The sequence below is a fragment of the Sceloporus undulatus genome, chromosome 2, assembly GCF_019175285.1.
Source record: "Sceloporus undulatus isolate JIND9_A2432 ecotype Alabama chromosome 2, SceUnd_v1.1, whole genome shotgun sequence".
NCBI lineage: Eukaryota > Metazoa > Chordata > Lepidosauria > Squamata > Phrynosomatidae > Sceloporus > Sceloporus undulatus.
Window position 1 is genome coordinate 267475119 of NC_056523.1, and position 130265 is coordinate 267605383.

The window sequence follows — 130265 nt, forward strand, 5'->3', positions numbered from 1 at the left end:
TGCTATGGAATCTGGATTCACGCAACGTGGGCCCCTTGTATGTTGATATCAAGAACACATGCAGACTGTGGAATGCCATCGGAGAGGAAGAGTTCCCACAGTTTTCATTCTAAAAAAGGCAACAAAATTTTGTTGCAGCTGTCCATCTGATACCAAGTCTGGATTGGGTTCTCTCTTTTTTGCTTTCCCTTTCTCTCCCCCGTCCCCTTCTCAGCAGCTGCCACAGTTTTGCTTACTACTAATGAATGAAATCATTTCTGAGGCTGAAGCAAATGAGGAATGAAGAATCTCTTCCTCCCCTTGTGTTTAGACAGAAGGAGGGGGCAGGATGGAGAAGGAAAGGTTTTTTGTGTGTGTTTGTGGGGTTCATGTTGAGCAAAATGCTTCAGTCAGGCTATAAACACTTCCCTTTAACAGCAAGAGTATCTTCCACCCTTGTTATGTGTCTCTTAACATTTCATTTAAATCTCATCACATCTAAAACATTTATAATGGGTACAAGTGGTATGTTTAAACTTTTTAAATGTGTTACAGTGTTGCACTTTTGACTAAAAATGAAGGCAGTGGTTTTATCCACACCTGCAAACAACTCTATCATTTATTCATTCATTCTTGGGTGTACCTGCCCTTTAGCTAGAAAAATTCCTAGGGCTGCTTACAAGGTTAGTGTGACTGCCCCTGCTTTCAGGTTACAATCTAATTTTTAGTCACAATGTAGAAGGAAAAAAGGAGAGGGAAGGAGGGGAAATTAAATCCAAGACTTATAATGGGCAGCTGTATGGAAATGGTTTTGGCAGCCTGGTGGAATGGTTAATTATAGCTCATTGGAAGGAAGGAAGCAAAGAGAGGTGTTCTCCTTGTTCTCCTCTTGAAGCTGCACTGTCTTTCAGTTCAGATGTTAAAATATCTTTCCAGACTGCTGCAAAGTAAACAGCATTACTAAGGTGAAAAACATGGCCAATGCTGGCTGGACAGGGTGGGAGTTGTAACCTAATACAATGAGAGAGCATTAGATTGGTGAAAAGAGCAGGGGTAGAGCTTATGTAGCCCTGCAGATGCTGCTGGACTGCAGCATAACCCATGGGGGTAGCTGCTGGTAGTTGCTGTTCAACATCACTGGAAAGGTTGCATGATTCCTCTGGGGAACTCGATTTATATCCCACCACTACCTACACCAAATATGGAGGCTGAGACCTTTCTGTGTAGATTCCACACTATCCCACCATTGAATACAACAAGTCTGGGGTTTTCCACTCAGGCAATCACACTAGTGTCACCAGCTTTCAGGATTCTTTTCAGTTAATTTCACCACTGTGGCCAGATGTTGAGTATGGGAAAATAAACTGTGAAATATTTATCCTGATTCTCATCTCAGCTCCACATAAGGACTTCCTCCTGTTCTCCTTGTGTGACTCCAACTGTGGGTCAGTTGAAATGCCCTCAAGGTCAATATGTTACTTTTGTCCCCAACAGGGCACCACCCTTCCTCCTCCAAAGCTGCCACCACAGATACCTTGTCTGAAACCAAACTCTCAAAATGATACCAATTGCAGTGGCCAAAAGTGAATTTAAACAAAAAATACTTGCAGAAGTTAAACATAAAACAGCAAATTATTCATATATAACATTCAACATGTCAACATCTTTTTGTCTTGAGTCCAATTGCATCATTAACTATAGCTCTACTTGTAGTTGTCCTCTACTCTGCATCAGTAACTGATTGCATGCCATCTAACCTCAGAATCTCATATTTTGGCACTATCTAACCAGGACCAACCTAGCAAAGCTATAACTGACAAGAATTTCAGCTCTCTGTGTGTGCTTGCTCAGAGAACTCGAACCAGATGATTTGTATGCAAAGGGATCTTGTAGCATCTTTGAGACTAACTGAAAGAGAGAAGTTGGTAGCATGAGCTTTCATAAACTTGAGCCTTAGATGCATGTTAATCTGTATTACCAGTACAGAAACTGTGGTAAAATAAGAGAGATGACCTTTGCTGTACCTAAAGCCTGCACACACATCATACTGTGTTGCTAAGCTTTTCTTCTTGAGAGCCATTGCTATTTTGCTTCATTTCATTGAACAGGTTAGAAAGTGACTTTTTGGAGGCTACACCTCCCTAGATTCCAAAAACTGGGGGATTCTAACAGTCCAGAAAAGGAATATCTCCAAGCTTTGGCCTTTCTGTATATAACAATATTCCCTTTCCTTCTTGTCCTTCTCTGCTTCTTGAATACTACCATGATTGTCCTTAGAGACAGAAGGTCTCTAAGGACAAACTGTTTGAAGCAAAATGAATTATTATGCAGGGCAAACAAAGAGGATGCTAAAAACAGATAACAATGGGGAGGGGGAAAGATTAGAGAAAGTCCTAGAAGAGTGGCCAGTTAGCTCAATACTCTTCTTTGTAGATTTCTTTGTGGAAGAACCAGAGGTGTCCTGCTGTTTGATACATTTCAAAGTACCACTGATTATGCTGGAAAAACCTTCTGAGAGACTCTTGCCTTGGCCCTGGGCTATAGTTAATTGCCCCAGAGTATTCCATTCCCATAAATCTTTAATCTCATGTTTGTTTCTTTACCACAATTAGGTCATTCAGCCAACACTTTCTAAAGCCAATTAATATTTTAACCCTTGACGCACCTGCACTTGTCTGATATGCAGTACCAATCCCATACAAGTTTACTCTAAAGTAAATCCCACTGAATTCAGTGGGAGTTATTTCAACAAATATTTAGAATTGCAGCTGTAGTGAACCTTATCTGCCAGGAAAGGTTTGAGGTTTGGTTTTGGATCCCATTCCCCCCCCCCAAACCTGCTACATATTTATGGTATGTGTGGCTATATACTTGGGATTGTTCCTTATAAATATGTAATAGCAGATTGAACATTATGCATGAAATATTCATATTGGTCTACATACTTAACCCATATTTCTGACATGAATTCTTTCTTGCAGGAGCCTATGGTGTATGGAAGAGAGTTTTTTGGTGGAGTTAAAATAATAAACTGTGGAATCTACATTGTTTGCAGTACTAGAAATGTGGCAGCTTTTTTCTTTATTGTGTATATCCTTGAAATTATGTGTCATTGGTTCTAAGATAATTGTACCTGAATCTATGAGAACCCTGATTTCAGACTCCTGTGAAAGATATTCCCTATGCCCTATCATAAACATAAGAGTTACATTGGAAATCAATAGGAATTAAGTTATGTATTGTGTTTCTTAAATGTATATTCCACTTTTCAATAAAACATGCTCAGATTGGCAAACAACAATAAGATCTGCAGTTATACAGAAGCCCTTACTTTCAGTTAAGTGATTATTTCCTTTAAACATTTTGCAAAAATTCCTGGGCCTTTGCAAGGATTCTTCCACTGCAGCCTCTTCAATTAATGTCCTAGGAATGGTGACCAAAACACTTCCCATCCTCCCCAAGCTGATGTCTTGAAGAGCAGAACCCCAAGCTGATGTCTTGAAGTGCAGGCTCAGACCAGAGCCTCCTTTGTTCCAGCCTTGCTTTTTCTAGTTGGAGGGAGGAGCAAAGTCAACTGCCCCACAGCCTTGAGGAATGCTTCTTGAGGCTCTAGCGCTGTTGGCAGCCACTCTCTCACCTCGCTTGGGGGAGGGGTCCATGGAGGGACTCTGAAGGTCTTCTGGGTCATATGGGGAGGCCTAATAGGTTGAATTTGACCCACAGGTGATAGGTTCACTAGATGGCCTCATGCCAACAGTAGCACATTTACCACTGTACCTTCTTTTCCCACCACACTACTGATATACTGGATGAAGCAGTAGAACCTTTAAGGGGATGAAATGTTACAAGATGGACAATTTTGTCCCTACTAGTCATACTTTCTTTCTCCTGAGTATTACTGGATGAGGAAAAGGGAGAGGTGAGTAGGCTTAATCTTGTTTTGTTATTGTTGCTGCTGCAAGCATCTTTCAGTGGTGCTTCTTATAAATCAGGAATAGTTTATGTAAAATTAATAAGCTGCTAATGTGAAAGCACTTACAGTAGGTTCCAAATGATCTGGACACAGAAGCAGAAAATGTTTTCTCCTAATGCAGGTGGTAGAATAAAAGCCTGTTCCATTTCTACATGGGATGAAGGCAAAGTGTGTCCAATACTGATGGCGACAGCTTGGCCACTCACTTGAAAGCTTAGCACCTTATATATGTGTATTTTTTTAAAAAAATAATAATCAGGTAATTAGTTGACCTGACTCTTTATTTTATTAAAGCTGTGCCAACATAGCCCAAATACTCTAAAAGTATTAGATCCCATCTGATCTTGGAAGCTAAGTAGGATCATCCCTGGTTAGTACTTGGATGGAAGACTGCCAATAAATACCAGGTGCTGTAGGCTATATTTCAGAGGACAGAACTGGCAAACCCTCTTCTGATTATTCCTTGCGTAAGAAAACCCCATGTAATTCATGGGGTTGCCATAAACTGATAATCAACGTGAAGACACATATATATATATACACACAGTCAACCTAGCTATGCCTCTTTTCATGGATGGGGAAATGATTATTATTATTATTAACCTTTATTTATAAAGCGCTGTAAATTTACACAGCGCTTTACATACAACCTTTTAGTTAGACGGTTCCCTGCCCACAGACTTACAATCTAAAAAGACACAACACAAAAGGAGAAGGGAGAGGTGGTGGGGAAGGGGATCAGGTCCAGCAGTTCTTCTCTACCTCCGAGGCCTGGACCAAGGCAGATGGAATGGAGGAAGGGCTTGGGTTTTTAATGGATGGTCAAAAGGAGAAGGGAATGACAGTAGGGAAGAGGGAAATCACTATATTACTGATTACTATAAATGATGGAGTGCTCAGTCAATTACTCATTAAGTAGAGATTTAAGATAAGGTCTTCTGGGTCCATACCTGATGCTGCATCTGTTCAACCACCATGTTTATTATTGGCTAATTTTCTATTCCTGTGATTGGCCAAGTCTCTTTACTGGACTGAGATTTCAACATTATGAACATTGTGACTTCATGGGTCACAAATATGGGTGTTGTGTGGGATTAAGAATAGATTTATGTATGTCTGATGTTATCGATCCACTCAATACATTCTTGCCAACTCTCTGTTGTGTAGATCCTCTGGAAGCTGCTGCTTTTGACTGAATTGAACCCCTCTCCAGTTCCCCTCCTATATCCTACAAGTTCTGAAGGATTGGGGGACTTTCTGGAGAAGATTTATGGCTCCCTGGAGGGCTGTATAAGGAAGAATGCATTCAATCTGCTGGTGCTGCTATTAAAAGTAAAGCATTGAAAATCTTGTCTTTCAGCTATCTGAAGTGTTCGACTTAGTGGCCTTTTTAGGGAGAGAAGCATGCAGATACAGACAAGATCTCTGGTTCTTCTGCTAGATAAGCATCTTTCTCAGACATCAGATTTGGGATTATAGGAAAGGGTAGCAAATGCTTTGACATTTCCTTTGCAATTACTATAATTCTACTGTCACAGATAGGGAGAAGACCCTGTACTTGTGACAGTTTCTGCCTCATGTTCCAAAATGAATGGGGGACTATCAAACTTGAGTTGAGTGAATTGAGGATGAGGCATTTCTGCACCTGGCCATCTCTGGCATGAACAGTAAATGAGCTGAATTTACTGGAAAGATAACTAAGGCCCAGTACAGACAGGCCAAAAACAGCATGGCTGTGCCAATACTAGGGCTCAGGAGCACACAGCAACCGCATGCTCCCGAGCCCTAGTACGTATAGGCACCACCATTTTGGTGCACACGTTAGACAGCTTGTGTACCAATGACGTGTCTTGTGTGACGTGTCCAAACAGCGCAGCGCACAAGACACATCACCGTGACACCCCAGGGTGCAAATGGCGCCTTGGCGGCATCGGAGCTCCTTTTGGCAGTGGATCATTGCTGCAGCAATGATCCAGAGAAGAAAGGGACGGCCTTTGGCCATCCCTTTCTTCTCATCTGTACCGCGCCTGAGGCAAGGAAGACCAGGAGTGGGCAATGAAGACTAGGCCAGGAGCAACAAATCATCCAGAAGTTACTTGTTTTTAGCTACATATTGCATCAAAATTTGCATTAAGTTCCTTTTTTGAACTACAACTCCCAGAATACCCCAACCGGCATGGCCACTGGTGGACTGCAGTCCAAAAATACTGCAGTAAGTACAACTCTAGTACTTACTGCAGTTGTTGCCCCCATTGTAATGCTGTGACCAACCATTCTTTCCTCTTGCTAACAGGGCTGTGGAGTAGTGGTGATTTTGGGGTTAGTCCCTGTCCTACTCAAGAGTAAGATATTTTTTCTTAATGTTACTCCTACTCCTGTAAAAATCTCTTACTCCTTATTCCTACTCCCCAACCCTGGGGGAAAGCACCGGTTGCTTTGCAAGGCTGGTGTGTGTGTGTCTTTGCCTCCCAGTTCCTTCCCCAGTGCAATATAATAAAATTGTTTTTTGGTCTTTGCATGTACAGTCAGCCCTTCTTATACACGGATTTTTTATACACGGATTTAAGCATACACAGTTTGAAAATGTTCCAAAAAATATAAATTTACCTTGATGTTCCATTTTTTATTAGGGACACCATTTTGCTATGTCATTATACGTAATGGGACTTGAGCATACACGGATTTTGTTATACACGGGGGATCTTGGAACCAAACCCCAGCGTATAACAAGGATCCACTGTACAGTATAATAACAGGAAAAAGGAGTAACAAATATATTTTATTACTCCCTATTCCTACGCCTACTCCTACTCCTACAAAAACCTCTTACTCCTTTACTCCTTATTCCTTACTCCCACTTCCCAGCCCTGCTTGCTATGCCATAGATATAACAAGAGCTATTTCAGAAAGAAAAGAGTAGTCTGCCTTCCTGGGTCAAGCGCTGGGATGTTGCATTGACTTGTATCATAACTCAGAAAGGTGACAGGACTTTGACAGAACTTTGGAAATTCTTCATCTGCCATGAAGAGAAGAGAGAGTTTATCTGTTTTGTTGTCTAGATTGAAAGCCAACAATATACAATTACTATCTCTATGAAGGTCTTCTCCTCTGCATTAGTTGATGACTGTTCTTGTTTCTCCTTAGAATCATATTGTTAGTCTGTACCCTTTGTAACAGGAATAGAAGAGTGTGTTGAAAAAGGCACTGGAGATGTGCTGAGAGATCTGAAAAGCAAGCTATTTAGCTAATGCATGTTCGATTAGAACTGCACAGTATCTGGTAACAAATGAACCTGATATCTATTCATGTCTCAGTTTCCTGAGAAATTAAAGAGTATTATGTCAGAGACAACCTGTAGAATGGAACTGGAGTAGTATTACTAAAGTAAGCTTACCCACTGAAAGGAGCCATTCTGCCATTCTAAAGAGAAAGAAGAGAAATTCTATGGGCAGAGTTTACACAAAAATTACCTCCCAATTTCTAAAGATGTGTTTTGCTGAAAATCTGGGACTATGTAAGTACCACTTTATTGAGAAAGTGTAACATTACTGCTTCACAAGGAGGCTGGCATCACAGAAGGGGGAAACAATCTATATTATTTCAAAAACTAACGATTTGAAGTTACTGCTCTTTAGAACACTAAACCAACCAAGAGAGGAAATCTACCTTTTCAATTAAATCAAGTCATTTGTATCAGAAATAAGAGGAAAATATAAAGAAAAGTATATTTTAATTAACCCTCTTTCCTACAAACATACCAAAAATCTCATTAACAGAAAACACAATTGCCTGAGTGCCAATAGGACTGGAGTCAGAACAGGCCCCCTGAAAAAACAAGGGGGTATGCAGTGTCAGTACGCTTGGGTGAATCCTGAAGTAAGCAGCATTGCTTTTGATCTTTGGAAACTTCTGAGTGGTCCTGATCAGAGCTTGGAACAGTTACTTTTTATTACTTCAGTTCTTAGAATCCCCCCAGTCAGAATAACCATTGGCTGTTATAGTTGAGTGATCCTGTTTGTTGCAGCCAAAATGTAGCATTTCCAAGATCTCATCCTAGAGCAAATTTTTGTGACAAATAACACAAAAAATTGTATATCTGGCAATTTGTATGGCAGACATTGGGATCCAAGTATTTATTGAACAAAACAAATACTGATTATTTGATTTGCAAATCTAAAAGGCACAATTTCATTTCCAGAGTCTCTAAATGCAAAAGCAGAGGCGTGGTTTTCTCAGAAGCAAGGCCACCTTGCAACCAAACATTTAAATGATGCTAAAACAGTGATGATGGTATCCTCACGTTTCAAAGATTTGTGTGCCTCACCTACAACTTATGGTCATGGTGTCATCCTCATTGTGCAGTGTTTGCAGGTTTACTTGAAAGTAAGTACCACAGTATACAATGGGGCTTACTTACAGGGAAATAAAAAGGAACACCTGTAGGATATATTAAGAGTCCTACAGATATCTTCCTCTACATTAAGCTGATGAGCAATGCCCTTTGAATCAGTACCATTAGCAGTGAACTGAATAACAGTGCAGTCATTCATTATTATTTAACTGAATGGCGCAAGTATAGAAAAATGTATGAAACCGAGTTTTAAAAAATTACTTTTTAACCACAACTCCCAGAATCCCTTACCATGCATGACCCAGTGGCCATGTGGCTAACAGACTATGAGAGTTGCAGTGAAAAAAGGTACATTTCCCAGCCTTTGGATATTCTTTGCAGCTACTGCTTCACAACCAGGCTGGTCTAATATATTTTGCTGTCTGAGGTGGAAGAGCAATGGCAACTCTAAGTCAAGATACATTGGATACAAAGCCCTATTTTGGCACATGAGGCAGAAATTCTATGCACTTCTCCCAAGTCTTGGGAGGAAAAAAAAACCCAACAATTAACTGAATAATTAACAATTTGCTTCCCTTTTCATGATACCCCAGATGTGTTGCTTTAGGCAGCTACCTCATGTTACCTTATGGATGGGTTGGCCTCCAAAGCAACCTGAGGCTTACTCAAGTCTGCAACTGGGTAGTTTCTAGGGATGGTTGGCCTGAGCTGGTTAGTTTTAACTCTTTACATTGGCTAGTAAGCTACCTACTTCAGAGCTTCCAGGCTATCTGCAATTTTGAGTTTCCCCGTAGAAGTGGGCCAGAGTCACACAGTCTTCAGAGAATGGGGTTTTTGTTTTTGTTTTTTTTTGGCCCCACCACATAGCAAGCTTCTCTAGTGAGGACACAGCAGAGCCTTCTCGGTGGCTGCCCCTACACTATGGAACTCTAACTAAAGGAAGGCTCAACTAGCACTGTCTCTGTCGGCAGGTAAAGACCTTTTTATTTAAACAGGCCTTTGGCTTTTAAATGTTTGAGGCTGAAGGGTTTTTAAAAATGAAGCATGTTGTAACTCTGATTACATTCTTTATTACATTGTTTTAACTTAATTGTTTTCATTGGCTTGCTTGTTTAATGGTTTTTAAACATTTATATTATACGTATATTGTTTTAGCTATATTTTATTTCAGCTTACATTGTAAACTGCTTTGGGTCCCATATTGGGAGACAGTTGGGATATAAATTAAATTAATTAAATTAATTTAAGACTTTGTGTGTGTACACGCGTGCTCAAGCACAAATACATAAAGTAGCTTGGAAGTGGTGATAAGCTGTGTAAGTTTCATAAGAATTAGTACTCAGGGTTATTGAAATGCAGACAGAAAGGGTGGTTCACATAACCATCTGACTTCTGGATGTTGCTTCATGTATTGGCTCCATGCCTGTGGCCTGTTGACTCATGCACAGCTGACACTATTTGCAACATAATTTTCATATTGCTGCAAACCTGCAAGCTGGATTGTTAGTAATGGTCTGAAAAAAAAGCAAAAAACAAAAATATGCATTCTGCACACAGGAAGCAGAGAGCATAACATACCCAGCATTCATATGCAACTTGTATGAACCTTATGATAGGGAATAAATATCCTGAAGGCACCAAATCTTGTTTGATCTTTAAAACTAAGCAGGGTCAGCCCTGACTAATACTTGGATGGAAGACCAACAAAGAAAACCAGGTCCTGTAAGCTATATTTCAGAGGAAGGCAATGACAAACTGAGTATTCCTTGCATAAGGAAACCCTATGAAATCCACAGAGTTGCTGTAAATTGATGGATGACTTGAAGGCACACATACACATGAACTTGATTCATGTGAATCAGTAATCATACATATTAAGGATGCTTTTAAATACTAGATATCCTTTTTGGTATGTGGAGAACTTGTTACTTCACAGGACTGAAGATGCTAATGGAGAAGGCTGAAGTGAACATATGTTAGTATGCCTGTTGCTTATAATGCTCCGATTAGAAATAATCTCTAGATTTGTATTCCGTTAGGGTTTCGAGTTTTAAGGTGTTCCAAGATTCTTTGTTGTTTTTGCAGCAACAGATTAATACTACTATTCCTTTGCATTTCCAGACCCTTCACCATTTTAGTTGTCCTCCTTTGGACACACTCCATTTCTCAACATCCTTTTTGAATTGTGGTGCCCAGAACTAGACACAGTATTCCAGGTGGGGTCTGACCAAAGCAGAATACAGTGGCACTGTTACTTCACTTGATCTAGAACTTTATCGCATTAAAGTTGGAACGGTCCTGCAGCGTTCAAACCGGATCATTCTGGGGACGGGAGGCAGAGGGGAACACATTTTACTGCACAGCAGGAACGCCGCCGCCGCCGCCGCCACCACCGAGTGTCCCCATCTGGAAGTGTTCCCCAAGGCCGATTTTTGGGAACACTTTTCAAGCATTCCCAAAAATCAGCCCCTCTGGAACATTTCCGGAACGGGCTGAGAACGCTTGGCAGCGGCATTCCCGCTGTGCAGTTCCCCGATGCCTCCCAACCCCAGAACGTTCTGGTTTGAATGCTGCAGGACCGTTCCAATGGTCTAGTTCTGGGCACCACAATTCAGAAAGGATGTTTAGAAACTGGAGCGTGTCCAAAGGAGGACAACTAAAATGGTGAAGGGTCTGGTAATCATGTCCTATGAAGAACGCCTTAGGGAGCTAGGTATGTTTAGTCTGGAGAAGAGATGGTTAAGAGGTGATAAGATAGCCCTGTTTAAATATTTGAAAGGATGCCATATTGAGGATGGAGCAAGCTTGTTTTCTGCTGCTTCAGAGACTAGGACCCAGTGCAATCAATCCAAACTACAGGAAAAGAGATTCCACCTAAACTTTAGGAGGAAGCTCCTGACAGTAAGGGCTATTCGACAGTGGAATACACTCCATTGGAGTGGAGTCTCCTTCCCTGGAGGTCTTTAAACAGAGGCTGGATGGCCATCTGTCGGGGATGCTTTGATTGAGAGTTCCTGCATGGCAGGGAGTTGGACTGGATGGTTCTTGTGGTCTCTTCCAACTCTAGGATTCTATTTGAACGAACTCTTTAGAGATGGGTTGAGAAATGTATAATCCAACACCAGGAAGGTCACATGTTTTCCCATCCCTACTTTAAGGTATTGGGCAACAATCATTGTGTCTCTGGTGTCTTCCTAGCAGTGTAAGCAAATCTTAATATAAGGCTACATCTGTATGCAAACTTACTTGGGAAAAAGCCCTGTCATCCAAATGATTTGCCTCTCAGCATACATTTATAGAATGGTGTTTGTAAAGGGATTCTCTGTCTCCATTTTACTGAGGCGTGTAAACAAACCCATTATGCCTCAGAGCAGATATTCTGAACAGGACATCCATTACGTTCTCTGTATGCTTTTAAAAAGAGGAAACTTTCAGCTCGCAGATATGAAAAGCCTAGATCTATCTGATCAATACTGTGCTAGTTTAATTGCAGTTAAGCACTCTGTCATATACAGTGACCTGGTTGTTGTTTACTGGCCCTTGTCTCTGAATTTTGTCATCAGGACCAGCCCCGGCTTTGAAAAGGAACTGGGTAAAATGTACTGTGATGGCCTCTTTATAATGGGCCTTGGTGGGCAACAATGGCAGGCAGAAGGAATTACATTGGGTGGCTGAGGGCTTCCATCTGAACTTCCCATATTGTTCCAGAGTAGATGTCACAGCAGGGGCATTGTGAGGACTTAAAATGACAGCAAGACTCAGCATTCTAGTGCTACTGAATGGATTGGCTAACAATGAAAATAAAGCCACTATTGTTGCATAAGACTGTGCTGTAAGGCTGAAATCTTATATACATTTGCCTGAGTAAGATTTTGAACTGAGTGTCCTGTTCTTCTGAGTGGACATTTTAAGGAAATGATCATACAAAAAATGAAAGCATGTGGGCAGAGCAAATGGAAAAACTTGAGCATTTTATACATGCCAGCCTAGTTGCTAGTGCTAATTAGGGTAAACCCATCAAATCAATGGAATTTACATTCATTGATTCAGTTTTACATTGGACTAGCAGTAAGATACAGGCCTTTCATTTTTATATTTATTTATTTAGGCATGTTGCAAAAGATAGTACCAGCCTTCAGGATTTAGCTCCTTCCCAGGATTTTTAATCTTCCTCCACAAGTGTTTGTTTTATTGTATTACGTGTACACCATCCCTTTTCTCCATGGGCTACAGAGAGCCCTATTTTTATCTTCACAGCAATCCAGTGAAATAACTGGGGCTGATCCAAAGACATCTGATGAGGAATTTAGAGGGAGAGAGTTCATATTTGGTGACCTACTCGGGGAGCACAGTCTTTTGGCCAGCTATGCCTGTCTTTCTTTCTCCTGTGGTATTTGGCTGTTATGTCTGAGACAGTATGACTCTTTCTGCTGCTTTGTGTGTTATGTATGTGAGTTTTTGTTGCCCTTGTGCACTGTAAAAGGGAAGCGAAAATAGCCAACCTTGTCTGTAACTGAGTTGTCTACTATGCCCAAAGTATTTTGATTCCAGGAAAGCATTTCCACTAAGAGGCATGTTAAGAAAATGTTTTTCCATTGTTATTGTCCATTGTGTGTGTATAAAGGAGCTTCCCTTTATGTTTGTACACTCACAAACATCATCTACACTTTCAGCACTGGGGGCAGGTTAGGGGGCCCATAATAGCTTGCTAGCTGTAGGTTGTGGCAGCTAGTGGGGTGATTAATCTGTTCTCAGTTTTAGTTTGAACTTTACTGGGATTATCTAAGATGCCAGATCAGTTTGGGGGCATAGATATAAAAAAGTAAACGTATATCCAAAGGCCTGTTCCCCCATCCCCCTATATTGTTGTTATTATACTGTGTGTTTTCAAATCATTTCCAGTTTATGGTGAACCTAAGAAATAAATCTTTCTTGGTTTTCACAGGGGGTTCTTGTCAAGATTTGTTCAGAGGAGGTTTGCCTTTGCCTCCCTCTGATGTTGAGAGAGTGTGACTAACCCAAAATCACTTAGTGGGTTTCCAAGCCCTGATCTCCAGTCATACTCTGGTGCTCAAGACACTATACCATGCTACCAATCTTCCTGTCCATCATAAACAGTAATAATTCTTGTTTCTGTCATTCTCTCTCTTTTTTCCTATTGAAATAGAATCATGCCTTAGCCAGATTACAACACATTTTTTATTCTCATTCCTTTATTGGTTAGGTTTTCGGTTGATTTTTGTTTTGTTTTGATAAAAATAAAAAATTAAAAGCCTGTTTAGAGGCTAGATTTCAGCACCATGGACAGCTCATTCAAACTCAGGGCTAAACCCAGAGCAGATTCACCATCCTGCTGACATGGAAGCCACCAGGCACTGTCCTGCCCACTTCCCAGGAAGCATAGCGCTGGCATAGTGGTTTGCTCATTTGACTATGATCCAGGAAACCAGGGTTTGAATCCCTGCTTGGCCATGGACACTGACTGGGTGACCTTGTCCAAGTCACACACTCTCAGCCTCAGAGGAAGGCAAAGGCACTGCCCCCCCCCCAAGAAGCTTTGCCAAGGAAAGGATCACCGTAGAGCCAGTGTGGTGTAGTGGTTTGATAGTTGGATTAGGACTTATGAAAATCACACTCTTTTAGCTTGTGTGTGTATGTTATGGGCCTTCCAGCCATTTTCAGCTTGTGGTGACCCTATATATTTGTGTGTGTTTTTATTTGCCTCATCGTTTTTGCCTTATTGTGACTATATGGGTGTGTTGTACCTTCAAGTTGTTTCGACTAATGGACAACCCTAAAGTGAACCTATCACAGGGTCACCACAAGTCAAAAAGATTTGAGGCCCATTAAACACACACCCACACACCTCACACAGGTTCACCACAAGTTGAAAAATGTTGGAAGGCCCATAACACACACAATGAAAAAAAGATTTGAAGGCCCATCCACACCCCACATACTCACTTAGGCCTGTACAGACTGCCAAAATAAAAGCTGCTTGGGATCTCTTTGGAGGTATGCTATTTAAATGATGCATGGGCCTAAGAGTCCGGAGGTCACGCCAAAGCACACTCCATTCCTAAGCACTGGAGGGCAGCTTTGGTGCAGCTTCCGGTTTAGGACCCATGCATCATTTAATGCATACCTCCAAAGAGACCCAAGCAGCTTTATTTTGGCAGTCTGTAACAGGCCACAGTTTTACACAAAGTCAAAAAAGACTGGAAAACCCATTACACACACCTACAGGGTCACCACAAGTTGAAAATGACTTGAAAGCCCATTACACAGACAAACATAGTGTCATCACAAGTCGAAAACGACTCAAAGGACATGACACACACACACACACACACTCCCTCCATTTTTCTGAGGGGAACACGAGGGTCACCGCATGTCAAAAATGACCTGAAGGCACAGCACCACACAACAGTGTGGTTTATTGTGGTGGTGGTGTTGTGCCTTCAAGTTTTTTTGTTTGAATTGTGGTGACCCTGGTGTTATGTGAGACCCGCCTCTTGAGTTTTTTTGATTGTGGTGATCTGTGGTGTGTTGTGTGTTGTGATGGGCCTTTGAGTCTTTTTTGACTTGTGGGACCCTGTGTGTGTGTGTGTGATGGGCCGCTTTGAGCTTTTTGACTTGTGGTGATGCTGTTGTGTTGTTGTGTGTGAGGGCCTTTGAGTCTTTTTTGACTGTGTGTGCCCTGTGTGTGTGTGTGTGTGATGGGCCTTTGAGTCTTTTTGACTTGTTGGTGATCCTGTGTGTGTTGTTGTGTGTGATGGGCCTTTGAGTCTTTTTTGACTTGTGTGTGACCCTGTGTGTGTGTTGCCCCTCAGAAGGCATCCTCTCAGGGGCTGCTTTTGCCAGGCTCCCTGCTGTGTGCCAGAGCCCTCCATTTTCTGAGGCGAACTTGTGGGGCTCTGAGGGGAAAGAGAAGGGAGCCTGAAAGTCTCCTTTAGGAGGAGCTTAGGCCTCCCCAGGGATGGAGGAGAAGATGGGCTCATCATGAAGCCTTGCGCCTCCCTCAGCCAGCAGCAGCAGCAGCAGCCTCTCCTGCTCTCCCCCTCTCCCCTCCTTCCTCCTCTCGGTTTTCTAGTCTGGCTCCTCTTCGCCTCAGAGAGGCTCCTCCATTAAGGCAGCGCCTCTTTGCTTGGGAAGGAGCCCTTGAATAAGTGTGGAGGCCTCTTCTGAGGAGGAGGAGGCAGAGGAGGATGTCGTCGTCTGAGGGGGAGGAAAGGACGGACTTTGTACATCGTGGACTTGCTGGAGAAAGGCAAGGTAAGGCAAAGGCAGGGAAACCCATCCTTCCTTCCCCTTATCCTCCTCAGCTGAGGGAAGGCTGCAATGAGTGCCCGCCAGAGGAGCACAAACATGCTCCTCGTCCCCTCCGTTGGACCCAGTCTCCCTTAAGCGCTGGCGGTGAGGAGAGGAAGGGGCGTGAGGCAAGCAGGAGGGAATACTACTGCTATGACTGTTCTACTACTTGGAGGACTGGTTTGAGTTTGGACTACGATCAGGGTTCGGATCCTCGCTCAGCCATTCGAGCCACAGGAGACCTTTAGGCAAAGTCACACTCTTCTCAGCCTCAGAGGATGGCGAGTGAGAACCCCTCTGAGAACTGGCAAGAAAGCCATAGGATAGTGTCACTATAAGGAGTCTTTATATAACGTAAATATGTACTACATACATACATGCATGCATATATATATATATATATATATATATTATAATAAGCCTATAAACTCACTATATGAGGCACTCCACGACAAAGCCATTGTTACTAACCTACTACTAGTAGTAGTGAGAGCCAGCGTGGTGCAGTGCTTTGGGTGTTGGACTATATGACTCTGGAGACCTGGGTTCGAATTCCCTCCCAGCCATGGAACCCCACTGGTGACCTTAGGCGAGCCACACCTTCTCAGCCCAGAAAGAAAAACCCATTATAGGGTCGTTTTAGGGTCCCATAACCGGGGGACGAGGGCTCCCTCCTTCGGGATGAGGGACTATTCTGCTATTGAGAGCCAGCGTGGTTGAGTGGTTGGACAGGATCGGACTTGGAGATCTGGGGTTCGAATCCGGCGGCTGGGCGAGGAAACCACTGGGGAACAGCCTCAGAAGCCACTGAGATAGGAAACGAAGGCACACAACGCAGCAGCAGCAGCAGTAGCAAAAGTAGCCAACTATGCTATTATACTCCTGCTATAATACAGGGAGTGGCGTCCCTGTCCTCTTGTTACAAGAAGGAGTCAGCACTACCCCCCTCCTCCTCCTTGTCCATTTTTATTTCGGGGGTGGGAGTATGCCCCACCTCCCTCGTTTGGGGACGGATGGTGGGCATCTCCGGGGAGGACCCGGGGGAGTGTCGCCTCGTGGCCAAAAACGCCGCGCCCAAAGGTCTGGGCTCCGGAGTGAAGGCGAGGATGAAGCCGGGGCTCAGCCGTGCTTACTTATGTCTTAATAGTATAACTCAGTCATGTTTTGATTCTACTCGTTTACTCATAAATCGTAATTCTGATATATCACTCAATGGTTATATGACATACACAACTGGCAAAATTACAACCATCTTTCAGTGACGATATCTCATGCACAGAATAATAAGTGTGTTTTCCTCTACATACTTTCATGTGAGTAAAGTGAAAAATTTGACCATAGAGTCATAGAGTTGGAAGAGACAATAAGGGCCATGCATCCAGTCCAACCCCATCCTGCCATGCAGGAACTCTCTGTCAAAGCACCCCCTGACAGATGGCCATCCAGCCTCTGCTTAAAGACCTCCAAGGAAGGAGACTCTGCCACACTCGGAGGAAGTGTGTCCCACCATTGACTCTCAGGAAGTTCCTCCTATAGCTGTGTTACTAGGATCAGTACATAGAGAGATCTTGTCGCACCTTTGTGGCTGACTAAAGAAAGATGAGCATTCATAGGCTTCAGTCTACTTAGATGCTTCCACCAAATGCATCTGAGGAAGTAGACTTAAATCCTTGAAAGCTCACCCTGCCAATTTCTTTCTTTAGTTAGTTGCAAAGGTGCTACAAGATCTCTCTACATACTGAGCTCTTAAGTTACTGTGATGGCAGGAGTTTGTGGACTCGAGGAAAATTTCTTGGGGGCAGAAGTCTTTTTTGTGGGGTAATGCCCTCAGTTTGGTCCCTGCTCAATACCCCTGGAGTTGTGGGGGGGGGGGGGGGGGCTTATTGATTTTTATCCCTCTGTGGCAAGCCTGACAGGCAAAGAGGCTGCACTGAGCGGAGGAAAGGCTCCAGAGGTCCAAAACACACTGCAGAAGTAATCCAGTTTGAGACCACTTTAACAAGGAATCCTGGGAACTGTAGTTTTATCTGACATTGAGCCTTATAAACTACATTTCCCAGGACTCCCTAGTGCTGAAATGCAGTCTTAAACTGGGTTATTTCTTCAGTGTGTTTTGGTCCATAGTGACCCTTTGTTTTTGACTCATGGCGACCCTAAGGTGAACCTATCATAGGATTTTCTCAGCAGATGTCCTCAGAGAGGGTTTGCCATTGCCATCCTCTGAGGCTGAGAGAGTGTGAGTTGTTGTGTGGGTCTTTGTTTATGCTCAAGCAGAGAATCGGACCCTCATCTTCAGAGTTGTAGCCTACCATAGGGTTCTTTTTCTCAGAAGACATTTGGCACTGCCTTCCTTTTTAAGGCTAAGAGTGGGTGACTTGTCCCAGTGGGTTTCCATGGCTGCCAAGGGATTCAAATAGGGTTCTTCCAGCACTCTAGCCACTACGTTACACTAGCACTCTCCTTCAGCGTAGACTACAGATCATTCCTACAGCTGCCACACTGCAAAAATAAAGCAGTTTGACACCACTTTACCTTTCATGGCCCAATGCTATGGATTTGTGGGATTTGTAATTTATTGTGGCAGCAGAGCTCTCTGAGCAAGAATGTGAAACATCGTGCAAAACTACATATCCCAGAATTCCATAGCATTGAGTCATGACAGTTGAAGTGGTGTCAAACTGCTTTGTTTCTTCAGTGTGGCAGCAGCTCAGATGCATAGAATATGCTTAGCCCACAAAAGCTTATGCTAAATAAGTTTAGTCTAGTGCTACAAGACTACCTTTCTGTGGTTCACTTTTCCCACTGAAGGAGACTAATGCAGTTAGCTATTTGAGAACTGTGTTGAAAATGGCTGAGCACCTTCTTTGGTGCCCTTTGGTTGTGGAACTTGCTGCCAACCAAGGAAGGCTAGGCTGGTCCCTCCCTGTTTTCCTTCAGCCTCATGCAAAGACCTTTTTGTTCAGATAGGCTTCCAGGTACTGACTGGCTGTTGAGGAAAGAGTTTCAAGGGGTGGGTGCTATGCTTCAAAATATTGTTTAATTCAATAATATCTTAATAGTATAATTGTTTAATTGTGACTTAATGTTATAACTTTTTGCAAGCTCTTATTTGTATTTGTTTATTTTTTAAATCTCTTATTACCTGTTTTAATCTTGTTGTGAGTAGCCTTGACATTCATTCTTGGGGGAAAGGTGGATCCCACATCAAATAAATAAATGTACACAAAAATGCTTAAATGACCTTCATAACATGTCACACAACCCTTCATTAATGTGTTTGTATTGTGATCACGGAGATGAAAAAATACATAAAAGGCAGAATGCACATTTAAAACATGTTGGCTTGTGAGGTGGGACATTTTGAATTACCAATAGTTAGCTACCGAACATTTGGTTATTAATACAAAAGACCCTTCAGTTCCTGATCCTGTTTGCTGAGGTCACTGTGGAGATGGGATGTGGAAATATCAGACGTATTAGAAATATTGACATGCCTAAAATATCACTTTTGATATCAACTCGATATTGAAAAAGGAGGGGTGCAGAGTGTTAGACTTTGGGGGAACGGCCTTTTTGCATCTGCTGATATACTTTGTCACATTTAAGAAATGTATTGTTATACAACTTTTTTACATGTTGTTATACATTCTAAAGGATGAACATTTATGAAATTGATTTCTCTTATTCTAAGTAGTTCTCTCCCGCTCGCCCAGTGAGGCAACATTTCCCCTCTCTGACCAGGATATGATGTATTAAAAATGGGGAATCTACCACTTGAACATTTAATGCATAGCATAACTGCCATTTTTTAGGGTTACTGAGCAGCATTAGTTGGAATAACACTGCCTGTCTTTATATACTGTAGTTTTGTCCACTGGAGTTTACTTGGCTGCTCACCTGGGGAGGATGCTCTAATTAAAATGAATAGGAATGGAGATTCAGTCACCAGTGCATGACACTAATATAGTCAATATTATATAGTCCTTTCAGCAGACCTCTGCATATAGTTTTAACTTACTAATATTTGTACCAGGTTCTGGAATAGCCTAGGCCAGATCTTCAAAAGTTTTGCTTTTGCACTGGTCTAATATGTTAGACCTGGAGAGATAAAATTAATTCTACAACAACTGGAAAACTAAATGTTAAGAAGCCTTGGACCAGCTGAAGATGATCTCCTAGCTGTTTTCTCATATGAGTTCCTCCTTCTTTTCAGGTGTACAAAATAACTGTGATAGTCACTTTGCACTCTGGCACTTTCAGTCAGGCTGAAATCATGTTCTGCCTTGAAAATGAAGCAGAGCCTTTCCTTCTTTTACTACAGTGAGGACATAATCTATAACTGTTTTTGTATTTTTCTTAAAAAATAGCCATAGTACAGCCCAGAGGGCCAAATTTCTAGACTTGTAGATGCAAGGGATTTTGTGCTATGAACCTTTAACATTTGTGGTTTCTTTTTAAAGAGTTGCCTCTGCAGTTATATGATATTTGCATAAACATCACACATAAGGGAGAGGAGTTGTTTGGTAAGTTCCCCACAAAATTTTAGAAGGACAGGTAGAGGTGGGTTGTACAAGGAGAACCTTTAAACCTATGTGTTTTACATTATATAGTGCATTATAGGGCTCCTGGTTGACTCAGCCTTCCATCCTTTTGTAGGTCGGTAAAATGAGTATCCAGCTTGTTGGGGCAGTTGGCTTACACATTGTAAACCACTTAGGGAGTGCCTAGCACTATGAAGTGATATAGAAATGTAAGTGCTTTTGCTATTCCTGTTATATAATATATTGCATATATGATGGTAAACCAGAGTTTGGGATAGGCTAATTAGAAATTACTTGGCATTCCTTTCTTTTTCCAGCTACAGACAGAACTACAATATATGACAACTGTAGCAGAACCAGGGACAACCTAACCTCTTTTGGAGTGTGAGTGACTTTTAAAAGTTACTCTATGGCTGTGGAGGTATAGCCTCACTGAATTGAAGTGGGCTTCCAGTGTGGCGTAATAGTTTGGGCGTTGGATCCTGGAGATCAGGGTTTGAATTCCTGCTCAGCCATGAAACCCACTGGGTGACCTTGGGCAGGTCACATGCTCTCAGCCTCAGAATTGTTTTATTCAATCCTAATTGAAGTCAGCTGAGGATGGGAAAGCAATGGCAAACCTCCTCTGAACAAATCTTTGTTAAGGAAAAAGCAACATGGGACATACAGTAAGAGAAATAAAACTTGTATGTGAGAGTCAGAATGACTCAGCAGAAGCCAATAGAGAACCACACAGGTGTGAATGGTAAAGCAATTAACAGGTCCTGAGTGCCAAGGACAAGAAATGCATAGTGGATAATTGGACACACCTGACAATTGTTAAGTGGTCAAGGCTGAGATGATGAAATCATTAATTGTGGGATGAACAAGGAGAACCAATGGGAATGTTGTACACGCCTACTGGGTGGAAACAGACCACAGTAGGTGGTGCCATGCTTTGGTTATAATAATGACTATGGATCCCAGTGCATTTTGTGGGTTGTAGTTGTGGGTAGTAGTAGTGGATTGGAGAGTGAGGAGTTGAGTATTGTTTGGAGCTGTATATAGTAGAATAAAGTAGATCTTTTATATAAGACTACTGAGTTGTCTGGTGTCTTGGGTGAAGCTACAAGAACCAGCAGGACCCTGGTGAAGAAGGGTGAAGACTTCTGTGGAAGCAAGAGTGAGAAGGCTTGGAGAGTTTGTCGGGGTCTTCAGCCTGATCTCTGCAACTCTTGCAAAGATACAACAACTGGCCAAAACTGGTCAGCGTGGTGCACAACCAGGTGGTGAGTTCCAGGCCAGGTGAAGAGCCACAACTCCCATCATCCCTGACAATCTTGCCAAGAAAACACCATGATAGGGTCACCTTAGGATCACTATAAGTAGGAAACAACCTGAAGGCATATAACAACAACAAATCAAATGGCTCAGTTGCTGGCTCCCGCTCTGTTGTGAGTGTTGAAGAAATTGTGAGGTGAGTAGGAAGAAACTGTGGCCCTTTACAGACCGCCCAAAAGTCAGCAGCCAAACCGTGCAACTCCTCTGCGCTGCAAAAAAGGAGCGCGGAAATTGCGCTCCTTCCAGCAACCCAGAAGAGATGTCGCAAGTGCCAAAGCGGGCACTCACGATGTCTCTTCTGGGTTGGGACGTGCAGATGCAGAGCGTCCGCTACGTCAAGATGGCAGTGCCCATCTGTATAGGACGCCACCATTTTGACGTATCGATTACGCGCGAGGGGCAAGGCACGTCCGGAAGCGCAGCCCCTCATGTGTAATCGCGGCACGATGACGGTGCCTCTTGCGCCCGTCTGTAACGCACCTGTGTTTTGTGTCCATTGGCTCATAGCATTCAGATCTTTAAAAAAAACCCCTAAAACTGTTTTGTTTGTGTTACTTCTGTTAAATAAGGAAGTGCGTAAAACATGATTTTTGAAAATTGTAATTAGGACTGTAACTCTTTTTGAGGGACTTGAATCAATAATGTTAACTAACTGGTTTTGAAAATAAAATAAAATAAATCGTACTGCTTTCCTAGCTATATGTTCAGGTAGCGCTTGGTACAAAACACTGAACCTGAAGAGCAGCAGTACCCAACTCTTTCAAACAGAGGAGGAAGTGTCTGAGTCTTCTTGGCTCTTTGGTTTAGAGCTGAGCAGGCCAACTCATCTCTGTGGCTTTACTTCAAAGAGTGAAAAAGGAGGCAGTGGATGTGGCAAGGTCATTGTACATCTCCTCCTCCAGCTGTGCTACCTCTTAGAGCTGGTGGCCACTTACTGTAATTTGGCAGCAGGTACCATTTTGCCTTTTGTTTTTTAGAAGGGAGGGAGTGCCCTACCTTCCTTTATCAACAGCCAAGGAGAAAGCACTAGGGGAATTTGGTCAGGTTGTAGTTGGAAGTTGGTGTTAGACATCATTGGACAGACAGCATTAGGACACCAAAATGAAGGTCCTTGGAAGCCCTGACCAGAATTTGGAAATAACTGTTTAATAAATAACCTAAAGCTAGTTATTGTGGAAGGTAACAAGCAGTAGCAAAGCAGTACTAGAGTTACATTTCAAAAGAATGAGTAAGAGTTAAGCTATTTTACAGCTGTAAGGAGTAAAGGTTTCTAGATACTTGAAAAACATACTTTTAAGGATATTTTAAGAGGCATGTTGTAAGAAATTTTCCAATTCTCTATCATTCTCTTTTAAATGGGGACAACCCATTTGAAAGAGAATAAAATGAAAGTTGGAAAAGTAGGAAGCAGAGTACAGTCAGCCCTCCATATCCACAGATTGAAAGACCCACAGTTTGAAAATATTTTTAAAAAACTCCCATGCGTACAAAAAGGAAACCTTGATACTGTCATTTTGTATAAGGGACACCGTTTTACTATGCTATTGTATTTAATGGGACTTAAGCATCCATGGGTTTTGGTATCCACAGAACCAAACCCCAGCAAGTACTAAGGGCACTCTGTAACAAGTAAAACAAGTTTCTTTAATTACCGTCCAATTAAAAAGATTGTATGTACAGCGCTGTGTAAATTTACAGCACTTTATAAATAAAGGTTAATAATAATAATAATAATAATAATAATAATAATAATAATAATAATAGTTAATAATACCATAGCAAGTAATGCCAACCGTTTATTTTTCAAACAGTGTAATGAGTAATGGGGACAAATTACTTTAAAAAAGTAACTTTTCAGGCTTTAGCCCTGAGCACTGATCCTGTCAGCCGCAAGAAAACAAGGAAAATGCTGGAATAGCTTCTTATAAATTTCTCCGATGTCCCTCCCAATTGACTTTGTGATTAGGAATATTTAGAAGATCCCTAATACATCATTTCTTGATGGAAAGCTATAGTTGTCAGCTGCAAACTAATTCCTTCTGCCAACATCTTCCATTTATTGAGAGTTTGTTGGAGGTTCAAATATGTAATTAGATAGGCTAGAAAAAACTTTTTAAAAAACCTTTTGAATTTTAGTCCAGATGTTTTCAAAGCTCTGGAACAAATGCACTTACATCAGACCCAAGTCACCTTGTAACTGAAAGTTGTGGAATTGCCCCCAAAATGAAATTATTCATCTTAGGTTTGTGCCTCATCCAAGGTGTCTGACCACTTTCCCCCTTTCACTATGTTCTCAAATGTTGACATTTACTGGGGGGGGGGGATCAAACAGGAATAGATGTGAATCAGGAGAACAATCTGATTTAAGCATATCTGGGCTAAAGGGTAGAGAGAATATTGTTTTGCCTGAAGCAAGGTGTTTGTATAGATCGTGGCTGGCTGAAACATGATTAGGTTAGAGCAGCCTAGAGGATGAGAAATTAGATCTCTCGGGTTCATTCTCAGTCATTTGATCACTGGAGGTTCAGGCCCACTCTGAAGAGTTGACAGTAAAGGAACAAAGGTCCGCATCAGGGAAGGAGTGTATACTGTGCACATGCTTATCAGTTCTACTTCGTTGTGTTATCGTAGGATGTTCAAGACAGTTTATTTGCAGGGTTTGGAAATGCTCTCCTTTGAGCTTTCTAATTCTCATAGCCCATACACAGCCATCCCTTGTTGGCATGACATACAGACCAAGTGAAGTACAGTTTTCATGATTGACTTTCTTGACGCACCTTAAAGAGTGTTCCAGTCTAGCAAAAATGCCCACATAGAGAGTCTATAACGAGAGTATCTTCAGAAACAGAAGTGTATTAGTGCTACGGAATAGAATAGAAATAGTTGAGAAGGCCTTGGGAATTAGCATTGCATAGGATCAGTATGAGTTTTATCATGATGCAATGTAACATCAGAGCCAGTGTGTGTAGCGGTTTGAGTCTTGGACTAGGACTCTGGAGACCAGAGTTCAATTCCTGCTTGGCCATGAAATCCACTGGGTGACCTTGGGCAAGTCACATGTTCTCAGCCTCAGGGAAAGGCAATGGCAAACCTCCTCTACACTGTACAAACCTTGGCAAGTAATCCACATGATAATTTTGCTTTAGGGTTACCATAAGTTGGAAACAAGTTGAAGGCACACAACAACAACAACATTGTAACATAGGCCCGTTACAGACCGCCCAAAAGGGGCGGTCTTGGGCCGCTGCCAGTTGCAGTGCAGGGAAGCCGCTGCAGCCAAACTGTGCGACTCCCCCGCGCTGTAAAAAAAGAGCGCGAAAACCGTGCTCCTTCTGGCAACCCGGAAGAGACGTCACAAGTGCCAAAGCGCGCACTCGCGACGTCTCTTCCGGGTTTAGACGTCCGGACGCTGTGCGTCTGTTACGTCAAGATGGCCGCGCCCGTCTGTATAGGGCGCTGCCATCTTGCTGTACGGAATACGCACGAGGGACAAGGCGCGTCCGGAAGCGCCGCCCCTCGCGCGTATTCCTGGCGCAACGACGGCGCCGCTTAGGCCCGTCTGTAAGGCACCATAATTATCTTGAAAGTAGCTTGTCCCAAAGGGATATCCTGCCTCTGACTTCCAGCTCTGTATGGTATGGAAGCTACTTTGTAGCCAAATACCGAATAGTTACTGGAACAATGTTAAACTAAACATTTTGGTAGTGCTAAATATACATGAAGTAAAATAGGCTATAGTGAATGTTGATATTTATACATTCATCTTTGCTTTTATAAGGGGCAAAACAGACCGGCAATAAGAGCCAGCTTGGAGATGGCGTGGTGACCATACGCGGCACGTCCCAACTCCGTCCCCAAAGCAGAGTCATGCTGTCCACCCGACCAGATGGCGGGCAGCATGAGAACGCTCCTATGGTGCAGCGATTAGACACCGCATGCCACAGAACCAGAGAAGAGCCTTGGTAGCAGTGAAAGATGCTCCCTTTCCCCAGTGCAAAAAGCCACTCCTTTTTGTCCCAGGAAAAGGACAGATTGGGGCTGCAGCATGGCGGTTGCCACAGCCTCGATCCAGGCCATCTGTTTTTGGCCAAAGTCTCTTTCTGAGAGCTCTTCTACACTATATTACATGCTTCTTTCAAGCTGTTCAGGGAATCAAGTCCTGATATATCTTAGAACTCCAGTCTTGATATATCTTAAGGTTTATATTTCCAGTTAGAATTAAAGAAGAATAACAATAATATCTTCACAGTGCTGAATATCTTGTGTCCATTAAATGGTAACAATAGCAATTAAATCCATTTCAATTCTTGGTTGAAATATGATTAAGATATAGATAAAAGGAGAGTGAAAATGTCTGTAAGACACTATAAATACTAGGGAGATTGGGTGAGATGTGGTTCCTTGTCGTAAGTATGTACAGTGGCTAACCTATGTTTGTATTGCATAATCTGTGAAGTGACTGCAAGACAATTCTTGACTAAGATGATGTTAACAAAATGCCAGCTCAGTTGGCAAAGACAACTCAGCTCTTAAACCCTTTGCTTAATTACTACCTTGAAAATTGTGGTCTCCCCCCTCCCTCCCCCCAAAAAATCTGAAGAAATGACCTTGGTGTGGAATTTGAAGAGTTTCTGGATGGCTATATTTAGTTTTATTTTCATAATGTAGACTGATCTTAACCTGTGGATGTATGAATTGTGTTAGTGTTTCTCACTCCTACTGGAAGTTTATTATGGCTGTTCTGAGGATTCATGGATTGCAAAGCAATGGTCCTATATTGCTAAGTGATACTTCTAAAAATACTTGCATTTTTGTGATGGCAGACAGAGAGTATAATAGGAAAAAGCTGTCATCTTTTAAGGAAATGATTCAGGACTTGTAAATGTAGTTTAGGAGGGGAAACCAATAATAGTTTTATCTTTCTGAAACTTTGAAAGCCAAACTCCATTTGGTGTGATGTCACCTCTTTCCCACTCCATAAAATGGGCAGCCTACATTTTATAATAACCTTGAGAATGAGAATTTTGCTGCCTATTTCTTCTACTCTGCTTCTCTCCTTGCTCTGTTACTCTAATCCTGACTTGGCTCTTGCCTGCTGAGGGGTTAAATATGTGTGTACTTTTCGCTGAGGCTTCTTATTGTTACTCCTTTAGGAATATAGCCCCCATAATCTCAAGAGGCAATTCTCAGTTACTATCTTAAAGGGAATTTTTAAAGCTTTGCTTTCAGCTATCCCTCTAGTTGTACTTAGGTGTCCCTAGAATCAGTGTCCCTTGATGAGAGTATGGAAAATAACAGTATGGCTGAAACATTTTTTCTGCCTTCATGAGAAACCTTCTTTGAAGAACCTCATAAATAATTAAGTTAAAATGCCCAAATAATCAGTTAAAATAAAATGATAATGAAACCCTGTTTTGATATCATAACAAAAAAAATAACCAAATGGTCTGTTTTGCTCACATGATAGCATAATGATACTGCTGTCAGCACTTTCGTCTTTGTATGTACTTCTCCTTTCCACAGTCTTTGGCTGTGTATATATACACCACACTTAGAGCCTTATTGCATGCAAAATGAAAGCCAAAACAGATTGGGAGAGTAGCACCTTTCTCCTTGCTTGTCTGCTGTCATACCACTTCTGTTCTCTTCCCAAAGGTGAAGGTCATAAAAGTGTGCCTGTTGTGTTGCAAAAATCTGTTTGGAAAGGCATGCTTTTATGACTGTCTCCCTCAGGAGAACGGAAGTACTTTGATGGCATGTGGAGAGGCATAGAGAAAGCCACTACTATCTAATCTCTTTTAGCTTTATTTTCTATTGTATTAAGGCTCTTAGACTTTGCAGTCAGTTGTAGTATGGTGTGTGTTTTTGGACTGAAGAATAAGCATTTGGACCAAGATGTTTTAATGTGTTGCTGGATTAACCTCCCTACCCACAGTCAGTCAGTGCTCTGAAACCTTGTCTTTCTGATGCTAGTGAAGCTACTGTAGGTGTTCAGTAGGATTTGGGGTTAAAAGGGAAAAACCACATCCTCATTTTATGCATAAACTGTCTTCGCAGGGGAAATGTTTTCTTGTCTGGAATGTTGCTCTTTGTCTGGCAGTAGGAGTTTGAAGTACACACCATTTGATAAGTCCTGACTTGTGAAATGACATCTCTGCTTTTGGTTGTCTTCAGGATAGCATTTTAATACAGTAGAGAGAGCACATGAAAGAAAGTTGTATAAATGTTATGTGCTTGTAAACCAGCAAAATGTTCAAGATTGCTCATTAAAAATGGGAAAGAAGATCAGGCACCACTAACAGAGCTGGCTCCCCCTCCCTAAAGCCCCTCCTTGCCACACAGGTTTGCTCTGGAAAACTGGGGTGCCCATTCGGAAGAGCAGGGGATGGGGCTATAGGGGGAAGGAAAGGAAGTCCATTGGTGAGTGGAAATCTGCTTGTGCATCATGAGCTGTCATCTATTGTTTTTATGGGAACTAAGGTTTTTAGTTTTTTAGGATTACAACTTTTCTTATGGTTCCTGCAGAAGGTAATCTGCTTCAAGCTTTCATCATCAGCTTATTTATATGACATGCAGCCTTCCTCTCTTTCTGCTTCCCTCCACCTTTCCTAGCATTATTTTGCTAAACATCTGTTTGAACTATAACAGTATAACAAACTGGAAGAGTCAGATCTGGAATAGAGAGATGAAAATTGGGACACATGTGACCAAGGAACATTAGAGAGTGTGGTCAAGATGCCAAAGGTTATTAATGAGGAAGAACACAAAAGTCAGGAGAAGCAGCAGCAGTTTGCCTTTTGCATGAGTCTACAGGGAAAGCCAAGATTCTGCCCCTTCCTTTTCCCTGTCTAAGTTAATCGAATGCAAACTACTTTTGCACTTGTGAACTCATATTTTAAAATCAGTTGAAAAAGTGGGATAGCAGATGATTAATTGGGATGGTTGCTGTCAGATTAGGACAGTTGAAAGGTAAGAATTTACTAAAGACCTTTTAAATAAGTTAACAGCTCTTTTTGGCTGTAAGGGTCTCTTTCCCAAGTGCTCAGTGATATTTTGGGTGCCTCCAGATGGAGGGAGCCTTAGCAGTACCAGTGAAAAGGTTTTGTTCAGCCATACTGACTTTCATTCTTTAATGGGAGTTTTCTTGGTAGGAAAAAAAGATGGAAGAAGTAGAGGGTTAAAAATAGAAGTCAGCATTTTACTGCCCTGCTGCAAAATTGTGCAAATGAGTCAAAGCAATTGCACCATAAAAGCCTTGTCAGGAAGTGTGTGTACTTCATGCCTATGAAAGGGAAATAAATAGAGGTAAGAGAGGAATAACCAGGCTAGAGAGATGCAACTTCTTTTGACTTACGCACTCCTTACCTCTAATATCACAAACCAGTGGTGGAGGATATATGTTCTTCCAGATGTTTTGGATGTCATTTTCACACTCTCTCATCGTTGCTTATGCTGGTCAGGGCTGATGGGACAATAAATGGAGGGCCACATTATCCCTGCCCTGTATGATGTTAGGGTCAAAAGAAAGAGGTTTGTCATCTTGAGGAATAGTAGCCAATTGAGGGGGCCAATTTTGTAGGCTTTCAATTCCATCCCATCTTTCAACTCTTTCTAGGTAATTTAAGAGCACAATTTTTCTTTGGTTCAACTTGTGGACTAATGGCTAGGAAAAAGAGAGCACTGTTTGTTGCTAGTGAGTTGTTTTTAGCTTCATAGTTGTTTCAGATGTTGTGTTTCCTGTTACATCAAGGATAGACAAAATATTCACCTTTCCATGTTGTTGGATTGCAGCTCCCAAAATTCCTCACTTCTGACTGCAACTGCAATCCAACAACATCTGAAGAACTGCACTTTGTTGATTCCTGGCCTACATGCCAATAATATGCCTGGATTAGTTTCCCAATCACTCTGACTACAGAAGCAAACATAATAGATTCTCCCTCCAAATAGGGGTGCTTCTTTAATTAGAAACCTATGTAGTAATATGTGCAGTATCCACTCCCAGGCTGTGAACTCCGAGAAGCTGTTTTTTGCTTCATATAAAGCAAACGTGTCTTCAGACTTGCTTGATGTTGCTGTGGTTTGTCACTGTTTGACAGGTGTAATCCTATCTATGTTTACTGAAAAGTAAATGTCATTGTGTTCAGTGACATTTATTCCCATGGAATAAGCATGGATACATTAGGGAGTAGGCATCATTGTAGAATTATCGGAGGAAAGGATCCATTGAGCATGTGCACTTACTTTTGGGAAAACAGTGGCAGATTGTACTGTTTAAGTATCTGTCCTGGAAACAGCTCACAGTCTGTCATTTCCTGAGTCAGTGAGGTCAGGAGAGCACTCAAGCCCCTTCCTCCCCCAACAGACAGAAATGTAATAATGTCAGCAAAGCAATTAATCTGTATCTCCAAGAGCCCTTTAGAAGTAGAATTGTTTTATTCAATCCTAATTGAAGTCAGCTGAGGATGGGAAGAGCTAGTTTGAGGCTGTAACCCTATAATGCTTGCTTGGAAAAAAAGCCTCATTTTACACAATGAGCCTTACTTTTGAGTAACTTGTATAGCATCATATTGTTTGTGTTTTCATGTGACTTCTGTTGGATTGTATGGACTTCATTGTTTGTTTTGGCTCTTCTAAGATCTAGGATGATTCTTTTTAAAATGTTTTTATTATTTTTTATTATTCTTTTAAAATAATACTATTATGACTAATAAAAAGGATGCAGTGGCTCAAGCGGTTAAGACGCTGACTCTGTTGAGGCAAGATCAGCAGGTTGGCAGTTCAAGGCCCGAGTGCTGCATGATGTGGTGAGCTTCCATCACTAGTCCCAGCTTCTGCCAACCTAACAGTTTGAAAGCATGCAAATGCAAGTAGATAAATAGATACCACTCTGGTGGGAAAGAAAACAGCGTTCTGTGCAATCATGCTGGCCACATGGCCACCAGTGCAGTCCTTGGACAATGCTGGCTCTTCAGCTTAGTAATGGAGATGAGCACCGCTCCCTATGGTCGGACATGACTTGACAACCTTGTCTACACGGAATACCTTTAACTTTACCTATTATGACTAATACTAATACTAAATAATAATACTAATATTACTCTTTTTATAATACTTTTTGTTATTCTCTTTTATTATTTCATAATTTAGTTTTTTGTCCTGAAAAGCAGTTTATAAATCCATCCATTTATAATAAATGAAATAGTAGTTACTGATTAGTTGCTGTGTGACTTTATGCTTACTTCTTGCAACGTGATAATACAGTTTTCTTTGCAAGATTTATTCAGAGGAGGTTTGCCATTGCTGTCCTCAGTCAGTAAAAGTATTACTTACCCAAGTTGCTATGGCTCATCATGGTCTCTTAGAATTGTAATCAGAATCCTAGTCCAACACTCAAACTGCACTGCACTGGTTCTCATGTGAGTACTGCTATTCATCTGTAAATCACTAGTATAAAAGATAATATTTTTGATTAAAATCCTAATGGGACTGCAAATAAGATAGTAAAGAAAGAGAAAAACAATACCTGTTATGTCATGATAATAACTGAAAACTGTGCGATGAACAAGGAGTTTGCTCTGTTTAGAGCATTTTGTACTTCTACCTCTGGAGCAAAATCGTAGGACTGACTATTGGGTTCCTCACTGAACTGGAGAAGAACCTGTGATTACCTACTCTATCCACTGAAATAATGGATTACTGCTTTGATCATACAATGTTGTTACATCATAAAGAACATTAAGATAAGTGGTGGAATGGTGTACAGTACTATTGTGCTACTATCCCATACTACAGTGGTAGCTTAAAATGTGCTGCCATGTCCATCCATCCTTTTATTTCTATAGTATTCTGCCTTTCTCCCAGTTTGGAACTCAGGTCAACTTACAAAAAGACAAAATACAATAAAACACATATAGTTAAAAACATACAAAATCAAGATTAAAAATATGAAATAACAACAGAATTAAAACCATTTAAAATCTTACTTTACTAATGTCTGCTAGCTGAAAGGCATTCATGACTTTTTAAAACTGTGGCAGTTTTAAAATGCCTACTAAGCAAGAAAGATAATTGAAATCTTGCTTTGAAAGCACCTTAAAGCCCATAACAAACTGATATATCAACAGATTAGTCCCTTTGATCTGCCAGAAGTAGAACTGTGTGAGCATTCTCTCATGAGAATTCTTGACAGCAACAAAAATTGGGAGAGGCAGCAAAGCAATTTATAGTGGATCTACCTTATGTATACAAAATACACTATTGTTGACTAATGCCTAATGAATAGATGCTAACTGTGTTAACTTAGTCTTAATAAGGCTTTGTTTATTTTATTCCAGAACTGGGGCAATCCAAGGTTTGCTTTTTATTGTCCACAACAATTGAGCAATTATCTATAAGAATTAATGGTTATTGTTTACTCAGAGGAAAGACTGAGGAATAGGTTAGCATAAAGCAGCTGTAACTGCTATCCACTTACTTTTTTTGGGGGGGGGGGAGAGTCTCTCCGGAGTTCAGTTATATTTTTGCTGTTTGAAGACCAGCATGGTGTAATGATTTGAGCATTGGACTATGACTCTAGAGACCAGGGTTCGAATCCCCGCTCAGCCATGGAGACCCACTAGATAATCTTGACAAGTCACAGGCTCTCAGCTTCAGAGGACTGCAAAAGCAAACCCCCAAATCTTGCCAGGAAAAAACCTGTGGGAGTCACTGTAACTGAGAAACAACCAGAACAGCAACAACAAAAGACCAGCATCGTTGAATGTCTTGCAAGTTTAAAGATAAACGTGAAGAATTTAGGCAGTAGAATTGGCTCTATCACTTCGAAGTCCACATGTGCAGTGAAACCTCAAAACCTTCCCTACAAATAGGAAAGTAGAGGTTCTAGCCCAGCATAATGCTGTACAGTATTGGTTTCCTGTCAATAGGGGGTTTTTTTACACAAGAAAAAACTCTTGCCTCAAGTGATACATTCTGTTCTGCTTCATAATACAAACATGATATTAGGTGAGGAGCCCATCTTTGATTCATTTTGGAACTAGTCTTGTTGGTAAAATATTTTACTGATACCAAGAAAATAGTTCAGGTTACTTTGAACCTAATTCAGATCCCATCAAGCTCCTGATGACATTACTAATAGTGTAACAGGGTCAGACCATCCAACACCAGTGGTTCCAAAACCATAGCTTTCCTTAGCTATCACTTTTGCATGATTATCAGGTGCCCTAGAGAACATTACATTACCCACTTTCCTTGACAAAAGGCAGCAAAAGAAGCCTCTAGCAAGTGCCCCCCCCCCCCAAATATTACTGCTACTGGGACCAGGGGCAATCCCCACCAGGTCAGATAATCAGAAAGATAACAGTAGGAGTTTGGAATTTTTGGAGGTGTGGCACCACAGCTTTCTGAGAGAGAAGGCTAAATGTCTCACAAAACTACAGATGGCTGTTAAAGTGGTGTCAAACCAGATTATTTCCGCAGTGCAGATGCAGCCTGAGTTTCCAGATATTCCCTCCACCCCAAACTGGCCAGTCTCATTTCCTTGTAAGAATCGTAAACAATTGTAGGAATAAAACTTTTTTTGTAGTCGGTTTGGGGAGCATGAAAGATCTGAGTAGTTGCGGAAGAAAAACTAATAATGAAAAATCAACGCTATTGAGATAATCAACTGTATAAAAATATATAGGTCAGATGGAGTAGTCCTTTTGGGTTTTGACAGACTCTTTAATTCCTTTTAATTAAGCCCTTTAATTTTTTTTTAAGAGAAAGAGAGCGCTGAGGCCAGTGTCAGCCTAAATGTCCAGCTGGTGTGTTTTTAGAAGCTTAACTCTACATAACTTCAGGTAGCATTTCCACTCCCAGCCCCCATTCCTCGTGATAGAGAGGTTGTTTGCTGAATGTAGATAAAGTCGTCTGCTGTTTGTTCTAGAGGGACTGCTCTGAATTGGGTTACTTTGCTTTTAGAATTAATTATACCTTGTTGTTAATCAAATTTAGCTTAAGAGCAGCAGGAACAAGTATCTTGACTTCTCCCACTTCTCCCTTTTTAAAGCTCTGTCATGTTTATATTATGGCATGATCCTATGCACATTTATGCAGAAGTAAGCATAGGCAGCCTGTGCATCAAGCAGAGGGGTGCTTCCCCTACCATTTTGTGGTGGGGCACATAGTTCCACAGGACACTGCGGCAAAAATAAAAGAGGCCTCAAAGACCAACAAATGCATTATTGCGTGATGTATATTAGACACATGATGCCAGAGGAAAATTAAGCTCAGAATGTATTGAATTTATCAACACTGGTCATTCACAGAACTGTTAGTGATCAAAGAAACATCCTGACACTGGGTAAACCAATTAACACATGTAGTGTGATAAGAAACCATTGTCCCAATTCCTATGTGGGGGATAATTAGAACGTCCTCATGAATTGTAACTTGGCAGTGTCTCCCTCTAATGTCCCTTTGACTTCTTTTACCATACAATGGCTACTTTACAGCCAGTGACAAAACAGCTGTGGGAAACTGGACTGTTTAACCGCTTTTATTTATTTATTTTGCCATTTCTGTTGTTTGTTTGTTTGTTTTTCTGGCAAATGGTATGTTTGTATCCTTGTTGTGTGCCTTGTTGCTTGTTGTGAGTGTTGTTGAAGGTTGGGAGGGGAAGTAAGCCATGTTAAGCCAAGGCAGCTGAGTCATGAGAATCATTTTCAGATGAGACAAGGCTGACCCCTCTTCTCTAAAATGCCTTGACTTGGGCGGGTGATGTTCATCTTTCAAGTCCAAGGCACTCTGACTGCCTGCTTTGCTTCGGCTGTTTGTATGAAGACCACCTTTGGCCCCAAACCCATTTTCAGTGCCTTGTTAGGCTGTAGGCAAATGCCCTGTTGCTTCTACCAAGCAACCCAAAAGTCCAAGCTTAGCTGGACTGAGAAGTTGTTCCTTTTTCTTTCTCTCACCAGTAAGTCCGTCAAGAGAACAATAGGTTTGAGTGCTGGACTAGGATTTTGGGAGACCACGGTTCAAATTTCTGCTTAGCTATGGAAACCCACCAGGTGACTCTCACAAGAAGATACTTGCAAATGCCCCCCTTCCCCCAAATCTTGCCAAGAAAACCTTGTGGTAGGTTTGCCACGAGTCAGAAGTGACTTGAAGGCACACAACGACCAAACTGTTGCCCAGTGCTGTCTATGCATTTGGCAGTACACTTGGAGAAAACCTGAGTTTCTCAACTTTCAATCCATGTGCTTGGATATGATAATATAAGTACATCATCCTAAATGTATGCCTGAAATGAAATCCACATCTTGAACTCATCATCCTTTACCATACATTCCTACAATTCGCTTGCTATATCACTCCTCAAGTGATTTTTTTCGCCCATTTGTTGTCAGAAACTCAGTCAGCTCCTGGTGCTGTTCCAGGTCTTGTGTGCAAGGGCACATGTCGGGAGGACACCTCTTGTCAAAACCCAGAGCTCTTAGAATAAAGTTTGAATTAGCAGTCTGTGTCCTAAGAAGTATTTCCTTCTTTATATACAGAGATCTTGTGGCACCTTTGAGACTCACTGAAGGAAAGAAATTGGTAGCATGAGCTTTCGTAGACTTCAGTCTACTTCCTCAGATGCAAATGAATTTTGAATTGCAAATGCTCATTAAATTTCCTTGACTTTGAAAATCTCCCAGTGACCGCATGGCCAAAGAGGAAGGTGGCAGCCTGCAGATAGCCCTCCCTACCATCTGAACTAAGGCCAGAAACAGAAAATGCAGGAGCCCTATGGCTAACATCTTCAATTTCTTTCTCCTGTTTGCCTGTTGAAGTGTGATTTTGAAAGCTTGCAACATGTAATTGTGCATTTTGGTTGGTCCAATAAAGGTATCATTGTTTGGATGTTCCTCAGATGCATTTAGTGGAGTGGAAGTCAGGCACCACATACATCTTCATATACGTACCAGTGGCATAAATAGATCTGTGCCTGGCTTCAACTCCACCAAATGCCTCTGAGGAAGTAAAGTGAAGTCTAGGAAATCTCATGCTGCCAACTTCTTCCTTCCAGTGGGTCTCAAAGGTGCCACAACAAGGTCTCTCCACATAAAGTGTACATTTTTGAGTTTAAAAACTCACTCCTCTCGGGGCTCCATTCAAAGCTGCAGCTGTGTAGTTGGTAGAATCAGTAGAGAGAGATCTTACAGCACCTTTGAGACTCACTGAGAGAAAGAAGTTGGCAGCATGACCAAATGCCTCTGAGGAGGTGGACCGAAGTCTAGGAATGGCTGCTGCTGCTGCTGCTGCCAGAGCTCCTTTCTCTGAGGGAACAGTCTCAGAGGTGCCCCAAGGTCTCTCTGCCCAGTGATTCCACAGACTAGAGAGAGAGAGAGCTTCTTCCTCCCTTCCCTGGAGGGAGGGAGGGAGGGAGGCTGGGGCTGAGGTGCCTGCCTGCCTGCCCTGCATTGTGTCGTGGGCTGCGTTGCCAGGCTGGGCGCCCCGCCCCTCGCCTGCTCCTCCTCCTCGCAGGCCTCCCTCAGAGTTTCCTTGGGGCAGAGGAGGAGGAGGAGGAGGCTGCTGGGCGCCTCGCAGCCGCTTCGCGCGCCCGCCCGCACTCTCTTCTCTCCCTCGCCTTCAGGGAGAAGCCCGCCAAAGACCATCCCAGGGAAGAAGGCACAGAAAGAGAGAGGGGAAGGGACCCGCCCGCGCGCAACGGACACCTTCGGCTCAACCGCCCGTCCCAGGCGGAGGCGCAGGCTGAGGCGGCGGCTCGAGGATGGAAGGGGACCGGCTGGAACCCACCGTGAGTCGCCCGGAGGGCAGGCAGGAAGGCAGAGGAGGAGGAGGGCATTGGAAGGGATGTCCTACTCAGGAGGGAGCAAGCTTGAACAGGAGCAATGGATGCAAGCTCCAACATTAGGAGGGACTCCCTGACAGTCAGGGCTGTTCCACAGTGGAACACACTCCCTCAATGGAGAGTGGTGGAGTCTCCTTCCCTGGAGGTCTTTAAACAGAGGCTGCATGGCCATCTGTCTGATGTGCTTTGATTGGGAGTTCCTGCATGGCAGAATGGGGTGGCATGGATGGCCCTTGTGGTCTCTTCCAACTCTACGATTCTATGATGCTGAAGTGAGCGAACATGGTGATTTGACGGTACAGTACTACAACTCTGGAGCCCTGGGTTCTGATCCTGACTCAGTCCAACCCCATTCTGCCAATCAAAGCGCCCCCTGTGACAGATGGCCATCCAGCCTCTTTTTAAAGACCTCCAAAGAAGGAGACTCCACCACACTCGGAGGAAGGAGTGTGTTCCACTGTTGGACAGCCCTGGCTGTCAGGAAGTTCCTCCTAATGAAAGAGACCACAAGGGCCATCCAATCCAGCCCTGAACAAAACCCTGTTGTAGGACTGGAAGGCAGACAACATAACACACACACACGCAGTTCCAAAAAAACACACTGCAGGAACAATCCAGTTAACTGTGGCTCAATGCTAAGGAATTTGGGGAACTAGTTTTGTGAGGCATTTTGCCTTCTCTGTCACAGAGGGCTTTGGTACCACAATAAACTCCCTAGCACTGAGCCAGGGCAGTTAGAGTGGTTTCGAACTGGGTTTATTTCTCTGGTGTGTACTGTATTGGACCACAGAAGTGGAAAGGCAAAGGACTGGGAGGCTCCCCTGTTTTTGCCTTGACTTCTCTTTTGCCTGCAATCCTCTTTTTGGGGGGAGAGACCCCTTTGGGGCAGGGTGACCTGAGGTCCCCAACCTCTAAAGAGGAGGGGGAAATGGAGGACAGTCATGGAAAATGAAAGACACAGCAGAAGAAATGGTAAAAAAAACACTCACAGAAATGTCAAAACCATGCTTCTGAGTCATGCTCAAAATGGAAGGCATTCCAGAAAAAGAACTGGAGGACATGGCCAAACCTAAAAAAGACTGAAAGAAATCTAGATCCATGCTTCTGAGTCATGTTTGAAAAGGAGGACACTCCAGGGGAAAAGGAGGACATGACCAAAGAAACGCTTTGAAGGAAAAAAATCCATGCTTCTGCTCAGTCCTGCTCAGAATGGAGGGCATTTTGGAATTAAGGCTGAAATGTAGGCTGTGTCTTGGGAAAGGAGGATGCTTGGCCACCTTGCTTTGGGAAAGGGATAGGGTCTCCTTTTCTCTTCAGCCCCTTCCTCCCTTTTCTAAGCAGTCTCTGCCCTTGTCTTCTGCAGCAGCTGTCAGTGCTTCTCTGGCTGGATCCTTCTCCCCCACAGACCCACCCTTCTCCTGAAGGCTGGTTCCTCTTCCTCTGTTTGCTTAAGGCACGTACAACGGCAGAGACTTGGGCATAATATTGTGTGTCCTGTGCTGGTGGTTTGTGCAGACTCATTGTGCTGCGGAGGAGCAATTTTGGTGTGGGGGGGAGGAACTCCTGCCTCAAGATGCCTGTCAGTCGCCTCGGCCTGAATTTGGGGTCTCTTGATAACCCCTAAGATCGGCTGAGGGTGGTGGGATGGGGTCACCTTAGTGGGGTTTGCATGTGTTTGTGTGTGCCTGTGTGCGTGTGTGCGTGTGAAAGATTGTGAAAATTACTTTTCAGTTCTTCTGGGAAGATACCGCCCATCTCCTCTGCCTATATGCAGCAAAGTAGATGCGAGTGGTAAGGAAAAACGTAAAGATCAAGAATATAGCCATGTTAGTCTGTAGAATCAGTATGTAAAGAGATCTTGTAGCACCTTTGAGACTCACTGAAAGAAAGAAATTGGCAGCATGAGCTTTTGTAGACTTCAGAGGAAGTAGACTGAAGTCCATGAAAGCTCATGCTGCCAATTTCTTTCTTTCAGTGAGCCTCAAAGGTGCGACAAGATCTTTCTGTGTAAGAATCAGGAATGATGGATTGAAGCGGGGAAAATCTGCAGGATCAACTGGTTCCAGAAACCTGATGCCAATACTTAATATTGGCTGTTGTTGCTGTTAATCACCCTCAAGTGGATCTCGACTCATGGCTGCTCTGTGGATGAGACATTTTCAAGACTCCCTGTTCCCCACTGGTTTCCTTAGTTCTTGCAGATTCATACCCATGGCTTCCTTAATAGCATCCATCTAGTGTGTGGTCTTCCTCTCATTCTCTTTCATTCCACCTTTCCTAGTGTTATGCCTTTTTCTGATGAGTCATGTCTTCTCATACTTAATATACATTTGAAATATTTATGTGTATTTAACATTCATTTTCACCATTGTAAGTAAAACCTTCCACAGTTGGCCAACATCACATATAAAAATGACCAACCAAATCCATCTTCTCTATATATATGCAGCAAAGTAAATGCAAGTGTTCTCTATGGAAAAATATAAGAATGATGAGTGATGGATTGAAAAATTCAACAGGCTCAACTGGTTCCAGAAACCTGATGCCAATACTTAATATACATTTGAAATATTATACATGTTTAATATATTCATCGCTGTGTAAATTTACAGCACTTTATAAATAAAGGTTAATAATAATAATAATAATTTTTGCTATTGTAGGTAAAAGCCTCCACAGTTGACCAATATCACCTTCTGTGACAGATAAAAATAAAATTGGCTTTAAACACAAAAGCATCATAAATAACAAGATAAATCAGTTAACAATTTAAAATAATTAGTTGAACTAAAGTGAACAAAAAGGGTTTTTAAAAATTGGTTCTGTTTTTGACAAATCTGTTTTAAAATTCATTGAAAGGGTACATGCATTTTCTGAGGTGGGAGCAGTGAAGAGATGAGGCAAGGCCACTATTGAATAGGTTTCTGTTCCCTAAGATCTGCTGTTCTGATGATTAGGCCAGCTAGAGAGGAGGACCTCTGATTTTGTAGCCTGTGGAAAATTTTTATATGGGTACAGATAGTCCTTCAAACAACCCACTTCCAAACCTTTGATGGCTCTAAAGATCAGTGTTGTTGTTGTGAGCCTTCACATTTTTTCTGACCTAGGGTGACTTTAAGGCACAGAAACATTTTAAATTGAGCCTAAAAACAAACAAACCATAGCTAATACAACTGGCATGGAATTGGTGATCCATGATCTGCATGCCTGGTCCCCCACAAGTTTGGTACTTGTGTTCTGTATTAGATGTAATTTCCAAGCTGTCATTAAAGGCAGTTCTGTGTAGAAAGCATAACAGTATCCTAAAGGTAAAGGTTTCCCCTTTGACATGATTGTCAAGTCGTGTCTGTTACTTAGGCGAGGGAGCCAGCGCTGTCAGGGACGACTCCATGGTTATGCACAGAAAGCTGTTACCTTCCCACTGAAGTGGTCCCTATTTGCACTTTTATATGCTTTCAAAATGCTAGATTGGCAGAAGCTGGGACTAGTGATGGGAGCTCACTCTGTCACGTGGTGCTTGGGTCTCGAACTGCCAACCTTGTGATCATCAGACTTAGTGTCCTAACTGCTGAGCCTCCGTGTCCCTTAATAACCTATAACCAATAACCTATTCTGAATATATTGTGGGCATCTGTAACTAAAACCAGATCTGCTTTGTTGACATGGAACTACAGTTGATAAAGAGCACACATAGCTTCAAAGGTCCCTTGTGATTTCATAGGTAGCTCCATATCCAAGAAAGTTGCCAGACGGCATACAGTAGCTGCTCTTCAGAAGCAATGAAACCCCGTTCATGATGGTTTTTAAATCTACATCCAGATTACTTGGCCTTCTGACTAACAGTTCCTTTCTCTTACCTGGATTAAGCTTCAGATTGTTTGTCTTCATCTGTTTTAGAATTACGTTCATACACTTACTCTAAATTTCTGCTGTCTCCCTCCAACAAGTAGATCCAAGAGAGGCACACTAGTTTCACCCAAACCATCAAATGAACTCTTAGAAAAATTTAATGTATATATTAAAGAGATAAAAGGCCTTGGAATGGAACAGGACCTTCAGCATCCCCATTTGGAAGTGTTATCTTCTCCCTGTCCATTCCCCATGAATCTTCCATCAGATAATAAAGATGGTTTCCGTCCCCAAATCAGGTCAAAAGAAGGCTGGAATGGATCCAGATAGCCAGCATCATCTAAGACTGTCTGGAGGTTCACAAAATGACAGAAATTTTCATTTTCTGTCATTTTGTTCTTTGTATGATTTTTACCCCCTCTTGGCTGGCCCAAAATATTTTTCTACCTCAAAGAAAGCTGCAGATGAGACCCACCTAGGTCCCACTTAAATTACTGTGTATAGAACACAAAGCCGGATGAGTTAATTTGGCACGAGAAGCACAACATTACAGGAGTATCTTTTGCTATTCAAAGCACTCACAATACAATAATGATACCCTGCCCTTTTGTGACATCCAAAGTCTGTTTCCTGAAGTGAATCCACCAGTCTCTCTTGAATAGGATGTCTCTGTGCGGGGCACCTGTTTAAAGGTTGGACTATATCTTGAATAAGTAAGACTTGAGTAAGTATCATGAGTGAGTTGATGGTTTATTAGCCACATGAAACTGTCTTGGGAATTAACAGTGTTTGTGTTGCTAGCTGCGCTGCAAAATCACTTTGACAGAACAGTAGAACAAAATAAATGAGTTTGTACACCACAGGCAATGATACCTCTATCCAGGCAATGGCCGGTTACAAACCGGCATTTGGGACGTCCGGAGGACGTCCCATTTTAAAAAAGGGGCGTCTCTTCTAGACGCCCCTGGGCCTAATACGGACTCCATCCGTACAAGATGGCGCCGGCCCTTCTACATGGCCGGCGCCATCTTTGCGTATCGGACGCTGAGCGTCCGTACGCGTCGCGTCCTTTGTGACGTAGCGAGTGCGCCCCTGGCGCCTCGCTACGTCGCAAACGCGACTCTAAAAGAAGCTCCATTTTGGAGCTTCTTTTTCGGTCCGCAGGGGAGCCGCGCCGTGTGGAGGCTCCGGCTCCCCCGCGGACTAACCGATGGTGCTGGCAGACCGCCGCAAAGCGGCGGTTTGTATCATAATGTTTTCAGCTAGTTGAAAATTACTGTAAACCTCTAGCCAATATGTTATGGACCAGTGTAATGCAACCTTTCCCTCCTTTGCCTTTGGATGAATGGAAGGTGAAGCTTTTGCTTCTAGAGAGTGAATAAGGAAGTTGATCATTCCTCACTGAACTATGGCAGCACAATTCACTAAGTGCTATTCCCAAAAGACAAAAGAGTTGGGCATTGCAGAGCCTGTCTCATAATCTATTCATCCAGGCTATAACTTATTCTGACTGAATTGTAACTGGGACAAGCATTTTTCTTTCTTACAACAATGTGCTTTCTTGTTCTTAAAAGTTCTTTTGGAGGAAAGGCAAAGCAAACTGCTGCAGGCACACTAGAGTGTGCCTGTTTAAGGGACAAAGTTTATTTTTAATCCCTTAGTTATTAAAATGCAATTTTTCTCACCAATACTTGGAAATAAAATCCTGAGATTTTGTAGTTTGGTGAAGTGCTTAGAATTCTCAGAGAGCTCTAGTTCTGCAGTTCAGTAAGTAAGCAGAACTCTTCAACAGAATTCTAAATATCTCATTACAGTAGTTGCAAATTCTTGGATTCTTTAGGAGAGAGTCATGACACTTACAGTGGTATGAAACTGTTACTAGCACTGTAGATATAAGTGCCTAGAACCTGAGTTGAGTTAATAGAAAAAGGAGGAAGTTTTCAGTTTACTCTGGTTTTGAAATGTTTGGTTAGAGGCTTATGAGTGAAGAAAGACTAGTATTGTTCTAAGAGAGAATACATTTCAAAGATCCCCTAACAGAAGAAAGCAGAAACAGTACATTTGATAATGGTGATAATTAATGGTTTTAAATTTAGGTAGAAAACATTCCTCCATATTTATTGTCAGGAGTTGCATATTTTTACTTGGAAACATGATCCAAATAGCCATTCTATTTAGGTACATGGTAGCATTCTCCTTACTTTTTGGACCAATTGGCAATGGATGTAATGGCTTTTCAAAGAGCATCTTGATATATGTGCTGTTTATTTTCCACAATGTTCCTCACCATTCAGAGAAGAAGGTGTGGAAAGGGGAATGCCATGTTGCAATTGTGGCATGCCTACAATTTTGTACAGTCGGCCCTTCTTATACACGGATTTTTTATACACGGATTCAAGCATACACGGTTTGAAAATGTTCCAAAAAAGTATAAATTTACCTTGATTTTCCATTTTTTATTAGGGACACCATTTTGCTATGTCATTATATTTAATGGGACTTGAGCATACACGGATTTTGTTATACACGGGGGATCTTGGAACCAAACCCCAGCGTATAATAAGGGTCCACTGTAGTATAAATAGAGAAACAGAATATTCTAAACTTCTGTTGATCTTGGCAGTTACAACCCTTTTTCCTTGCTTGTTCCTGTTGAGCACATTCCTCTATTCATGACCATGTCCTTGCTTTAAGGAAATAGATAAATACATGGGGGCTTTTGCAATCCCCCCCCGACTGTGGGGTAACTATAACTTTGACTTACACACATAGGTTTTAAAATTAAGGCTTGCTTCCAGAGCAGATGATAGGAATCCATATAGTCACTACTTTCTGGATATTGAACCTGGATCTGGATCTTTTTGGATATTGAACCTCATACAGGAAAAATTAGGTATAGTGATCTAATCTTCAGTTTTTTTTAAAAAAAGCTGATTAAAATGACAAGAAGTTATAAGTTATTGCAATAGGTTGTCTCACATTGCTAGTTTTACTTTTGAAATAACAATAAAAATCTGTTTTATTTGTTTACAGGTTACCATTAAGAATATTGAACGAGAACTCATCTGCCCAGCATGCAAGGAGTTATTTACCCATCCACTTATTCTCCCTTGTCAACACAGTATCTGCCACAAATGCTTAAAAGAAATCCTCTACTTCTCAATTGAAGATTCGTTCAATGATACTGCCTCAGAAACGTCCAATCAAAGTAGCCCTCGCAACCGAATGCATTCCCCTAGCTTGGATAGAATTGACAGGGTTAATAGATCAGGTATGTGACAGCAGCAGCAGCAACAACACTGATTATAATTAGCACAAAAACTGAGTTGCAAAGTGTATTTCAACCATTTAAAGCATTAGCATTTAAAAGCCAATCATTTGATTACTCTATATTGTCAAGGTTTCTTATAATATTATCTTTCTAATCAAACAGATTTTAGAATACACAAACTCTTATATGTACCACTTAGTGGTGCATATTTATCTTTGTTAAGCTTAATTGGTAAGCTTGATTGGTTTATGTTACATAGATTGCACATTGCTAAGAATATATCATATCTTTGTGCTGATTTAATTTCCGTGCTCTTAGAGCTCATTGAAGTCCATATTTGTGTGTATTCTTTATTCTTAATGCAGCTAATTGGAAATAAACTCCATGTAATAATGCAGTTTATTGCAAGAGAGAGTGGCTAGCATCAGGTGGTTGATGTCCCCATCCACTTCCCTACTCAGCTACATCTAGTTTCTGTTTGATAAGTGATGTTGGAATTCTTTACAGAATCAACTGAGATGTTAAGCATAACAAAACAATTTTTTCCGTCTAGCCCAGCACAGTTTGCTCTGCTTAGCTGTTGCTTTCCAGGATCTGTGGCAGATCTTTCCTATTATCAAACAAATAAAACAAATGGTTGTTTTCAGCTACAGATGCCTCGCACCTTCTGCATGCAGAGCATATGTTGCTTCATGCAACTGTGCTTTCTTCCATGCTATAAGATTCTTCTTTGTGTTTTCTGTACTTTAGGCCTGACCCAACAGAGACTACATTTCACTAGTACTACAGTGGTAGATTCTGGAGTGATCAGAAAGTAGATTGTGATCTCTTGATAGTTCACTGGATTATGGCTAGTGGATTAACAAGACCTTTTGACTCCCAGGAGTATAAAAACGATAACTAAGGCCTGGGACAGATTGCCTGAAAAGGGCGGCCTGCTGGCGGCCTACTTTCCTCCGGAGAGAAGCCGCAGCCACCAAACCGTGCAGCTTCCCTCCAGAGGAAAAAGAACCTGGGAAAAGCGGGTTCTTTTTCCGCCGCAGGGCCAATGGCGCACTCATTACTTAAGTGATGCACGGTGACATGTGGATGCTGTGTGTTGCTTACGTAACAATGGGGGTGCCCATGTACACAGGGTGTCGCTATTGTTATGCCGCCCGTACGTTCTAGGGTTAGGGACCGTGCAGTTGTTGCGCAGTCCCTAACCCTAGAATCGGCACTGGTACATCACTTGTTGGTGGTAAGTACTGCACCTAAGGTTAAAAATTACAAAATCTGTGATATGGGTCCAAAGCAGACAGGCCAAAAGGAGGGGCTTCTGGCCACTTTGGGGGTGTGGCAAGCAGATGATGCCCAGTCCTGGAGCATCTGGAAGCTTCTCTGAGGCCACCTAAGATAGCCCGACACCATTGGCAAAAGGAGCAGTAAAAAAAACCCGCTCCTGCTGGCAGTTTATTTGGGACCGTGGTGGCAGCCTGCTTTGAGAGTGGGCCATGTGTTCGCCACGGTCCTGGGCCAGGCATGGCCAGAGCAGCTAGAGGCACTCTTTGCTGCCAGTCTGCTTCGCCCCTTGATAGGCCTTCTCTTAATTCCCTGGCATCTGTTTTATTCACCTATAAAATGCCAATATTAATTAGTTGCCTTTCACCATACCCTTATGCAGATCTGCTAGCCAATTTGAGATTTTTGTGCTAGACTCCATAATCTGTAGTAACGTAAGTGTAGGTTTATACTGGAATATCTCAAGAGCAAGGAATCTCTTTCATCCTGAGAGCCAAACTAAATTTCACAGAGATTTTCAGGGAATGTTTCATATATACGTGACTATAATTGAAGAAATTTTATTCTAAAAATTTACCCTGAAAACCTGGGTTGACCTGCCTATGGGTTGATGTTGGTTTCTCTAGGATTAGGTTAACATCAGTCTATTTAGATAAGGCAGTGGCCTTGGAGGCTGACATGCCTGAACCATCATGGGCAGCTGTGGATGTGGCTGAACAGGCATGTTGTACAGTACTTTTGATCACTGAATGTTTTTCATCTTTTGCCATCTTGAGCACCCTTATCCAAATGCTTGAGTGAGTCACAATGTACTGGGTAACCATTTTTCTGCATGCATTACTTCTATTTCTTCCAACTGGATCTTAATAATCACCAGAAAGGAAGGCTTTCTGGTGGTTAGTACTTATGGTACTAAAGCCTTCACTTATATGTGTTTAATATTTCAATCCTACGATAAGCCCACGATTAATCCTGTGGTTAATACAGTAATATAAAATAGAATTATAATTTCTCAGTCTCTGCAAAATGAATTCTGAAAAGAAAAACGAGAGCTTCTTACACAACATCATTCAAATGGAAAGTTTTTGTTCATGCAAAGGAATCCAATAGTTGTATAGCTGTAATAGAATTTGGTAACAACAAAAAACTCATTAAGAGACCAGAGGAAAAAGGAGGATGAACTACGAGAAATGCCAAAGTCAAAGAAGGCGCTACTTCACAAACTTGTGTCTTTTGATACATGGAAAAGGATTTGAATCACTGAGTAATAGAATGCAAAATGGCTGCATCGTGTCTTGCTCAAGCATTCGGATAACGGTGCTTCAGATGGCAAAAAAGGAAAAATATTCACTGACTGTAGATATAGCACACTTTAAAGCATTGGCTGGTTGGTGTGTATGTGCTTTATAAACTGATATTTATTGCTCCTTTGTCAGTGAACAAAGATCTTGCAGAAGCAGCCTAAAGAGTTAGATGAAAAGGTCATTTTGTTCCATAAAATTTATTATAAAGCCAAGATTAAACAAAGATGTCAGTATGGCTAACACTGGTAATGTATAAAAAACTCAGTGACTTTTGATATGCTGGTAATCGAACTATAGCAAGCATTGGTGCGAAGACCATACTTGTGAAAACAACAGGCCATGAAAACAACTGTCCTATCTTGACTGACAGATGGCTCAAAGCTGTACCCAATGATAATATTCAAAGGGCCAAAGAACCTAACCATTTTGGCAAGCATAACTGTTCATGTTCACCCTAATGGCTGGTGGGATGAGCAGGAAACTGAATTGTGCCAGTGTGATGTGTGGGGTAGGTGACCAGAAATGGGACTAAGAACACGTCCGCTGTTATTGGTGTGGAATGTGTTCTGCATGCATGTAACAAAGGAAAGTAAAAGACAAAGGAATTACATTACTAATTACGTTAACAGTAATTAATGTTAACAGATGTTAAGTGGCTTAACATCCATATTCCAGCCATTGGATGTTTGCCTCAACAAGCCTTTTAAGAAGCAACTGTGCAATATGTGGCAACAATGGATGTGTTCTGGTTTTCTTAACGGAAGGAGGGAGCCTGATGAAACCAGACATTGATTTGGTATTGAAAGGAGTAAAGGACGCTGGAGGTTCATTTTCATGAGAAATGGTGAAGATGTTGTTCCCCAAATGCAGTATAAGCAGTGCTATGGATGGTACAGAAGATGATGTCATCTACAAAGAGAAAAATGAATCAGCATGAGATAATGATTCAATAGATTTCAATAGCGCAGATGGCATTTATGTCCTTTATAAACATTGTGACATGATGTCACCTAAGAAAAGTTCCACTGTTTCTTCAGATATTCTGGCAATGTAATTGGGCTTTAAAGGTTGGAATAAGACATCTATGTATGTCTAACAGTTTTTCCAGGCAAAATTATCATACTAAATTTAAAGGCTGGAATCACTGCTAATGTACTCACCATTTTCTTTGCTTTGTCCTTTACATCCTTTGTTACTTGTGTGTGGAACACATCCCACACCAATAGTGACAGGTGTGTACTTAGCCTTGTGCCTGGTTACCTATCCTACACATTGCTCAGCCCCAATTTAGTTCCCATCTCATCCCTCCAGGTTTTAGGGTTAACAGGAACAGTTATGCCTGCTGGAATTTTGTAAGTTCCTTGGCATCATTTTCCTTTGCTTTGTCCTTTACATCCTTTGTTAAGTGCCCTTAAGTTCTACGTTCAACTTGTCCACGGGGCAGAGCAAATTCCATAATTTTGGGCACAAAACCTGCCCTCGTCTTATCCATGAGATGTACTTACTGTCAAGTATGTAGGGTAGGTAATTGATTCTATTGCCTTCTCCCTTTTGCATACAGTATGTTTTTGATAAGGCATGTAGGGGTTCTAGTAAAAAACAAATTAGATCTTACAGACTGAGACCTACCTTGCCAGAATTGAAAACAGACAAATCTTGTGTTTTCAAAATAATTTCTATGACTACCTGAATACATCACATTTCTGTTAATAAATACATCTTATGTTAAGGCTGTTAGTTAAACAACAAAGTAGGGCTGTGAGCCATTACGGAATTAATAAACTGGATGTATTTGTGTATGTGTGTGTCTGGTTTACAAATAACCTTTATACAGGAAATAAGTGAGCTTTCGTTGTGGAAGTCATATTAAAGCAAAAATGCCTGAAATTTAAGTTCTGTAAATCTGTAATTAAAAGTAAACATCTGCATTTGAAATAATTATAATCTTTCAGTTAGAGATATTGGTGGCTTACTGGTATTAATGAACATGATGAAATGAAATAAAACATTGTTTTTCTTATCCCAAGCCTCTTAACAATTTTGTAGCCTAATATGATGCTTGTTTACTGAGAGATAAGATCCTGAAAGCATGATGAGGCTTGTGTCTAAATTTATTTTTGTAATATAAGGGTGGACAATTGTGGCCCTCTAGATATCTTTGGACTGCAACTCCCACACTAACTCTTCATTGGTTATTCTGATTAGGGCTGATGGGCATTAAAAGCTAAAAACATCTTCACAGGCATAGTTGTCCACCTGTACTTAATTTAATGGGAAGGAGAATGGCTGATACTTTTCTTAAGTGTATCATAATAAACCAATAGAAAATCCTTTCCCCCCAAGCTTCTAAAAACAATTCTCTGTTCATTGTTTGCAGCCTCACAAAGGAGGTCACTTGGGTGGAGAGGTAGAAATGTTTTACTTTTGTACAGCTGTAGATAGCTCTTATTAGTACTTGACTCCTGTCTTTGGCTTTAGAGTTCTCTTAGGAATCAGTGGTCAAGTCTAAGCTTAGCAGGTAGATAGAAATATATTGCATAGGAAATACTGCTATGAAGGTCAACTGGATTCAAGTGTGCCACTTGAAACCTCTATTTTGAAACTAATTTAACATTTCCACACAAATCAAATGACTCTTACAAATAACAAGAGTAGTTTTTAAATTGGATATTGCTAGTGCTTCTGACCAGCAAGATGGCAAATTAGACTCAAATTTAGATTGTATAAGGTACAGTGTTGTTGCCAGTTGTGCTATTTCATGTATATGGTCCAAAACACTCTGCAGAAATAATCCAGTTTCAGACCACTTTAACTGCACTGGCTCGGTGCTAGGAAATAGTGAGAATTGTAGTATGTTGTGGCACCAGTCCTCTCTGACACAGAAGGTTAAATGTCTCACAAAATTACAGTTCCCAGAATTCTCTGGCATTGAGCCAGAGCGGTTAAAGCAGTCTCAAAGTGGATTATTTCTGCAGTGTGTTTTGGATCTCTGTCGTCTTCTTTTTTTTAACAAGAAAATTGTTCAGTTTCACAATGCCGATGTGATTTATAATATTAAAGTAAGGATTAGTAAAGCAATATATTATGATATAATGCATTCTATTTGTAGTGGTTTGGAATGCTGGACAGGTCTTGATTTCCAGTTTGGCTATGAAACCCACTGAGTGACCTTGGGCAAGTCACATGCTCTCAGCCTCAGAGGAAGGCAAGGGCAAACTTCCTCTGAACAAATCTTGTCAAGAAAACCCCATGATAGGGTCGCCATAAGTAGGAAACAACTTGAAGGCTAACAACAACAAAAATAGTTAAGAAGTTCAGTGAAACACCCCAAGCATTAGTTTTGTGTTACTGTAGCTACAGCTTAACCCTAGCCGGTTAAGTAGAGTAGAATGGTGTATTCTACTCAGTTCCCCTTAACATGCCTTTGTTTGAGGCAGGACTGCAATATTGTTTCTGGCTTAATGGAAATAAATAGCTTTTAATATGTTTTTAAGGCATTTGCTTACCACTCCCTTCTCCCCCTCATCCATTCCAACCCCTTTAAGCTCTTTGGACTTGTTCAGATATAATGCTACATCAGAGTTTAGCATTATTAGAATGAGCCTAGCTCTCCCATGCTTATGTGCTTCCCACACTCTTCCATAGTAGCTGTGAGGAGGAGTTTGGAAGTTATCAATCATTTCCTGATCGGCTTGTGCCATCTAATCCTGACACGTGTTAATCATAGCTGTTGTGTGGTGAGATGGTTAGACGTCTGAGGTGTCACAGTACAGCTCTTTGCATGACCTTGTCTTGCCTCAGAGTAGCCTGCTGTATATATGGGACCTGTATAGCTTAACTTAATTCACTCAGTCTTATTACCAAGCTATAATTCACTCCTGTAATCTCAGATTTTATTTAGAAAGTTTTTTCCCCTGAGAAGAGTAGGTATTCATTTTTTAATTTCATACATGAATCCAGTTGACTTTTTTCTAAAAGTCTTAAAATATGCCCCAGAAATATATTTTTAGCTTTATTATGCTGGTGATATTGCTGTAGTCCAAAAAACAAAACAAAACAAAAACCCCCAAACAAAAACCTAAACTGAATTAAAGATGTATTATCCCTTTTCTGGTTCTTTTGGCATTTGTTGTGGTAAATTATGTTTTTAAACACTGTTGTTTTTTTCCCTTTTAAGCAAAAAAAGCTTTTGAGTCGGGAGAGAAAGATTTGGAATCAGGTGCAATTTGCTGCATATATATGAAAGGCCTTGCTGGATTATAGCAACGTAGGGGCGAAACGGATGGGCAGGAAGCTGACCTGATTGCCCTGGGACCGTGGTAACCACATGCTGCAGTCCCAAGGGTGCCTGCTGCCGCGGTCCCAAATGGACTGGGTAAAGGAACGGAAAATATCCACTCCTTTTGAGCCTGGCTTGGGCCACCCCTGTCTGCCTGTCTATTTCGGTCCATGGGCTACTTTTGTTAGTCATATGGGAAGCAGAGAAAGACAGATGGTAGGGTTTATTTTCACCCAGAAGTCTGAAACATTTTTGGCAAAGACTGTGTGTCTATAGATGGAGGAAAACAATGGCCAGAAAACAGTTCTTGTTTTACTCAAAATAATTACATACTATTTTTTTCTATTATCATGTCAAACGCAGTTTATAGAAAAGGTCAATATAAAGCTTTATTAAAAATTCAGAAACACTTAAAAACCTCTTACAAAAAGCAATATAATAAACATTTAAAAATAGAGTAACACAAGAAAAGCAGCAGCCACTAATGAGCTGGAGAATAAATTTTACAGGTTGAGTCTCCCTTATTAGGTATTCCAAAATCTGAAATACTCCAAAATCATCCAGATAGTTGGCTGAGACATCTTTGCTTTCTGATAGTTCAATGTACACAAACTTTGTTTCATGCACAAAATTATTAAAAATATTATATATAAAATTGCTTTCAGGCTATGTGCATAAGGTGTATACAAAACATAAATTAATTTAATGTTTAGACTTGGTTCCCATCTCCAAGATATCTCATTATGTATATACAAATATTCCAAAATGGGAAAAAAAATCCCTCCAAAACCATACAAAATTTCATTCTTATACTATTGGATTGCCAGGTCTCAGTGCTTGTACTTCTAAACTAAATTTTAAAAGCTTAGTTCTTTTGGATCTATGTACATGAGAGGTAGTACACCATGTAATAACTTAGTTTTAGCCAAATAATAAGACTGTGAAAAGGGATGGAACATCTTAGGTCATCTGGATTATTAGTCATCAGCATAGTCTCACCAGCATGTACATAAAAGCATGCTTTCATTACCATGCTTCTCATTTTTAATTAATTGAAGTGAAGTTCTGTGGCATCTAACTTCATATTTTGGCTTGAAATGATAAGGTTCACATTTGCTGACACTTCAAAAGCATGCTACAGGCTAAGCATTTTAGATGTATTATCTAAACTTGACCACTGCAACGTATTTTGTAGGTTTTGTTTTTAATCTTTGTCGTCTTGTCATTTAAATATTGGATGTCTTAAAATCAGATGTTTTAGTTACCTGTTGTAGTAAGACTTTAGTGACATCTTTTAACTGCATGCTGCATGCTGCATTTTCCTTCTACTTAGACTTTTATGGCTGCAGTGTTATAACTATTTACCTGAAAAGTAAGCCCCATTGAACTCAGTGGGACTTACTTCTAAATAGGCATGCATGTGCTCTAATTAGTCAAAATTTGCATAGAATAGATTACGTGCATGTCTTGTTGCAGGATGTGATTTTCAGGATTAAACTTTCAACATGGTTCAAGTGTGAAAATACAGTCAACTCTCTGTATGTGCAGATTCTGCATCCAAGAATTCAACCATCCGACAGCTTGAAAATATTCCATGTGTTTGTCTGTCTTTCTGTCTCTCTCTCTCTCCAAATGGCAAATCTTGACAAAGAACACCATTTTACTACTCCAATGTATATATAATGGGATTTGAACATTTACAGATTTTGGTACCCATGGGGGGAGGGGGTCAAAAGGATCCACTGTACTTCAGGATTCTCTTTTATGGTTTGAGATCAGGTTATAAGAATTAACAGTGAAATTAATGATTGCAACATTTCGTAGGGAATTAAAATGTAGCAAACTTCCTAATTTCTTGGTGTCTTCTATGAGATAAACACTTTACTGTTAATAATTCTCAGTGGTGGAACTTTGTATACTGAAGTGAGGATATAGCATTCAGAATTAATATCCACTGCAAAAATAGTTCATGTTAATAAATTATTTGGAAATTAAGGTATCCTATTTCCTTAAGAAGCACAGGTGTCTTGAATCATACAGTATTCATTAAATACACATTTTAAACTAAGAAAAGATTGAACTGGCTTATACATGACATGTTTTAACAAATGGATTTGATCATGGTAACTTATTTTTTGCATGATGCTATTAGGTGCATGTGGAGGGGGGGAGTATATTTCTTGCCTCTACAGAGCTGCTCCACAGTGATGGGGTTTGCCACCAAATTTGAAACCTTGCAATACCAAGTGTACACAGTGCTCTTAAAACAGTGAGGAAAAGTGCAAAGTGAAACCTCTCATGCAGCTTTTTGATTTGTTTTCACACCATGTGCCTCAACAGTTGGATCCTTTTCTTCTCCTGGTTCTGTAAAACAAAACAAAAAGAAGAAAAAAAAAACATTGCTTTGAAAAATCCAGTCTGTGAAACAAAATATGTTATGTAATACATCTGAAAGTTACTAATATTTATGTAAACCTAGTCACTGAATTTCGATGTTTGTGAAGGGAATGGAAAAACCCAGGATTTTTCTTGGCATGGTGAACATGCAGCCTTAGCTGTCTGCCAGAGGTTTCATATTTAATGTTTGAAGAGGGTCAAATCAATATTATTAATGTTGGACTAAAACCCCAATATTATTTATGTTGCATTAAAAGGGACATGCACTTATTTCTTATTTCCTATTCTTAGGATAAAATGTGTTCCCTTCTATCAGAGCAATAATTTTACTTACTAGCTTGTTTTACTCTTGCCTTCCACCAGGCATGTATTATAACACTATATACTTGAACTCAATTACTTGGAGTACATTAGCCTGGGAGTACATGGGTTCCAAATGGCCATCTAATGAGCACGTGATCTCTCAGATTTAAGAGGTTTTCCTGTTTCCACATAGCTCTCCCATAAACTACACTTACCTTCTGTTTATGATCCCCTCTAGCAAAACAAACAAACAAACCCTATTCTCTAGCTTTCAACCAAGTGGTCAAAGGATACTGAAAATATGAAACACCTAGAATTAATTGTAGCTTCCAATTTTCAAGATGGTGCAGCTGATATGCAGAGTTAATAAGTGGTATGATACCCACATAGTGTCCATCTGAAAGGTACATGTACTAAAAGGTATGAGATTCCGAAGTAAAGATCTGGTGGCTTACCATTTATTCACCTCTTGACTTTTGAAATAATTTTTCTAACTGAACTGCAATTAAACCAGGTCCTGCCATCTACACAGGTTGGAAACGCAATTCATTGACTCCTAAGACAACTACCTTCCCTTGTCCTGGATGCCGACATGACATAGACCTAGGAGAGCGTGGCATCAATGGCCTGTTTCGCAACATCACCTTGGAAACTATTGTAGAACGATACAGGCAGGCAGCAAGGGCAGCTACAGCCATTATGTGTGATCTCTGTAAACCTCCACCACAGGAATCCACAAAGAGCTGTATGGATTGTAGTGCAAGTTATTGCAACGAATGCTTCAAAATACATCATCCCTGGGGAACTTTAAAAGCCCAGCATGAATATGTTGGACCAACTACCAACTTCAGGCCTAAAGTAAGTATTCTTTTTCTTTCAACATGTAACAGAATTGTTTTGCCTTTGCACATATTCAGTTTGTATGTGAACTGGCTTTTTTTGAAAATATTTCCATAATTCTAATGAACATGTAGGATTAATAAAATGATTAAAAAGAAACTTATAATAAAACTTGCGCATAACATAAAAATAGATACTATTGCTTTAAATGCCACATTGTGGTAGTAAACATGATGGCAAGTACTCTGTTTATGTGAGTGTGGTTTTTGGTCCTTCTGAATCTTTTGGGTGGGGTGGGGGGGCGGGTGCGACCACCACCGTACTGCAGAATTTGTTGCTCGGTCAAATAGATGAAGTCTTTTAACAAAACAAAGCAAAAGAAAAACCAAATTGTTCTAAATCATTCTAATCCATTGAGGGAATTATTGGAAGTTTCTAGCAATAAGGGTTAATGAAGGATAAAACAAATTACTTACAGTGTCTGAGGTGTACTGGTTCTCTCCTATGCCATTTAAATAGTCCAAAACAATCTTTTTTTTTAAAATGATTCATTTCTTCAGTTGAGTATCCCATGTCCAAAATGATTGAGACCACAAGTGTTTCAGATTTCAGGGTTTCTTTTTGGAGTTTGGAATATTTGCATATACATAATCTTTGAGGTGGAACCCAAGTCAAAACATGAAATTCATTTATGTTTCATATATACCTTATGAACATAGCCTGAAGATTATTTTATACAATATGTTTAATAATTTTGTGCATGAAACAATGTTTGTGTACACTGAATAATCAGAAAGCAAAAGTGTCACCCATGAAAAAGATTCTGGACTTTTAAGATTTTCGGATAAGGGATACTCAACCTTTATGTGTGTTGAGGCACTTATGCATAAATGATTCACATCTAACATTTAACACTACTATTTGAATATACATTTTTTAGTTTGTATGATGTAAAACATGTTTAGTAAGTTTTGAATGTTTTTGTTAATGTTTATTTATCTTGTAAAGACATTTTAAATGATCCTCTTCTAAACAAATTTAGGGTCTTTATCCCATACCTTTTGTAAGAGAAACTTATGGTATAGAAATATTGTATAAAGTTAGGATTGTCCCTAATATCTGGGCATTTAATTTTCAATTGTGCAAATTATTATAATTGTGCATATTATTAATTTGCATTCTGATTATGCAGATTCAACACATTAATCATTGCACTTTTTCTAGCATTAGATTTTAACCTCAGTACCAAGCTAAGAACTCTTTTTTTCTTCTCATCCTCTACCGCCCCCCTCCCAAATTCTGGCACGAAGAGAGGGAGGCTTCCAAGCAGCTCCAAAGAGTAAAGTGACTCCTTTACTTTCTCTCTAGGCTGTTTGAGAGAGAAGTTCCACTGTGCTGCCCAGCTGCTGGCTTCAGCTGTTGATACAATTACGTACTGCACAACACAAGGACGCTTCTGCTTGCCTTCTGAGGAAAGGAAAGGAGTCTTTCCTACCTTCTGGGACAGTTGTGGGAAGGGGAAGGGAATGGAATAATAAGGTGGCAATGCTGCCTCCTGTGCAGTAGGAACCACAGCCTGCAGAGCAGGTTGAGGTTCCCACCACTGCCAGTCTTCTTGCTCAGCTTCCTGCTTCATTGCCAATGCCACATTTTAACCTACCAATTAGCATGCGACAAAGGAGAAATCCAGGATTTACTACTTCAGTTCATTTTTTTAGTCTCTTCAATCCGGGATTTTCCAGGATAGATGGCAACCCTTATCAACATGGTTAACAAAACTAGTTTATAATTCAAACTCAGATGTTGTTCTAAAATTTGTAAATTTGGATATAAACTGACTTATGTCTTTGGTGAAAATATTAAAATAATAATAATTTATATTTTTCTATTTATTACTACATCAACAGAAATTGTATGGTTATCCACAACCAAATATAATAAAATGTCTTTATTGGCAATTTGAGATATCCCTTAGTTCATGTGTAGGGAACTACAGGCCTTCAGCACTTTCAGCTAGTATGGCTAATACTAAATTATTATGGGAATGGTAGTTTAAAACATTGGAGGCTGATAGTTTTGATGTCAGTGGAGAGGTGAATCTGTTCCAAGTTTTTAAAGGTAGTTATGAAAGGTACAAAACCCTGGCTGCATCTGGACTGCAGAAATAATCCAGTTTGATGTCAAGAAAGTAGAAGAAACTAGTACCTGGAAGGGCAGTTATGAAGGAGTTAGACAAGATCCTCAATTGTAAAGATACATAGTAATTCAATACCAAAGTCTGGCTTATCCATGCCGTTGTATTTCCAAGATAATACAAAGAGACTCAGCTTACTTGAAATGTGTTGCTGGAGGAGAGTTTTGTGGCAAATCAGGGCAGAACTTTCCCTAAAAGCCATGATCACTCAGTAAACTAAGACAGTCGTATTTTGGATATATCATGAGGACATTAGAAAATACTATAATGACAAGGTGGAAAGCAGTAGGAAAAGAGGAGGACCACATTAAAGGTGGCTAGATTTCAATCAAGGACACCACCCTGAGTTTGGAAGACCTGAACAGGGCTATTGATACGGTCATCATGAGTTAAAGTCAACATGATAGTAATTAACAACAACAATTATGTGATTCTTTTTAAATTGCAGTTGACCCTCCATATCTATGAATTCTGCAGCCACAGATTCAACCAATTGTGGCTCAAAAATATTTGAGGGGAAAACATTCCAAACTTTGCTGTTCACTATTTTATATAAAGGGACACCATTTTACTATGCCATTGTATAAAATGAGAGTAGAATTCTTATGCTTCCTGCGTTAATATTTTTCTTTTGCTGCTGAAGACTCTACTAACTATAACCTACATACTTCAGCAGTTGCAAAATATGGCTGTCTTCACCTGTGACCTCATACAACATTGACTTGCCTCTTATGGGAATCACACAGAGAACAGTTCTTTCCCTGAGATACTGTGTAATGATGGCTGAGATTAAGATTTGCTGTACAGAATTTATGAGCCTCTGCAGTTTCATAAAACAAATGAGGTTGTTTACTTCCAGCTTTATTGAGACTATGTTCCAGATTTTCATTTCCTAGCTTGGGTAATAACTTCCAATTATATGGATTTATAAATCCATATATTTACAGTTGGCAGCAAACCCATGCTCCCCTTCAGCCTAAATATGGGCTTGGATCCACAGAACCATAACTAACACTGAATTATGGCTGGGAAATACATGGGCCTGCTGATGTCATTTCCCATCAGCTCGAGCCACAAGATGACTAAAGGTCAGTGGTGATAGGAGCTTTTTGGGCAGCAGCATATTGAATCTGGTATTGAGACCTGGTACCACTGCAGTGTTGTCCTTTTATTTCCTCAAGAGCTGCTTTTCTAAGCATTGGAGAACTCCCTATGTTAAAATGTGGTGAACAGAGAGAGTGACAAAGGGGGGGGGGGGGAGAAGTTCTGTGGAAATTGGCACACCCAGGTGCGTGCTGTCCGTTCCACACACTTTCTGCCTTCTGTTCGCAGAAGCAGATTTTTCTATAGTGGCTGTTTTATTAGTGATTTCTTTTCTAGTTATGCCCCAAATGGAATTAGCCTTCCTACAACATCCACACTCTGGATTGGGATTTGCACTGTGATACCCACTACAGTCTCAAGATTACTTTCTTGGTCATTTTCTACCAGCTCAGATCCCACCAGGGTATATGTTAAGGTGGAATTTTTAAATTTCTCATATGCATCATTTTACACTTGCTTAGAGTGAAACCTATTTGCCATTTTAGTGCTCATTCATCCAGTTTGGAGAAATCCTTTTGGAGTTCTTCACAATCCTGTTTTAGTCTAACCATTGTAAATAATTTGGTTCCATCAGCAAACTTGGTTCACACCTAACTCAAACTTATTTATTAACTAATTTAAAAGCGTTAGTCACACAACAGATCTGTGAGGGACCCCACTGCTTACATTCCTCCATTGATTACACTTCTGTACTACCTGTTCATCAAAGAACTTTTTCCTGTAATATCATAGCCAAGAAGGTGATCATGTGGAGCTTATTTACAATAATGTGCTGTTTTAAATGGTTGTTTATTGCTCTGTAAAGAGAAACAGATGGAATCCTATAATTGCCTGTAATCTTGTTTAAGTGAATGAATCTTAAAATATTAAATTCCAGGCTGCTGTGGAGTTTTGGTCAAATCTAATTATAATATGTCTGAAATTAGTATTTGTGCAATTAAATTTAGAAAGGTACTATATGAGTTTAATCAAATGAGATGAAAAAAAATTAACAGGCTGAACAGGTAGCTGGATGAAATAGGTTGTTTACATCTGCTTTACTGCCACCCCCTCAACCCCAGAAATGTCTTTCTTTATCCCCTTCTGCAGAGCCAGATGGTTTGTTTCTAGAAACAATTTTGTGGGAGTTAATGCTTCCATTGATTACCAATACTACTATGTCGTGTTTTAACCAATCCAATGGCCCTAGTACAGTTGGCTCTCCTTTTCCATGGCCTTACCACCTACAGATTGGAGCATCCACTGATGGCCTTGCCCCATTCTCCCAAATGGTGATGTGTGCACTTGGCTGCGCCAACATGGTTGCGCACACATCATACTGCCATTGGGAACAATGGGACTTGAAGTCCCACAAAGTTTGCTATCTGTGGGAGTGGGGCAGGGTCGAGAATAGAACCCCACAGATACAAAGAGCTGACTGTATCCTTCTGGATTAATTGCTGGAATAGGTTTTGGAGGCACTGCTTTGTGGTGCTTCAGATTTTTATGGAAAGTCTCTTCTTGAAAGTGGTTAGTTAGATGTTCCTTGAAACATTGACCACTACTTTATGGAATTTTGCAGTAAGTTACTTTATCCCCTATGCTGTTTGACACCAACACAGAGACATTGGAAAAGGTAGTCCAGAGATTATGAATGCATTGTTATTAATATGCTGTTAATATGCTGCTCTGTTCTTTTCATCAGATTACAAGGAAAACGTTGATGCTCTGAATAAATGCCTGGCGATGATAGTGGGCTGATGAGGGTCAGGAAATTGAAGCTTAATCCAGACAAGACATAAATGGTCTTGGTCTTGATCCTTGTCAGGGATCAAAATTATCCACCCTTTGCAAAAGTTATCCACTCTTTGGAGGGATTGATCCTGGAATACGGATTTAGTTTGAATGAGATGGGGGAGCATTCACATTTGGGTATTAGACTTCGCTTCCCATCTGGGTTACTTATGCAAAGAGTGGATAACTTTTGCTCAGATTAATGAGTCATCTGTGTTTGTTCTTAGAAGGTCTTATTTGGCCATGATGAAACATGTTGTAGTTTCTTACAGATTAGATTATTGCAACGAGCTCGCCATGGTACTATCGTACTATCTTTGAATAGTTTATGGATATTTCATTTGTTCCAGAGTGCGGCTCAATAATATCTGAAGGGTTGCATGATTACTTCCCCCATTACAGTAGATTTTTTTTAAAAAAATCTTGCATCTCTGTGGACTGCAAATACAGTGTACCTGTGTGATATAAATAAACAATGCAGCCAGCAATCTACAGGTCTATCTTAAATCTTTACATTAAAAAAGATGAAGTTACAGATGGTTGCTTGAAAATATGCATTGAAACACCGATGTGAAATGTAGGGAAACTGAGGGGGTTGCTGATTTGTTTTCCAGGTTTGGATTTTAAAGAATAGGCCAATATCCTCTTCCTAAATCCATCTAATTAATCTTCCCGAGTTACTGTCTCTTCAAAAGATTAAAAGTCTGGTTTAGTCTTTTGTGTGTTAGAGTACAACTCCAGGAGATCTGGGTTCAAATCCCCCCCTCTGACATGGAAATTACTAGGTTTGTAACCCTATAAAGGCCACACTCAGCCTCAGAGGAAGACAATGTTAAATGCCTCTAAACAATTCTTGCCAAGAAGACCTGATTGGTTCGCTGTAAGTTGAAAATGACTTGATGACAAAACAACAACAACAAAACAACCATAATTCTACATATAATAAGGCAAAGTAATTGTTTTTATAAGGACATCACATGACTTACTTGCTATTCTTTGAGTTACAGTGGTTTCACAGAGATGCATTTAATATTTTCTGTGCTAGTAAGTGTCACATGAGTGGGACTATGGGTGAATGAGAGAGAGAGAAACAAAAATAGTTATGGCAGTTTTGTATATTTGAAGTATTAAACATCAAAAATAAGAAGCAAGAGAGGATTATTTTATAACTTAGCTGTTATCACTTAAATAGACCATTTGGACTCCAGAAAGATATTAACAGAGTTTTTTAAAACCTCTAGAGTAAATCAAAATAATGTCCATAAAAAATTAACGAATAGAACAAGAAATAAAAATTTAAAATGCAGATTTGGAGTCCCAAATGCTTAATTAAATTGTCATTAATTAAATTGTATCACTAGAACTTCTAAGTATAGTTTTGTTGCTGTTGTGTGCTTTTAAGTGTTGTTCCCAACTTCTGGCAACCCTAAATTGCCCTTATAATGGATTTTTCTGGGGCTGAGGGTGTATGATGTGCTCAAGGTCACCCAGTTGTTTCCCATGGCTGAGCAGGGAATTCAACCCTGATTTCCAGAGTCATAGTCCAGCATTCAAACCACTGCACCATGCTGGCTCTTTTTCCCTGTGATCCTCAGTAAAATAGAAATTCAGCTCATGGATTAAGAGCAAACTTTCAAAATTACTCTGTGGTTGCTGAGGAAAAGGATGAGAGGATGACCATAATCAGTTCAAAGACAAGAACAACCAATTGATGAGAAAAATAAAAATTTAAGTTTAAAGACATATTTATTGGACTATAGTATCTAAGCATTGCTTAGAATATAAATCTAAAGTTCTGTTGTATGAATGGAAGAAACCTTTCCTCATGCAATGTTTGGAGGAACCATTGTTTTCTCTTACAGTCCTAATCTGAAGCCAGATCTCAGTTTCAGTGGGCATGAAGGGCCACAGAAGGATGAGTGGGCAAAACCATGTCCTTTTGTGTCTGAAACAAATGTTAGAATCCAAGCCCATTTGGCTCTTCAGTACATACCAACAATTTATTCTCCTTAGGTCCATTTTTTCCCTACTCAGGTAGTTAACTGTTGAATTTCACTAAAATATACATAATATTTTAAATCAAAAATTATGTTGATTACATAAGCAAGTTTTTAGAAATTCATGGCACTCAGGTAGTTTATAACAGCTCTGAAACAGCTCTGGGTTTTTTTTTTTTTTTTGAAGTTTGTAGTTTTTTGAACTTTAACCCTCATCAGCTGCAATGACCACTGATCAGGAATCTGGGGAGGTGTGTTCTTCAGATATACATGGACTGTCAGTATGAGAGAGGCTGGTTTATAGAACATGGCCAACTTAATCTGAAGAAAACAGTTTTTATTCCCACTCCTCTGTATTGTCAGTTTTTTGTGCCTGCTTGACTTAGTCATTATTAATACATGTTTATAACTATCCCCCAATTGCTGAGTTATGACTGTTATATGATCTCTTAACTGCTGATGCTTTTTTAAAAGGTGTTTTATCAAGAATTAAATATATTTGGAAGTACTGAATTTCAGTTGAATTTTCTTTATATTATTTGTGGAATCCAAAAAAAGGTAGGTAATATAATGTACTTTATAATGTAGTATGCTAATGATAAATCATTCAAACATATTTTAAATTCTGTTATTATCTTGTCAGGTTCTGATGTGTCCAGAACATGAAATGGAGAGAGTAAACATGTATTGTGAGCTGTGTAGAAGGCCTGTTTGTCATCTTTGCAAACTGGGTGGCACACATGCAAACCACAGAGTAACTACCATAAGCAGTGCCTACAAAACACTCAAGGTAAGTGAAAATGTTCCAGATTTTATTTTGTTGGAAATAAAAGAATTGTACAGTCCTTTCCATAGCTTTTTAACATGACACCTTATATTGTAGTGCTGCTTACAGAATGATGATTGCAACTGTAAGTACAGTCTCTTAAACTTTGTATAAGTTTTTTGTCTTAACGTTTCTACTTCTGTGAAAATTCAAAGCATCCATTGGGTAGATAGCGTCTTAATGTTTGGCCCTGGCTGCATACTATGCCATGCCATGCCATGTCATACTAGAGCTGGCATCGAACATTGATTTCTGTGGTAGGAAGTATTGCCACTGGCTGGTGGTGATAAGAACTACAGCCCGCCTGCATATGACGGAGGCATGACATACATTTACGTTGAAAGCCACGTACTGGTAGTGGCAATGGTGTGTGTGTCTGTGCTATGCGCGCTGCACCACATATACAAACCCCATTGTTTTCAATGGGATTCAAGCATTTGCAGTATTTCCCTTGCGCGGGGGGGTGTCTGGAACTGATCGCCCGCATAAGGGAAGGGACCACTGTATAACTTGAGTGTTCTGGACACTTAGTAGACATGGCTGATATCACAGGTTGAAAGAGCAATGGATCTGTATTTGGACAGGACAGGACTGCTGTCTTCCAAGTACACAGTGTTGAAAAAGTCATGGTGACTCATTATGATTACTTTAGATTGAGATTGTTTTAGGTTTATGTAGCAACTTGATCTGTCTATGTTTTTTCACAATAGGGCATTTTTAATTAGATGATGTAAATTTTAACTCATAAAACATATGTCTTATAAAATTCTTAATGTTCTTCAAGTATGGAAACGTAAATTTAATTAACATTGTTGACTATGTTAGTCGAACCCATACCAGATGTTCAAATAGATGATTCATGTTGGACTTGGTGAAACAAGTGCAATTTTGCATTATTACTTTGGAGTAGAAGCTGCAAAAATGTATTTTATTTGGGATTATATGTAACAGTGCCAAAAGCTGTTTTGGTTATCTTGAGCTTGGTTAATTTTTTAAGTTGTCTTGTATTTCATGGTAGTTTTTTATGTGACATGTATTGCTCTTATTCTGTGTTTTGATGGGAAAAATGCAGAGGTATTCCTAAACTCAGACTCTTTGAACCTTAGTTAATGCTATTTCACTTTGAAAATAACTTTAGTAAATGAGCAATCTGAAGAGCTGCTGTGGTACACTGGTTTGAGTATTGAACCAGAACTTCAAGAGGTCAGGGTTTTAATCCCTGCAAGTCCACGAAATCCCATTGGCTGATGTTGGGCAAGTCACTCTTTCACCCTCAAATGAAAACAGCCTCTTTTGAATAAATACTTCTAAGAAAACCCTACGATAAGGTTGTCTCAGGGTTGCCATAAGTTGGAAATGACTTCAAGGCACCACCACTACCACCACAAAGCAATCTAGTGATGGTTACAAATGCCTCTCAAATGAAGGGGCATATTTCTTCAGGAAAAAAAGCTGGTCTTATGCAGCTTCTCTCTAGTGGTAGAAATCCTTCTTGGGATAGTGCATGTGAAAGTCATGCCTAGGCCCATCTACCCCCCCCCCCCCCCCCCCCCCCCGGCCATGTCTTAGTTATGCTCCTGTATAGTGCAGTGCTTATATGCCACAACTGATGGCATTTATTTTCAGTGGATGTAAAATACATGTTGGGTTGTAATTGTTCTAGATCTGGAAACAATACATTGCTTTGGTGAAATTGACTTGAAGTTTCTTCTTCAGCTGCTGCCTCATGATTCTGTGACTCACACGCATGGGAGTGTGTGGGATTTCTTCACTTGTGCAGAGCTTGGTTCAAAATATTTTATTGCGGAGTGGGAGCTTGACTTACCTGTGTTCTGTAAATGCACAAGCTCCTACTCAGTTCTTTTTCATCATGCGCCACTGACTGCACTGGTATTATGAACATTTTGTGCCATGTGAAAGTTTTCTGAACCAACATCAGCAAAGATCTCTTGTATATGGCTTGCCTGTACAAACTGGTATTGCACAAATGTTGTTAGAAAAGTTTTCTAACCAGTATTGTTGATGTTTTTAATAGGAAAAACTTTCAAAGGACATAGACTACCTCATTAGTAAGGAGAGCCAGGTGAAAAGCCAGATTACAGAACTTGGTCTTTTAATGAAAGAAACAGAGGTAAGAAGCACTCATTGACTTAGTCCAAGCTGTATTATGATCAGGCTGTTATTTCAAAAGTGCTGTTAGTGATTGGATCATGCTCTCTCTCCTAAGGAACAAAAAACCTTTCTGTATATATCAGCCATGCAAATATCTTTTTAAAATTGAATTGTTCTTAATAACTCATTCCCAGACTGATATTGTCTACTTGCTAGAGTTCTGTACTAGGATTAATAAAAGCCTTTTTTAAAATTCCCACTTGGCTGTGAAGTTCAGTGGGTGTACTAAACAATACTGCTCAGCCTAACTATTTATGTTGCCCCAAGTTCAAGTGAATGAAGGTTGGATATAAATAGCTGAAGTATTATTTTTTCCAGTCTGTTATCTTAAACATCTTTCTCTTTCCTTTGCACTTGAGGAAATCAAGTTATACACCAGGGTTGATTGTAAATACTGTATATACTCATGTATAAGTCTAGAAATTTTAGTAAAAAAATTGACCCCAAAAAACTGGGTCGACTTATCCATGAATCAATATATTCTTTAACTCTTATACAGTATATATAAAAAGGAGCCATCCCCTTTCTCTGAATAAAAGTGCTTAGCCCATCCTGGAAGCACCAAAAAGAAGCATGGATCCCCTCTTCTCTCTCATCCATCCAGTCTTTGGATGAGCACAAACAGCTATGCTTGCTTGAATTTTCCAAGTTCTTTGCCACTATTTTCCTTTGCATTATCCTTTACATCCTTTGTTACATGCCCCTAAGTTTTACCCTTGACTTATCCACGGGTCATGTCAAAATCCATACTTTTGGCCCCCAAACCTGCCCTCGACTTATACATGAGGTCGACTTATAGTTGAGTATATATGGTATGCTTTTAAGGAAGAGCTAGTAGATACCTGTATTATGGAAGTTAAAGTACACAGAAAGAATGAGGTCGGATCAAACAAAAAACCTGTTCAGTAGTGGCCACCTAGATACATGTGGGAGGTTTTCAGATAGAACATGAATGCAACAGCACCCTTTTAACATGTATTCCCTAATAGCTGGTGATCAGAGTGATATTGTAAATAATATGCAGCCTTCCTGACTAGTAGCCATTGCTAAGGTCCTACTTAATTAATTTGTGTAATCCCCTTTTAAAGTAATTGAAGTTGGTATCCACTACAAAATATGATAGTTGATTCCATAGTTGAATGATACACTGTGTGGCAAAGTATTTCTTCTTGTCTCTTTTCTTAAGATCTGTATTTTAAGAATATAGCTTACCTACTATTCAGCTTCAGCAGATGTATTGACTTGGATAAAAACTTTGGCTTATTTTGTTGTTGGTGGGTAAGGAATATTTTTCTTTATTCAAGAATTTGGGATAATGAAATGTACCACAGTAAGCTACTATTTAGAATATAGATTTTAAGTTCAAATCAGTTTTAGTTACAATATTTGACCAAAGTATCTCAAAAATATATTAGTATTTATCATTAGAAACAAACCTACAAATCTGCCAATACACCTAAGTAAAATCAGCTAAAATGCAAATGTGCATATAGACAGGCAGCACCCCACAGACCAGGATACAGGGACCTATCTTTTAGCAACCCACTTTTAACATTTAATAATAAGTCTTTTCCTGGGTAATTTGTCTGCTTGTAGCAATGACAGCTGCACAGAATCGAACCATGCTCTCAGTTATTTGAGAGTCTAACTCCTCAATGTCAAGTAATGATCAGCTGGTGTTCCTGGGAATTTTTGTAAAATTGGGTAGATTAAAGAGGAGCGCCCACTTTGATAGTATGAGCAGTACAATATGATGTGCACAAGTGATTCAACTGAAGTTTGAGAACAAAAACACATCCATTTCTCACAAGGAAGCTACTTATATTTTCCTTCCAAAATAGCAGAAGGGAGGACGTTAAAATGGGCTGCAGAGAAGGCTGTTCTAAGTTTGGGTGTTGTTAGCTTAGCCAAATAGGTTGGCTTAGCAAAAATCATTTCCAAACTTCCTAAAACTGGGATATTCATAATTTTATCCTTCTGGTTCTCTAATTCTGTATCCCAGATATGTTGTCTAAAGGCTGATTTTGCTCTTTCATAGTCCATAGTTCCTGAATATTTCTAAAAACATTTTAAATAGTATTCTGTGTTTCAGTCATCATAGGTTTTAAGTTTACTATGATGATTGAAACATACAATACTATTTATAAAATGTTTTTAAAAATATTCAGGAACTGTAATATGGACCAGAAGAACTAGTGTGTGTTTCTTAAACTGATGGTAAGTTACAGCCTGGAAGTGATGAGAGTAGGCCAAGAGGCTGAGATTTTTAGTGATACACATTCTGCAGTCATTTCAGTAGAATTAAAATGTAGTAGTTTGCATGTTGGGCTAAAATCCTGGAGACCAGGGTTTGAAACCCTGGAAACCCACTAGGTGAACTTGGACAAGTCATATTCTCTCAGCTTCAGAGGAAGGTAATGGCAAGAACTCCTCTGAACAAATCTTACCAAGAAAACCTAGTGATAAGTTCACCTTAGGGTCGCCATAAGCTAGAAACGACTTGAAGGCACCCAACAACAAACAGCAAAAATTAACAGCAAGCCATTTGATATGTGGGTAGGTGACAATAAAGTGTGGCATTCTTGTACTTAAAAAAGCTATAAAGAAAGAAGTCTAAGGTCTAATATGGTGAGAAAGTTGAAAGTATGTGCAGTGGGACAATAGTGGCTACTAAGCAGCATGGCTGTGTATCACTGCCAATATCAGAAGGACTATGCTTATGTACCTCTGTTGTTTGAGAACACAAGTTGTATTCATGTCCTGCTGGTGGATTTTGCTATAGGCAACTGTGATGGCCATTGTGTAGACAGAATATTGGATGAACCCTTTGGTCTGATCTAGCATGGCTCTTCTTACATTCACTATTGACTTTTGAAATAAATCATGTAGGCATATGTGTCTAGGATTGTTTTAGATATATAGAATGGATGATCCATGAGACTTTTAGACACGAGATATGTGCTGTTTCTAGTAAGTAAAACTGTGGTAATGGAATTATTTGATGAGAGTTTTAAAATCACACAAACACAACTATATTACTTCTGTATGTACTTATATGAATACTTAGGGGCAAACTAGATAAGCTGCTAGAATCCATGATGAGATCTCATGTCTCTTTAAATGTTTTTTAAAGCACTTGCCAAGGTGGTACTAGATTGAGGGCAATGTGTGTGTTGCAGGATGATTTGATTTAATAATTCCCTCAAAGACATTTTTGTAATGTATATCCTGCCCTAGCTGTTAGGTAAAAGTCACAAATTTAGTTTGAGTTATACATTTTAGTTTGAGTTTAGTTGTGTTTGGACTGAAAATCACTATGATGTTCTAGATAGTTCTGTATTTGTGAAAATCCCCCCCCCCCCCCCAAAACAAAGAGCTATCAGTAAGATACTTAGCTTTTAATCAGTGGTGCTGGGTTTAATGTTCAAACTCTGTTGTGGTGAAATGTACAATTATTTGACGCATTGGCACTGTAAATATGCTTTGCTTTTTAAAAATAGCCAAACTTCTCTATTGTAAATTAACAAATGCTGGAGGTTTTTTTTTTTAAAAGAAGTACATTAGAAATGTAGGGTTTGAGATATTTTTAGATGTCACACTTTCACCTGAATATAGGAGGAAATCTTCACAATGTTTGATTTTATTAAAGTAACTCATTATTCAGGTGAGGATATTAGCTGGTTATTGCTAGTTTCTTTATGTAATGAAGTGATGAATTTGATTCAACTAGAAATTGCTGCTTACCTAACCTTTTTGTAGTTAAACTGAGTAATAAAATATTAATGTGTACTTTGCACAAAAACTTAATTTTTTCCCTAGATGGATAAAAAACAATAGAGTCTTGTGGCTGTTTTAAAGAGTAACACATTTATTATGCCATATCCTCAAATACTTTAAGCATTATCTGCAGTTGATAAATAACTATCCATATTGACCTAGATTCTTATTTTTTCACAATATATGAATCTGTCTATGCCTCTTTAAATTCTCCTAGTACAGTTGGACCTTCGTATCCATAGGGGATCCATTCTGGACCTCCACACAGAGGCAAAAAAATGCAGGACCTCAAGTCCTGTTGTCCTTAATTGCAGTGCAATGTGTGTACAGCTGCTTAATGTGGCCACATACATGCACCACCATTGGGAGCAATAGGGCACGCCGCCCACAGATGGCAAGCCTACTGATAGCAAGGACCCACTCTAGCTGATGAAAACTGTTCTCGTTGGTTTTCAACATTAACGTAAATTGTGTGTATTTTTTTAAATAGTGCAATTGTGAAAGAGCCAAGGAAGAAGCTTCTAACAACTTTGATAGGTTGTTTGATGTTTTAGAAGAGAGGAGAACAACTGCACTCAGGGCTATTGAAGCTTCCAAAAACCTGAGACTGGAGAAATTGCATTATCAAATAGAAGAGTATCAGGGACTTCTAGAAAATAATGGTCTAGTAGGATATGCCCAAGAAGTTCTCAAAGAAACAGACCAGTCTTGTTTTGTTCAAACAGCGAAACAGCTTCATGAAAGGTATGTCATTTAACTTCTGAATAAGTTTAGATGATGTACCTCAGAGGATTCCCCCACTCAGCTGGCCCTGTGTTGTTGTTGTGACTGTTTTTAAATGTTGCTTAAAAAATCTTGGTGTATTTTTTATCTAAATTCTGTATGCCGCTTTGTTCAAAATAGGAAAAGCGGGATAAAAATAAACTTTTTATTATTATTTTATTATTATTTAGATGACTTGTTCTGGAGTGTGGGCTGGATATAAAAATAATTGTACAAGTGCTCCTCATGTGCACTAGTTCTTCTCATTGTCCCTTTCTTATGAATGTTCTCATATTTCACACCAAGCCACTTCCATGGTTTGGAGGAGCCTCAGCATGAGTATGCAGTTGTCATGAGTTGCAAATTTACCTTTCCTGACATAAAATGTTGGGAAGTTGGTGTGATTGGCTATACAGTAGAAATGCTATTGCAGAGACATGGTGATCTCAGACACAGGTGGTAAGATAATACTGGAGAGGAAGCAGGCATGAGTCAAGCCTATTCAAAGCCGTTCCTGTGAAAAGAATCTAGCTGTAACAACAAAGAAGGAACAGCATGGGAATGAGAGAGGCAAATTGTGTATAGTTCAGTTAGGCAAAGATAAAGCTTGTTCTTTAGTTCTGACAACAAACATCTCTGAACTGGATTTATAGTTACTGCATAAAGTTTTTCTGAGTTTTAACTACTGAAGTCTGAATTTTGAACTTGGTGACCTGTCAGACTTGACTGCAGTGCAGGGTTAAAAACTAGCAACATTCTGTTCGTAAGTGGGACCCTTTGAATCTAAGCCCACATTACAAAATCATAGGTCTCCCATGCAGCTCCCATCCATTAGTTTACATAGAGGAAATTAGTTTACATAGGGGAAAGTTTCTGTGGATTATGTTTTCACCCTCTTTAATTCTAAATTATACAGTAGAAAATTACAAGTTAATTAATACATATTCAGCTGCTTCTAGTGTGCGTTCCACGGTAACACAGAAAGTTGGATTTAAATTAATACTTTTCCAAAGAATTATTAATTCTGAGATACTAGAAGCAATTATAAAATAAAATAATTAAAATAAAATAATAGTTCTAGAAATCATGTACTTTAGTATCATTCTGTTTGTAGTATTTTTCATTAATAAGAGCTTTTCTGTTTCTCTTACTATAAGAGCCTAATGCTATTTTGTTAGAAAGTGTAAATGCATAGCTAGTAAACCTCTTCTACATACAGAATTCAAAAAGCTACTGAGTCTTTGAGGAGTTTCAGACCTGCGGCCCAAGCCTCTTTTGAAGATTTTGTTATTGACATCGCAAAACAGAAGGAGGCTCTTGGAGACCTGTGTTTTCAGTCAAGTGGTAAGTTTAAATGGAAGGACTACGTAATATCTCTTCACACCTTGACCATGAATGCTCTATCTTTCTGTTTTCAGCTTTTTTCAGAAACTGATCTTATACTATGTACCAATAATATCTTCATGGGAAAAAACACCTTAGAGATATAGTTATGTCTTGAAATATTTTTTGAAGGCAAATCTTAGACATTTGGAAATAGGTGACAGAGTTTTAATTTATTTATTAAGTTTAACTGGGAATTAAGGTAGAGTGTTAAGATCAAGTTAAGTTCTGATACTTTCAGTGTGTGCATGTACACATGGAAACACATCCTGGAGTTCCCTTTTCTTTCACTATCAGTAGATTCAAGCACTTTCAAATTGGTAATGAGTCAAGGAAAGATATTAACAGAAGCAGCTAAGAGCATTTCTAACATCTCATTGCCAAGGAAGGATGAATGGTAAGAGTAGGACTGTTGTTAGGCAAGAATTATAACCCAGGTTGAGTAAATTACAATGGAATGTATTCTATGAAGTAAGTGTTCCTCCCCCTTAAGTTGCTTAATGAAGTGAAATTAAATTGATTTTAAAATCTGAATTAATTGTTGTATGTTTGATCCAGGTGTTGATATACCTGAAATCAATGAAGAACAGACCAAAATGTATAACAAAGCTTTGATCTGTTGGGATCATCCACAGAAAATAAGTTCAACTGATACTTACATCCTTGAATACCGTAAACTTAACAGAGAAGAAACTAGCTCAGTATGGCAAGAGAGAGAAGTCATCACCAAGAATGAAGTAATCTCTGACCTTGACATAAACAGCAGTTATGCCTTCAGAGTCAGAGGATATAAAGGATCTATCTGTAGCCCTTGGAGCAGAGAGATTATCTTGCACACACCACCAGCTCCAGGTAAGATATTTCAGAAATTCCCTAATAGTTGACTAAAGGTGGTTGAGGTCTTACTATGACTGTTTGTGCATGTATGTTAAAGGAGATATTAAAATGAAATGTTTTTTCAGTTCCTTATGTTCTGACAGTTATGCTTGAACCTGAAAAGTTCACCCAAACAGGCAGTTACCACAATTCCTCATGAGACTTAAGTAACAGTTCACTTGGGTTTATTCCTCATGCCAACCTTGACAGGCAGGATCCTCAAAATTCCAAACAGTTATTATTGTTGGTTCCAACCTCTCTCTCCTCAGTTTTAGGTTTCTTGCCTTGCCAACTAGTCAGGCATTAAGGCTCCTCTCCTCTCAGTTAATTAGAAAATAAGTTAGTATTAAGAAATAGGCAGGGAAGGCATGAGAAATATGCCTTAAGAAATGCAAACAGCAGAAAATGGAGGACGCAGCTGATAGTGGGCTTTTATCAGAGAAACACAAGCATCAGACTAAAGGAAGTTGGGTAAATTTGCCAAATCCTAAAGCTGCGAGAAAGCAGTTTGAGGAGGGTGAGGCTGTCATAAATATTAAAAATATTTAAAAATGTAACCAGCAAGCAGTTGAGTGACAAGTTTCTGAGATGGGATTGGATTCACATCTAAAAAAATGATTATCCTCTCATCTAGTGAGAGAGACAAACACCCAGTCTCCCAGTAGTGGATAATCCCGGTAAAAGTGAATGAATCAAAGCCATGGTACAAACGTCTCCACAGGAGTGGGTATCCTAGTAAAACTGACAAAATAAGCCAAAACAAGATGAAAATAAGACTAGTCTGTACCTGGTGATCCATGTATCGGCCAAGGAGGTGTTGGGAGCAAAAAACACAGAGAAAGGCTTCTGGTCACCATTTTGAAACAGGAAACTCATCCATAAGAAAAAGGCTGCAAGAAAGGAGCTGCCCAGTCAAGTTCAAGCACTGGTCAACAGGGGCTGAGACTGACAATGGCCCTAAACATGCCTTCTGAGAAGCAGTTCTTAGGGTGGGTCACACCACGCAGCAAATTAATTTGACATCTATGTCTACCAAGAATTCATTAAGACAGTCCTCCACCTATGGGGCATACAGTCAAATACGTTACAGTTTAATAGCACTGGAAATTTAAGGAATTTCATTGGAAATTTATGTTTTAATTAGACCAGGGTTCAGAAGGAACTAATTCATTTAGCAAGCAGCATAATTTAGAATTGATATGTTACTGTGAAATGGTTCATTGATTCAACATATTAATTCTAATGAAATATATGATTTTAGTGACGGAGCAGCTAATGTTTTATGTTGCAAACTACAGATAAAAATTGGTAATGTAAAAGAACAAAGAAGATGTAACAGGATAAGTTCTGTGAAATGTAGACAAAAAAAAAACACAGAGCACACTGAATTGGGTATTGTTAACTTAACTCTAATTCCTTCCAAAACATTCTGAATAGGAGTTTCCTTATATCAGGAAAATGCCCATAAATTGGCTGCAGTATTGCAGCAAATAACATCTCAGGATGTAAAACTGCCCATTCCTGATACATTTATAATATATCTATATATATATATATTATATATATTATATTATATATATAGGTTTGAAAAAGACTTGATGGGCAGTTAGCTGTCTCTGGGTTTGATATTCCAATTTTGGCCCTTGTCTTGAACTTGGCACTTCCACTTAAAGGGGACAGTGCTTTAAAGGACATACTGTATATACTCAAGTATACGTCGACCTCATATATAAGTCGAGGGCAGATTTTGTGGCAAAAAGTATGGATTTTGATATGAGCTGAAGATAAGTAGAGGGTAAAACTTAGGGGCATGTAGCAAAGGATCTAAGGGATGAAGGTAAGGAAAACAATGCCAAAGAACTTTTAAAATTTCCAGCAGGTATAATTGTTTGCGCTCTTATTAAAAGCTGGCTGGATGAGAAAATAGAGAGGGGCCAGTGATTCCAGGACAGCTTATGCTCTTGCCTTTCACCAGGGAATGGTTCTTTAAAAAAAAAAAAGAGTTAAAGTACAGTACAGTCGGCCTTTCTTATACATGCATTTCTTATACACTGATTCAAGCATCCATGGTTTGAAAATGTTCAAAAAAAGTATCAATTTCAAATATCAAACCTTGATTTCATATTTTTTTATAAAGGACATAAATAGATAAGGGGGCACCAGGTTCAAATCACTAATGAAGGAGGCAAGCCTACTCCTGACCTTGGCAGAGAAAAGCTTTTTCCATCTCCAAGCAGAACACATAAGAGGAAAATTGAATTCAAGGGCTGATTGGCTCAGCTGAAGAGACATAGACAAGGTAGAGTTGCATCTCCACCCAGAAATCTTTCTCTTGATCACAGAGAGGTTCGGAATACCAAAGGTGGACCTGTTTGCCTCCCCAGTAAACAACTAGGTGCCCAGATTCTTCAGACTGAGGGGGCAGAACAATTAGCTGCTCTACCTACAATGTGGGCCAGCAGCCTATTGTATGCATTCCTTCCACCTCTATGATCCAAAAATGCCTAAAAAGCTAAGGAGAGAAAAATCAACACTAATACTGATAGCACCACACTGGTCCAAAAGGACCTGGTTCTCACAAAGCCTTTCAATGGCCCACAACCATTTCAAACTTCCCATTCCACTGCAAATAACAACAACAACAATTTATTTATTTATTTATTTATTTGTATCCCGCCTCTCCCTTTTGAGGATCGAGGCGGGTAACAGAAGAAGTTAATACAAATACAAAAAAAAAAGAAAGAAAAACAATCTCCCAAATCCCCCAACTCTTCAACCCTCCCTCCCATCAGTATAAAATTACAACAATAAAAACCATATAACTACAGAACAATGAAAACAATTCAATAAAATGACAGTACCCGGGGGGGGGGGGAGTTAATAAAATTTCAATTTCTGTAAGTAGTAATTTTCAAAGTAAATAATAGGAATGTTAAAGTTAGCAATGGCAGTAGTGATAGTTTTAAGAATGTAGTGCTCAAATTATATTGTCCTGAATGACTGACAAAGCTATGAAACAAAACTAATGCGAGAGGGGTTTGGAAGCAATGGTAGTAATGGTTTGGAATTTTGAAGATCCTACCTGACAAGGTTAGCACAAGGAACAAACCCAAGTGTTGTGGTCTGTTCCTACAAGAATGATCATTCCTGGCAAGTATCAACTGCTCAATCCTAAAAGGTAGTTCAAACAGGTATCCTGGAATGTACCTCAAGCTAAGAATATATGTTTTTAAAGGGACATGTTACATAATATATGGAAAAATATTAATCACGTCTCTATCATCTTTATTGTCTAATCCAAAAAAGAAATAGATAGTTATGAAGCAGAAGGCATCCTTGCATTTTAGGATATTTCTAGAGCTAAAAACTAAATTTCTAGAACTGACTTACGGTGACAAGGTATTATAGTAATTTATATCTGAGAATCCTTATCCAGTTTGCTGTTAAGAATAAAAGGCAATGTCTATCTATACCTGGAGTATCCTAGATATTTTTATAGAACTTTTGGAAAATTATAATTGATTAGAACATATGGACCTAAAATCCATATTTATTTTTCAGTTTTTAGTTTTCTTTTTGATGACAAGTGTGGTTACAATAGTGAACATCTCATACTGAACGCAAGGAGAAATGCCGTGGAAAGCAGGGCTGGATTTCCTCTGCTTTTGGGAGCTGAACGTATCCAAGCAGGCTGCTATACAAGCTTAGACTACATTATTGGAGACACTGGTATTGTAAAAGGAAAGCATTTCTGGGCTTTCCATGTGGAGCCTTATTCATATCTTGTGAAAGTAGGAGTTGCATCTGATGTTAAGATCCAAGAATGGTTCCATAATTCTCGTGATCTCACTAGCCCAAGGTAAGTAACATTTTCTTGGTTGTATGGCTTCTCATATAGATAGATACATAGCTGTAGACACACACACACACACACAAATTTCCAAATAAGTTAAAAAGTTCCCTGGTCAAAATGACAGCTAGTTTGCTCCACTTATATTAATCAGGTATCGTGATGGAAGCGGTCAGTATTTCTAGCTGTTCACTTGCATGTAATGAACTGTGCAGGTAATTCTTATGTTTGCTCAAGGAAATTTGGGATCTCTGCATATCAGTCATTAGCTTTTCATATTCTTTCTCAAATGGAGAGTATCAAAAACAATTTACCATGGTGGTACAATTCAAAGTTATAGCTGTGTTAGTCTGTAGAATCAATATGTAGAGAGAGCTTGTACTAACTAAAGAAAGAAGTTGGCTGCATGAGCTTTCATAGACTTAAGTCTACTTCCTCAGATGTATTTGGGTGTGAAGCAAGACTGCCATTCAAAGGAAAATTAAACCAAAACAAATCTTTAGGCAAACCCAGGGTCATTTATGCATGCCTAAAACAGCTCTTTGCTTCTTGCCACGCCTGTGTTGTAATATATAATTATAATTTATTTATATTCTGCTTAATCTCAAGGAATTCAAGCGGATTACAACAGTAAAAATAGCAAAATACAGTTAAAAGAAAGATGCTTAAAAATGCAAAACCCATTCCTTATCCCAATCTTAAAAACAGTTAACACTAAAAAGAAATTAAATCTAGTAAGAGTATAAAACCATTAATATACAATCGGAATTAAAATAGAAAGAGATATCAATGAGAGTTCCATGAAAATGGGGGGGGGGGGGGGGGGGGGGGTGGGGAGAGGCAAAAAGATGTTCGAATATGGAAAGGCCTGCCGGAAGAGATCTGTCTTAATAGCCTTCTTAAAGGACTCCAAGGTGGTAATTTGACGGATCTCATCCGGCAGGTCGTTCCAGAGTCTAGGAGCAGCTGCTGAAAAGGTACTCTGGGTAACTGTGGAGAGTTTAGTCTTCTTTGGTTGGAGCAGATTCCTTCCAGCGGAACAGAGAGTGTGGGGAGGATGATATGCGAGAAGGCGCTCCCACAAGAAGTCAGGACCCAGGCCATGTAGGGCTTTAAAGGTTAAAACCAACACTTTGTATCTTGCCTGGAAACTAATAGGCAGCCAGTGGAGGGATTTTAAGACTTGTGTGATATGAACAGATCTTGAAGTCCCAGTCAGGCGTCCTTCAAGGCACCAACCTGGCTGCCATGTTCTGATCCACTTGAAGTTTCCGAACTTGACACAAAAGTAGCCCCATGTAGAGCGTGTTACAAAAGTTGAGCCGAGAGGTTACCAGTGCATGTACCAGTGTTTCAAGGTCTTCCCGCTCCAGGAAGGGGTGCAGCTGGCGTATTAGCCAAAGCTGATAGTAAGAGCTCCTGACCGTCGCATCTGCCTGAGCCATCAGGTGGAGAGATGAGTCAAGGAACACCCCCAGACTGCGAACAGTATCCTTCAGTAGCAGTGTGACCCTGTCCAGAACTGGTTGGTATAATTCCATTCCCAGATTGGGGGTCCCTATAGCAAGTATCTCCGTCTTATCTGGATTCAGCTTGAGTTCGTTTCCCTCATCCAGTCCATTACCGAGAGAGACCATCCTTAGTCACTGCATCAGTCCAAGACACAGAGAAATATATTTGGGTGTCATCAGCGTACTGATAACACCCCGCCCCATGTCTGGATGATTTCACCCAGCAGCTTCATGTAAATGTTAAACAGCATTGGGGACAGAATCGTGCCTTGAGGGACGCCAGACCTGAGCTCCCTCTTGGCCGAATAACTATCCTCAAGCGACACCATCTGGAATCTGCCTGAGAGGTAGGACCGGAACCAATGCAAAGCAGAGCCTCCATATTGTGTATGTCTAATGCTTGGAACTGAAACAATTGTGTGCAGATTTAACAAAATCGTTAAGGCACTTAATAAGTTAAAAACGTTACATATTTTACACAGAGAGAGAGAGTCCAAAATGTTATAAGACATATGAAAATTGTTTCATTTTTCAGTTGGGATAAAGAAAAGCTATCCTAAAAGACGTAAAAGCTAGAACCTTTAGGAAATCTGCTCTTATGTTTGAAACTTGACATATGAAATGTATATCTCAAATGAAGCTACCCCAAAACAAGCTGTATCAATTATGGAAAAGATTCACAACCATATAAGAGTTTCTTGTCCATTCACATAAATAGGTTTTAACTGAAGGGCAATATGAATTGTTATTTTGCCTACCTTACACTGGAATGAATTGTTAAGGATTTTAGCTTTCATAAAAGTGCTTTGCTTTGTTTCATAAATGGTATTTTGTTAGTAACGAAAGAGAGACTTATTACAGAAAATTGTGTAAATGGGGAATTGGTCAGTGATTCCAAAAACAGACCTCACAGAATCATAGAATAATAGAATTGGAAGAGACCAGTCCAATTCCCTGCCATGCAGTAAATCCAAATCAAACCATCCCCAACAGATGGCCATCCAGCCTCTGTTTAAAGACCTCAAAGGAGGGAGATTCCACTACACTCCAAGGGAGTGTGTTCCACTGTCGGACAGCCCTTACTGTCAGGAAGTTCTTCCTAATGTTGAGGTGGAATATCTTTTCCTGTAGCTTGCATCCATTGTTCTGGGTCCTAGTCTCTGGAACAGCAGAAGACAAGCTTGCTCCCTCCTCAATATGACACCCCTTCAAATATTTAAACAGGGCTATCATATCAACCTCTTAATCTTCTCTTCTCCAGGCTAAAAATCCCCAGCTCCCTAAGTCATTCCTCATAGGGCATGATTTCCACACCCTTCACCATTTTAGTCGCCCTCCTTTGGACATGTTCCAGTTTCTCCACATCCTTTTTAAATTTTGGTGCCCAGAACTGGACACAGTATTCCAGGTGGGGCCTGACCAGAGCAGAATAGAGTGGGTCTATTACTTCCCTTGATCTAGACACTATACTTTTATTGATGCAGCCTAAAATTCCATTGGCCTGTTTAGCTGCCGCATCACACTCTTGACTCATATTCAACTTGTGGTCTACTTGGACTCCCAGATCCCTTTCACATGTAGTCTCATTCAGCCAGGCGTCGTCCATACTATATCTGTGCATTTCATTTTTCCGCACTAAGTGCAATACCTTACATTTCTCTGTATTGAAATTAATTTTGTTGGCTTTGGCCTAGCTTTCTAACCTATTCAGGTCATTTTGAATTTTGATCCTGTCCTCTGGGGTATTAGCTACTCCTCCTAGTTTGGTGTCATCTGCAAATTTGATAAGTATGCCCCCAATTCTGTCATCCAAGTCATTGATAAAGATGTTGAATAGCATTGGGCTCAGGACAGAGCCCTGTGGGACCCCACTGGTCACTTCTCTCCAGGATGAAAAGTAGCCATTGTTGAGCACCCTTTGTGTTCGGCCAGTCAACCAATTACATATCCATGTAACAGTTGCCTTGTCTAGCCCTCACTTTACAAGCTTGTTTGCAAGAATGTCACGGAGAACCTTGTCAAAGGCCTTACTGAAATCAAGATATTCTATAGCAGTTGAGAAGTCTATTGTTTTTTCAAAAATGTGCAGCCATAGCTTAAATTGTTAAGATTTTTTTTAAAAAATGTAGGCCCAAAGATGGCAGTCATTCATGACTACTTGACCAAATCAATACCAATTCTTTTTTCACCTGAAGCATTTGGGAGTGCTAACTATCCTTCCCTTATTGGATGACTGTTCCTCTGTTGTGGCTGCCATAGTGGTATTATGATATATATTTTGCTAGTTCTGACTGCTTGAACTTATCCTGAAGCAATTAGTTAGTATTTTGTTCGTAATCCTTGTTTTCAACCCATTAATAGTACTGACTGATGCCATCTTTTTCACCCTTAAGATTACAGTTACGTGACATCTTAATCTGTCATCAAGAAGAGAAGGGCCAGAAAGAGGTGGAGGGGGGAAGAATGGAGAAAAGGTGGACAACTTTTAAACATTAATATAGTTTAGAATTTATACTTCTTAGTTTGTTCTAATGAAGTGTAGTTATTATTGAGACATATGTTTTCTTATTATGTCCTTTCATATTATTTGACGTAATATACCTTATATACTCAACTATAAGTCGACCTCATATATAAGTTGAGGTCAGGTTTGGGGGCCAAAATTGTGGATTTTGATATGATCCATGGATAAGTTGAGAGTAAAACTTAGCAGCATGTAACGAAGGATGTAAAGGCTGAAGTAAAGGAAAACGATGCTAAAGATCTTTGAAAGTTTTGACAAGCACAACTATTTGTGCTCACCCAAAAGACTGGATGGATGAGATAGTAGAGGGGTTGACACTTCTTTTAGGTGATCCAAAAAGAGATTAAGTTCTCACCGTTCACCAGGTTATGGTTCTTTTTTTGATAAGAATTAAAGTACAGTACCTACATTGACCCGTGGATAAGTTGACCCAGTTTTTTGGGGGTCAATTTTTAGACTAAATTTCTAGACTTATACATGAGTATATACAGTAAGCAAAGATGCAGTGATTAGTCCTCTCAGCATGAGTAGCTACTCTATCTGTCTTTAAGCTTTCCTGTTTGCACTTCTTTTCTTTAGCAAAGTAGATTGATAATCCTGGTATAAATTATATTATAAAATATGTGATTTTTGTTTTCTGAAAAATATCTTCATATGACCCTTCACACAGTCATAGAAGTTCAGATTTTATTTACACACCATAGAATGCACCCTGGTAAATAATAGCTGGCCATGGGTTAGCCAAAATAAGGGGTTGAAGTTAGTGGAGTATTAAGTTCATTTCACCATACTACTGTACTTTCATCATCCCAGTTGATTTCTCTTATCAACCTTTTCTCCTCAGTTGAGAGAAGGAACTGTTTGTCAGGACCAGAGCATGAACACAAATGCTAATCCAGTTTTCAGAAATTACATGCATAAGCAGAATACAACCCACCGAAAATGCATATCTCATGCACTTCACATCATTGCCTCCTCCCACATAAAGGAGGAATAGCCAGAATCCAGTTTTATTAGATTCCTAATCTTTCATTGAGGAGAATAAGGAATTGTGGTATAAAAGAAAATAAATATTATTAGATCACCCAATGTGGTTACTTAGCTGGTTCACTCAATAAGACAGATGTTATTTTAAACCACAGTTTCTGATATGCACATAATGACAAATCAAGGATATGTATGATAAATCAAGCATATGTACAATCAAGGCTATACAGTGCTCCCCTTATGCGGGGGATCTGTTCCGGACCCCCTCGCATAAGGGGGAAATCGCGTATGCTTGCGCCTCATTGAAAATAATGGGGGCGTGCGCCATTCGTTAGATTCTCCTGCAGCTTCAACGTATACTGAAAGCCACAGAAGTGAAGCCCACATATGGCTCAGGCTCACTGTACTGTATATTCAGTTTTCAAAGTATTCCCTGAAAGCATTTTCTTGTCATCTTCCTGAGCTGTTGTGTTTTCCCCAACTTGATTCTTTGGAAATGAAAGTAAGTCTGTTTTGGTGAAAAACTGCCTGTGGATATAAGTTCCCTCTTCCCACCTCTTTCTGTCTCTCACACACAAGTCAACAAAATATTTACCCACCAGGTCTCCTCTATATCTTGCCTCCATCCTCCTCACCCATTCACTACATGTAGTATCTCAGCAAAGTGGGCTGGAAACATTGGCCTCCTGAAACAAGAATGATTTGAGCATGTTCATGCAATAAAATCAGTATCATAGGATTTATAATGTGTGTATGTAACTTACGCGTAGAATTCATTAACCTTTACTCAAATTTACACTTTGAAAGCACCAATATATCTTTGTCTCTCTCCTTCTCTCCCCCCGCTCTAAGGACTCAGATATTATATTTTTGAATGTCTAGATAGTACGGAATTAATCACATACAATTTGTCTGTATCCTGGAATGATGGGAAAGAAGAATGTTATGAAGTTAAATTATCACAGCATATGTAGAGTGCAGTTTGCTGATCTGTCCTCTTAGCTCTTATAGGTTATGTTTTCAAATAATACCAGCTAGTGGTCCACTTCTAGGAGCTGTAGTATAGAGGCACACCTATGTTCTCTCCATTCCAGAAATAGGATCTTGCTCATTTGGCCTGCTTCAGTTTCTGAAGATTATCAGAGTTGGGCTATAAGATGTTTGAAACCAGAGTACCACACACACTGTCCTAGATTATCTAGGAGCCAGGGATGAATTGGCTAATAATACACTCATCCCTCCCCATTTGCAGACTTGGGATCTTTGGTTTTGCTCCTTCATGGACAGCAAGCAGGGAGGGAGAAAACGCGGCGCATGCCCAGGAGCACCCCTCCATGATAACCAATGTGGCTTGAATATCTGCAGTATTTCTGATTTACGGGTGTGTGTGTCTGGAATGGATCCCCTGCAAATCAGGAGGGACAAGTGTATATTAAAAGCCCAGTACACAGTGGCAGGTTATTAGAAGATATGAGAAAGTGGTTAGAAGAAAGTAAAAAAATTATCTTGTTCAACCTATCATTTCCCATGCATTCTAAATGTAAATTTATAGTGGTTTCTTTGCACACTTCAGACAGTCCAGATAAAGATAGTATGCAAACATGACATAAAGAAGGCACCTCAACAAAGAATCAGTTGCCTGTCATTTTCATAAACCATGCCACACATCCACTTTTAAGATTTTTTGGCATCATTCACAATTGTGCTAGTTAATATTGCCATGAAAATATTCTTTTCAGATGAGTATGATTTTATGGTTTCAAATTTTTTTGAATCCAATTTGTTTGCATTTGTTCATTGCTGACAGAAGTTAATTGTACTCTCATAATATCTTCCCCTAACAGTTTATCTATTCTGAATTATCTAAGATCAGTTGCACAGTTTCACTTTCAACCGCAAATTCTGAAACTTTCATAATGCCATTTGTATATCTCAGTAGTATGAAATGTACCATTTCTCAAATTACTTCGAAAGATTTTAATCATGCAATTGATTTTGCAAATATTTTTTGCAAATTGTTTTTGCAAATACTTTTGATTCTTTTCCCCTGCAGAAGACATAGTAAACGAGAAGGAGGATTATTAGTGGCCACAGCCCTTAGGCCAGAGGCTGTTTCCCATCGTTATCTTGTTTAAGTAGCTAAAATGAATAAACCTCTTCTCTGCCAGTATTCATTAAACCATCCTAAATCTCCCCAATTTTTATGCTCTAATGGGTATGTTTTCCTTTGAATATTGGATACTTTACAATAGATGTGTCTCTCTTCCTCTCACACACTGTGTAGCTGCATACCAGATGATCTGGATTCATATACAAGATTGTAAGAACCAGGGCATTGTCAAAATGTTAATGTGTTATACTGTAAAAGATTCACTGTAAATCTTAGGTAATGTAACAATACTTGAAGTGCATATAAAATCACATGTTTTCTTTTTAGATATGAACAAGACAGTGGTCATGACAGTGGAAGTGAAGACATCTTTGTTGAATCCTTGCAGCCTTTTACACTGGTAACCTTAGGTATGAAGAAATTTTTTATTCCAAAGGCTTCTCCTGCTTCACTTGCTTCTAAAGATTCTCTGAACAGAATTCTTCCCATGCCATCAAGCATTGGAATCTGCCTTGACTGTGACAAAGGCAAAGTTGGATTCTATGATGCAGACCGGATGAAGTGTCTTTATGAGCGTCAGGTGGATTGTTCTCATAAAATGTATCCAGCCTTTGCATTGATGGGTAGCTGTGGAATTCATCTGGAAGAAACTATTGCGGCAAAATACTTGCAGTACCAAGATGAAGACATGTAATGCCCAAGAATCCATCTTTTGCATTATGTCTTAATTACATCATATCTCCTAAGTGCTTTTGCTGCACCCTTGCTTTAGAGTCTTTCTGTTCTTTTTTGTTTTTTAATTGAGGAGAAAAACATTAATCTCTTATCAACTGTAGTGCCCAGCAAAATCTTCCTGAAGTCACTCGTTTGACAACCTTTTTGGCTTGTAGTGAAATTGTATGCCTGGATCAGTAGCCTTATTGTCTTTCATAGGCTTGAGACCTGTCTGATTCTAAGCCTTTATATAACTGACATGGTATTCACACTCCAATTTTTTAAAAATGGAAGTAGGCTCCACATAACAGTATATTTCTTGTGGCTGTGCATTGGGTACATTTGCTTTAAAGGGAGGGTATTTTGACAACATTGAGTAATTGGGTGTCTTAGGAACTATCTTTGCAAGGGAGCAAAGTACATTGTAAATCCATGCTGCAGTAGAAAACTGGTAAATGGTGGGAAGATAAGGTGAGTCATAATGATTGTATCTAAGACAGATTTCTTCTGACTTTGTACAACTGACTTTTAAAACTAATATAGCAGTATCAATGATTAATAATAAGGTTCTCATTTGTGTCAGTACTGTATGTAACCTCCTATATGCTATATTTAAATATATTTAAATAAGTGCAATTTCTCTTGAAACATCAGACCTTGGTGTTGAAAATTCTGCATATATGACAGGGGATAAAATGCAGTCACAGTTAATATTTATGTGTTTTTTAAATATGAAAAACATTTGTTGGTATGTTTTATAACTTCATAAAATAAAGGGTTTTAGTGTGTTTAGAATAAATGCACTGATAATTACATTTGAGACACTTTTGCCTTAAGGTGTCATCTTTGGTGCAAATCTGTTAGCTAGAATGCAATCTGCACAAAATTATCTAAAGTTCCATATAGTCTGCTTAATGTGTGAAAAATGTTGCTCTGAAAAAGAGGTTCATACAGTACTGTAATTCTGATCATAATTTTCTTTGGGTGGAAATATAGGTGTTTAGTATATGTTACTTGGTACTCATCCCCAAAACATGGAACATGAAGCAGTTTCCCAAAATTTGTCAACTGTTATTCTGGATCATAAAGAATAGCCCAAAGCGTTGATTTTAGCCTGTGTTTATTTATGAAATTCTAATTAAGCCATAATTTATTTATTGTACAGTGAGATTATATTCTGCTTTAAAAAGTCATAATTTATCAACATGTAGATTTTGACATTTCTTCTGCCTTTATGCACCCTACTGTTTGAATTAAAAGTAGGATTAGTTCTGGGAGTTAGTGAAATGTTTGGGAGCTACTCTATACAAAAAGTGATGGTTACTCTTCAGTTTACGGGACCAGGAAAAAGTCTATCCATCTGCCAATATTGAAGTTCTTACTTTTCACAATAATGGAAAACTTCTAAGCCGTCTAGAAGGGATGTGTGGATCTTTTTTTTTTAAAGGGGGGGGGGGAGACACAAAGAGAGCACTTTACATGCAGACTAAGCTGAAACGTGTGGATCATTCACAATATAGCTGCTATAACTAACTAACCTGTTAGTGACCACTGTGATCTGCAAGGTTCTATACAAGTGTACATCATGTAGACAGTTTCTGAAAATATTATTTGAAGCTTTAATGGAAACCATAAGGCCTTGTTTGAAAATACTGAGAAATGGAAATGTAGTTTGTTTTGTTTTTTGTTTTTCTAATAAAATTGACAAACATAATGGCTTGTTCTTACTGCATTCTCCAGTTTTATCAGTTTTCTAATGGCAACTATCAAGCAGATGCTGGGTTGCAGATCTGGGGGAACTAATACCACATTGTGCTTTGGTGTTCAAAGCATCAATCTGTTGTTTTTATACAAAGTGAAGGAAGCTAAGTGTAAATTTGTAGGTTTCCCTGTGTTTCTGGGAAAAATGGAATTGCCAGTTGATATGCATGACGTTATCTTGAATTAGAGTGTTTTGTCCTCATTTGATTATATGAAGGTAAAATGTGTTATATTTTCAGAACTCATTTGAGTCTTGTTCTTTGTCGGAATTTACATTGCACTAATCATTGTGCAAAACTAAATATAGTACAATGTCTAAATAAGTTGGAGAGCTGCAGTACAGTTCAGAGAAGGAAAGCATATTTTACTGAAGACTGCTTGTCTAAAGTCACATCAACATTGTGGAAGGAAATTGAAAGAGTGAGTAGATCATGTTAAAAGCTACTTAAAAGTCTTATTTTTGTGAATTATGTGGGTTAGGAGCTAATTTTTGATCATTTAAAAAATCTTGGTTGTTAACTGCCTCCAATTCAGCCTTCACTTATGGCGGTCCAATGAATATCACCAAGCTACCCTATCCTTCATAGCCCTGTCCAGTTCTTGCACTCATGGCCATGGCTTTCATTAATTGAGTCTATCCATCTGTAATAATGTCTTCCTCTTTTCCTGCTCCCCCTCTACCTTACGTAGCATTAATAGCATTAATGGCTTATTTATTTATTTATGGTATTTATACCCCGCCCTTCAGTCCTAAAGGCTCTGAGAGCAGCTTACAATTATTATTTTAATTAGACGGTTTCCTGCCCTCAGGCTTACAATCTAAAAAGAGACAACACAAAAGGAGAAGAGAATAGTGGTGGAGAAGGGGTCAGGTCCAGCAGTTCTTCTCTTCCTTTCAGGCCTGGACCAAGGCAGATGGACTGGAGGGAGGGCTCTTCTTCTTAATCGAGGCCAGGCCCAATGGCGTTGCACCAGATCCACCATTTTCCAAGATGTTTATTCCACTGTCACACATCTTGTACTGTCAGGATGTTCTTCCTGATATATATTCAACAGCCATAATTTGAGTATTTTGGTTGCATTCTCTGAGCTACATAACCAGCACCTTCAACTTTGCCTCATAGGAATTGATTTGCACTACCTCTGTTGCTTTCCTGGACTTCTTCCAGTTTGACCATATTATTCATACACTGCAGTCCCTAGAACTGGACACAGTACTTGTCATGAGAGCTGACCAAACCATGATCCAGTTGCATGATTGCTGAGATCTGACCAAAGAAGAATACAGTTGCACCATTGCAGTTCGTGATCTGGAAACTACTGTTGTGAAGCCTAGAACTGCATTAGCCCTTTTATTTATACATTGCATGCACTACTGATCTACTGAAACCTATAGATCCTTTTCACATATATTGCTATTCAACCAATCCATATTTCTACATCTGATTTTTCGCTACATAAATACAGTATGTAAAATCTATCTCTTTATATTAATTTTGCTAGGATTACATTAGCTCCCCATCTCCTTAAGATCTTGAATCCCATTTCAGAAATAGGATTCAAGATAATCTTAAGGAGATGGGGAGCTAATACAATCTGTCTGTGGTATTAGCTGTCCTTTCCGGTTCGTATTAAATCTAAATTAATGAGTATTCTTGTTTTTCTTTGATTGAAGGCCTTTTAACGCAGGCTGAATCTTCTTCATCCAGAATTATGAAATCCAAATTGCCCACATGGGTGGGTAAGACAGTGACACCTTTGCTTTCTGATGTTTCAGTGTACACAAACTTTGTTCCTGCAAAACATTATTTTAAAAAATTATGTATAAGTTACCTTTGGGCGATGTATACGAAACATAAATGAAGTTCATGTTTAGATTTGGGTCCTGTTTCTAAGATATTTCATGTATATGAAAATATTTCAAAATCTGAAAATGTCTAAAACATCTGGTCCCAGTTATTTCAAATATTCTGGGATATTCAACCTGTAAATATATTAAAGAAATCTAGACCCATGACAAAACACACACTGTTTGTCATTTCTATCCAGACTGATGACAAACTACGAATGAACACTTGACAAATCAACTGGTCAGTAGCATTGGCCAGCCCACATTTTACCCAAGTGAGCCAGCTTATCAAAATCACACTGAAATACACAATATATATTATTCACTGTTCACAACTTTCCACAGATGTACCAAACTGGGGGAGCAGGGAAGGTATGTTTAGTTGAGCAAGTGCAGGAAATGTAGCTTAATCCTTGTTTCATCCATGCTAAACCATGATTTATTGGGCAGTTTTATACAGTGGGTCCTTAGTATCTGCTGAGGTTTGGTCCCAGGAACCCCCCATGGATACCAACATCTGTGGATGTTCAAGTCTCATTAAATTTAATGGTGTAGTAAAATGGTTTCCCTTGTATAAAATGACAAAATCAAAGTTCACTATTTGAAATGTATATCCTTTTAAAATATTTTGAAGCTGTGGATGCTTGAATCCATGGATGAAAAATCTGTGGATGCAGAGGAGTGACTGTACATGTATATTTACAAATCACATTGCATTCAGTGGGGTTACTCCCAGCTATGTGAGTCTAAAGGTGTGGGTCTGAAAGCTTGATTTTAGAAGAATGAGCCTCCAGTTCTCACATACTCATCTACTTCCTGTTGTGTCCCTAAGGAGGATACATGAATTTTTTTTAGATACAACCAGAAGAAATGTTCAGACTTGGGGAGCTATGGTTTGCTCTAATTATAGTTAAGCGACAGCAAGTCAGAGGTTATTAATATTTTTGTCTTAACTGTTGTTAGAAGGAAACAACCATAAAAGTATATCACACCAGTGCATAGCCAAGTGGAATTTGTTATTACAAAACCGATATGGGCATGGTCTTGGGATTGAAATTTTGAAAAAGGCATAATTCACTGAGAATTAGATTATCAGTGCTTCATAATCTTGATGACTACATATAACATTACCTTATATTGATGAAAATATGAGGACATGTTTTTCTTGCAGCTTCCTGCCCCATATCCTGTCTTTGGTACTGTGCTCTCCATTTTCATTACATGCAAATACCCTATTGCCTCTGAATTACGGAATGCTGATTCAGTGTTAGTTAAGCAGGATGTTGAGCTAAAACCAAATTGAAACTGAAAGGCTCTGATTGAGAGCATGCTTATAGCTCAAGATGTATTTCATGCTTCCTTTGGAAGGGCTGTGCCTTTTCTGTGGACTGTTAAGTTTTCTTGTCTCTTGATAAGTTTTTTAGCCTACACATAGATGAGACCTTCCGGAGACTGCAAATAAAAAGAAAACAGGCTACTTGCCTTTAACAGTAGTACTTGCAACATTTATACCTCACTGCAGCTGCTATCATGTCAGTATTCCACTTCCCATTTATTATTGATGAGTTGCTCAGAGATTTGGAATGCACAGAAGTGTGGATGCTGTGCTACTTACATATAGAAATGGACCAAAACTAGCCTTGCTATAGAAGCGTCCCACATGGAGCTTTGTGTGCAGCAGATACCATATGTGTAAACTCAAACCCTCTAACTGGCCTGATGTGGTAGGGGCAGTTTCAAATTAATTGGTCATCCCACATTTTCAGCTGCTTTTAAAATATCGCTTGTACTCAATTCAATGGTAAGGAAGAAGGGGGATGGAATTTTGCCCTTCCCAGTAAGCTCAGGTACAGTATAAGCAAACTGCTACAACCTTTGTGTGTTCTCCCTCGTTAATATATATATATATATATATATATATATATATATATATATATATATATATTGCCTTCTTGACCATACTCTTAATGTTTGGCTGCACATGTCCCAGATGTCATCTTTGAAATGTTGGAGAGTACATTAGCTGTTCAGATGACCACTTGAACTACAGTTACAAGTAAACCATCATTCTTTCTGTCAGCATGGGTTCGACAAAGTTGGTACAATATCCCCACCCCCAGTTTTGCACAGGTGGTATTGTTGTGGATCTGTATTCAGAAAAGTGAGTTTATGGTTAGTACACATAATATGGCAATAGTTTCTTATAATCAGATCAAAAGGTTAAAGGTCTACCATACTTTGATTTTTCATTGAGTGCTTTTCCAAGCAGAACGTGTATATAATGTGCACACAGAAGTTGGTGTAATCGCATATCTATTTCTGAAACATGCAAAATGCAGGGCAAACTGAGTTGGCCATAAGCCAAATTCCCAAATATGTTTTGTGGAGATACTTAAACAGCCCAACTAAAAATGCACAAAAAACGGCAAGCTGTCCAAACCTCCAGGCAAGGTCAGGTAAGATGTTGCAAAATTCAGGGCCTGGTCAGGGTTGATGGCTGGGAGTAGAGGGGTGGGGCTGTTTACTGAAACAAGGCTTATTGGATATTAGGTTTCAGAAGCAAGTCATTTTGATTCTCTATTTTGAAAATACAAACCCTCCTCCAATCAGACATTTGAACTCTATTCTGCAAAGTCCTTGTCCAACACTCATATCACTACATCATACTGATTGTACGATAAACCCCATAAACACTTCTATAACCCTTATGACAAGAAATGAGATTTTGAAACAAGTGTGGGAGAAAGATTCAGGCAGAGGATGCTAAATACTTGGCCCTTACAAATCAGGCTTCAAATTATTCAACCATTGTTTGTGGTTTCTTTTCAAGTTTGGAGCTTCTTTTTGACTGGCTGCTCATATTTAACAACTGCATGGCAGGCTGGTAGACGTTAGCCTTCTCCTTGAAAATAACAACCTATTGAATATGGTCCAATAGGTACAATGTAGTACAAAAGACAAAGTGGCCAAAAATTTTAAATTTATAAATGGTGTAAAAAAAAAAGTTCTTTAAAAATTAAAATGTGTGAGATAGCTAAACTGACAAATTCTATCCAACCTGACAGGGAATATCAGAGGTTGCACATCTTGGTCCAGTAAAGAATGTGCCTAAAGTATTTGGAGACTGAGTAAAACAAACTTGATCCAAAGACTATTTGTAGGTCCTTGGCTCTGCAATTAAGGCCTCCTGTGTGTATGCTGCCAACTCCAAACATTGCACAGGACCAGTCCAACGATTGATGAAAGGATGTGTTTGTTTAGCTGGCTTGTTAGGTTTGGCACTTCCCACTCCAGATTTCTTAGCTCCTTTATTTCTCAGTTTGTGTAGATATTTCTTTGTGTTTGTCTTGAGGTTTCCAATATTTCCTGCCATTTGCTTCTCCCACCCCACTCTCCATTCTCAGTTCCCCAAAGTCTTTGTTTGATCATGTTTGTGTCTCTGGCTCATCCCAGTTCTGAACTGTCTTTTTAAAAAATATATATTTTTACTGGTTATCAAAACGGTTCATACAAAAACAAACAAACAAACAAAAAACCCTAATGAGCTAAACAACTAAATAGACAATAGTTCTGAACTGTCTTAAATCACACGGGTTGTGACTGAGTGAGAAATAATATATTTGCAAAGGGTAATAACTTTTCCTTTGATCTGTTGGGAGACATTTCCAAGACAAGGAGGAATGCCTTAAATATATGGTAGGGTAAAGGGATACATTTTTGACAAGTGCCAAATATAATCTACTAAGGATGTGAAACCTAATTAAGAAAATACCCATTGTGCACTGAATAATAATCATTCTGTGAACATGGAATTTATAAGACAACTTTTCCCAACCTGGTGCCCTTCAGTTGTGTTGGACTGCACTGGCCATCACCACGTTAAATGGTCATGGTGGACAGGGGTGATGTGAGTTATAATCCAACACATCTGGCAATCGGAAGGTTAGGGAAGGCTACCCCTAAGGCCTGTTCTCAAGTTGTGGCTGATGCTGGAATATGGATTCAGCCATTATAGCAATGGTAATAGCAACTACATTTCTATACTGCTTCGTACTGAATTAAGCAGTCTCTAAGTGGTTTACAACATGTAAGCTAATTGCCCACAACATGCTGGGTACTAATTTTAGTGACCTTGAAAGGATGCTGGGCTGAGTCAACCCTGGAGCCCCTGGCTGATATCAAACTCACAACCTTGTAGCTGTGAATAAGTGGCTGCAGTACTGGCATTTAACTACTGTGCCACCAGGGCTCTATTAAATTTCCAAGCATGGTACTTCTACTTATTGGATAATATACTGTTTTAAATTCAGTTATTTGTAACCCTGTCTAGAAGGCTGTTATGAATAAAATGCCTGGCTTATCTTCCTCAACTTCGTGCCCTTGTACTGGATTACAACTCTCATCATCATGGCCAGTGGGAGTTGTGTTCTCAATGCACCTAGAAGGCAACAAGTTGTGGAAGGGGTAAGCAAGAAGTATGTAATGAAAACTGCTGTTGTGAGTTGGCTTCTGCTATGAGGCAGATGGTTTTGGAGTCCTTGGTAATAATAATAATAATAATTTATTTCTGTTCCGCCTTTTCCCCACAGAATCAAAGCGGATTACAACAAGAACATTAGATACAAAAAATAATCATACAGTAAATATAAGCCAGAATACAAAATATAAACCTAATGTCTAAAGCAAGGAATATATACACACAAAGAACAAAATCCACAGTATCAACATAATAAATTAAAATATACCCCAACATAGTTAATCTAACTAACAAATATCAACTTTCCCCTAGCAGCAAAAAATACAGTTCAATACAAATACTACAACAATAATAATAATACAATAGCAGCAGGAGACCAGATGTCCCATATACTCCCAAAACATTACATAATAATAACTCTTTCCCTTAGTAGCAAAAAAATACTGTTCAGTACAAATACTAGGACAGTAATAATACAGTAATGACAGGAGACCGTAGTTCCTTATACTCCCCAAAACATTGCAAGATAATAGCAAATTTCTCAATTTAGATTAAATTAAACAATTAAAATACAAAACCAGTAAAATGCCACACTGTCTAAGCTGGTCCTAGTTGGTACTGGGCAGAAGGTGAGCTCTGGGTCCGTCTTCCTTCTTAGGCTGGTGGTTGGATGGTCCGGAGAAGAGCCATGAGGCTTTTGAAGCCTGGCCTTGGACTCCCTCGATGCCACTCACAGCTGGCCATAGTTGGTATCAGGCAGGGAGGTGAGCCCCAGGATTTCTCCTCCACTCAGGGTTGGGGTGAGATGGTCCGGAGGAGAGCCATGAGGTTTTTGAAGCCTGGCTTTGGACTCCCTTGATGTAGTATCATGGTAGTATCATGGCCAAATGCTAGCAGCTGTCCAGTAGTATAGAAGGTATTAATTTCTATTAGTAACTTTGCTGGATAAATTTTTCATTACCTTGGCAGTTTGAGGGTGGAAAAATAAATGAAATGAAAGTGGAGAACAAACTGATGGAGTGATTTTGTTCTCGGTTACTCATTTGTTTCCACAGTCATATCTGTGACAGGGAAGAAATGGGTAATTCTGGTGCAGCCCAGGGCCCCATAGCTAGCCATGAGGAACTGGATTGCCAGACAGGGATAATCTGTATTGAATTAATTGTTTAGGGCATAGTTTTATCACAGCTGTGAAGCTGGACCTCACCAGTAAAAGGGCTGGAGTGCTTCTCTACTGTATACAGTTTGCTGCATCATTTGTCACCAATGAAGCTTAACTTATAGTAGTAATGTGTGTTCAGTACTAAACAACATTCTGGAGAGGCCTGGAACTACATGCAATGCCAGGACAGGACAGTTGCCAAAGTAGTAAAGCTACCACTTCAAATTGTTTCAGCTTCTGTGTTTTCATAGCAGAAATTAAACAGCTGCCTCTATCCCAATGCCAAGAAAAAGCGTACTCCTAAATTCTACAAGTATGCATCATATGCCATGATGTTTGGAGCTCTTGTTTGACCATCACTTATCAAGCCTAGCTTCTTACATCAGTGGTGGGGAGAACTGTAGTAGGTTAGGGGGCTGCATTAGCCCCACAGGAGACCTTGGAGGGTCACACTCTTCACTGTACCTCCATCACAGAAATTGCCCCTAAATGCTCCATGGGGTAAAAATGGTGGCATTTTTATTGCCCCCCTGCACACAATTTTAGGCCCAGAATAAGCCCCCTTTCTAACAACAGGACATAACCAGTAGTTGGCTGATACAGTTGGTCAACCTGGTCTCCCTTTATTCTTCCACCTGACGCTGCATACACATAGCATAATTTTAAAAAAAAATCAGCTGAAACACTTGCTATTTCAATGGTCCTCACTGTGTACATTTAGTACCTCTAATGGCTGAGATATCATCTATGTTTTTTATATCCATTCTTGCCATTGTTCACAAATGTTACTATCCTCTCTTTTAAAAAACTGCTAGCCCTAAAATAATGCACAGTTGGCTCTCTGTATCTACGGATTCTGCATCCGTGGATTCAACGATCTTTGGTTTGAAAATAGTTTTTAAAAAGTTCCCAAAAGCAAACCTTGATTTTGACATTTGATACCGATTTACTATGCCATTGTATATAATGGGGGGGGGGGGAGCTGGAACCAAAGCCCAGGGGATACTAAGGACTGAAGTGCCACTGTAATGCATTTCCTATACTATTGGACTGAACCATGATTCATAAAGAAAACAGGTTGCTCTCTGTGTTTAAATCATTTGAAAATAAATGTAATATCTGAAAAGTATGATAAAGGACTATAAAACAAATAGCCAAAAGTAAATGTGCTATTAAGTGTTGATGATAAGAACGAGAATTCTCATAAGTAGTTTAAGAGCATCTAAACAAATATGTAAGCATTTAATTTCTATATACCTGTTGGCCAGTGACTGGATTTAATTTTTGTGTATATTTACTTCTCTTTGTACACACAGTGGTTCATGGGTCAAACTATGTTAATAGAACAGCATCAAAAACACATTCTGGCTTATTTCGTAGATATTGACTACAAAAGAGATATTGACTCTTGACTGCTGCACCGTCTTGGACCTCTTTATTCATTTCCAGCAATGTGATGTTAAGGTTTTCTTTTACATATGGAAAACATTGCATCACATGTTGTGTCACTGGGTAAACTGCCAATGTTTAAACATCTTTGTGTTGAGTTTAGACAGTGAAAGTAGCCATTTGAGACCACAGTCCTAGCAAACTCACAAAGGACTTTTTCATACGCTGAAAATTGGAAGGGTAAACTAACCTCAATCCGGGGTCATCCATGGGGTTTGTCGTCATTTCACAGGAGAATATCAAATGACATCGAAGCCAATGCAAACACAATCTGAATGCAATCGCTAGTCATCCCAGGAATGGGTAAATTTGGAAAAACATCCAAGTTATAAATCCTGTTCCATTCCAGATTTGCAATAAATTCGAATTTGACAGGTATGAAATGCATCTCTAGATTGACCATGGATTCCCTTAGTTAGAATTAGACTACAATTCCCAAGATCCTTTGCTGCAGTTTTTCCTCCTGTGCTCCCCCCTCTGTTTCTGTTTTGGAGGAAAGAGCAAAGAGGGTGGGGAAGGAAGAGAAGAAATCTTGCCCATAGACTCCCATGATAGTGTCTGGTATAAGTCTAGAACGACCTGAAGGCACACAGCAACAACACAAAAGCTCAGTTTAATGCTCTGTCAGGAAATATAAGGAAAAGACTCCAATTCCCAAGATCCTTTGCTGTGATTTTTCCTTCTGTGAATTTTCTTCCTACTCACTGGCTACCCAGAGGGGGGAAAAAGCTCTTTGTGGATGAATCAGAGAGGGCTGAGCACCCCCTCCTCAATTTTGTCCCTCTATAACCGGAGGGGAGAGGGTCCTTGGGACTGGTAACAGACGCGATCCTGTTCTCCCTATGCAGGCACAAACACGTAAATTTGCAATAGAAAGCTGATCAGTATGTAATCGTGTGTGATGAATTCATTTGTATTGGCACTGCTTTTTCCTTTGGATGGATGCTATTTTTGTCTTGCGTGTGATGAGCTAGTATGTAATTGTGTTCATTTCCAAATTGGCCTCACTTACTTTTCTTTCGGGATGGTGATACATTCCTCCACATGTGAAAAAGTCCTGAGAAAAAAAAGAACATGTATCCCTCTATATGTAGGTGAACAGTTGGTGGCATAGTTGTTTATGGCTGATCTTACTGGAAGAGATGGAAAATTAAATCCCATAATGCCTTCTTGGAGAAGCCATTACTTAGGGTTTACTTTGGAGTAAACATGAAGATAATCTCTTAGCACTGGTATGGGGAATGTGTGGTCCTCCAGAGGGACTGTAGCCCTTATCAGCCCTTGGCTGCATTGTTAATAGTGAGGGATGGTGGGAATTGTGCTCCAGCAGAATCTGCATAGTCTTTCTCTGTTTTAGAGAATTTGAGTTTATTTGGGGATATTGACTACAAGATCTTCAAGTGCTTCTTCCTAACCCTGAGCTTTTATGTTATGAAATTGCAGGAGAATTATCTCTAGTATCTTTGACTAGTTCAAAACCTACATTGGCTGCTTCACTAAGGTTGAGTTTAAGGAATCAATAGCTGTTCCACGGCTCCTCAAGCAGCAGCAGATGTTTCCTCAGCAAGGGTTTTCAGCTCACAAATTTCTGCAGTCATCAATCATCCTGTCCAGTTTTTTCCCCTGTTGGTGAATGCTTAATCCAACAAAATAACACACACCTCTTCCCTTATTTGAGTTGGATTAGGGTTGCTGTGGGAATAAATAAGCACAATATTGCCAGAGTCTATCTGACCAACCTGGTTTGCAGAGGATTTCAGTGTGGCTCTAATCAGTATGTTGCATCAGACTGATCCTCAGAGAAGACTGGAACCACTTGTGAGACAGCAGTCATCCTTCTTATTTTATCTGTTGCAACAAAAACTAAACTGGTTTTATTGCTACCATAGTGATGGTACACTTTTATTGCTAATGGTTAGAGTATTATGGGTAGTCTTGAGCTTTGGAAATAGAAAGATGATAAGATTTATCATTTATCTTTCACCTTTTTGTTTTAAAATACTGTATCAGCAAAGCAGTTGACATTGCATTGTTTGGCTCACCCTCTCTGGCATGACACAGTGTTTGCTTTGTTGAATTGTTACTGGATACTACAATGCCAAAATAAAAAGCAGAAGTGAAAATGGGCATCCCTGTGAAGTTCCTTTTTGTATCTATATCTGCATTTTGATGTTGCCATTTACCAAAATCTCAAGCTTGAATAAATTGTCTTTATAGGTTGGATAAATATCAAGGCCATCCTTTTTTTACTGCTATATTCCAAATATTCAATAATATTAAAAACTGTTCCCACATTGCTCCTAAATTATCTTTTTTGCAAAAATCCACTTTGGTCTTCATGGATATTCTGAGAGATGTGTTTCCTCAGTCTATTTGTCAAAATAGTGGCAAATATTGTATAGTCATTGTTTAATTAAAAAGATTGATATATAATTTTTTTGTTAAAATCACATCTGTATCTTCTTTATGAATCAGTGTATTATAGGCATTTCTCCACAAGTCTGGCATCCTTTCTCTTCCTAAAACTCCATCACACAGCATCTTAAGTGACTGAAGTAACTCAAATTTCTTCCAGTATAGTGCAGACAATTCATCTGGGTTTGGTGCTTTCCCAGCTTTAATCTTTTTAATCGTCAACAGGTTTCATAGTTTCACAGGTTCGTTCAAACTTGTTTTTGTTATGCACATAAATTATTCAATTTATGTTCATCCAAATAATCTTCCATATCTGAATTTTTTTCAAATCCCCTCACATATAAATCTTCGTAATATTCCTCAAAGCTTTTCATATTTTCATTCCGTTTCATAGTAGGGTTCCCTTATTAATCTTTGTAACAAACTTTTTTTATCCTTCCCTGTCTCAACTTGTAAGAGAGCCACTTCCTAGGTTTATTTTGCAATTCAAAATTCTTTTTCTTGAAGATGTAGTAGTTTGACAGTTCTTTCTGCCATTTAGGTGATTTCCCAATAAAAAATGTTGCCCAATATCAGCCATTGTGATATAAAGAAAATTCAGTTTGGCCCCAAGGAACTGAGACTTCATGTTATATATTAGTACCCTATATTTTTTTTTTAAATGGCTGGCAGTTTGGATTTTGAGAGATAAGGAATGCCTGCCTGCCTAGAGCCAGTGTGGCATAACTGATTGGATATTGGACTAGGACACTGGGGAGAACAGGGTTCAAATTCCACTCAGCCACAGAAACCCACTGGGTGACTTTGGGCAAGTCATACTCTCTCAGCCTCTGAGGAAGGCAACGGAAAAAAAAAACCTCTGAAGAAATCTGCCAAGATATCGTGTAATAGGTTTCGCCTTAGGGTCATAAGTCGAAAATGACTTGAAGGCATGCAAAAACAACTGTAACTAGTTTTTTTTAAATTAAAAATGGCTCTGCCACTTTGGATGCTGAAGATATCAGGAAGGTCTGCCTATCAGTCTTAATGTGAGCATAACAGGACAGTCTTCTGCATACCAGCTATTGTGGTTTTTAGTACAAAGTGTACTATATTATTTTTGGTAAAGCTGCCATGTGCCTATCTTCATCTCCAGTTGGAAGAAAAAATCTATCCACGCTTGACACAGTTGAGCAGCTTTTGAATTCTTCATTGCTAAGGAGGGGAGGCACAAGATGGGCATCCTTCTCAGGTGCTGCCCTTGCTTTTGTGATGCTTTACCCTGCTGCTGGTACTATTGTGATTCTTGGAAGAGCATGGATTAATTCACAGGCACTTTGAATAGCCCTTTTGAAGTCATGCTGGGAAAGGCTTCTTTGGAGAAATGCAAGCTAATGGTATTACTGCTGCTCCCTTAGCGGCCACGCCCTTTGAGACACACACAATACTGACAAATGGGTCACATGGCAGTCCTCAAAAAGCATTGGGACCTAGAGAGCCAAAAATAAATATGGGTGGTGGTTTGATGCTATTTGTGAAAGACATTTCTCCAGAAACCTCTTTTGCAGGGCAGGATTGTGTGGGATACACAAAGGAAATTCATTGTTTCCACCATGGATGGCTTGCTTCAAAGACTGAAGGGACTCTGGTCCCTGTTGGTTTTACACAAGATGCATTTATTGTGCAAAGATAATTGGACCAATGCCTGATTGTACTTAACCAACCACTGTCAAGCATACCTGAAAGAACCAAACATAGCTAGAAGTTTTTCTTCCCCTGTGTGTGGGTTGGCATGAGGTTAAACTGGAAAGACATAATTTCGATGGCCCAGGGCTAGCTTACATCGTGTCTGGGCTGGAAGAGAAGCAGCACTGAGTGCCTTGCAGGAATGGGTAGAATAAATGAACCCAGGAACACCTCTCTTAGCTATGGGTGTATCTACAGTGTAGAAATCATGGCAGCTTGACACCACTTACTACCATGGCTCCATCCTACAGAATCATGGGTTTGCAGTTTTTTGTGAGGCATGAGCACTCTTTGGCAAAGAAGGCTAAATACCTGGTAAAACTACAGATCCCCAGGATTCCAAGGATGGGAGCTACAAACTTAAAGTGGTTTCAAAATGCCATCATTTGTACAGCGTTGATGCACCCAAAGCCTCTGGACAAAGAAGCACCTTTTTACAAATGCTTGCTCAGCCCCACTTTTTCATTGTAACTCATGTCTACCGAAACAGAAGAGGGAAATAAGGAAGCTGATAAAAGAAAAGAAATCATCCCTGGATGCACTTTGAATTATTATATTAGTATTTGATTATTATTATTATTATGTATTATTATTACCTTGTTTATGAAGCGCTGTAAATTTACACAGCGCTTGTACATGCAATCTTTTTAGTTAGACGGTTCCCTGCCCTCAGGCTTACAATCAAAAAGACATGACACAGAAGAGAGGGAGTGGTGGAGAGATAGGGTAAGAGGTCCAGCAGTTCCTCTCATCCTCCACAGCCTGGACCAAGGAGATGGACGGGAGGGAGGGCTGGGCTTCAAAATGGAAGGTTATCATTATCCAGGGAAAATACATACTCACAAGTAGGATATATCAAAACAGTACATAGCAATACAGGAAATGGATCGATAAACAGTCAACAACAGAACATCAGATAGTAAGCGACAATTATGCGATGCCTGGGAAGGCTTCTCTGAATAGGATGGTTTTCAACTCCGTTTTGAAGCTGGTTAAAGAAGTGATGGACTCTTGCTTGTGGAGGAAGAAGGTTCCAGGAGTGAGGGGCAGCAAGTGAAAAGGGGGGCGAATCCGGATGGGGCAGAGGAAATCCTGGGCTGGGACAGGAACCCTTGACTACCAAGAACGGAGGGCCTGGTGGGAAGGTGAGGAGAAAGAAGGTCTGATAAGTAAGGAGGGGCCAGTCCATGGAGGGGCTTTGAATGTCGACAGCAGGATCTATACTGAATGCGGAAAGGGAGAGGGAGCCAGTGAAGGGATGCCACACAGGAAGGATGTGGTCAGAGCGGTGGGTGGAAGTGATAAGGCGTGCAGCTGAATGCTGGAAGAGATTAAAGGACGGAGGTGAGAAAAAGGAAAGCCCAGCCAGGAGGCATTACAGTAATCAATTCAGGAGACCACAGGGCATGGACCCTAGTGATCTTGGCAGTAGAGGCGGAAGATATATGGTGGATTTGGCAATATTGTACAAAAAGAATCTACAAGCCTTGGCTGTGGTCTGGATCTGAGGGATACAACAGAGAAGAGTCAAAGATAAAGCCAAACTGCGTGGCTTTATCATGTTTTCATGTAGTCTTTAGAAGATTCAAAGTGTTTTTGTGTACTTATACAAAGTTTACCTGGTGGTTTTTAGTTTCATGTGTGTGTATTGTTTTTTGAATAAAAAGTTTTGCTGAAACTTGTTGAACTGCTCTTCTTTTTATGATGCAGGAACTCTCCTATTATTTCCACTGTTAAGAGAGGTCACCTATATATTATTGATAGCGACTTGCCATCTGGTTTTCATGAATGAGAAATCATATATCTTTTCCCCCCTCCTTTGGAAGAGAGGAAGATATTTTCTATCATGATTGTTTTGATAATTGTGAGACAATTGTTACACATACAGTGGTACTCGGGATACGAAATCCCCCAGCTTACGAATTTTTCGGGAGACGAAAAAATCCCTAGGGATTTATGTTTCGGCTTACGAAGGTTTTTTTGGGTTACGAAAAAACCCCGGCGCTGTTTTAAATGGAGCCGCGGCAGGCCGCGCTTTTTCTCCATTAGCGCCTATGGGCAATTCGGGTTACGAAGGTTTTTCGGGTTACGAAATTAGCCGCGGAGCGAATTAATTTTTCGTAACCGGGCGGGTACCACGTATTGCATAGTTGCTGACAGTTTTGTTACATGGACGTTTTAAAATGAAGAAGGAGTTAAATGGGTTGTGCTTGGTATTTTTGGACAACAGCCAGTGCCCTTCTGTGCTTCGCTGTAGGTGTGTAATGTGCAATTGGTTTCACAAGGGGTAGAGACACTAATTTTGTACAGAGACATTTTGTACAAATTGCAGAAATACCAATGGAAAAGAAAGGCATGACTTCTGTTTTCTGGCTGGAGATGAGAAATCTGGCAATTTTTCAATGAGCTGAACTAGTGTATTCAGTGTATTACTTGTCAGAATAATTTAGTAAAAATTCTTCACATCCCTAATTGCTGATTAATTTTATTCTGCCCTTCCTCCAAGGATGGGGCCTGTCAAAGCATAGGAATAACAGGTTGAAATGAAGTGTCAACCTTATTTGTTTTTTTCCCCATAAGAAGGATGAACTAGCTACAGCTGCACACAATGATTCTGACACTGGGGCGGGAACTGTGCTTCTCCAGATGCTGTTGAACGGCATCTCCCAGCATTCTTTACTGTTGACAATGTTTGCTAAGGCGGATGGGAGCTGCTTTCTCACAACATCTAATGGCAATTCCTAGCCATGACCACAACAAAGAGCAAAATTATTAAGTTTTTCAGATAATGTTAAGCAGTTTTGACTTGTTTGTTTTGCTAGTCATTGACAATGACTCATATTTTATACTTTTAGCTCTGAATGCTTTAATGATTTTGTGTTTTTAACTGTTTTATTGATGTGGTATTTTAATTTTGTTTTAAAAAGTTGTATTGTTTTTTTAATCTTTTGTGAGTCACTATGGGTCCAATTTAGGAGAAAGGTGGCATAGAAAAAATGAATGAATGAATTTATTTGCAGAGCTGTAGGGATTTAAAACTGAAGTGTGACTCATTAGTCTCTATACAGCAAATATATCTCAGGTATGTACTTTCAGTCCTGGGTCTTCTTATAATGCCCAGAGTGAAAACTAGAGATGGCTCCTCTATCTTTAATGGTTGTATAGAAGAGGAAATTTCAGTAGGTATTGCTTGTCATGCAACCAGGACTCCCTTCAAAGTCACTTGTTCACCAGGCTGCAGTCCATCCTATATCCATTTATGCAGGACTATGCCTCCTTGAATTAAACAGCTGCTTGTAACATTTCCTAGAAAAATATTCATATACCAATGAGCAAATAAATAATTTGTAACCATGAAATGGCTTTCAGGCACCCTTAGTTAAGATTTGAGGGGAGCTACAGAAGGGTAGACACAGTTTCTCTTTGATTTGTTTTGTAAAGGCAGCAGTATGACAAGCTTTGCTTTGGAGATTTCTTTCTGCTAGTGGTACCAAAATACTGTTCTGGTGTGGGCAAAACAGAAAACTCTCCCTAAGCACAGTATAGACAAGATTCACTTCCCTTCACATAGAACATAGCACATGAAGAATTGATCCTGTCAGTCAAAATATGTTTTTTGAAGCAGTGGGTGGATGGGGCATAGGCAACTAAATTTTGGGGAAAATAGCCTGGAATTCCCTGGTTTTATGCAGTAACCTTGCCTCACTATAATGATGGGAAACTAACATGAGCTGCATTTACACAGCAGAAATAATGCAGTTTGACACCAGTTTAATTGCCACAATTCAATGTTATGGAATTCTGGGAATTGTAGTTTGTTGTGGCACCAGAACTTTCTAACAGAGAAGGCTAAATATAAAACTGCAGTTCCCAGGATTACATAGCATTGAGCCATGGCAGTTAAAGTGGTGTCAAACTGCTTTATTTCTACAGTGCAGATGCATCCATAGTGTCATTAGTACCATACTCTTGGGGCCTTGAACCACCAAGAATTGTTCCACAATGAGAACATTGGTTGTGCACTGTCATGGATGGCTTAGGGCACATACCAACAGGGAAGCTAGGGAAGTGCTTTTATTTACGCTTTCAAACAAAGCTTTCTTTCACACGGCATTGCACTTTGATACCACTTTGAGTACCATGGCTGCATCCTGTGCAGGCTTGGGATTGGCAGTTTGGTGAAACTTTAGAACTCTCTAGCAGAGAAATGTATTTAACAGAGCTACGAATATCAGGAATCCATAGCATGGAGCAATGGTAACCTAAGAGGCATTAAAGTGCTATAACAGTGCACTGTGAAAGAAACTAGTAGAACAGTGACAGCAGTCCTGGAGCCACTAAACCAAATCTAATGCCACCTAGTGAAGAAACAAAATAATAAAACTATACCCTTACTGGCATGATACAGTTTATTATCAATAGTTGTAGTGGTGCAGTGCAGTGTTCCTGCAGCATTAATTATTTTGCATGAAACAACTAGTTGGACCAACAACTGTGGATCATGTTTTTGAAACAGAGAAAAGTAAAGGTTTTTACTTGTGTGTGTGTGTGTGTGTATGGGGGGGGGATTTGACGTTTGTAGGATCTATTTTGTTTTCTACTATATTTGTGGGTTGGTTTTTTTTGCTATATTCATGCCAATTTCTCAAACATTTCTTCAATCTCTTGACCATTCTTCTCTCTTGAAAAACCATTTAGAAATGAGTTAACCCATTCATTCCAAGATTACTGCCCCAAGATATGATTTTGAGTATATATACTACCACCTAGTTGATAGCAATTTTGTCTAGTTTGGGACTGGGCAGAAACTCTATTCATTTTACTAGATTCTTCAATAAACCGGCCATCCCACTTGCCGGGTGGCTCTTGAGCTATCTCTGCTCCGGATGCACATCCATTCAAATCACACATCAGGATCAGTACCGTACTACCATTAACAAAGCCTCTGCTTTCCCCGTTCTCCCATCTCTGCTTTGTTAGTGCTTGTGTGTGTGCATGAGTGGATGCTTGCATGTGTGCTCCTTATTTTTTAAATAAGACTACAAAACCTATTTGGAATTGCCTCTGGAGTTCTGTGTGATTTGGGACCAGTATAAAAAGGATTAAGATCGCATGGCTGAATGTTGCCCTAACCAAGGTATTTTATTTGAGCTGTTAAAATTCTCCTAAAACATATTGGTTTGTGGGTGTCTTCTCAGGACCACAGCATTTTAGGCAACTGTTTTTTTAAAAAAACAATTCTTAAGATTGATAAGGAAAAGAGATAAAAATGCCTTGAAATGACTAATGTTGCCATGGAAAGCCACTTTAAACTGGATGTGTTACATATTACCCCTCTGAAATTATAATGTCATGTGCACTCATTATTTTGCTTGTGAAATTGGTTGTTACACCTCTATTACAAAACCCCTAACTCGCCTCAAGTAACTACATACAGCTGTGAGGGGAGAGATCTAAATAAACACAGCCAGTCTTAACAGTTAAGTTTATTGAAACAAGTATCAGACTGATGGCAGGGGAAGAGAAGAAAGAGAGCAAGGTAAGAGGGGAACTTGATATGCTCAGTTCTCTAACATTTTATAGTAAGAATCCTAGAATGAGTGAAGGAGATTAAGGATGGGAAAATGCTTAGGTCAGTTAACAACAACAAAAGAGTACCTTGCTGCAAGTTATATGGAAAGTTTCCAAATAATAACAGAGGAAAAAGATAATTTCCCTCTATTCTTAGGGCCTTTTCACATTACACAAACATAGTGCTATGATTCCATTTTAACTGCCATGGCAACATCCTATGAAATCCTGGAGGTGTAGTTTGGCAAGGCACTAGAGCTCCTCTCTGGTTAAGAATGTTAAGATTGTTGTTGTTGCTGCTGCTGTTGTGTCCCTGCCAGTTATTTCTGACTTATGATCCTAAGCAAATCTATCACAGGGTTTTCTTTGCAAGACTTGTTCAGAAGGCATTTGCATTTGCTTTCCTCTATGGCTGAGAGTGGGATGTGCCGAAGGCCCCCAGTGGGTTTCCATGGCCCAGTGTGGATTCAAATCTTAATCTCTAGAGCTGTGGTCCAATGCTCAAACAAGTACACCAGATGCTCCTTCCTAAACTGCAGATCTCAGGATGCCTTGGGATGATGCCATGGTGGTTAAATATAGCGCTATAATTTTACAGTGTGAAAGGGCCCTTACTATCTAGTATTAATCTGTCTTCCTTACATGATACCACTACGCAGTTTAGCAACTATATAGCAGCTGTTCATGTATAGGTCTGAACTCAATTTGTAGAGATCAGAGGTTTGAGAGAGCTCAGCTACATGGCATCAGCAGAAGAGTTAACTGCAGCCTCTCTTCTTTTGGCTGTTTGCTCTCTAGGTGAGTAACATACAGAGAGCTTGCCTACACCTTCAGGCATCTTCCTTGTAACACCCCTGATAATATTAGCTCAAGCATTATGAAATGTTTTACTTTGCTGTTCTTCAATTTTGCCAGTAGATGGCAACCACTGACTGAACAACAAATGAAGCAAGTGATCTTCATTCACAGCCATGTCTCCTGCCTGGCAGACTTGCTGCTTTTCAGAATTTATTGCAGTAAGAGAAGGCAACATCTTTACATCCTTTGGGACAAACTAAACTGAACCTGAAAACATAAAGCAACCTCCAAGGATAGGTTGCCAGGCAGAGGTTCTAGCCACTTAAAGTTTTCAAATAACCTGTGGAGAAAACATGGCAAAGAAACTACTCAGGCTGAGATTTTTTTTTTTAAAAAAAATCTGCTTTTGTAATACTAACTTTTCACCAGTGTTTCATTTTCAAAAGTTAACATGGAAGTCATGTTCACAATTTCTAATCCAGCCATTATATTTTGGATTCCACATCATACCACTCTATGAAAGCCATGGACTAATCCAATTAAAATCAGATCTTGTAAAAATTAACTTTTTCGGATTACAGAATCAAAATCCCAGATCATTCTGGCTGGAAATCATAAAGTAACTTCTCCAAATTTACTTGAGCCCTGAAGCTATCCATGTAATGCCACTATTCTGCAGCAACTTTCTCAATGGTTGTTTATGAGAGCTACTGGGGAAGAGGCAATTCTGCCTCTGCTCTCGTGACAACAAAACCATCACACCCTGCAGCATCTCTTTAACAAGCTGTTGCCTGTAAAAATGTTGGCCTAATTTTAATTGCTACCCCAACTGGAGTAGACCCATTGAATCAATGGTATTTATGTACATATTGACTCACCTAGCTTGAATTGCTGATGGCAGCCAGCAATTAGGTGGCAAGTTAGCATGTGATAAAACCCGCCTCCATTCTGTGTCCCAGCAGCAGCCTGGGAGGCTTGAATTGGTTTTAAAGTGACAAGCTCCTGAGTGAACCTTGGAGCCCCAGGGATCAAGCTCACAACCTGCAGTACTGGCATTTAACCACTATTCCACCAGGGCTCTGTCAAAAAATTGTATTTTAGAATACAACGCTTAATGCACACATGCATGTTAACAATGTAAATCTTTAGACTTCGTTTAAAAAATGCAGTTTGATAGGATAGAATGCATAGGTGTGAAGTTGATATGGACTGAAAATAGATTAATCCATCATTCCCTATTGTTAAGACTTAGAGCAGAGGTGACAAACCTGCAACATATAGTCCTCCAAGGGCTTTTTGTGGTTCTTAGTTCACTGATCTCTCTCTCTCTCTCTCTCTCTCTCTCTCTCTCTCTCTCTCACACACACACACACACACACACACACACACCTGACCAAGAAAAGGTTATTACTTTTCCTGGAAGCCTACAAAAATAACAATGTTGCCTTTAAACAATGCCCTCCCTCCCAAAAAGTCAGTAGTAGTCTGGCCATACCTAGGTTTGTTTGCGTGGGTATGGGTACTTTCTTAGGCAGAAGGGTTATTACTCAGAAACTGGCCCCTAGGTCCTCTAGAGCTTACTCATCCGTGACTTAGGACTCTTATTAGCTGCTTTGAACTTATGTGGGACAGTATGATACAAGTCCAATAAACACTGTTCCTGGTTTTGCTGCTGGTATATTTGGATATTAAACTGAAGCGCTTTACAGAGCACCCAGAAAGAGTGCTCTGCCGGTGCCCATGTTTGCTGCGTGAGGGAGCCGCAGTGGACAAATCGCGCAGCTCCCCCACGCAGCAAAAAGAACCCACAAAAAGCGGGTTCTTCTTCCGGCGCAGTTGTGATGCCTCAAGATGCCAATGGCACACTTGCAGTGTCACAACTGCGCCACGACATGCAGACGGTAAGTGTCCGTCATGTCAAAATGGTGGCGCCCATGTGTATAGGGCACTGCCATTATTACGCCCCCAGTACATACTAGGGGTGAGGCATGATTGGACGCTGTGTCCTTGGCCAACCCCTAGTATGTACTGGGGGTGGAGCAAAGGCCCGTCTGTAATGGGCCTGAGTGTCTTTACCAAGATGGAAAGCAAAACCCCTCATTGTCAACAGCATTCTTGACCTACAACTGATGTCAAGTTAACTCTTTATTATTCAAATTTTGTTTTAATGTGGCTGGATTCATTTGCTGTGATGTTCCTGTAACAAGATGTTCAGCTCTAACCATGACAGACAGGAACAATGAATTGTGCTCTTTATAAGCTGTAAACCTCAATGTCTTTTCCTGAGCTGCCACCTGGATTATCTCTCTCATCTTGAATGCATTGGCATCTGATGAGTTTACTCTCTTGAACTTGCTTCTTTTTCTATTGTTACACACATTGGGAAATTGGTGTGATAACCCCTGTGATCTTGTTTTCCTGCATGGATGCAATGCCAATGTTAATTTATTATTCTTTGGCTATTGCTATTGCTTTTGCATCTGAATGTGACTTGAATATTTCACATTGCAGCATTTTGAACATTCCTACTTACTGCGGGCTTCTTTCTTTTCTTAAAGACATAAACAATTCCTTTTATTGCAGATTGGTATGCTATTTCACACTGAACCTGGAAGTGAAGGCAAGTTTAAAACAATCATTGCTTCCTTAAATTGGATATCTGTTCCATAATTCATCTTTCAGTGTATAGGCTTCCATAATTTTTTTTAAAAGCAAGTTTAAATGGCAGGAGCCTCTCTTACCAGTAAGCCATATTAACATACTAAGAGGTTTCAATGGGCCTATTAATGATGAAAGTCTTTTAAAACAGGTTTTGAATGTACACTTTAAAGGTTTTAAGCATGATTTGAATTATTTTTTTTTTTTTTGGTCCTGCTTTTATTATTGATTTTGCAAACAGCTATCTTTAGATCTCTGTTTTGGAGAAGCTTTTCTTACCTGAGCCGGAAGACTGACCATGGCCTTGTCTGTGCAAGCAAGAATACTCTGGGGGCTGTCCAGAGTATTCTAGTCCTGGAGCTGCCCCAACATTGCCCCATTATCTGGCACTTATGTTGCAACACAGGGCAGCTCTTCGCAAGCAAGTCTCACTGTACTGTCTGGCATTGCCACTGCTACTATAATAATAATAATAAAATTTATTTCTATACCGCTTTTCCGCAGTGATCAAAGCAGTGTACATAGTAAAATTATTAAAACAACATAAAATTAAAATCACATTACATTAATTACAATATACAATTAAAATCCAATTCATAGGTGTAAGTAAGTGAGAGGGAGAAAAGGGATCGAACATAACTTCAGTGTACATGGGGGAATGCTTGGTTAAAGAGAAAGGTTTTAAGTCTCTTTTTAAACAGTTCAAGGGAGGTAATGAGACGGAGCTCCTCGGGAAGACTATTCCAATTCTTGGGGGCCGTTACTGAAAAGGCCCTCTGAGAAGTAGTAACATATCTCAAAGTAGGTACTTCAAGCAAGTTCTTCCCGGTTGTTCTGAAAGTGCGGGGCGGATTATATGGGGAGATGCAGTCCTTCAAGTAACTCGGGCCCAAGCCATGTAGGGCTTTATAGGTAATTACCAACACCTTGTATTGTGCTCGGAAGCGACTAGGGAGCCAGTGAAGATCTTTTAAGATTGGTGTTATGTGGTCAAACCATGAACGACTGGTGACCAATCTGGCGGCCATGTTTTGTACTAAATGAAGCTTCCAAGTTTGGTACAAGGGTTGCCCCATGTAGAGCGCATTACAGAAATCCAAATGAGAGGTTACCAGAGCATGTACCACCGTTTCAAGGTCCCTTTGGCCCAGGTAGGGTCGCAGCTGGCGTATCAACTGAAGATGATAACAAGTCAATGTGCTTGCTTTGAGGTAAGAACGAGGCACCTAGTGTCAACCACATGGTTGTGTGCCTCATTCTGACCTCAGAGTGACTCACAGTGGCAGCACCTGCACGAGGAGGCAAGTAGGACCCATAACAAACAGCCACCTGGCATTACAGTGGAGGGCTCTAGATCTTCCAGAAAGATCCAAAGCAAGAGATTTTTAAAATTTGTTATAATTGGGTATACCCCAGTTTTGGTATTGAACAGGCCAGACATCATCTGGACTATTCACACCAGAACTGGAGGTTGTGCTGTGTATCATTCAGACTCCCCACTGAGAGATCAGGAGAAGGACATTTTATTTGGTCCATGCAAACAGGGTCATGATGTTTCATTAACATAAAGCAGACTTGAGGCTGTAGACTTGAGGCTGGAGTTCAAGTCTTTTACTGAGGTCTACATGTGCACACATATGTAGCTGTCATGCCCACCCTGGAAGATGGCTTGGTCAGAGGGATGAGCTAGAGCCCCTGGGATCTGAACCTATAATGGAGAGACCAGAGCCCCAGGGGCTTGAACCTGTAATGGAGGAGGCCAAGGCTGGCCCTAGTTCTGCTGGAGCAGAGTCTATGGCCCTCCGAGGTTCAGCAGTCAAGTTTGCCTGGTGGCCGAGCTGTAGACACGAGGAGGATCTGGGCAGTGTGCCTACCTTCAATGAGCGTCGAGCAGAAAGAGGGCCTTCGAAGACTCGGAGGCTTTATCAGAAGCGTGTTCGTAATCAGACACAGCTGAAGGCCAGCTCCTTGCCTTCTTAAGCACCTGGAGCATGTGTGGTTCTTTGCCAGGGATATCTGACTCTTTTAGAGGAAAGACTCTTTCTCTGGCTCCGTTGGCTTCTTGTCTTGACTACCCGGAAACCTTGACCTTGGGACTGCTTTATCGACCTGCCTATCTGTTACCCCTGAACCTCGGACCGTCTGACAATCTTTTGGTAATCCCTTTTGGTAAAGCTACTGCAACTCTCCAGGACTGTGTAGCTTACACTGACTTTGCTGTGCTGGGAGGGGTTGTTTGTTTGTGAACTAGCTGCCTTATCAGCCCTTTGGCTGCTTTCCCGGACAGAATATCCACTGGCCTTGTATTAGGCTGATAGCAGCATCATGCAAACGAACAGCCATGGCTGAGCTGAGGCAGATGAATTTGCAGCTTTCTGCTCAGGTGCAGCAATTGGCTCAGGCTGTGGCTGCTCTTCAGAGCCAAGGAAGCTCTTTGCTCCTGAACGCCAACGGAAATGTTTTGCTTCTCTTCCTGATAAATTCAGGGAGATGCTACGATGATGGACGTTTTTTGCTATTGCAATTACATTTTAAGCTCCGGAGGGAAGATTTTCCTGATGATTCCCATAAGGTGGGCTTTTATAATTAGTTTTGCTTTCTGGGCCACCAGCAAAGGGTACCTTACCTGAACCAGGACAGCCCCCCTCAATAGTCTGCAAGACTTTATTGCAGAATGCAAGCCACCTGGGGAATCCTGTAAAGGCTGTCTGCAGAACGTCAGATCCAGGCTCTTCGCCAAGGGACAGGAACTGTAGCTGAGTACTCACCACTTCCGCTTGCTTGCTCGAGACTTGACATGGAATGATAGTGCTTTGCAGGCTCAGTTTCGGGCAGGGCTCTCTGAAGCCGTGCTGGATGAATTGGCACCTCTGAGCCTCCTGATTCTCTGAGCTTGTTGATTGCACAAGCACCCGATTGGACTGCCGCCTCTCTGCTCGTAGACAAGCTCGTCAGAATGCCCTTCCGCCCGCCGCGTCCTGCTCGACCAGCCCTGCAGCATTACCTGTGGCTGTTCCCCCTCAGCCAACTGAGGAACCTATGCAGCTGGGAGGAGCACGACCACGGCTCACCGCTACAGAAGGAGCGCAGAGGAGGGGAGGGTCTTTTTCTATACTGCGGCCTCCATGGACATTTTGCTCGGGAATGCCCTGCTAAGGACGCCGACCCACCCCGCAGGGAAACGGATCCTCCCAGGTGTAGACCGGGTTCACCACCTGGGATTGTCCCTGAACCCACTTCGTCCACGTCAGCTTCCAGAAGGACCCTTTGCTAGTGGCGCCAATCTGAGGCTCCTCTCCATGGAGCTCCTTCCTGTGGAGCCAGATCGACTCAGGAGCTTCCAGCTGTTTTATGGATCTGAGCTTGCTCAACGTCATCACATTCCACTGGAGGCTCTGGCTGAGCCCAGGCCGGTGGAGACTATTGATGGACGGCTCCCCGGTCTGGTCCTGTGATGCACCAGACCCCCGTGCTCCACCTCGAGATCCAGAGCCATGTGGACAGATCCGGTTCTTGGCTGGCCGCAGTCCCGCACTTCCCTTTGGTTTTGGGCATTCGTGGCTCTCGCAGCATAGACCACATATCTCCGTCCGGAGGGAACTTCTTTTTGACCGGGATATTGTCAGGAGCACTGTGGGCCAGAACCGGATCCTGGCTGCAATGGCTGGCGGAGGCCCAGGAGTGTTCGGTGGGTGTTGCCAGAGAAATACCGGACTTGCCGATTTTTGATAAGAAGGAGGCGGACCGGCTCCCCCACACCGCCCTTAGCTGTGCCATCAACCTGGCCGGGGGCCCTATTCCAGCGGGGTGACTCTACTCCCTCTCGGAGCCAGCTGGCAGCTCTGAGGGACTTTCTGGAGAAGAATCTTCAGAGAGGGTTCACCGCCCCTCCAAGTCCCCTGCTGGGGCCCCTGTATTGTTGTGCGCAAGAAGTGCGGGAGTTTTGGCCTCTGCAACGATTACCCGGGCCCTCAACAAGATCACCATCCAGAACCGGTACCCCCACCCCCTGCCTTTGATCCCAGAGCCTGGAGCGGTTGCGCCATGCCAGTGTTTTACCAAGTTGGACCTCCATGGGGCGTACAATTTGGTGCGGATCCGGGCGAGACGAGTGGAAGACAGCTTTTCAGACCCGGTAGGGGCATTACGAGTACACACCGTGATGCCCTTGGACTATGTAATGCTCCGGCTGTTTTTCAACATTTTGTGAACGATGTCTTCCGGGACTATTTGGACATTTTGTTATAAATTTACTTGGATGACTTTTTGATTTACTCTCCAAGCCAGGTGCCCATGATGCCCACGTCCGTGCTGTTCTCCAGAGGCTCCGGGAGCACAGGCTTTATGCGAAGTTGGAGAAGTGCGCCTTCGACCTCCCCGCGAGGTGGACTTCCTGGGCTACCGTGTCTCGGCTCAAGGTGTGGCCATGGACACACAAGGGGAGTCGGTGCTATCTTGGCAACCTCCTTGCAACAGGAAGGATGTTCAGAGGTTCCTAGGGTTTGCGAACTTCTATCGGAAGTTCATCAAGGACTACGCCACCCTAGTGAGCCCTATCTCTCGACTGTTGCGAGGGAAGACCTGGTTCAGTGGACAGCTGCTGCACAGAAGTCCTTCGAGGTCCTGAAGTGAAGTTTATGTCAGCCCCGATTCTGCAACACCGCACCCTGACCCGCGCACACCTTTTGTCCTGGAAGCAGATGCCCTGATGTGCCATAGGGGCTGTATTGCTCAGCCAACAGGCCCAAGCGCCACCTGTTGCCCTGTGCCTTTTACTCCAGCAGCTCACCACCCCAGAGCTTAATTACACATCTGGGAGAAGGAGCTGTGGGCAATCAAGGCGGCCTTTAGACCTGGCGGCATTTGTTGGAGGAAGCGCTCACCCAGTCCGGTGCACACGATCACCGGAACTTGGAACACCTACAGACAGTGGAGGAAGCTCTCCCAGAGGCAGCAGCGATGGTCATCGTTCTTTGGCCCGCTTCAACTTCCAGCTTCAATATGTGCCTCGAGCCCAGAACCGACAGGCCGACGCTCTCTCCCGGAAGCCAGAGTATGACACAGACCCAGAGGGGGAGATTCTGTCCACGATTCTGCGTCAGAGAACTTCGCCGCTGCTCTGAGGGAGGCTACACTGCTGGACCAAGATCCGGAAACTCCAGGGCCAGGACCCATTTGTGGCACAGCATTCGGCGGAGGGGGACACCTCTCCCTTCGTGATGTGGGATGGCTTGCTTTACCACCGGGATCGCCTTTATGTGCCAGCGGGTCCTTGTAGGGAGACGGTCTTAAGCTTTGTCATGACTCGAAATCTGCTGGGCACTTGGGCTTTTGTAAAACCCTGCACCTCCTCACCCGGGAGTTTTGGTGCCTCGAGTCCGGGCAGAGGTGGCTCAGTACGTGGCCACTTGCCCAGTGTGTCACCGGGCTAAAGACCATAGGGGACGACCTGCAGGCTTGTTGCTGCCGTTGCCAACACCAGCAGGGCCTTAGAAACTAGTATCTATGGACTTATCACGGACCTGCCCCCCTCTGCTGGTTGCACTACCATTTGGGTGGGGGTGGACCTTTTTCCAAGATGGCACACTTTGTACCCTGTGTTGGCCCTCCCACGGCGAAGGAGACGGCCCGGATGTTCATCCAGCATGTCTTCCGGCTTCATGGCCTTCCCGGGGTGGTGATTTCAACTGCGGTACCCAGTTCACCGCCCGCTTCTGGACCAGCTTGCTCCGCCTCCTGGACACGCGCTCACCTGTCCTCGGCACATCACCCTGAGTCAGATGGTCAACGGAGAGGACCAATGGGACCCTGGAGCAGTATCTCCGCTGCTATGAGCTACCGTCAGACAACTGGGTCGACTTGCTCCCGCGGGCCGAGTTCACCTATAACAACTCGGTCCAGGCCTCAACCCAGCAGACCCCCTTTGCCACTGGGGGCTTCCATCCTCGAGGATTCCCTGCTGTGGCTCCTGTCCAACGGTCCCACGGCAGATCAGTGGCTCCAGGAACTCCGAGCGGCACAGTCCCTGTGGAAAGAACAGCTTGAGGTAGCCAAGGAGCCGTATAAACGGGGAGCGGATCGGCGACGTCAAGAAGGTCCACCGTTGCAGGTGGGGGATTCAGTCTGGCTGTCCACAAGACACCTTCCTCTGCAGCGGTCGTGTCGCAAGTTGGATGCCCGGTTCGTGGGGCCATATAAAATGTGGCCCAGATTAATCCTGTGGCTTTTCGGCTCCAGCTTCCCCGACATGGCGGATCCACCCAGTCTTCCACCGCTCCTTGCTGCTCCCGCCTCGGGGTCAGCCGGATGCGGGTTCAACTCCTCCGCCTGATCCAGTCCTGGTGGATGGGGAAGAGGAATTCGAGGTGGCTGAGATTTTGGACTCTGTCGACATCGAGGTCGCCTCCAGTTATCTTATTGACTGGTTGGCTATGGGCCGAGGAGCGCTCCTGGGAGGATGCCTTAGATGTTCATGCCCCTCGTCTGGTTCAGCCTTCCATCGTCGCTTCCCTGACCGGCCTCGCCTCCCAGGGTGAGAGGGAGATTGAGGAGAGGGGAGTAATGTCATGCCCAGCCTGGAAGATGGCTTGGAGGACTCAAGGATGAGCTAAGCCCCTGGGATCTGAACCTAAAATGGAGGAGCCAGAGCCCCAGGGGCTTGAACCTGTAATGGAGGAGCCAGAGGCTGGCCCTAGTTCTGCTGGAACAGAGTCTATGGCCCTCCAGAGGTTCAGCAGGCAGTTGGCCTGGTGCCGAGGCTGTGGACATGGAGGAGGACTGGGCAGTGTGCCTACCTTCAATGAGCGTCGAGCAGAAAGAGAGGGCCTTCGAAGATCTCGGAGGCTTTATCAGAAGCGTGTTTGTAATCAGACACAGCTGAAGGCCAGCTCCTTGCCTTCTTAAGCACTGGAGCAGGGTTGGTTCTTTGCCAGTGGATATCGGACTCTTTTAGAGGAAAGACTCTGTCTCTGGCTCCGGTGCTTCTTGCTTGACTACCCGGAAATCTTGACCTTGGACTGCTTTAATCGACCTGCCTATCTGTTACCCTGAACCTCGGACCGTCTGCAATTCTTTTGGTAATCCCTTTTGGTAAAGCTACTGCAACCTCCAGGACTGTGTAGCTTACACTGACTTTGCTGTGCTGGGAGGGGGTTGTTTGGTTGTGGAACTAGCTGCCTTATCAGCCCTTTGGCTGCTTTCCCGGACAGTAGCTTAGTGGTTAGGACTCCAGTTGTGATGATCGGAAAATTGGCAGGTTGCCAATTCGAGGCCCGAGTGCTGCATGATGGGGTGAGCTCCTATCACTAGTCCCAGCTTCTACCAACCTAGCAGTTTGAAAGCATGCAAATGCAAGTAGATAGATTGGTACCACTTCTCAGTGGGAAGGTAACAGTGTTTGGTGTAATCATGCTGGCCACATGACCACCAGAGTAGTCCTCGGCCAATGCTGGCTCTTTGGCTTAGAAACGGAGATGAGCACCTGACTGTAACCCTACAGTCGGTTACAACCAGACATTCATGTCAAGAGACTACCATTATCTTTACATGTGCACACAGATCAAGGTGACCAGATGTAATAATCACAAAGAAAGATAAGGCACTTCAATATGTAGGACATTCAAGAAGAATGTAGGCGATGACAAAATGAAATCTAATAACACTAATATAAATGTAAATGCTTCTTAGTCATGCTCAAAATGGAAAACATTTTGAAATTATTTCTGGACAGAAGGTTGAAATACAGGACACGTTTTGGAAAAGGAGGAAATCTGGTCAGCCTGTCACAGGCTTGACCTTGTGTGTAGTTCCACCTTGAAACTTTCAATCCCAAGACTTGCTGTTTCTTTTCCGGTATCTTCCACGTCCAGATCTCGAATTTCAACCTGTTGGATATATGGGCATTCCACAGACAATTCACAGACTGTATGCATATTTTTTGGCGGACTGACTGATTTTCCTTCCTTCCCTCCTTTGTAATTTATACCCTACCCATTAGTGAAAAAGGCTCCAGTCCCTGTCCTTGGAAAGGCCATGCCCTGAGCCAAATGTTGGACACCCGGAAAAAGTGATCCAGAGAGAAGAAGAAGAAATTGAGTCTCACTGCTTATAATAAATAGCTGGATTCAAGTAAACCCAGGAGATTTTAAGGCAGGGAAAAAAAAACCCAGGAGTAAAAGGCATACTCCTGGCATAATTGTGCAATTTTCAGATGCTCTTGTGCTCAACCATGACTTATCCGGTGAAGATCCAGGAAAGCTCCTGCAACAAACCATTCATGGAACCTCCCTGTAAATGGTTTGTTGCTGGAGCATTCCTGGATCTTCATCAGTCAAGTCCTGGATGAGTGCGATATTGTCTGAAAATCTTCAGTGCAATCATGCAATTATGCTGGGAATATGCCTTTTACTTCTGGGTTTTTCCTTCATCTGAAAATCTTTCCAGTGGCAGCTGGAGCTGTCATGTCAGTAAAGCCATGTATCTTCTCTGAATTTTAGTCAAAACTTTAAATGCGTTATCCGAGCAAGGAACATATTTTGTCACTTTGGATAGCTCCTTCACTGTTTTGACTAAAAGCCAGAGCAGATTCCATTATGCTAGTCACAAATGAATAAACCGTGCAAATACTTGTAAGATGTGCAAGTGAACAGTTAATTCTTTCGCACGTCTTCCCTTGATGTGTAGGACCCCATATTGTTGCTGCCCTCACTCAGTTGTTCTGCTCAGCTGAACATTATTATTATTATTATTATTGTTGTTGTTGTTGTTGTTGTTGTTGTTGTTTATTTATATAACGCTGTAGATTTGCACAGCGCTGTACATAAAAACAGTAAATATAAAAGAGTAAACCTGCCTATGGCATACAATCTAAGAACAGAACTGAGTATTGCAGGAAAACATTTGTGCAGATGATAGATGTAAAACAGTGACTTTTGGAAGAAAATGGTCCAGGCATAATAGTGAAGTGCCTGGCTGCTGTTCTTGCAACCCAGAGGATCCTTCCTCACTGATCAGCTGCTTAGTTCTGGGAATGGACTTGAACAGGGGCTTGCATATTCCCAAGCTTTCCCTAGTATTAATCATGAAGGCAGGAGCGTGTGGGAAACTCATGTTGGGGTCTCAGCATGTTTATGTGGCTCCTCTGCTGCCTAGCTGATTAGCATCAAAACTATTTTTATTGGATTTTGAAAATAGAAAAGGAAAAGAAAGAGAGGGGGGAAAGGGGGAAAAGCACAGGACATGAAAGTGAGAGAACTGATTAACTAGCTGATTAACATGAAGGGCAACAAGAGTGCATGCTGTTAGTGTTTTTGTATGCATCTGTACACATTTGTACATACACTAGACAAACATGTATGTCTGCTTATGTGTACAAGAGGGTAATAGTCCAGATGTGGATATGCAAACTCTTGGCACAGTGTCAGGAGCAAATAGATGGTCCACCTGCATTTATAGTACTGCTGTATACAGGTTTATTCAGAAAATGTTCCCATTATATTTACTAAAGCTCACTTTGGAGGACATTTCTTTAGGATTGTCTATCCTTGAACATTTCACAGATGTAAACTGGAACAAATGTGGGGACAAGTGACACCTGAGTGTGCATAAAAGGATGTACCCAAACAACAAGAGGGCACACATTATTAACAAGGAAGAACACCCAGAACTATAATTTTAACAGATAAACATTTGATTATATGTACTGAGTTTAGTACATAAACTCTTGGAAAAAAAGAAAGAAAAGAAAATCTAATAAGGTTTCTGGGAAGGGCAGGATACAGTATCTGCTTCTCCTCTCCCTTCTGCTGAGTGCAAACTACTTTTGAATTCAGTTTGCAGTAATAAAAGTAAGAAGAGGACAAAAGATGAATGTGGGAAGAGGAGAGAGAATCTGGCACATTTTAAAGCAACTGAGAAAGTGGGATGACAGAGGATTATCTTGGGCTGTCACTGTGAAACTGGGAGAAATGAAGATATGGGATTGTGGCCTAATATCCCATTATTCATGATATACTTGAGCAGAGATAGTCTGGGAGACCAGGGCTGAAATCCCCACACAGCCACGGAGACTTACTGGGTTAGCTGGGGTTAGTCATACTCCAAACCTCAGAGACAGGCAATGGCAAACCTCCTCTCAATAAATACTGCCAAAACTTTGATAAGATTGCTATAATTTGGAGCTGACTTGAAGGAAGCAACAATCAAGAAATAATGAATTATTTGTATTTCTGTAGAAAATATTTGCATACAAGAACTCCTCAAAGACCAAAAAAATTAAATTCTGAATTCTAAAGCTGTAGCAAAGTCAGAGAAGAAACACAAGGGGGCACTTTAGTCCATTGGCTAAATAACTAAATATTTTTGTCTCAACAGCATCTTGCATGAAACTGTATGGCAACAAGTACAACCAATGCCTTTATCATGATCAGTGAAAGTGGTCCAGTTCAGGTTCTTTAGACAGAAAAGGTGCAAACACGAAACACTTATCAAGAGGAGTGCAGCTCTTTCATTGAATGTACATTATATACAAATATATATCCATAGGTTCTTTTACGCCCAAAAAATTGAATTAGCACTAAATCCAAAAGGAAGAACAGAGGGACAGATTCTTGCCATCACTTGACTCAATTCAACATGCAATATACAATGTTAAAGCTACTTCCGTAAGAGTACAAGCTGTGCTGCACCATTATTTTTTTCTCTTCCACACCAAACACATGCACCCATCTGCACAGATGCACTGCCAGCAGCCACCAATTGCCTCCCTCATCCCACCCACCTGCAGTCCATTCGATGCCTCACACAATTGGCAGTGCGACCACTCATTTCATCACATAAGCAATCTACTGCACGTACAGCTCATCGGCAGTCCCAGTGACACACTGCCACATCATGATCATGGAGGCCCCCCACCAATGCCCCCTTTCCCCCCCTCATAGCCCCTGTTGAACTAGTCAGTTTGTTAATATTATGATTAAATCCATTGCATTGTTGGCAACATCCTGTGTTGGTCATCATTTTGCTTTATGGGATATGCAATTGGTTGATGGTGCAATGGCGCACGTATGAGCAATTTGTGACTGGGTGACCAAAAAAAAAGCAGCAACCTTTCCCTTCTCTCCACATCGGTGCTTAGTCCACATGCTGGTGTGATAGTTTGGACTTTCTGCCTTAAACCGGAACAAACTATGGGTTATTTTACTCTGGTCTTTAATTCTGGAGCACAGCTTCATTCCAGATTTCTCTTGTGTTGGCCACATTTAAACAGGTAGGTTTCAAAGTGGTGTGAAACTATGTTGTATCACTTGTATTGATAGCCCCATAGTCATACCTTGCTTAGATCCATCCAGATGAATGGAGCTTAAGTTAAATAACACTAACTTAGATCCCATGATTTCATTGATTCTACTATAAATATTACTAAATCTGGATTAGTCCTACCCTAAAGGTATCCTAAATATCCTAAATACCCTAAAGCATTGGACTATGACTGGAGTTCAGAGTTCAATTCCCCAGTCAGCCATGGAAATCCACTGGGTGACCTTGGGTGAGTCAAACTCAGCCCCAGAAAACCCCATGATAGGTTCACCTTGGGATCATTATGTCAGAAACAACTTGAAGGTACAACACAACAAACTATCGATCGATCGATAGATAACTGTAGTCTATATTTCAGAGTCCTGATTAGTACTTGGATGGGAGACAGCCAATGAATACTAGGTGCTATAAACTATATTTTAGAGGAAGAAACTAGTAAAACTACTTCTGAGTATTTTTTGTCTAAGAAAATACTATAAAATTCATGGGGTCATTATAAGGTGACAGGTGACCTGAAGGCATACACACACATACAAGTCTGCATAGGCAGCACATTTGAAGCTCATCACAGTGATTATCTGTTTTTCAGGGAAAGTTTTGTTTACAGCCTGATACTGCAGCCATAATGAGCCCTGTGTACATCACTGCAATGGTTAAACTCTGTATTTTATCTAGCCCAATTTTACATGTTTGCAGTGTTACTGGAATTGGAAGAAAAAAAATATGTGAATGAGAAATGGTTGGAAATGATTATTATCAGTTTGTTGCCAGCAAAACTTATCATTGTCATCAGCAGCAGCAACAACCTTATTCAACTTACTATGTGTTTGATATCCAACTTCCATTTAATTAATGAATTTTTGCAGTTCACTGGTAGAGTCAAAACAATGATCCTTTGAACTTTCCTGTTCCATGGGGTTTTGCACTACAATAATGTGCCACTCATGGACCTGATTTTATAGATATCTTGACCCAAAGAACATAGATTCATATATATTTTCACTTACTGTAGTATGGAGGCATCGTCAGTATGGTAAAAAACAACTACGGTACATGCTATTTTTTTTTGCATGATAGCTCCATAAACCCCACATTGTTAGAAGAAGAAGAAGAAGAAAAATGATTGCACAAGAGCTTTGATAACTCACCAGAATTTATATGCTGCTATAGCCTGCATGTTCTTTGTTCATCATATTTCTCACCTTTCAACACAGTTTCTCAAATGTTGTGGTGTAGCACTGTGATGAGTCTTCCAATATCTTGTGCAAGAGTTCATAGTTCAATCGACATAATTATTTTTCTTTTTTTCTGACCACATAAGAAAACGTAGTTAAGGAGACAGAGGAAGGAAGCCTTATGGAAAATATATGGAAAGAGAAAGCTGTGTCATGAGATTGAATGTTTGGGTGTCACCTGGACTGGTGGTAACAGGAGCATTTTTGGAAACCTCCATCTCTCCCTTGACTCTTGATAGTGGCTTATGATTGTTTGATGCACTGGATCATTAGGTGTCCCTCCTAGAACACGATGAGACCTGAGATAAGGAAAAGAATCCTGCCACAGGAACTATGTCAACTCATGACACATTTCCATTCACACCTCATGCCAAACTCTTTTCTAGGAAGGGGCTGGACATCTGTTATAGCTTTGGCACAATTGTCCAGGCATTTTCTAGAAAATGTTTGGCATGCTGCACAATTGTAGATGTGTCATGAGTTGACACAGTTAATAGAAATGTGACTAAGCCATTCAAATATTGTCATGCTGAACTGAAGCAAAGGCAAATAAGAAGGTTCACCTTTGATGTATAATGAGCTTACACTGGTCCAAGCTGACAAGTATTCCCTTGTAATGGCTCTGTTTGCGGTTTGACCTAAAGGGGAGAGAGACTTGGTTGTTTTTCCCCCCTATAATGAGACCAATCCACTATTGTGAAATAGCTGTGATACACCAGTTCTCAGCTGTTACAAGATTTTGTTTCTGTTAGTACACAATGGTAGCCATGGTTGCCTGTGGAACAGCACTTCTCTACGCATATATGTAATTCATTCCTTCGGAGTGCTATTGAAAGGGAACATCATAATACAAAGCAATCTCTCTGCAGCTCTCTCCAAAGTGGGACGAGGCTACTGCTGATCATGATTAGCTCCCTTTGTGTGCTGTGTTGAAATCAACACAACCTGGTCCATTAACGCTGTGAGAACTCTGCCTTATTGAGTCTCCTTCTTTTCAGCTGCAGGAACAAAGCAAAACAATTGGCATCCAAATGCAAGAGAAGGTTTGCTGGAGGTGGACTAAAGCTGAGCAATGGAATTTGTGAGCAAAGTGCATTTAATCATAATGCACAATCACCTTTTTATTAAAACAATTTAAAGCAATAAAACAGGAAGGGAATTGCAACTTGGCAATTACATTTGATATAAGAATGAAGTTCCTTTCTCCTCACTGTAGACTCAACCCTGATCCCAGGCCCAGTTTTCTGGCTGCTGTATCATTCTTTTGATGGGCTACACCCACAGTACATACCCCTTCTCTGTATCTAATTCCTTCCCAAATATGGTACAATTTAGGGACTCAGATTATGAGGAAATTCAACAAAATTAAACAAAAATGCAATGATCCTATTAAAATAATTTACATTTTTGATAATTTTATATGCTCTCTTTAGTTGACATAGTTTAGCTTACCTCACCACACATAGCCTGTAAAATGTGACATTAATTAACACACATTGAACTGGTTAACACAGTATTTTCTCATGCTTCTTCTTCTTTGAGGGACAAATAATGCAAACTGTGTTCCTCAGCACACCCTAAATCCTCATTACACCTGCTATCAGGTAAATGTGGCAGAAGAGCAGGAACATCATGACTTCTCCAACACATGGAACACAAACCACTAGAATAGGGACACACAGGACAGGATATTGAGTGGTTCTTTCTCAGCACATAGGACACAACATAATTTGCTCTTCCACCTTGATCTTTGGTAAAGATAAGCAGAAGTATATTCTGAAAACACTACAAGACCTTTTCGTATAGGCAAGCTCTAAATTGCTTGGGGTGAATTAGGGTTGTTTTAAATATCTTGAAATCTTTCTTCCTAAACTGATGAACAATGCATGCCACTTATGTATCTGATTCTGCCACAATGATTTTAAGGAGCCTGAGGTGAAGGTGTCCCCATCTCTACCACTCCCATTCAGTTAGAGCTGTACAGCTGACAGCTGGATCTTATTTCAACATCTGTTAGAGCAACAGGTGAGCTTAGGGGGCACAGGGCACACTATGTAAGGCCAGCACTCCAGACAGGATAACTAAAATATAACACTGTGAAATTTAGGAACAAATGCCCAGTAACATGGCTGTAATCCTGTAGCTGTCTTACAACTAATATGACTATCCCCCCATTACAAAAGTGAAAATCTTTTAAGACCATTGTAGAAGGAGGCATCTTGTACTTCCTTGTGCAATGCAAGTTCTGTTGCTCACACATGTCAACACTGCTAATACACGGCGTTGATGATGTGGATGTATTCAAAACATATTTAAGACATGCAGAGTTTTATCCCAGTTCATCCCAGGTCTATCTGCATTGGTAATTCACACAGCTGACAATGAGAATCTTACAGGAAAATGTAACCCCCCCCCTTGATTATTCTGGGTTTTGTGGGGTTTTGGAAGCCTGCCCCCAAATTTAATCAGATGCATTCAAATTAATGTGAACAACATAGATTTAACCCACATTCTACTGGGATTATTTCACCATGTGAAAACCCCTGAGTCTTCCCTGAGTTTCAAGAGAAGTCAAAGAAATAATAAAACTTAGGCTGTGTCTACACTGCAGAATTAATTTAGCTTGACATTGTTTTAACTGGCATGGCTCAGTCCTATGGAATTCTCGGAATTGTACATTTGTTAGATATTTAGCTTTCTCTGTCACAGAGCTCTGGTGTCACAACAAACTATGACTCCCAGGATTCCATAGGATGAATCCATGACTGTTAAATGAGTGTAAAATTGCATTAATTCTTCAGTGTGGTAGCAGCCTTAGTTTGTTTTTTATGGTCAATGGTGTCATTGCTCCTTAAGCATAATAGCCAGACACTGCATATGTGCATCTCTATTATGCTCTGTGTGAGTTCACTTCCATGTCCACAAATTCATTCATTTACTAGCAGCCAACCTGGCCATGAATAAAAGTGAGCCATGTGGCAGATTGCCGGGGGGGGGGAGGATGACACTGGATTCTGACACCCACAAATCTACCCTTCACTGCATTATCATTGACTCACCTGGTTTACTTCCCCTACCACAATTGTCACCATATGCTGCATCCCCAGTAGACATCACTGCCTTTGCAAGAAATCAGATGGAGGTGTTTCTATGGGATTATGCAGAATGCCATGGCCTCACCCAGAGGAAGGGGGTCATTACTCAGAATAAGGCATTGTGGGCAAGGAACCCATGGAGAGTGTTCATGTTGCTTTGCCACAGTGGCAGCAAATGAAGCTTGAAGATTTATTGTATAGCTGCAGCTATTTCCTTGAATGTTTGAAGTAGGGAATCTTATTAAATATCAAACAAATATCAAAGCAGAGCAATACCATTTGCCACAATTACAACATAGCAATAGTGACATGGATGATCTGACACAATTAGAGCATGGGATCTTACTTTCTGCGACTGTAATTTGCACTGGCTATGCTGACCATGAGAATTATGGGAGTAGTAGCATAAAAAATAACTTCCCAAACTCTGATGGTGCAATATCTTACCCCAATAAGGATAGTTTTCTCACTGCACACAAAGGGAGCGGGAAGTGATATGGTCCTGACAGTGGTGGAAGTACTTACTGTGCTGGGATAAAAGCATCAGTAGCTGCAGTGAACTGCAGGATTTCTGGGGATATCATGTTCCCAGAAGTGACTTGAAGGCACGCAAGAACAAATAGTAAGAAAAAAGAGAAATGGTGTGACTTAAACTACAGTATAGATGCCTCAGACATGTGTTGGATGCATTTGAGGATAAAATTTAATTCAAATATTGAAATACTGTATTGTAATAATAATAATTATTGTAACAGAAATAAATATATAGAAGGTCTATCTGCATACAAAGGTATGGAGCTAAAAATTCAAACAATCAATTATATAATCACCCATTATAAAGCAATATAGAAGTCTTAAGATGAACTAGAGGTGTGTAGAGAAGGTGAAAGAAAGATAAGGCATGCATCCATCTACTTCAGGATTAGCATCACCCATGTAAGAAGACAGATACAAAACTGGACTTGATATGTTTGCTTAGCAACTCTCATGACTTATGTTTTTGTTTTACAGGTGTGTGGATTTAACAATGGTAAATTAATAAAGCTATTTAATTTTCATTAAAAGTCAGTTTATTTGCCACCTTGCAGCACAATCAGATCTGTATACTGATAATCAAATTAATTAATTTTACACCAGAGAAGGGTGAACATGCATGCACATGTACACACACACACACACCACCACCACCACCACCACCACCACCACCAAAACCCCGAGAAGAAGAAATGATGATGAGGTTAGAAAAATAAAGCAACTACATGAATACCAATGTCTTATCCAGGCCACTTCCTGTGCCTTGTTTACACATAACATTTATAGATATGGGATGAGCAAATGAAATATTGAAACATATTTTTAGAGGCAATGTCTCAAGCATCTGGGCATAGTCACAAAGCCCTATTGTGATAGATAACCTTTTAGAAAGGTATTATCTCTACTAGCATTCATTTAGCTGAATGTTAGCATAATTAACTCCAGATACAAAATAGGAGAGATGAATCAGAAAAACCAGCAGTACTCAAGAATTCTGAAAAACAAATTGGCATAGATTAAAAGAAAGCCTTTGATAATTAATAATTTGTGACTCTTTACAATCCATAATTACTTTAGTTAGATCTCTTCCACTTTGACTCAGCAACAATCTGCTCACTTTACAGTTTTCTCCAAACTAGCTCTGAAAATATCTTCAGCTGTAGTAAGTTTTGCTTTTAAGAAAGCAGCTTGCCCAGCTGTACAAATGCACTCTATGCTAAAAAGAGACAGAGATAAAAATTCCAATACAAATTGTGTTTTGCTACTAACCTACACCCCATAGCTGTTGCTATATCTCCATAAGAGTCTATTGGTCTTATCTACAATACAAGTATTCATTCATCGTTACAGGTCACTACAGGTTTCTAACTTTTCAAACTCTTATCTAATATGGCTGATATTCTACACCATCAGACATAGTTATGGTGATTGATCTCTGTCATTGCCTCTGGACACCGCTCCCCCCCCCCCAACCTACTGTCTAAGCCTGGCACCTCTGGAAAAGGTGGGCTTTCTAAAACATGAACAGGACATGAGCAAAAACACTTCCAGTCCAATTCCAGTACCAAGGCGCATTGTGACAATGGATAGGACAATACTGACCAGAATACGCCAGGCTGCTCCCAGAGCATTCTGGCCTCAAAGCTGCACCTAATTTCCCCATTACCTTCATATTCTGGAGTAATGCTAGGCAGCTGTCACATATGTGTCCCTGCAATGCTGCCCAGCACTGCTAGTGCTGGAATGAGTCACTGAGATCGAAAACAAGGTGCCCAGCCTCAATCACATGGCTCGGTGCCTCATTGTGACTTCAGAGGGAGTGATTCATGCCAGGGGTGGCCATGTTGGGTGGCACAGAGGCACACTTAAACAGCCACCAAGGATCATTCTGGAGTACTCTGGATTTTTGAAGAAAAATTTGCTCCTGGACAAACCAGAGCAAAAAAGTAAGCCTTTTTAATGTGGATTAAGGCATAGAATCATAGAATTGTAGAGTTGGAAGGGACCACAAGGGCCATCCAGTCCAACCCCCTGCCATGCAGGAAATCTAAATCAAAGCATCCCCGACAGATGGCCATCCAGCCTCTGTTTAAAAACCTTTAAGGAAGGAGATTCCACTACACTCTGAGGGAGTTTGTTCCACTGTCGAACAGCCTTTACTGTCAGGAAGTTCCTCCTAAAGTTGAGATGGAATCTCTTTTCCTGTAGCTTGCATCCATTATTCTGGGTCCTAGTCTCTGGAACAGCAGACAACAAGCTTGTTCCCTCCTCAATATGACATCCCTTCAAATATTTAAACAGGGCTATCATATCACCTCTGAACCTTCTCTTCTCCAGGTTAAACATCCCCAGCTCCCTAAATCGTTCCTCATAGGGCATGGTTTCCAGGCCCTTCACCATTTTAGTCACCCTCCTTTGGACATGTTCCAGTTTCTCAATGTCCTTTTTTGAATTGTGGTGCCCAGAACTGGACACAATATTACAGGTGGGGCCTGATCAGAGCAGAATAGAGTGGCACTATTACTTCTCTTGATCTAGACACTATACTTTTATTGATGCAGCCTAAAATTGCATTGGCCTTTTTAGCTGCCACATCACACTGTTGACTCATGTTCAACTTGTGGTCTAGTTAGACTCCTAGGGCCCATCCAGACAGGCCAAAATAAAGCTGCTTCGGGTCACTTTGGAGGTATGCTGTTCAAATGATTAATGTGTCCTAAAAGTCCAGAAGCTGTGCCAAAGCCATGCTCCAGTCCTAAGGACTGGAGCTTGGATTTGGCGCGGCTTCCAGACTCTTAGGATGCATACATCATTTAAACAGCATACCTCCAAAGTGACCTGAAGCAGCTTTATTTTGGCCTGTCTGGATGGGGCCCTAGATCCTTTTCACATGTAGTTTCATTCAGCCAGGTGTCCCCCATCCTATATCTGTGCATTTCATTTCTTCGCCCTAAGTGCAGTACCGTACATTTCTCCGTGTTGAATTTCATTTTGTTTTCATTTTGAAAACAAGGCAGGGATGGCCCAGATTCAATGTGGAACTGGTCTCATGTTGTGAAGCGAGTCCACAGTCGAATCAGGGATCTGGCCCTGCATCATGAAGACAAGCTGTGGAGAAATTGAGAGGCAACTCATAGGAAAAAAATGTATTCTAGTGATAGTATGCTTGGCTACCTGATTTTATTCCAAATGAAGTTTATGTTCTATGTCTATTGTAAATAAATTATTAGGAGCATCAGGAACTGTGTTGCACAACTGCTTTCATAACTGCTTACACAATAGTATAAGACTGGTATAATTTTGCTGGTAGAGATTCCCACTCCACCAGCATTATGTTGGATTTATGCCCCAGTAGAGTGTTAAATCATTTTCTGTGGCAAAAATAGAACTTGTATTCTTTTGGAACCAAATATTGTCAAAGATTTGTCCACCTAAATTCAGTGCTTTAATTTAATCTACGATGTTCACCACACCACTGCCCAAGATCCCAAAGTTTCCTGTTCTAGAGTATATGATTAATACTATTACTATTATTACTATTACGACTATTACTACTACTACTAGATTGTTTCAAAAGTTTACCAAGTGGTACTGAATTGAGTTTGCATGTAGCCCCAAGCTTCAGGGACACATAGGGACTGTCAAAGTCTTCCAGTCCCACTTTCCAGGAAGCAGCCATTGTGATCAGATCTGTTCTCCAGTTGCTTAGAAAGAAGGTAACTGACATGTAGATAAAATCTCTGTTGCAACAGGTAAAAACAGGATTCCTTTCACAGTTCCCTTTCACACCAGAGATTAGTTGTGTGAGGGAAAGTGGGAATGGCGGTCAATTGATTCCCAGGTGACAGGGGAACAGATACTCATCACTTGCAACAGCTGCTTCCTGGTAAGTGAAGATTAGGGGACTTTCATGGTCTCTACATGTTCCCTAACATGTTCCCTATACAGAGATCATGAGTACCACACAGACACGAATGCATTATTTCAGGTTATGTATTCATAACTCCCTAACAGGATTATGGTCACCATTTTTTAAAAAAACCCATAAAAGTCAAAAGAAAAAATCTGCAACACTACACACTATTAAAAGTCCTCACGGTTAGTTCCTAAAAGCCTCCTGGAAATGGAAAAGTTTTCACTTCTCAATGAAAGGACAGCAAATAGGGAGCCATTCTGATGTTGATGCAAATTTGCATGGTGAATTTCAGATGTTTGTCACCAAGCCAATCTGTTGCTGAAATAAGTTGTGGGGAATCTAGAATCAACTGCCCCACTATGTGTGTGTGTGTGTGCGTGTGCGTGCGTGTGTGTGTGTGTATGTATGTATGTGTGTATATATATTAGAGAAAATAAAGTGGCACTTCAGTTTACTATGTACAGGAACCAACCAGATTGGCCACTGAGTCTGGTGCCACAACTGTCATGACTCAATGCAATGGAATTCTGGGATTTGTAGTTTTGTGAGATATTTAGCCTTCCCTATTAGAGAGCTCTGGTGCTCCACCAAACTACAGATCCTAGAATTCCATAGCATTGCATCATGGAAATAAAAGTGGTGTCAAACTGCTTTATTTCTGCAGTGTGGCAGCAGCCTCAGTCTGTTTGAAAATGTGTTTTATTATGTATATAGAGTTTGATTATTATTTTTTTCAAATTGTACATTGCATTGGGTAGGTTTAAAGGCAGTAGACAAAATGTTTAAATACACAAGTGCCTTAAATCTTACTTCAGTCCTAGTAGTATGTCATTTCACTAGGCAAGATTAAGGTGGAGCAGGACAGGTCACAAAACACACAATATTCTTGTGACACACAATAGCCCTACATCACTTTGCTGTTGCTCTCCATTCCTAGCATCTGCTCCCTAAGGTGCCTATTTTACTCTGATTAATGGTAGAGCTGGCACATCCTAACACTTTGATCATAAGTATGTTTACTTGAAAGTAAGTTTTATTGAATAGGGGAACAAATGTAAATGGAACAGAAACAATCTGGTGTAGAAATCCAGAATGATACGATGGTTTGAATATTGGACTAGGAGAGACCAAGGTTTGAATTCCCATTCAGTCCTGGAAACCCACTGGGTGACCTTGGCCAAGTCATACTCTCTCAGCCTAAAAGGAAGACTGGGAAACTGCCTCTCAATAAATCTTGCTAAGAAAACCCTATGATAGTGGTATCTATGTCAGAGTGACCTTGAAGGCACAAAACAACAACTGTTCAATGGATCACTGGGAGTTATCAATTTGGTAGGGACGGGGATGGGACTTCCAACAGAGATTTCCAGCATTCCCATGGAACCACAATATCCATAATTCTTTGGAGGAAGCCATGGCAATTAAACTGGAAGAAAACAGATGTGTTTCATAGCATAGCTCTAATCATAATCTACTTGTGGCTGCAATCCTAAACTTATTTACTGGGGAAGCAAGTGCAATGGAAATCAATGAGCCTTTCCTTCACTGAACTGAATTTAAGACTCCATGGTCATTTATTTTTGTTTCATTTAAAGCAAAAATGAGTATGCCCTGAATTCCAGCTGCATAGTAATTTAGCTGATAGAGATTAATTGATCTGGCACTCCAGGCCACAAAACAGCACAGAAGCAGTACTTCTGAGGATAAGAGATAATATTTTACAAAATCCAAATTTTGGCCATCAGCCAGGATTCATTTTGCTTGATCAAAGTGCTCTGTTCCCATGTGGTACAGAATTAACATGGAATGCAATTAAAAAGGATGCTGAATTTGCCCAGAGGCTTTTCAAATCTGAAAATATTTTGTCACATGCCCCTCTAAAAGGGACAAAATGTGGGCATCAGAAAATGTGTGCCTACTCAACAAATTTGTTTGTTATACACATTTAGATGTAACATGTAATTTTGGGGTCAAAGCACAGAAAAACCAATTAGCCCCCACAATCTGACTTTCCTACATAAAGGAGAAAAACTTTCTCCTTTTCCCACTGAGGCCAGAATACGTGGCTTAGGTGCATAGCTGTCATGATCCTAAACATGGTAGCTAGCCAGAGCTTGGACCTAACATGTTGAAACACATGTAATTACTTGTCACTAGTTATGTTTGAGGGTAATGTGGGTGTGAAATCAAAAGGGCACAAGTATGAATGAAACTAATGAGTAAAACATTTTAGGAATGTATCAGATGGGGGAAATCCCATGCAAAAACAGGATTTAAAAGGTAGGAAAACCCTGCAAAAGTGGGTTGATTTTCACACATGTCATTGATAAACTTGTGTTAATCCAAACAGAAAGTAAACAAAAGCGACTTCTTTTTACTTTCAAGATTTTCCGAAAGTAAAAAGGAATGGCTTTTGTGTACTTTTCCTCCACTTTCCGTTCGGGTTGACATTAGTTTAACAATGTCGTTGTGTGAAAATCAACCCACTTTTGCAGGTTTCCCCCCAATTTAAACCACTGTTTTTGCACAGGATTTCCCCCGTGTGAGAAACTCCTGTTACTTTAAAGATAGCTGTAAGTACATTATGTGGTATTTTAGAGACATTTTAATATGACATTTTCAAATTTTATGCCATTTAAACAAAAATAAATTCTAATGGTCTTTTAAGTAACAAAAAGTAACAGAAAGGTAAACAGCTGCCTTTCATCGCTGTACTAAATAATGGCAATGACAAACAGTACGTAAAGTAATGGGAACAAATTACTTTTTAAAAAGTAACATTCTAAGCTCTTCTCCTAATGAATGATAATAGGAATGTGAGCATTTTTCACAGAGTCAAGGCAACAGATCCATCCACTTCAGAGATGTAGTGGGGCAAGCTCTTTCAGAGGGCAAATATAATTTTTGTTTTGCATGACTTCCCAGGTTTGGCTTTGGAATTCATCTTTCCTACACCTGTCCCCTACCATCGATGGGTCTGTGACAAGGACCAAATTTGACTAATTGACTTGCAGGCCTTTCCTTCTTGGTCATAACTAGCATGAAGCAAAAGTAGGAATAGAGATCACATGGCTGGCATGGCTGACAGAGTTAATAACCTATGCTTATCCAAAGAGAAGAGGGCCAACATGATGTAGAGATTATTGGACTTTGGATTCTGGAGACCAGAGTTCAAATCCCTGTTCAGCCATGCAAATCCACTAGGTGATCTTGGGCATGTCGCACTCTCCCAACCTCTGAAGAAGACTATGGCAAAGCCTCTCTGAACAAATTTTTGCCAAGAAAACCACATGATAGGTCATTTTAGAGCTACCAGAGATAGCAAAGGTACAACAAGATTCCTTTGATCCAGACTAACAACGCTAGATGTTTACATTCTACCACTATGCTTATCCAGTGAACGTTACAGCTCAATGAAGATGAGAACCTAGATTTTCCAAGTCCTGGTCTATCTATTACACTAAAATGGCTCTCTGAAACCATGGCCCCATTTCCACTGGCCCATTTAACGTGGGTGGAACTGGGTAGATCTGGATGCCCCTCCCCCGAATCTCTCCGTTAGGAAGTGCCCACTAGATTTGAGGGGCATTTTAACCCGAATGCCTTATCAGCTTTAACGTGAAGGCGCCTGCTGTCAATCAAGTGATCGTCATAAGTGACATTTGCAGGGGCATCGGAAGTGTGGTTCCCCCCTCCTTTTTTTAAAGAGCCATGCACAAAATGCCCCAAAGTGTGCACATTTTGTCAAAATTTAAAATCGTGTGTGTGTGTGTGTGTGTGTGTGTGTGGGCATTTGGGTCAGTGCAGGTTATGATCTGCCCTTGGCCCCATTTTCAACCCCAAAATGCAAGTTAATGTATCCTGTATCCCCCACTCCTTGCCACTCCAGAATGGCTCTTGCACATT

At 40.5% G+C, this 130265-nt stretch overlaps 1 protein-coding gene across 6 annotated transcripts; it reads left to right on the forward strand.

Moving 5' to 3' along the window:
- The first annotated feature begins 15482 nt into the window (after window positions 1-15482).
- TRIM36 (tripartite motif containing 36) lies at window positions 15483-84263 on the forward strand. Of its 6 annotated transcripts, none has more exons than XM_042452735.1 (12): window positions 15483-15578; window positions 43197-43434; window positions 48397-48426; window positions 53531-53856; window positions 61550-61696; window positions 63768-63863; window positions 68172-68425; window positions 69663-69787; window positions 70385-70678; window positions 74264-74561; window positions 78457-78537; window positions 82012-84263. In XM_042452735.1, exons 2-12 carry the CDS (start codon window positions 43389-43391, stop codon window positions 82376-82378), a joined length of 2064 nt encoding a protein of 687 aa, XP_042308669.1. In that variant the 5' UTR covers window positions 15483-15578; window positions 43197-43388; the 3' UTR covers window positions 82379-84263. The 6 variants fall into 6 exon arrangements, with proteins under 6 accessions (XP_042308669.1, XP_042308663.1, XP_042308667.1 ...); XM_042452729.1 differs by lacking the exon at window positions 15483-15578 and adding an exon at window positions 36022-36260; XM_042452733.1 differs by lacking the exons at window positions 15483-15578; window positions 78457-78537 and adding an exon at window positions 36022-36260.
- The last annotated feature ends 46002 nt before the right edge of the window (window positions 84264-130265 follow it).

What these genes read in the sequence shown, in the direction of transcription:
- TRIM36 (XM_042452729.1), top strand. Translation starts at nt 36,234, where the DNA reads ATGGAAGGGGACCGGCTGGAACCCACC. An exon ending in TGACAGGGTTAATAGATCAG is followed by an intron (nt 43,435 to 48,396) that starts GTATGTGACAGC and finishes CATTGTTTGCAG; the next exon opens with CCTCACAAAGGAGGTCACTT. An exon ending in GAGGTCACTTGGGTGGAGAG is followed by an intron (nt 48,427 to 53,530) that starts GTAGAAATGTTT and finishes CCATCTACACAG; the next exon opens with GTTGGAAACGCAATTCATTG.